The sequence below is a fragment of the Calypte anna genome, chromosome 5 (assembly GCF_003957555.1).
Source record: "Calypte anna isolate BGI_N300 chromosome 5, bCalAnn1_v1.p, whole genome shotgun sequence".
In the NCBI taxonomy this organism is placed as follows: domain Eukaryota; kingdom Metazoa; phylum Chordata; class Aves; order Apodiformes; family Trochilidae; genus Calypte; species Calypte anna.
In genome coordinates this window covers 6,902,986-7,007,253 of record NC_044250.1, presented here as the reverse complement: position 1 = coordinate 7,007,253, position 104,268 = coordinate 6,902,986, and the positions used below count along the sequence as shown (strand labels likewise).

At 39.1% G+C, this 104,268-nt stretch overlaps 2 protein-coding genes across 7 annotated transcripts; one reads left to right on the top strand and one right to left on the bottom strand.

Annotated features, from left to right (window-relative positions):
- Positions 1–38,448: 38,448 nt before the first annotated feature.
- Positions 38,449–100,671, bottom strand: HIPK3 (homeodomain interacting protein kinase 3). Of its 6 annotated transcripts, none has more exons than XM_030451388.1 (16): positions 100,517–100,671; positions 86,085–87,165; positions 59,500–59,623; positions 55,555–55,674; positions 53,652–53,738; positions 52,606–52,790; positions 51,675–51,834; positions 51,175–51,298; positions 48,917–49,038; positions 48,628–48,752; positions 48,359–48,520; positions 47,150–47,446; positions 46,057–46,197; positions 44,589–44,824; positions 44,187–44,314; positions 38,449–42,542 (listed from the first exon to the last, which is right to left on the bottom strand). In XM_030451388.1, exons 2-16 carry the CDS (start codon positions 87,161–87,163, stop codon positions 42,066–42,068), a joined length of 3,567 nt encoding a protein of 1,188 aa, XP_030307248.1. In that variant the 5' UTR covers positions 87,164–87,165; positions 100,517–100,671; the 3' UTR covers positions 38,449–42,065. The 6 variants fall into 6 exon arrangements, with proteins under 6 accessions (XP_030307248.1, XP_030307252.1, XP_030307249.1 ...); XM_030451392.1 differs by having other exon boundaries at positions 46,057–46,128; positions 100,517–100,668; XM_030451389.1 differs by lacking the exon at positions 100,517–100,671 and adding an exon at positions 99,782–100,074.
- On the top strand, positions 98,861–101,003 carry LOC115598403 (skin secretory protein xP2). The gene is made up of 2 exons (XM_030451529.1): positions 98,861–98,922; positions 99,959–101,003. The coding sequence occupies exons 1-2, from the start codon at positions 98,861–98,863 to the stop codon at positions 101,001–101,003; spliced, it is 1,107 nt and encodes a 368-aa protein (XP_030307389.1).
- Positions 101,004–104,268: the final 3,265 nt, after the last annotated feature.

Genomic DNA, 104,268 nt, shown 5'->3' with positions numbered 1-104,268 from the left:
TGATGCCTTTGTTCTACACTGCCCATCATCCATATATGCAGGACAAGGCAGATGATCAGACTAGCTCCTTCAGGTTGCTCTATACATACAATCAGCTATGAAATTAAAATACTGGGCTGGAAGGAAAATGTACTTTTCTCCTGCTTCCAACATGTCCCCTCTTTGTTGTCTACCCAGCCCAAATGCACACTGGCTGGGATTTGGACAAGCTGAGTTGAGCATGCAAATACTTCACAACTGTCATCAGTATTGCTTCAAGTACAGACAGACTGGTGTTACTTGTACCAAGCGCCAGTCTTGCCTGGGGGGACACACATCTTCAGTGCACAGGCAGCTCTGCCAGGATGCTTTAATTGTATCCAGCAAGGAAGGATGGAAAAGAGCAGACAATAGTTTAACCAGGGTAAAATAAAATGCTCCTGTTGTGGAACAAACAATTCTGCCACCAGCAAATCCAGCTGCATCATCTGCATGTTGTATTCACTGGGCAGATGTTCACTGGGATCATTAGGAAATGCAGGAGCAGGAATCCATCATCATGCAGTGCTGCAGGATAACTGTACATAATCATATAGAAATCAGAACATGCTATGGGGGCTTTGTCCTTGATCCTGCTGACTGTATCTGTTACCATTTCTGCTTAACTTATCAGATTATTCACTGAATTTAAGTGACTGGATGGCATAAATATACACTTACATTTTTTATTTTAATTTTTATTGCTTATTCTGCAACACTTCTAGGATCAATGCTCTTGTAAGCCTGACAGCCTGTTTTAGCACACTGTTTATCTATTTATTTGTAAAAACACATTTATATGAACTTTTATAAGGGAATTGTGTTTATCCAGGGAAGTTTATATGTATGCTGCTAGTATTAGCATAAATGATTTAACAAACAATGTAGCAAAAAAATTCAAGGTCATTTGGGAACACGCAATACCAAAGCTGCCAGTTGTCATTATGTTGTCTTGAGTCTTAAAATATTTGAGAGGCCTTTTTATGGAGGGTAAAAACCCCAACAAACAAACAAAAACAACAACAAAAAAATCCCTGCACAAAACCAAAGAAAACATTCCTTAAGTGAAACAGACCACACCAGTATTGCAGCACCATTTGTTACATTTTAAAACAGCACTATTTTTAAGCAAATTACATTTTTAGAGGACTGACTTTTCTCTTTTTAAGAGTTCTCTCTGTGAATTCAGCAGCAGCAGTATAGGACATTTGGACTCAGCTTGATTTTTCCACAAGTAGTTACAAGTGAACAATAGTACAGCTTTCTTTACTACATACAATAAAAATTTATCAAGAACTCAGCTACAAGCTTCTACTTTGATAAAGCTTTTGGAGTCCAAACTGCCCTTCAGAATCAAATACAAGAGGAGAATGAAGAGAATCCTTGCTAGAAGCCATGTAGAATATTCAAACAACAACAAGAAAAACAAAACCAAAAATAAATGAAAAAACCCCAGAAATTGTTGTGTCCTGGAACGTTTTAAAGAAATAATAGTGCTTTCAAAAGGTTGAACCACATTACATAACAGGATCCATTTTGACACTGTGAATGCTCCCTTGAGCCAAAAAGCTTTCTGCTCACCAAGCCAAGCACATCTTCAGGGGAACCTTCCTTGCATGTAACATGTGAGGCTGAAACCTGAGAGTGTAGAAGAGCCTCTGGACTACACTGTCAGCTCCAGGATGGAGACTCACGACACCCACTGCAGCTTCTGCTGCCCTGCCAGGAACTGCACTGCCCTGCTGAAGCAGAGACCCCCACGCTGGGACACCAGAACACCCTGATGGTGCATGTTCCTCTGGTGCCCCAGGCATAAGAACCTCCAGCAGGGAGATGGCACCAAGCAGGTCAGTGGCATTTTTAGCCACTGCTCCTGTTAATTAGGCTCATGAGTGTTCCTCATCTGAGTGCTGCTCATTGTCCAGACAAGCAAGCATAAGAGCCAAGAGTGCTTGGATCACTCCACGTTACAGACCAAACCAAGATGAAAGCCAGGAATTGCTGATTATTACAGCATCAGCTGCACCAGATACAGATATGTACCAGAGGCATCAGCTGTGAGAGGGTTCATCACATGGCTGTAGCTAAGCAGTGTGTAACCCCAGTGCCTGACAGCATGTCCAGACATCCATAAAACTTAATTTCAACTTACTCCATGCAGTTCAGAGCTCTGAAGTTGGGTTTATCAGCTGCAACACACATGCAAGCACCAAGGCCAGGGGAGGAGGAGGTGTCTGTTTTCCAGTGACTATTTCAAACCAGGAGTTGAAGGGCAGTGGGGATGGACCCCCCCCCCCGGGCTTGCCCTGGAGGACATGGAGTCAGACACTCTTTGGGTTCTATCCCAGCAAGATAACCAGGAAAGAAGTTAATCCTCTCTAAGGAGATACGGTCTCAGAGGTACCACAGCCCTTTGCTACTCTCAAGCTCTTTCCACTGCCTGTGGCCTCTGACTGTAATGAAGGATAAAGAGGTGAAGACCAGGAAAGAAATGTAGGTCATGCACAGAAACATCCTGCCTTTTCTGTCTGCACAGTATTCAGTACTTTCCTACTGATAATGCTTTCAAAGAATGAAATTCCCTGGCCTTAAAATATTTATTGAAATAAAATAAAAAATCTGTATCTTTATGATTTTTAGGTTAGATGGTTTCCTGGTCATACTGAGGAGTGTCTGAAAACATCATTTGACATTTGAAGTAAACATACCTTTAAAAAAGAAAAAAAATCAAGTTCAGTTCATATTTTCTCTTCAAGATTTGCACCAAAAAACCACAATTTATCCACCCTGGCATACAACAGAATTTTTGAATCAAAAAATGCAAAGTCTATTACTTGGCCCCAGAATCGATAAAGGTTAAAAAAGGACAAACACTAGAAAGAAAGCCTTAAACATATCATCTCATGGGTTTTTTCTTATGTACAGACTTCTCAGACATTATTAACTAAAAGCCAATTCTTATTAAAAAAAAAAATCTGTTTAATTCAATATTACTCTTTGATTCATGCCTTTAAAAAATGTAGCCAGGGCCCTCTCTCAAGAAAGAGAAATCACTGTCCTATGAAGGACCCTTTCAGCTTCCAGGGAGCTGTCAGAGAGCTTCTTGGGGTTAAGTCAGAATGATGGAGCAGCAACTAAAGTCATCTGAACAGCAAATCAACCTGCAACTTTGCTATGACCTGCAGTGGATATCCAACATGAAGCACAATATACATTACAAGTAAAAATGATATCTTAACCAACTAGGTAATTAATTCTTTAGGTCCTTCTCCGTTCTTCAGTAGATGAGGACTTGGCTCAGGCTAGAAATTATCATGCAGTGTCTAAAAATTATTTCCATTTTCTATGACTTTCCTTTGAGCTTTGCACAGCTCGTTAGCCTTTATTTTCAGGATCTTTTCTTTTGCAGCATAGAAGAGGCAGTAGCTCAAGTTTATAGCAATATGTCACCTCATTTCACTTTCTCACCTCTTGGAAATCACTGTAAATACTTGTCTGACAGGACACCATTACTGTAAGTAATAAAAAAATCGGCCACCCCTTTGACAGAGTACAAGAGGCTAACAGCACAAAGGGAGAGCGCAATTCCTGGTCGTAAAAAGGTTAAACAACTGCCCAAATATAACTTTTCAGTCATGAATTAAAATCCAGAAGAAACGTAACAAAAAATGGATGTTATGGAAAAAAACGGCACCCGCTTCTGATTCTGAAAAATAAATGGTAATATTGGCACCCACCACCAGGGTGCAGGTGCCTGCAACTGCTCCTCACCCCTGATACATTCTGCACTGGTTCAGTATTTAATTTACAGACATCAGCATTTAAGTACAGGCATCAAATGCAGCAAACTCAAAGCTCACAAAGACCCAAATGCAGGGAGGAATCAGGTAAATGTATCTATAGAATAGCTCTGCTCTTGCATTGGCTGCCTAAATATGAAAAATGTCATTACTAATCAGTGATATGGTATTAAAAAGCTGATTCTTCTCCCCTAACACAAATGTATTGGCATTTTCTGTCAAGTAATTAGACATCTTTCCTGTGATACACCAACAGTTAAAAAAAAAAAAATCACACAAAATAAAGCAGGATTGCTGCTACAGGCACAATCATTTTGTAGTAATAGCTGGAGTCACTTTTAATTGTCAAACCAGTAAATAGTTAACACTTAAAAAAGCAACTATCTGGTTTCTCAAAGCAAGATGCACCACCTGGAACAAAGGGCATTATTAGAAAGAAAAGATGCTGCTACTTCCAGATGGTGCCTGAACAGTACTGCACACGTTGGTGGCCCTCCTAATTTAAACTTCCATAGTCCTAAAGAAAGCTTTAGGGCTCATGACAGAAAACAATTAAAATATTCCTTCTGAAAAGGAATATCTGAAAAGGAGTATCTCCAGGACACACAAAAAATAAGATATATTTCCTTCTCCACAGCATTATGGTTTTCTTGAGTCTCTTCTGCTGTGTTTCAGTTCACAGGACTCACATGTTCCATCTCGTTGCATCTTACAGAATGGTAAAAAGGGCTCTGGTAGGAAAGTAACTGACAATGCTTCCCCCTGGGATCCCCAGCTGAAACAAGGAAAAATGCCACTCTTAAGGTAGCCCCTCACACTTCTGGAGGGTCCTCTGGTCCCACACGAGAGGGACCTGTGAGAGACCCCTGCCTTGATGTCAGGGTTAAAAAGCAGCTACTGTTTAGAATTACCTTAAGATAAAGGCAAACACTTTGTTTGCAGGGGAGGGCAGATGTGGGACTGCAAATTCTGGTCACAGTCTAAAGTTTATCTTGTTTTCTTTCACATTAATTTTTTTTCATGCTTTTACTAAAGCTGATTTGAATCTTAAATAAAGACTGATAGTTCATTTCATCCTTCACTGCCTACTGCTTTTTTTATTAACAGGTGATACTTAAAATAGAATCCAAATGTATCCAGCATTCCAATGAAAAATAAAAGACACCTAAATTATAACAATTTTCTGCATGAAGCAGATTTGTCATCTCAGAAACTGTAATGTCAAAGTGATAAATATGTTTCAGTCACATTCTCTTTCTGCAACCCACGAGGCACCATGTTTCTCATCCAAAGGCTTTTTATTGCAGCAATTATTTAAAACTCTGCCTAGATGTATTAAAAATGTTGAAAGTAACAAAAATAAATTTTGACAACAGAACATGGTATATTACATGATTAAACAGCAATCACAGGATTTCAGCTTGCAACTATCAGAACAAGGCTGCATCGTTACAAAATAAGGTAGTCCAATTGCACTGCAAAATTTAGTTGAAATTTAAATTATATTAAAGTATTAAATCTTTAAAAAATAATATTACACATTTATCCCCCTGTTGAAGAAACAATAGTTTGGCATAGTAATGGATTAAAAAGGGAGTCAACACTACAAGAAGAGCCAGCATGTGTCTAGACTCTGCCTCCCTGTGTGGGATTAGCTGTGTTCTATCATGAAAACATAATTTTCTTATCATCTGAGTTTGGTTTTCGCACAGCAGGAGAGGGGAAAAAACCAACATTACTTGATCCAAGCTGTCAATTCAATTTGTTTATGAGAACTATTTCAATTTAAATATAACCTGCCTGCTTCATACTCAACTTCTTTTAAATTTAATAACAAATATATTTTAACCTGTTGTAAACTCAGTAAATGTAATCCCTCTTGCTCTGAATCTATTGTTATCACTTTCATTTTTCTAAAGTAAGCATAAAGCTCATTTAAACTCAGGCCATTTAATACCATCTCATCACAGGAAGCAACTCAAAGTGCTAGCATTACCTCTTTATTCTTGTTTTAAAGCCTATCCTTTCTGTAACAGTTTTATAAATTGGCCTTAAAACAAATAAGAACAAACAATTATTGTTTGATCCAGTAGCATTTTGAACTTGCTTTGCACAGCTGCAAACAGCTGCAAGAGCAGAAGGCAGGGATGAACCAGGACCCTGCAACTGTACATGATTCAGCAAGTCACTGCTTCTCAGATCCAGAGAGCAAGTGGAGAGTGGACTCCTGAAAAAATGGTATTTTTAAAAAACACATTAAAATACCCAAGAAATCATTATATATATATATATACTTATGTAATTATTTTCCCCTTTTTTTTTTTTGTTTTGTTTTGTTTTAAATTATGGTCACCAGCTTTCCCAGGGACTCAAGGACAATGAGAAATGGAAAAACCTAAATGAGAAATATGAGAAATCACTCAGCAGAACATCCAGTCAGGCCAAGTGTAAAAGCAATAAACTAATATATGGATACTACTACAGGCACTCTAAATTCTAATGAGAAATATATTAATTTGTATGTGTTTACTAAGTTCCTGACTGTAATTCTTTTTACTATTGTGTTAATCAGCTTCATTCTCCCGGTATCATCACTATATGGGAAGAGAGGTTAAGAATCAAAGTATACCACATATATCCAAGTAATCTAGGTTAAAAAAAACCACAGAAAAAGCACAGATTAGATTACAGAGAGCAAGTTAAAATGGGAGACACTGCACCTCTGCTCAGGCCAACTCAGGAAAGCTAATTTACCAAGAACAACATAACGGATGCAGTGTAATTACTGAACTGTCAAAATCAAAGTCTTTGAAATCTCTTGGCACTATTACATGAAAAAAAAAATATTCAGGAACTTTATTTAATTGTAGATGCACATTAGTCATGCTGTCACACTGTGCCTGGTATCACACAACGTGCCTTGAGGTATACAGTTCAGTTATATAAAAAATACCACAGCAAGCTAAGCAAAAACATTTCGGAGGCAACAAATACCATTCAGTGGTATTTGTGTGGTGAAGGGCTAAAAGAGGGAAAATAAATGAGTATATCCAGTCTTCCATAAGAGTTCAGGCATTCTGCACTGCCCTGGTTTGACCTCTAAGCCAACCTGCAGCCAAACCACATTTGCTGGGGATGTAGAGGAACAGTCACAGGTCATTGAACTACAACTGCACTCAGATTCCAGCCAAGCTGTGCTCACCTGGTCTCCTGTCCACATTTCCAATGCATGCAGGGATCACCATGGAAAACTGAAGGACAGTGTCAGGTGACACTAAATCTGCCCAAAGCCTGCTATGGTCAGCTAAATGTGGAATTCCTGCCCCAAGATTAAGACCCCAAATCCGTGAGTTTTAGCAATTTGGCCCAAAGTATATTTGTTGCCAAATACCAACACATTCATTTCTAAGAAATTAAAAATACAAATGAGGAAATAAATATTAAGAATATTGCATTTCCACAGGATTTCTTCTCATCACCCTTCTACAGTGAGATCACTTAAGAGTGATTTAAGATTTTATGCATATGAAGAGCCTTAAAGATTGATGTGGTAGCTTGGTCTCCAGCTTCTTAAATACATAAATACATTAATGCAATACAGAGGATTTTCAGGGATTTATCACTGTTCTCAGAGATCTAAAAGTGATTTTTGTTTTTTTTTTCTCCTCCCACCAGCTTCACAACACCCAGATGAAGAGCTGCAGAACTCAGTTGCTATCAAAGGGGTTGAAGCACTCTGGTACATCTGAGGGAGAGAGCAGCCAGACTACCAGGGAAAACATCCCCACCCCACAATTAAAGGCCAAATGAGAAATAGACATATGGATCCTGTAGAAAACGGCTGCGAGAAGACAGCTAGAAGGCAAAAAACAACCAAGGTGATGGCATAGGAAAGGAGCAAGCAGAGGATGGAGCACATCAGGCAATGCACACCAAAAACCCAGTGGTCACTCCTGACTCCCAGCCTCTGGGTCAACAAAAGCACCAGTGGAACCTGCTCTCCTACCCCTCTGTTGGAGAAGGTACAGCCATGTCCCATGTACCATGGCTGTTGGCTACAACACAAACAAGCCCAACCTCTGATCCTCTCCCAGAGACAGATTCCAGCAAGCAATGTGCAAATTGCCTCATTGTCATTAATGGAGTTACAGGCAGCTTGTTGACACCTAAATAGGCTTGCAGAAGAGCACTTACATGTTCCTATAAATAATCTCTCCCACTTGGATGCTCATTTTGGATCCAACTTATTAAAAATCCTCACAAACTATCAAAACAGAGGTGCTTGTACACCAGCAATAAAAGCAGGTCTTTCTTGGGAAAGGGTTAGGCTAAGGGAAAACAAATATTTTCTAGTGACAATAAAGGAACAAAGTTGCTGTAATTCCAACGAGACAAAACATGACCTTTCCAGCACAGAGGGGCTAGAATTCACAAAGCATTCACCCAGAATTAATGTCACAGTACTAATTCCCAGTGGCTGCTCATTAAAATATCATGGCATTAAAAAACAAGACATAAAACACACATTTTCCTAAATTCTTCAAACATCAGCAGATGAAGAAATGTGTCACAGGATCTCAACTAAAGAGAAAAAGTTAAATCTAGAAGATAAACAGGCCTGGAAACCCTGGGTTTCTTTTCAGATTGCTGAGTCCATACAAGCTTGCATATTCCTGGTTCTTTAGTCTGAATTTGGTGATGGAGCTGGATGAAGCAGCCTCAGACAAGCCCACTGACCATGCAGCAGGGGAAAGGCAACAGTTTCCCTGCTTGTCTATTCCAACACATCTCTATTTAACGAGGGAATTCTTTCTTCCAGAACACCAAGAAAAAAAACCTAGTCCCTTCTTTACGTGACAAGGACATGTATGCCCACCCCATTCTGTGAAGTGTTCCTGTGAAAGACCCACACACCTGGTTACAGACACTGCAGCCCTCTAGCAATCAACCCCATAAATTCCGCCCAAGATTTAGCAGAGTTTATGCTGGCTTTCTGTGGTGTCTTCTCATCTGTTCTCCAATGCAGATTTTGATTAATGTTAAATCCAATACCATGCCATGAGTGAAGTCACAGCCAGATGATTTGCATGGCTCTGGAGAGAAATATTTTTGTATCCTTTTCCTCTGTCCCCAGCTGAGCAACGCTGCCTCCCTACAGCATCCGCTTCACACTGCAATGACCATTTTTCTCCTGCTAGTTCATGCTGCAAAACAAATTTCTCCTCTAGGACAGATACTTTTCCAGCCTGAAATGCTACATATGTTCCCAAAGTACCAGCATAAGCCCTTTAGCTAGCTGTCAGATCAATCAAGATCTATGGGTCCAAAACCGGTCTGGAGCCTGAAGTAAAAAAAGGAAAATCAGGTCACACCAATAAAACCAATTCTTACCTTTGCTTCAGATCTAGTCTATACAATCTGCTCTCTTCATTCTAGAAGAAAATTCAGCCTTTACCAAAAACAGGTCATTTATTTTGGGGGCAGAGGTGTGGCATGAGGTAACTACCCAGAGGGAGGGCCTTTCCAGACCATGACTGGGACACTCTCAGAGACCAGGCAGTCACAGTGCTGCCATAACCTTGAAAGGAGCATTTGCAGAGCACAGCACCTGCCTTTCCTGATAAATAGCCCTGCCTTCAACTACTCACTGGCAAACACTTACAGCAAGGAAGCTAATTATGGGAGGGGTGAAAGAGGAGGCAAATCATCCTCAGGAGGCAACTGACCTTCTTGCCTTGATGAAGCTTACTAATAGGTTTAGTAGGTTATTACTAAAAAGATTTTCCATGTGAGGGATTCTCTTTATAATCCACAGTCCTAAGACACACAGAAAACACATTTTTCCAATTAGTTAATTACCATTTTATTTTTCAAACTGCATAAGTAGACTCAGACTTAAAAAAAATATATTATATGATTCACTTATGCTCACACACCTGCTTCTGCAGAACATCCCCCAGCAGAGACCTACAGAATCAGTTCACCAAAACTACATGAAAGGCAACTTTAGGAGACAAAGCCCAATTTTGCTCTGATTCAAGTAGAAAAATTTTACAGCTCAGACCTCTAGGCATTTATAAGAAGATCGAGTACATTTATATTTATCACCTCCCATCCCCTATTTACTCATTTAGAGTGAGGTGTTGCTTTTATCAGCCCAAAGGCAAAGTGATAAAATATATACTTACCATATTTTCCTCTAAATGAAAGTACCTTTTTTGTAACTTACTTCAAAAGAATATATAATGCACAGATTTCTTGAATGTATCATTGCTATGAATGCACAGACAACTTCAGCAGTGAGAAAAACACCTCAAATTCCACAAAATAAAAAATAGAAGCTACAATGTGGAAGTGTAAAGAATAAAACAAACTAAATTCTATAAATAAATTCTCTGCAAAATTATCTTTTCCCTATCAGAGATTTTGTAAATGTTGCATATATGTGGCAAGTACCAAAGCATAAAAACTAACATTAAAACTTAACAAGCCAGAGGGTGTGGTATCTGAACTCACATTTGTCCACATCTGTACAGACAACAAAGCCATTGACCTTTCACACTGGATCTGTAACTTACAAAACAAAGTCATATTGCAAATAGTCCTAGGATTTGTAATCCTTACAAACAGTCAATATGGAGAGCAAATCTCAATATGAATTTCCAGTGGAGTTGGTGTTACATGGGAAGATGTAATCATTTCTGCTGATTAAGGAAAAAAAAGTCAACTATTGATTGCAAGGGGTTAAAAACAAGTGAATCGAGTCATTAAAAAATCATTAGGATTTGTATTTTCCTTTGTTCTTCTTGAATGCATGCAATATCCCATTTAGCAGAAATATCCATGATTAAGAGCTGATTTCTCTACAGAAGAAAATGAGACAAATGGCATATTTTTAGCAAATGCTTTTAATTTACAGAGCAGGTTTTGATGTGCCTGATTATATGTATTTCTGCCTTGCCTCTAGTTACAGAGATGAGGCTTTTCTACAGGAGGCTGAATTGATCCATAGCCTCCCTTTTTACAACACTCAGCATTAAATCCAGAAGCATGATATTTATCCTTCTCTTCAAAAAACTTTCACATGTCCAAGCAATACTTTCATTTAAATAATACTACAAAGTGTTTATCAAGTGGTTTGCTTACAGTGCAAGCCAACAGCACACCTGGTACCTCCCTTGAGCTGCTGGCCATGCTTTTTTTGATGCAGCCCAGGACTCGGTTGCCTTACTGTGCTGCAAGCACACATTGCCAGCTTATGTTGAGCTTTTCATCTACAAACACCCTCAAGTCCTTCTCCTCAGGGCTGCTATTTTTTTACAGTCACTTAGGGAAGCAACCACAGTGTTCTCTTGCAATTATCTAGCATTTTTACATTTTGGTTTGCTTTGTTTTACTTAAGATGAGCTTGCATTGAAACATTTTTAAGACACAATTTGTGATTTCTCTTTGGAATAGATTTAAATGCTTAGGAAAAAATAGCAAGATCCCTTAGGAGTAAATGTAGTACACCCAGCCTGGCTATATACTCAGAAGGGCTTCCACAAAAAGCAGGCAGAGGCCATGCCCAGCCAAAGGCAGCTTTCATGAGGCAGAGCAGGGGAGGTGGGTAGCACAGGCAAGGCAGAAGGAGATGAGTAGCATGTAGGTGGTGTGTGCCAGCATGAAAAGTGTGAGAAAAGAACTGACGAGGAGGGATCATAAAAGTGAAAATTATGCATCCACACATTTTCTACAAATTGCTTCCAAGAACAAGTTGAAGTACTGCTTCATATATGCAATGTGACAACAAAAGCCCTAAAACCAATCTCACTGGGTGGACAAGATGAAATATGAAGAAAGATGTAGACTGCAAATGGCAAGCTAAGGAAGGACTACAGTGCTCTCTGATATCAGACAATAGATTATTAACTGGAAGGATCAAACTGATGCAACTTTAAAAAGCAGCTGACAGAGCATGTGAGAAAGACTCGGGTATCTTTTTAAAAGTATCTCAGAGGGAAGCAGACATTTTCTCAAAATGTATAGATATAATACAAAACAATATGAAATAAAGCCATTGAAATATTCATTTTAGAAACATAAGCTAAATCAGAACATGAAGAGACTCAACTCCTCCAAATATGAAGTTGTAAGAAGATATTCTGGGCAACAGTCTGGGTTAAGTCTTAGAGAGTCAGAGAAAGCAGATATTCACCTGAATGTCACCAGCTAAAAGTGCATGTGCTGCAATTATATTCCAGTTAGAAAGGCATTTTTTAAATGGGTGTCTTAGGAACCCACTTACCTGCATCCAAGCCACAGAATTCTTCAGTACTCTAACAGCCTCTGCAAACATGTAATCTTGCCACATTCTTATATGAGCTCCCAACGACCCAACACTGACAAATCAAAATTCTGATATCTTTCCTACAGTCTTTAATTAAGCATCTAGTAGTTAGATCAAAGATGCTTATAATTTGTGTATCTTGTACAGTCAGCACCCATGGGGATTGGGTGAGGAATTTCTGCTACTCTGAAACAGATTTAGGACTCCAGGGCTCAGCTTTTGACAATAATTCATTGTGGGAGCCCTGGAAGGTGTTTCATTTCTGTGCTTTTGTGCCCCACTCACAGTACTTGTAGAAAGTGATCTTTCACGAGGCAGTGATCTTATCTGAATTAATTCAACATTTACAGAAATTCAGTGAAATTCTTAAAAAAAAAGAGAGATGACAAGTAGAATAGGAAATGAATGGTATCTCAGTTTCCCTTCCTAAGAAAACTGCAAAGGGGCTGGCATTCATCATCCTAGAAAAACTGTACCTGAATAGGTAGAAGAGTGAGGTATTTGATATGTGAGAAGAATGGGTTTTTATTAGGATAGTGAGCCTGCCAACCAGGTTAACTGCCTTGTGAATGAGAGACCTTTCCAGTGAGAGTCAAGATAGTGCAACACATCAAATAAGAAAAAGGCAAAAAAAAAGAAAACCCTGTATCTGTAAAATAATTTCCTTTCAACATACTGTAGAAACACATTGATGTTTAAAAATACACCAGCACAGAACTCAGATCTTGATTCAGTTATTCTGTAAGGTTTCTATTTAGGAGAATGGTCCAGATGCTTAGTTAGTACAGCAAACAGTTCCATGCAGTTCCCTGAAAAACAGCTCACAGTAATAACAAGGCACAAGATAAACATATCTTGAAGGAAATTTACAACAGACACCACACACGGTTTTAGAGCTGCAATTATAAATCTAAGGCAAACAGTCAAAGCTTCTATTAGCCAAAAAGAATTTGTCCAAACCATCTGGAATTTGCAGGAGGCTATAGGAAGTCTGTCATGATGGGATTAACAACCCAGGTCTTTTCTCTCCAATTTGTATTATCAAAAAATGTAAATTGAGTCTTTGATGTGGTCTCCCTATAATGAACCTCACTGGTTTTCAACCAAACAGTTAGTAGAAACTGCAACACAAAAATTAAGAAATGAGACCCTTGATGGTGTGACTGAGGCAACAGTATTCATTGCTCTGGATAAAAGAAAGTAATAAATAAGTATTTAAGGCATGGAAGGACTCATTTTACAGCATGCAGGATCTAAGCAAAACCACAATGATTTCTCTTATGGCCTTAAATAATTAAATATTGAATAACTAAAGAAAAAAACATGTTTCAGATTTAATTTTCAAAGCAATTCTGACATGGCTACTCCTCAGGTTTGCTGTTATGGAATTGTTCCTGAGTAAAAGCTGCTGATGCTGTCGCAAGAGATGGAGTCAAGACACCCATTAAGAAGATGGAGATGTTTCCCTTTGATCCTATGGCTAAGAAAATATTTTCATTGTCTAAGCTGTCCTGGGAAAATGCTCTGAATTTTCTCCCCTTCCAGCATAAGCAGGCCCTACAGATGGCAATGGAAAGCAATGAGTTATAAATCTGTACACCACCAACCATAAGATCAGTTGTGCAGCAGGACTGGCCTGTTTGGACAAAGAGGTAACCCTAATTCTTCTGTACTTCCAACCAGTCAGTCACAATGTTCCTAAGACATCATTTCAAAGTGGTAAGGAAGGAAGTGAAGGCAGTGATTTCTTTCAAGTCCCCTGTAATTTAAAGTTGTACAAAAACAGTTCTTGGATTAATTATTTTTTACAATACCACTGAACTTTATCTGGCTGCCCTTCCATTCATAAAGTCTCCCTGGTGGTAAATATTACCTGAAAAATAGTGATTATATGTATATCACAAAACAACACTATGCATGGAAATAGATTAGATTTGTATTTATCTGTTCTGTGGAGGAAGAACAATCTACAATACTAAAAGACATTAAAGGCAAAAAGGTGAGCTAACAGAGACTTACTACTTCTCATGAGCACAGATTAACACCAAGGGTAACTGGTGAGTAGGATGCAAGTTGGTAGATGTTTCACTAGAACAACATCAGTATCCCTACAATGAAAAGCTTAGATATTGGTTACATTGTCAGTATTTCCCAGAGGCTTTATAGCTTCTTTTCTGTCCCCAGGCTAGTACATAATTACCACCCAGTCAGAAAATCTGTATTATGTGGTGCACTGGCATGTATGCACAGTGGGATGGAGAAACCTGTGTTAGTCATAGCACAGAAAATGCACCTGTAAAAGCTAGTTGGGAAAGGAACAATAAATAAAATGGTCATTCTTGTACCAAACAGTAACACATTCTTCTAATACTCTCTATATTATCAAAATCATTATTACAAACAAATACAGAAGCAGCATTAGGCAATACCCTCTCAGGCAATATAACAATGTACCTTTCTCATCATAAGTTGGTGACAGGAGTTCTTTTGTCCAGAAGTGAATTTTTCAGCCTAGAAATAGGTCAGCAATTCCACGTTTTTCTTTACAGCCCAGCTTTCTTACACCAATTCCTTTGGCTCCCTTTCCATTATATTCAAAGGTATTTCCTTCAGCCTTCCCCTACCCTATCTCTGTTCTTCTGATGTGAGGGACTGACTTTATGGGACCACACTGCAGATACCTTCTGGGTTAGCCTCCAGAAGATGCACTACTACTTCTCTCAGGCAATAAAGAATGAGAGCAGACGGTCTAGGAGATGGTTCTTCAGATGGCAAATGATTTTTAGTAAAGGTAATAAAATTTTTTTAAAAGGCAGTATATAGGGTACAGTAATGTTTTTTTCTACCTGGAAAAGATTAGGATTCTGCAAGTGCTTTGAATGGACACCCTTAACATGATCACACTGGAAACAAATACAAATATGTTTAAAATAAAATACAGAATGAGGCCAAGAAATTTAACTGCCAAGTTATTCCACAGTACGATGAGTATTTAAATAGAAGCAAAAAGACTGGGCTAAGATTATGGCAGACTTCTCTTATAGCTTGGTTTAATGAGATTACTAAACACAGTTCAGCATAATTGTGAAGGTTCAAGTTGTACACAGATTTCCTGTCCCATTTTCAGCACTGAATTCAATAATTTTTGTATATAGCATTTGCAACAGAGAATTTCTGCTTCTTGCATACCCAAGAGAAGGAAATTTGAGGTTCTGTACAGATTCACTCTCGGATGATGCCAGCTCAAATACAACTGAAAAAGATTTTCCACTACTAGGGAGGGAGACACAAGTACAGTCAAGGATTTCTCAAGCTCTAAGTAAGCTATAAAATATCTGCCCCTCATCTCCACCCTCACTAAATGGCCAGTAAATATTGTGGAAAAGTAAATTACCTGGTAAAAATGTTACTTTGGGTTGAGTGAAATAGCTGACAAAATTGATCAATCATTTCAGAGCACGATCTGTTAAGTATATAGCCAGTTTCCATGTTTCTCCCAGCAGCCCTGTGAGTTGAATTTTCCTGCTTCCAGTAGTTCATCTAAGCACACACCACTTTGTAGCAAGTAAATAACAAGTGACAGGTGTGACTCAGCCAGCTCTAACTAAAATTGAAGCGTTACAGTAGCTACTGACAGATTGAGGGGGGAAACGGGAGAAAGTAGAATTACAGTGATGGTCTCAACTTGAGAGTCCTAAAGATGTGTATCCACACAGCCAGCAGATTGACTGGTGCAGTCGGGTCAGATTCATAGTAGGGATACAGCAGCAAAGGAATATGTTTGTAAGAGAGAAAGAATGACAGGGCTATGTCAAGATTTTTGCACTGTGCTTGACTGCAGCATGATCAGTCTTGGTCAGTAATAACACCATCAGCTGTTACTGGCAAACAGCCTTATTTTATTCCTAATGTGAAACTGGAACCTTTCAGATGCATGCAGAGAAAAAAACTGATTAATCTTAAGTATTAATGGAGTCCAAGGTATTATGATGTCTTTCCAAAATAAATCTAGCTGGAGAAATTCTTGGTGCAACTCAAAGAGCCTCCTGATTAGGCCCCAGCATTGCACATGCATGGTCAGCATTGTCTCACGTTTTCTGTGTTGGCTACTGGAGTTTCTGATAATTCATGTAATTTTCTTCCTATATACCAGCTGATCAGATATTTCAGCTGATTTAAGAATAACAACTCACATTTTATCTTGTCAAAGAACACTTGCTTCTTGAAGAAAGTCAAAACTGGAAGCAAGGTACAAACGGGAGATTGCCTCAGTGCCCCTGAAGTGGCGAGGCCTGCAGGGTGCAGAACCCTTGATATTGTTTGACATCCTGAGGACAACAGCAGAAGGGAAAGAGATATGGAAACCAGGAAAATGCCAATTAAAATATTGACCTTCTATCAGGTTAAGCGTGTTGTAGCACAAGAAAACAGATTTTGACTGAGCAAGCTGTTGCTCTGCAAAAGAGGAGAGCTGTGCTCCAAGAGCAAGAGTTTGTGGCCCTGACAGAGCACGCAAGATGTCACCCGTTACTGCCACAGCAAATCATTGCTTCAGGAAACCGCAATACACCAAAACTCTCAGAAAAGAAAAACTACAGATGCCCCAGCAAAATTCACCACAGGAATGGTGTACTGTGAAACTGCTGGCTAGAGAGAGGGCTGACTTAATAGAGATTGTGGTTAGTATTATTATTCTAACAGGTGAAGAGAAGTGAATGCCCTTCTGAAGTACTGACAAGCAAAGCGTTGCCCGGGTCACACCTCTCCCCTCACAAAGTCTTCCATGCCCCCGAGCCCTACACAGATCCCACCTGAGCCCAGCTTCCAGGGCCTGATTGAACACCCCACAAAGTCCAACCCCCCTGTGGACGTCCACAGATGTCCCTCCATCCATGTCACCAACACGACTTGCCTCATTCTGGGGAAGGGACACGAGCAGCTCAGCCTCAAACGTGTCACAAAATGGCGGACTTGATTTTGCGAGCAGCAGCTGAGGCGGATGGTGCACGGACTGGAGAAGGTGAAACATTTACTTGTGTGGCACAGGGGCCAGGTCCTGGCTGGGCAAGAAAAAATGAGTAGGTGGTCCATATCTTCCTGAACAATCTTAATTTAAATTCTTTCTTCTGGCAGATAAAACCTTCTGTAACGAACACCGTCTTGGACAAAAGCTTCTCTTACCGATGTGCTAATTACTTTTTCCACTTCTGTCTCCTGTTATCTATGGTTTTCCTGAGCCTTTCTGAAACGGTTTCTTTGATACTGCTTTCTTCCAAGCAAGGCAGCAGAAGTCATGGCTGCTCCAGCTGAGGATAGGTCCTGGCACCCTGCAGGGTGTTTATGGCTGAGACCATCACTGACCACAGGACAAAGTTCCTGCTTCCTGAAGGGGTTTTGTAAATCCTTGCCTCACACTGTACAATGTTGCAGCACAGAGTTACAGTGGCAATGGGAATGGAATAGGGAAGAGTAGAACTCTTTTCTTTTTAGTGCCTTTGGATGAAAGAAGTGTTAAAATGTCATTATTATCATGGTGAGGAGCCCCTGCAGTCACACACAGATAGCTGTGGGGTAACTGGAAGGGGACCACATTAGAGAAGGTCAAACAGAATGGATGAGGCTGGTGGGTGCCCCTGGAGGACACCAAATCCAGCACCACCCATTGAATAGGGTCAACAGAGCAGGTCACTCGGGGTCATGTCCAGTCAGGTTTTAAAAATCTCCAATGATAGAGCCTCCATAGCCTCCATGGGCAAAACTGGAGCTTTTGACCACCCTCACAGTAAAAAAAGGTTTTGCTCTCAAAGAGAATGCTACTTCAGCACAATGAATAAGCTGATGTTGTAAACTACCCTTTTATGTAAGATACTATAAAATTCAGCAGAGAATTATCTGATTTCTATAGAAATCCTAAATTATTCTATAGGTACTCACAGTGCTCTCTGCTGAGCTCTGGAAGTTTTTAAATTTCATTTAATTTCTGTAAAATCCACCAGTTCCACCCTTCTAAACTTCTAGAAGCCAATTCTCCTGGGGTTCATTATCTCAGAAATCCAGGTCAAGAGCGGTTTCCATGCCACTCACTCCAAACCTCAGAACTAAGTGGAATAGGGACTACGTAATGCCTGCAAACAGCATATTTTGGAGTCAAACAGAGGCCTTGATCACCATCAGTGCTATCCCTGCAAGCACTGCAGGTAATATCCAGACCTTAATTCAACAATGAACCAAAACAATCTGACCCGAGCATAGCAAACCAACACTGGAGGAATGTTCACTATGAACGAGACATTTTCAAAATGGACATAAAGCTAAATACTACTTAATGTTTACTGCATATTAACAGACTTTCAGAAACAGCTGAGAAGGGGGTTTTGACACAGCAGGAGCCACATTTGTGGTGCTCACTGCAGTCATTCATGGCACAAAACCACAGGGGGAACATATTCCAAGCAGGGGAGGACAGTGCTTCTGTTCCTCTATTGATTGCACCAGTGACTGAGTCACCACCAGCCTCAACGAGTGTTCTGCAATTAGAGTTGTTCATTTTAACAATACTACAGAGCTCTGGAGAAATAGCTGTAAATATTTATTACTATTTCAGGACTGAAACACTTCTGCCACACTGTATCCTGCCATGTAACCTCTGTGGCAGCCCATTTAAGGGAAATGAAAATGTCTCTAAAAGAACAGCTAATGCTGTGAAGCCCTTTTTAAAAAGCATCACGAATCAAAACCAAATGAAGATTTAAAGTGAAGGAAAGGCAAGAAATTCTCTAACACTGATGTACTGATTGTGACTCAGGACATGCAAGTTCAACTTCCAGATCTCATCTACAGCTTTGATCTTGACACAACCAATGTGACAGGCAGTGCCATATCAGAGGCATCTCTGCTGGGACTTCAGTAGCTGAGACTGCTGAATTCGTTCCACAAGGTCCTGTATTCACTTCCTTCTATGTTTGCCAACCTGGGATATGCAAAAGGAGGTTTTATACATTCTCAATTCAAACTTGGAGATACAGGGATGTGGGTGTTCAACAAAACAGATATATTTTTAAGCCAACAAAATCAGGGAAGAAATTTGCTATTTTGCCCTCTCAAAAATTACTGCAGCTCGTTCTTAGAGAAAGAATACAGATGCTTTTGGGCAGGGCTATGGAATACAAAAACAGAGCTATTTTACTGGAAGAAATGTGTCATTTACTGTTCCTATAACTGTCCAGCCAAATATACCCATTATAAGCCTCTGAAAAAAAATTACAGTCCACTTATTCTCAAGACCTGTTAGAATTTGGCAGCACTGTCAAAACTCCCTCTTCTCAACATGTATTCAAAACCAGGCCTTAGATTTCTTAAGCTAGACACTCAGAAAAAGCCTCACATTTTATTTAATTTTTTTGTATTAGCTTCATGAATGAACTCTCTTGTCCTCTTCCTATAAATTCAAAAGCTCAAAGTCTATCTCAGCTGCCTTGTCCTGAGGGACCTTTCCCTTTCTGCAGTTCACTGTCCACAGCAGAAAACATCTTCCAAATCCTGCAACTGTGGCAGTGGTCTTGCAGATCATAAACCTCATTTCACAACACTGGCTCATTCCTACTCTTTGACCCATCCTTTACTGAAATAGATAAAAGCTTTTAAGGGCTTAAAAAATAAATAAGAGACTATGAAATTGAAGACTATTCTGTGAGCCTTCAAAAGGCAGTGCTAGCCCATTTATTTCCAGACTTCTGCACCCTCTTTGCAACAGCAGAACTTTATCAGTACCATTACTCTGGTTAGACACTAATAAAATTACAGCAACAACAACTTCCCACTCCCACCAAATTGTTCTTAAGTCTGAATATTGTACATTAAGGTAATGGACTTGTTCTTTTCAAATATATGACCATAAAGAGGCAAGTGAATCATGTAGGGATAAAAATAATTGTACAGCTGTAATACATTAATTCATCACTTTACATTTACAACCCTCCTGGTCAGGCTAATATAGGTTTCACAAGAAATACACATAATAAGCATTCTACTGAACAAATAAACTGATTTTGAACTACTTACTATAGAACAATCCTTATTTGCTTCCACACACAGCATATCAAACAAAATGCTAATTTCACAAAATAGTAATTTCTAAGAGACATGAAATGAAAACCTTTAAGACAAATCTAGTTAAAGGATTTTATTCCACAATTTCAAATGCTATCTGGTAATACTATGTAAGCAAGAAAAGAAATGGGTTATCCAAGCACCTATTAAAAACTCCTTACCTTGGCTATAATTAGTGCCTTTTTGTGTGAGCTGTAAATTGGACTGGTTCCATTGGCAACTTAAAATTCAGCCACCTCACCATTTAATTGTCAACATATATATTTTAATAATAGTTTGCCTATTTCACTTCCATAACAGACAATTCCGCTAAATATATGAAGGCAATAGTAGGTAATGATGTATCCTTGTGGTGCCAGGACCAAATTGGAGTGCTGTCAACAGCGGCCAATAAAATTACTAGCATGGAGGCTTCTCCTATCTTGAGCAGCAAGATTTAGCAGTTTTCAGCAAATTAACAGCAAATTGGTTCTGCTTGTGGTGCTCCCCATGCTGAGGATGGTGAAAAGTGAAAAATAGCCCAGAGGGTGCTTCTCATGCCTCACCCCACCTTCTCACTCCACCCACTGAGCCCATCCAGATGTTGCCATCAGAAATGAGATGCCTGAGAGGTTCAAAGAAGCCAGTGCAAAACCAGGCATCAGATGTTCAGGTGAAGGAACACCAGCTGTGCTTCAGGTTTAGATTTCCTAATGCAATAAACTGTTACAAATAGTAACATTACCAGCATACACCTTGAGGCAGCATTAGTGTAAACCACTCACATCAGAAATGACACCAGTAACTTAGGGAGTACACTAAAGGTGAGAAAAATCAGCACTGCAATGAAATCAGTGAGAGATTTCATTGTGGTATTTTAAAAATTAATTCATTAAAGACGCAAAGAATTTAGTGATTAGTGCCAGGCTACACATGATTTTCTATTTTGATATGAATATGAGTACTTCATTATAGTCCAAATATCTGCCATAGCAATTTCATATTATCAGTTTTTTCTGTTAAATTCATTAAATTAAGACTTTCAGTGCCAGAAGTAATAAAGTGCTGACTCCATTTCATTGCTGACTGACAGACACTGCTCAATGTATCTTGTGCACTACAAAGATTTAAAGTACACTCATAAATTTTAAAAGCTCTGAAAGCCCTAATCCAGCAGAATTGAGTGTGTTTCCTGAGGATAAGTAGCAGCCTACCTTTGCATCATATTTTATAATATCTATTCAGAATTCAGGAGCCTCCCAAGAATCAGCAATGCTGGGAAAAAAGGAGAATTTACAAAATAAATTCTAAGAGGTTTGACTAAAAAGCACATTAGCTTGGCAGAACAGAAGGCATTTTTAGAGAACCTTCCCGCATTATCTCTCCTTTATGTTTGCACTACGATAACTGGAAAACAACCCAAAGCCACTCAATTTAGTGCCCATTATCTCAATCATGAAATGCAATTTCAACATTCATGGAAAAGATTAATTTAAAAATGCCCCATGCAGTCCTCTAAAATTAATTGGCTGTAGTTCCAGCTAAGAAAAGTGAAAGACATTTTCTCAGTTGCAAATCCTGTCATCACCAAAGAAAGCATCAGATGAAAGGGAAAAAAAAATCAGGTTTGTGATGCCAGAAGTAAGATGTTCACATTTTATTCCTCAACACCTGATTTAGGAGATATGTTAGCTGGATGGCACAAAATAAGCATAAAGTCATTTGGGAACTTAAGCAGAAGAGGAAGACTACTCCAGATGAAACCCAAAGCAGTGAAGGCTTTGCAGAGAAGCACTATGGGGAAGCATTATCTTCCAGTCTGGTATTTGTCCAACAGTTAGCAGTAAAGAGACAAGGTTTGGGGAGATACACAAATTAATTTAGTCAGTAATGATTCTCTATTCACCACCATGATTGCTTCTATGAATAAGAATTCATTATTTCAAAAATCTCCCTTTGATCACTTTTTTTTAGGCTAACGAACTTTAACACTTCTTTTCCTCATGAAGCAAAGGCCACCACCCAAGTATGATGATCATCATGGAGTATTACAGAGAGCTGAGCAAACAGGATAAATAGACACGCTCATCTACCTCCTCTAACCAACATGTCACTGTTCCCGCTAAGCCCACTACTGAGGACCAAGGAAACAGCTCTTAGGAGGCACAGAGAAGCCCTGGGTTCCCTTCTGAAAGCATTGCCAGGCACTGGAACAGGCTGCCCAGGGAAGGCACTGAGTCCTCATCCCTGGAGGTATTTTAAAACATATAGATGGGGTGCTTAGGTACATGGTTTATTGGTGGACTTGGCAGAGCTGGGTTAACAGTTGGACTTGATGATCTTAAAGGTCTTTTCCAACCCCAAAAATTCCATGATTCTGTGGCACGTTTGTTAAAGCAAACATGCAAAGCATGTGTGACACCTGCAGTGGGAAATACTGCAGCACCTTCAGCACACTGCTCCTTACTGTACACACAGGATCACCCCATCCTCAGAGCAACACCAGCCCTGGCTGCATGTGCATGTGATCATTCAAGGGGCCTCAAAGCTGGAAGGCTTCCTCAGCTCTTTCAGATTTTGCAAAATAATGTTGTGAAAGGGCAAACCAGCATGATTATTTCCAGGTATCCTGCCCAGTTCCTGCTGGGCAGTTGCCTAATGCAGTTGTTCAATTAAAGTTCAATTTAGCATCCCAAACCTGTCTCACGGAGGTGTAATCCTTTTAGCATCCACTGCCCATCCTAGGAGAACACCCTTGCTTCTGATTGCATGGCAAAAGGCCAAGGCACATCCACGCCTGGAGAGCAAGGAGGAAACCTGCTCTAAGCACAGGCTCTGCAGCTACAGCAGCAATCCTGGTAGGAGCAACCTGTGTGAAGCAGTGTGGGTGGCTCTCAAGACAAATGCAAGTCCTGAGGGAATAAAGAGTTCATTTCCATTTCTTTCATGTATTCTGAAATTGCAGTGATTGGTAATCCATTAACACACAAATCATGGGGCTGGGCACTTTACAGGAGATCAAATAGTCACAAAACCAACAATTCTAAAGCTAATAACTTCAGATAAACAGATCCTGATATTACAGAAACCCAGGGGATAAAAGAGGGACATTGAGAAAAACATACATTTGCATACAAGCTATACATTTACAAACAAATACAAGCATTTACTTAATATGCCAGTCTAGCATAGCTACCAAAACATTCATTGCCACATTAAAGCTCAAGAAGCACAAATGGGGCAAAGCTTCTCCTCATTTGTGCACCATCCTGAGAGCAGTATGTCAGGCAGAGGTGTAAGCAGGAGGCTGTGCTCACAGGCAGCACTGGTAACACAAGCAGATTGTATCAACTCTGCTTAACTAGTGCAAAATTAATATAGCTTTCTGCCAACTATTTTTACTTCTTAAGTACTGACAACACAAAGGGCTGCTCCTTCTGGTATTTAACACTAAAGCCAGATAAAGATACTTTGAGCTGAACAAAAGCTACTGAAAGGATAACCTGCAGTAGGTAAGCTTGCAAACTAGATCAGAGAAGGCAGTGTCTGCACGGATGACAAAACACACACACAAATAATAGTGCCCTTGGAATAATTCATCACAAGTGCCGCAGGGGCAAATTTACAAATGATGCATGTAAGTGCTTTGTAACTCTCGCAAGAGCTGCCAGCTATGAGAGCTGCCCAACACCTCCTCACTTGGGAAGCCACCATCCCCTTGAAATGGCAGTGAAATTTCTGTGCTTAAATTACTACAGTGATCTTGCAGGCTCCCATCTGCCACAGTAAGCACCCAAACACCTTTGGAATTGTCACCAGTCAGTGCCCTGGTACCTACTGTCTCACTTGAAATTACTGAAAGATGCTCTGCAGCACCTACAGTACTTCCAAAACTGAGTCTTAGAGAACCTGATACTTTTGAGTAATTTTTATTTTGGCAAAAAAGGACAAATGTGAGATGAAACAACATGTTGTAAAACCTCACCTTATGGCTGAAGAAAGTCTTGATGTAAATCTTAGTTGTGATATTATACCCACTAATGAGTAGTACTACTCCAGTATCTAAAACACTGACTATCAGGACACAGGGAGTCACATCACAGGTCACCAAATCAGTTTGTCACATCTAGAGGTGACATTTCAGCAAATTCAGAAGACGAATGATTTCTTCTTACTGATACTCTGCCTTTTCTCTCTCATAGCCATGGGAGCTCCGTCACAAGCTCTGACCCAGGTGCCAGGCAGTGATGAGCAGGTCTTAGTTTTGTTCTAGGAGGCAGCACCTGGGATGAACAAGGGAGCTTGGCATGCTCTTCACTTTTAAGCATATTGCTATTTTTGCACTTAAGTTTATATAAATTTCACCTTGTTTCACCATAAAATCTTCAATCCTACTTTGTTACACAGTGATCTGAAAACTACACACCGGAACCTGTCCTCTTTTTCTCTCTCTCCATGAAGGCTGCAGCACCTGTTTATGGGATTAGCCCATAAACTTGATACAAGTTACCAATTTTTGTCTCTTCTCTAAAAATGTACACTGAGAGGCTTTTGTAAATTTGTTGGGTTTTTGTCAATAGCATTGTGGAAAACTGCTGAAAAATTTCCATTACTGCCACAGTGATAAATATAAGACCTCGAGCTGCAAGTAGGTACCCAGCAGGATAGTGCACAGTGAATAAAAAGGACTGTTGTCCATGTATGTGTCCATACAAACAAGACAACGTGCTGTCAGAGCCACCACCCAGTGCACTGGCTGAGGGAAGATAACCTTGTACCAGAGGGCTCTGCAGCCCATGCCCAGTGGTTTGGATATACACCAAACTTCAGGGTACAAGCTCCCACCCTTTTCAATGAGTTTTGTGCCAACAACGAAGCAGCAGAATCCAAATGTAACTCAGAAACAAAATGCTACATTTGTTTTGGTTGTGTTAAAATCAGAAGGAGCTATTAAAAGAAGTTGTAGCAGATGACTGGGTCCCTAAGAACCACAGGCAATAAATTCACATGGCAGTTTTGTTTCATAACTTAAGTCCTACTTACTCTTTCTTTGTCTATTCTAATTACTCCCTGACACAGAATTCACATAGAAATCAAATTAAATGCTCAGCAAAGAGTACAAATCAGCTGGCCTGAGAAAAAAAAAAACCAAACAAAAAACCAACTAATAAAGGCAGTTAGGTAAATATGTCAATTTAGAAACATGTTTCATGTTTCTGCCTGTATGTACTGTACATTCAGATCTATACTGCCTCTTTTCTGCAAAAAAAATCTGCTAGTACATTGAGATGGCTAACATTGTAAACTTGTAGGGGGCATATAGCACTGGGACCACACAGATTGCCTAAACTGACTTGAACATAGTTAACAAAGTGGAGATGAAAAACTGATGTTTTACACTGGGATTAATTCAGCAAAAGTAACCATAGGTAGAGAAATAAGTCACAGTAAAAAGGACAAGTGCCTTCCCTCTCCTCTGGATTTACAGTAAGGGAACTATCCCATGATAACTATTCCAGAATCAATAAAATAAGAAAAAGAAATTATGTTCAATAGAGTAAGATCTAGCTCAATACTGGTGATGCTCCTGCAATTCATGAAAATTTGGAAGCAAAATATGCAATAATATTGATTTTTAAAAGCCCAAGTTCATTGAGCATATATCCTACTGTGAGTGCAGAGAACACAAATGCTACTCGGAGTAAATTAACTCTTTAAAGCTGATGATATGTGTAAGTGTTCATCGATTTATCCTTAGAGTCTCTGTCATGGGGAGCCATGTAATAAAGCCCAAGTAGACACCAGAAGCAGTGTAACAAATACCTTACAGACACTTGCACACCCCAGTAAAGACCATTAAGTATTTGACATGTGCCAGTATAGCACCCGAGGAAGAGCAAGGAGGCAGCACACAGACATTACTTACACACAGAAGCCCCAGGAAACTAAATGTGTAAGGCATGCAGCACAATTCCCAGCATGGAGACATCCCAGAAGAGTTGAAGAACTTGAGACAAATCACCACTCCTCACAGCTGTTTCTGGGCTGCAGACCAGCAGTGGCCACTGGCACATGGGTGCTGACCCCAGTGGGCAGGGACGTGCTCAGTGCAGGCTGGAGGACATCAACCTGCTGCCTACAGCTTCTGCATCTGCTGGAACTGCACCATCAACTGGGACCTACTGGTGCTTTAGCTGGGACTCACTTGTTGGCCTCAGCTTCCACCTCAGGTTTGCTCCAGCAGCACCAGAAAATGGCAACTGCAGTTTGTTTCAGCATATGCTTTAGGAGACCATCAGTGTCACCCTATATATTTAATGCCCTCCATAACAACTTTGCCTTTTTCCTTAGTGATTATTATAGCACAAGCAGACAACATTTCCCTCCTTCTGAAAACACCTCTCCAAGGTTTCTCTCTATAAACTTAGTGGTATCTCACAAGAGAAACATCCCAAACCACAGAGCCAGCTCTCAGATCAGATTGATTCCACAGCCCCTGGTGTCCCTGGGATTCCTCCTATTGCTTTCCATTTGAACGGGACCAGGCCAGATCTGAAAGCTGAGATACCTACCTGTGGCTAGTCCCAATTGCTCACAGAGACATCCAAATATCTTAAACAACAATCAGTAATTCCATCCACACCAATACAGTGAATTTAGGCTGGCTACAATGATGTTAAGGGTTTTTCTGTGTGTGCACAGGTGGATAGCACTGATTTCAGCTATAATTGCCTACAAAAGACAAATTTAGAATCAAATTAGCAGCTAAATAATTGCAGAAATTAGAGAGAGATTTCATTGATTGGGCAGCTGTAACAATAGCTACAGAAATCTATCCTTCATATACTCTGCATAATGTGCTACATTATTGTAGCCTACAGTTAAGGCTGTTGAAAACAAATCGAGGTCCAAGAATATTGCTGTAAGATTATCTCTTCAGGGTGATTTTAATTATCTGCATTACAATGAAAATATTGGATATATTAAAATCTCTGATAAACTTCAAATATTCTGTACTTTATTATCTCAGTCTTGTCCCCATTATCTATTTCTTTTAATTCATCACCAGTTTTATAAAAGAGCCATTGACTTTTCAACAAAATACACACTGCCCAGCCAGCTCAGGGATCAGCATTCTGCAGTGTGCTGAAGGACTATGGTCTAATTTCAGATAAGCATTATATGTTCTTCCCTTTGAGCATTCAAATAGTTTCATTAATTGCAGTGCCTGGCTTGGAGCCTTTCAGAGGACAAAGAGGAGATAAATATCAAAATGCCATTTCAGACTCCTACTTTGGGCACCCAGACCCATGCTGCAAAAAGAAGGAAGCCAAAGTCACTATGAAAAAAAAAAAAAAAAGAAAGAAACCAGCTGAAATGTCACCTACATGAAATGCAGCAGTGGAGTTTCCATGGGCTCCACCCAGCTCAGGATTTTCACCAGTGTATTGCCAGCTCCCAAACAAATTATAGCAAGAAGCATGAGAGGTCAAGATGTACCAATCACAGCCTTAACAACCAAATGCTTTAGATGCATTCGAGGAACAAAGTCTTTAAAAATGTTCACCCAGCATCCCACAACTTCTGCCTGAAACAGCAGCCAAGCAGTGAATACCAGACAGGCTGTGACTGGAAAGACTTTTCAACTCATTCTGCACCAGTTGTGTTCAGAGCCACCAGGGACAGGTGAACACGTGGTGACCTCCAGGTCTCCCCATGGTTGCTCAGGAAACAGAAGTACAGCATGAAGCCCCCAGAAGTATGCCCTGTATCCAAGCAGGTTTTGCTCTTCCAGGAGGTTTATACTCTTTAGTGCTAATTATTCAAATTTTGGATATTCTGTTTGTTTATGCAGGAAAGTAGGAAATGCCATCCTGAACCAGATGTGATTCCTCCAGTCTCCATCAGTCAGTAGAGCCAGGAACTCTCAAAGAGTGTACCAGACCAGGAACTCCCAAAGAGTGCACCAGACCTACATTTTGGAGGTTTTAGAAGTGTCATTTTTGTGGCAGTGGGTCCTACAGCTAGAGGAACTGTGAAGCACCATTGGCTGGTTTTGAATTAGATATTTTTTTTCTTCCTCAATTGCTGATTGTCCCCTTGTTCCTAAGTGCTAGGAGACAAAGCAAACAAAGAACAGTATTTTTCTTTGTTCTATAATATTGTGACAGTTAAACAGGGTAAATGGGAACTGTAAAATTGAGATTTTGATATTGCTGCTGATGATGGACTGGATTAGCAGAGAAAGGATTTGATTAACAGTGAACAAAAGGAGGATGGAATAATTAATGCCCAGGAATGAATTTTTTATGGCCAATGAATCACTTTAAATTACTTTTATATGTCTATCAAACTACAAATTTGATCAAATATTCTTATATTTCAATAAGACATTTGGCTATATGTCACATTTTGATTAATATAAAGTGAATACGGTGCATATGCAATAGATTTTAAATGATTAAACTGAGCAGTAAGGCTTCTAATATGCTCCCATAGGGACTGATTCTCAGCCTTGCATTTGGCATTTTTATCAGTAACCTGGATGAAATCAAAACTGTCTGATAAAAGTTCTCAGTGGAGATGATGACAGTGGAGCTGACGAACAATGAAGCAGGAAAGGAAATGCAGTCAAATACCAGATCACACATCTGGAAATAAAGACTGTGGAGAAATTTCACAGGATGAGAGTGTCTGTAGATGGAAACAACAATGAAGGATTTTTTCTACCCAGTAAACTGCAGCTTCCACAAGCAGGAGAAACACTGTAGCTTCAGGGGTTGTTAATCTTGCTTTTCTCGATTATATCAAAGTCTGCAGGGTAAACTTACTCTACAGAAAAAATAAATAAATCTTGGAAGCAGAGGTGGAATCAGATCAATGGAAACTCCTACAGGAGTAAGCTTAATGCAATTCTTACCTATGGGGAGATCAACAATAAAACAAAAAATTATATTCCATCTGAAACTGATGCCTGTTCCTGATGAACAAGGGATACCAGACCAGCTCTGGAGGCTGAAGCTCCAGAGGGACATCAACTGGAAAGACTTCAAAAGGGTCTCACAAGAATGTTGAAACATGTGGGAAATATGCTTTGCATAGGGAAATATATCAATAAATTAATCAGGTTACAGCTTTGAGAACATCTCTGTTACCAACCACTTTAAGCAGAAGCTGGCCAATTTCAAGTATGTTTATGGACTGCCAGACAACAAAGAACAGTTTTTCCAATATATGCTGCATAAACCCAGACCAATCAGTTTTAAGGATTTCTTAAAACTAACCCTAAAATTTTCAGCTTAAGAACCTCACATCAAAGACATTACAATAGCAGAAAACTTTAAAAAATGCATTCGCTTTCTGAATTAGCCATGACCCCTATAAAAATCCAATTTTTCATCAGTGATCCATTTATCTGCCAAACCTACTCACCAAATTAAAAGCACACAAAGTAAGAACTAGGCAAATCTGAAATGTTTTCTTTCAAATCAGTAGTTTGGAACTTCAGTGACAAAACATATCATACAAAATCAAAGTAATATTTATTATTTTTGAAGCAAAGAACAATTATTTGGTATTAACTGTTCCCAGGAAGAAATTTCCATTTTTCAGCTCTTTTCTCAGCATATTTACATTGGTTGCCAACATATTTTGCTGGCCTGAGTTATTCCATTGTTTAAGAATTGCCATGGAGAACTAATATACCTTTGTTTCCCACTCCTTTAGAATTCTTTAACATTTTAATTTTGCACATTTAAATGCTTAGTCTTTTTTTTACTTATTAACACTTAAAGAAAATTTTAAAAATCTCAGCATTGTGAGTTATACATATTTAGGTAACTAATTTCTTGTGTTATCCCAGCTAGTAACTATGTAAGGTTTAATTGACAAAATCCATACCTCTCAAACATCGGGCAGTGACCAATTTAAAGACTTTTTACTTCTTTTCAGAAAAAGGCACTGCAGTGAGATCATATCACTAAACTGTACAGTGACACATTATAGTTCTGCTTCTTTTTTTATTACCTGGTATACAGATGGATTGTAATTTATGTTGTCTTGCTTCACGAGTTTTTATTGCCACCCATCTGCACGAGCACTTAGAAAAACACATGATCAGCAGGTACACCCTGTAGAAAGTCTTTCCTAAGGAACAACCACCAAAATCACTACATTCAGTAAAGAGCTGAATTATTTCTAGTCACAATAGGGAAACCAAGCACACATGAAAGCAATTCAGGAGAAAGTTCAAAAGAGCTACAGCTGCTTTTCTAGCTGATACATCAAACCTGGTAACACCTGAAAATAGGAGAATTTGCCCAGAACACTTCTGTTCTGTGTTTACAGCCTCGCTTACTTTTCCCTCTGATTTTTCCCATGTATTCTTCTTATTCAGCATCAGTATCCTGTATCTACACTACCACTAAAGCCAGATTATTTAATACCAGTTAATGTGGCAAGTAACTAAGAGCCAGGGGTGCTGTGGAAGAAGGTAACTCATGACTGGTGGATCTATACCAAGCATCCCCATCAAATCCTCAAATCCTCACAAAGAAACACCTTTCAGCATGCTCCTGGTGGCCTAATCTTCCAGCCCATACTGCAGATTCCTGATTTGTTTTGAATAAAATAAGTAAGAACTTTTCACTATTCTTTTACAGAGTACCTGCAATATTGGCATGCATCATGTTCTATTGAGATAATCAGGCAGAGAATTAAGAGAGCAGAGAGACCAACCTGAAAATATTGATTTCCTAAAACACTGGATTGCTAATTCTGGAGAGCAGCCACAGGAGGCACAGAATGCCTTTCTCTACATCCTCACCAATTTCCCCAAAGTGGGACTGTGTCCAGGAAAGGACTCACAGCCCTCACCTCTGCAGCAGCTCCTTTGGCAATGGGAACTCCAACCTGTGTGCTTCCAGGAATGCCAATTCCCGTGCCTTTTGTGGAATTTCAGGAGCTGAGAGGCACTGAGTCAGTGCTCAGGTAGCTGCTCTCTGCAGGGGTTGGAGCTGGCAATTTAGCAGCTGGCACTGAGCATTCCCTGAGTTGTTCAATCAAAGCTCCAGCTGCGAGGAGCAGTCACTGTGCTGGAGGTGTTGGGATTGGGTTTGAAAGTGCTATTAATTAAGGTGAGATCTCACTGTGCTGGTGTTCAGCAAACACAGGAAGAAATGGACCTTTCCCCACAAGTTTATAATTTAAACAGGCTACACAAACAAGCAGGAAGGATGATGGAAAAGCAAAAAGGTGTATTTTAACTTTTCTTAAAACTTTATTTCCCCATTTATTGCCCCCCAAGGCAGCCCCTCTGATCAGCTCATGGACAACACAGCTGTGAGCAACATGTTTCCTCCATTTTACTCAAACAACATTCCCCAGGGTTTTTACCAGATGAAAGATGGTCCCAGACCAGATCAGCTTTCAATAGCTGCCTTTCAAAGTCACAGCCACTTCACAAACTGCCTCTCTTCTTTCAATCCCTCAGGAGCAATGGTTGCCCATGGTTCATGCCTCTGGCTCACAAGAGACTTTCACCTGGCAGGAGTGTGGTAGGAGTCAACCAAAACTACATGTTCCATTCATTCGTTTTCTGGCTCATTACTTTTTCCCTCCTTGACAGATATATCCATTTTGACTGAGTTTTTGCACTCATTCTTCTATAAAGCATCAGAAATCATGGTTGTGTAGTTCTGATTGTGAACAATATAATTTTATTTTCAACCTGAATTCAAGTGGTGGACCTGGGGGTGCCATACTGTGGAAATTAACAATTAGCTCTGCATGTCACTGACCAGTTTTGTATATATCCAGCAAAAGAAGAGTAAAACACTTCCAAAAGTAAAAGCTTCTCATCTGCTGTTAGAAACATAATCACTCTGTACTCAGTGGTGAAAATGCCTGAGGCACTGGCCAGCATTGAGGTCTGGTTCTGAGCCATCAACACAAAGATAATCAATCTCTCTCCCACCAATACCTGGTAGCCCAAAGCCTCACCCCTCCAGGAATTCTTTTCAGAGAGACCTTTTGCCTTTGTGTTGAATTTTTATTGAGGTCAAAAGAAATGCTATTACCAGGGTTGTTTAAAAGGATCTCAGGCATCAGGAAACTTGTAAGCTGTTTTCTGAAACACCAGAGTACAACTTCTTTCTTTAACTCCCCATGCCCTGAGTTCCATGCTTTGTCTTCACAAATAGTGATGCCACACGCCACACATAAACCCAACAGAACCAAACACTCAGCTGTGGGAGGGGATGTATGTACACACATAATTGTCCCATAGATTCAAATAATCCCCAGTGGAGAAAGCTGTAGTAAAAATGGTTCATGACAAAAGCTCTTCCCAGTGTTTCATGCATCATGTAACAATATTTGGACTTCATGGCAAGAGGCCTGCTCAGTGAACCATACACATTACAGTAATAATCTGTAAAAATACATTTGCTTAACAGAAATCCAGAACTACACATAGACTGCTCTATATAAACATATAGAAGTTAACCTTCTTCGACAAAACTAAAAAATAAAAAAACTGAAAATCTGGCTCTACTACAGATTTTACCCCTGACTTCAGTGGGAGACATCATCTCATGTGCCTGTGTCACTGGAAGACAGTTTTAGGTTGATCAACATTGAAATTATGCACCTTAGCAATCAAACTGATGATAAACACTGCATAGAACTAATAAAGTTTTACTTGCAATTTCAACTGTAATGCTCAAAGCAATTAATTACAATAAATTAGGCTAAGTAACATAACTACCTGATCACCTAAAATTCCCAGGCAACACCTATTGGTGACAGTATTTCCACTGTGTGTGCTATGCATACTACTATTATAGAATTAAGAAGCCCAAGTCAAAAACCCAAGCCATTCCTCTAATAATTTTATCTTACAGAAATAAATCAAACCATGGTATTTACGTGTTCAGAACAAGTAATGAAATATGAGGGACTGTTCCAGCAACCCACAACCTGCAAATGAGAAACCTTACTATATTATGGCTATGAAACTGACATCAATTGTATATGATAACTGTACATTCATGTTAACATCTTTGATTCAGATCCCCATTCTGTTCTTAAACCCATAGGATTAAACTAGCCATATATCAATTTTTGCCTCTTTCAATTATTTTAGCACAGCTTTAGAAGAATATTTGGCAGCTATATCTGGCACATACAATAACTGCTAGCAACAGTAAGATTTTCTGCATTGAGGTCACTGAGTATTGACTGCTGTAGGAAACCAGGAGAGCACAGAATACTGCCTGACTCAAAAAGTCAAGTGAAATTGGAAAAATATAACCCAGAAATTGTTGAAGCTCTCAGCATTTGAGATGCAGCGCTCAGCTCTCAGCAGAGCTTGCCCTCTCCTAACCCTTCCTCATCATCCCCTCCTCCCCACCACACACATTTAGAATCACTAGAAATGATCCTTTGATTTAACAAAAGCCTCTTCCCTTCCCTCTTCCTCTGCAAGGAGCAAGACCTAATCCAACCAGCCTGTCCCATAGGAAAAGCTCTATTTGTGCGCTAGCCAGGCAGCAGCGAGCTGATTGCAGCGCAGGCTGCCTACAGGAATAGGCAGAAAACCCGAGCATCTCTTTTTCACAGATGAGCTTCTGTGCAAAGAGCGGGGGGAAAAAAGGATGCAGAAGACAATGAGGAAGAGCCTGGCTATTTCCCCACTGTCGTTGTGATATAGCACTGGCTCGAGCTCACGTTTTCAACCTCTCTCTTTTGAAAGCACGGCTTAAAGAGAAGGGAGACCCTCTGCCATTGCAGCAGGTGAGGCTGTTCTGCAGGAGGCGGCAACTTCCCCGCAGGGAAGCCCGAGCCTCCCCGCAGAGCCGCCCTTCCCACGCGAACTGCGCTTTCTCCGCGGGCAGGGAGGCGACTGCCGCGCTCCGCGGCCGCGCTGCTCCTCGCTGCCGGGCCGCCCTCCCCCGCGTTCCCCACCGCGCTCCTTACCTGTCTCGGCCTGGGCGCTCGGCAGGAGGGCGACGATCACCCCAAGCAGCACCACGGCCCCGGCCAGGCCCGCTCTGCCGCCCGCCGGCGGGGTTCTGCGCGGGGACGCGGTGCCGGGCGCTCCCCGGGACCCCGCGGGGCTCGCCCCGCTCCGCCCGCCGCCCGCCGCCCTCCGCCACATCCCCGCGCCTCGCACGGCCCCGCCGCGGCTCAGCGGGCAGTGCTGCCCATCGCCTCGCCGGGCTCTAGAGCAGCGGCTGTGGATGGAGGCGACGGAGGAGGAGGAGGAGGAAGAGGAGCGGGGGGTACCGCATGCTGCTGGTGGTTCTGCCCGGCCGCCCGCCGCGGGCGGAGGACGCGGTGCCGGTGCCCCTCAGAGGCGGCGGCGCAGCCCCTCCGGCTCGGGAAGCAGCTTCATCCACAAAGGGCTCGCGTCGCCGCCAGTCCCGGCCCCGCTCCCCGCCCTCCGAGTGCGGGGAGGCGGAGAGCGGAGGCGGCGCTGCCGGGGCCGCGGGGACCCCCCCGCTCCGCAGCCCCGCGGGGTGCTCGGCCCCCCGCACCGGCCCCGCTCCCGGTGCAGCGGGGGGAGGCCCGGGCCGGAGGGCAGGTACTGAGCAGTGCAGGGCGCTCCTCGAACCGGCGAGGGCAGCCGGGGACAGCCGGGTGGTAGGGGAAAACCTCCCCCCTCTGTACCTTGCAGGTCACGTAGAGTGCAGCATCAGCTCTTGGCCCTGATCCCTTTCCTAATTTTTGGAAGGAATTGTGCCCAGCAACACCTTTTATGTGTAAATAAAGCTGCTCCCGTTCACACTGATCCTGGGCCCTGGCAAGATCAGAACTGCTCTGCTCACCTCGGGAGCCGTTCACTGACGGACTTCCCGGCCAGGACATCTCCAAAGATGGCGCTGAGTACCTGAGGTGCCAGGGAGCGAGCACCTCCTCTGAGGAAGCAGCCCAAGCCCCTGCCCCAGCACAGAGCATTTCCCACAGCATGGCTGTCAGTGCAGAAACAGCTCTGGGAATGAACAGCTGGAGTGTGCTGCAAGGGGTGAGAAACTGGGCAGCTGCATTCCCAGCCACCCAATGCGTGAATACAGGAGAGGTCTTTCCTGTCGCCCCTCTCCCTGCCCATGACCACACTCAGATCTCCAGGGAGGAAGGAGAGCTTCGAAGGAGAGATCTTGGCCTCTGGGATGTACACCAGGAGACAAAAGATTACATCAAACATGCTGTGGACAGCTGAGGTGAGCTTGGCAGGAGGCAGAAGCTGTGTCAGTCACAGTCAGACTAAACATCATGGCAATTCATTTACTGTAATTAGTATTTTCAGCATCAGTAATGTGAATTCTTTATTCTAATGTCATTCTCTTTCCTGGCACAGCTTCATTGAGTTCTTTTAGTTCCCAGATCATGTCTCAGGGCAACAGATGGTGAGGGTGGGAGGAGAAGCAAAGCAAAGGTAGGATCAAGGCAGAAGATGCTCCCAGACCTGGAGAGCTGATTTGTAAAGGGCACAGGGTTGTTATGTTCAGGAAAGCTGTTCTGGCCTCCTAGCAATTCCAGCAGAAAACAAGAAGTCACCTTTCTGATAAATTCTCACAAGTCTGGTTTGGGGTAGAGCAAGTCCCATCATGAGCTATGGCCACAGCTTTACACTTTGCTGCCCAGATACTTACAGCATCCCTGAAGTTCTGATGACCCAATATTTATTTGACTAGCTGAGCACACCCAGAATATCACAAATATAACTACTCAGCTGCCAATACATCCCATTTGTGCTGTTTTACTCAATTTTTCCTCAAATAACTGATTAATTCTACACAAAAATAACTTTCACATGATGACTACTAACGATTTTCCACAGAGAAAAATGGCAGTTGTAGGGTTATGGTAGTAAAATGGGCATCTTGCTCATCACTCCGGTTCATTCGGGGCCAACACAGTTAGTGCGGGGCCCTCTAGTGGTACCGTTTGGTAGTACCACTACTGGTACCTTGAGGGAGTCCTGTGTAAAACCCATTTCATCATTTTCACATTTTTCTAATTTTGTCATAATACAGATTTTGCAATAGATCCACCAGTAGGGAAATATTGAATAATTTTTTATGATCCATCTCTTAAACATAATAGTAGTCTCTCAGTTTTCCCATATAAGTAGATACCTCTGTATTTTTTTATAATAATTAGATCTGCTACAAAAAAAAATGTATTTCAAATTATTATTGAAATGGATATTTTTCATAACGATGACTGGGTAGGAATTCTAACTGATAATGGAGGAAAAAAAATCACTAAATTTTACCAACTGTAGTGAACTACTTCCTAGTCTTACCTTTCTCAAACCTATTTGCCGTCTTTTTTTAGAAAGGTAACTTCAGTCTCTGGGAGAGCATCTGTGCCTCCAAACTTGGTGCCAGGACTTGCTTTCTTATTCCTAGAGTGTGCACATGCTCTGTGTACTTGGTATCGGGTACTTTTCTGCAAGCAGCACACGTGTGTTGCCCACATATTCCCTTCTGTGGCTACACATGTGCCACAGGGAGTTGGAGGGGATGTATTTGTAACCTGGTTTCCTCTAAGGTATGGAATCCTTATTGATAGGACCAAGTCCAAATTCTGGAAGAGATGTCTCACTGTGGGTAAAGAACCAAGAGATGCCATGCCAATGAAGATCGATGCTATCTGGCTAAGGAGAAAAGAGGGCGGTGGTATTTCCCAACCCTACCAAAACTTGGATTCCTGCTGCTTCCATTCATTACAGGAGCTGAAGTCACAGCATGCATGAGTTGAAGTGATTAATGTGAATCTACCATCATCGTGATGACTGAGCTGCTTTGGGAGTGACACTGAACAGTAGCTTCTCTGTTATCTCCCAGAGACTGATCATCCCTCCAGCTGACAACCTAAGCTAATTCATTGAGAAAACAGAATCACCCTGAACCACTTTGTCCCACGACATGTGACAGCTCCATTGACTCAGAAAGCTTTTCCATGAATGAATCTGCTATCACACAGTATAGATTTGTACTTTGCATTTAGTGACACAAAAAATACTCATTGAATTTTAAATGAGTATTCTTCATCCTAAAGGCAGCTGAGAGGAAGATTACTTACTGGTAATTGTCTGTCCTAGTCCTGCCCTTCCACAAGACAGAAAAGACCATGGGGACAGCTGGACATTATTACTAACCAAAAATAAGGACAGAAAGGACTTCAGAGACAGTGTATTCCCTCTGAAAGGCTTTGACAGCCTTTCTTTGCCTGATAGATGTTTCCAAAATCATGAGTGAAAAACACAGCAAGAGAGGGGTGCTGGTTTACGTGGTACCTATACCCACCATTTTCCAACATCTATGAACAGTTGAAAATCATCAATACACAAATCTAGCTGTAAAGAACAAAAAAGGAGCAGCTTTCATAGCAACAGAGGTGTCTGTAGAAGTCAGACAGATGAGTTTTCATGTAGCCTGAGGTGTAGTGCTGCAGAAAAAGCTTTGTGGAGTATCACATACTTGCACTGAAGAGAATGCAAATGTAAAAGATCAGTAAGAGCTGCACTGCATATTGAGCAGAGTAAATCTATCAATTTGGAAATAGTTTGGTATTAAATATATATATATATATTGCATTGCCATTTCAGTCTTCTACATTTCATTTATGACAGCACCTTAAATGTGACATTGAACACAGAAACCATGCTACTTCCTACCCATGCAAACCCAGCATCCTGCTTCCTGACAGCTTCCAAAGCACTACATTTCAGTAAGCACTGTAACCCCACGGCAGAATGAGCACATTTGGCTGGCAGCAGCACAGGCAAATGTCCCTTCCACGGATGCCTGGTCCCCAGCAGGCTGACCATCTGGAGTCACTGACCACCTGGGGCCATCGGCAGCAGCAGGAGCACCTTCCTGCAGGCCAACCAGCAGTTGCCACAGGCTTGCTATCAACTTCAGCAGCAGTGAAGTATCTGCTGATATCTGGGCCAGATAACCTATTCCTAGGGTTTTAAAAGTGGGACGACCAGAAATAAGAACGTTCAAGGTTTGGCTACCACTAAAGATTCTAAAGATCCTCCTAAAAGCAAACCTTGAAAGTTAAATTTCAGACAGAAGAACAACTTTAGACAAATGATTATATCAGAATTTTAGAACCCTCCCCATGAATTTTCATCACCTTTACCTTAATCCTCCCTTGATGTAACACAGCAAAATAAATGAAACCCGTGAAAAGTCATCTGCTGCAATATATATTTTAATTCAAAGTGAATCTCGACAGTAATACACCATAAATTCTTATTTTGACACTCACCAAAATAGTCACCTGGAAAACCCGCTTTTTGTGACAAAGTACAGAAGGCTTGGTCACATTTAAATCACTGAGAACTAGAAAGAAATACTATCGCAAACTGTAAGAGACATTACATCCATAAAAAATTTTCCCAGTCCTCATATTGTAATATTGCACAGTGCAGTTGCTACATGGCGAACTAGTGTAGCATAGAAATCCAAAGCAAAAAAAAAAAAAAAAAAAAAAGCCACAAGTCTACAAATTGTTAAACAGTAACAGTTCAAACTTATTAATCAAGTCTCTATCACTGGGTATTTCTAGAACAAGTCTTCCTACAGCTTGCAGTGTGATTTAACTTTTACTTAACACAAACCAAGTTAATTAGCAGTAAAAACAGAAAATTTAAAAATTAAAACCAAAAAAAGTTAATACAGTAGCATATTTGACCATTAAAACACCCTGAAGTAAAGTTAAAAACCGAACACAAGAAATTCATATAAAACCTTGCAAATTAGAGTAATATGCAGATATGCAGTTCTGTAGTCATGCAGTGTTTTATTTAAAAAAGGCATTAAAATGGTAACGTGTATAAACGCTTCTCAGAGGATGACTTTTTTCACAGAAAAGGCCCTCACCCTGAAAGCTTTTTCTTTTTTTTTCTTTCTAGAGATGGGCCCTGGACACTTGGGGTGACAAGATTCCATTCTCTCCGAGTGTATTGCAGGACAGGAGAAAAGTCACTCGGTATACTGAATTTAAGCTGTGGCAAGATCCTAAATATTTCATTCTTTGAAATGCAAGCATTTCTAGAATTATAACATATAGGAAGAGCAGCAGATCTAATTTGGGGAGCATTTACAGCAACTTTTTCCTTGCATACAATAGGGTACTCTTGTGGTAGACAGAAAACTGTGTTGTTTCAACAAGCACATTAGCTTAAAACCCAAAGCACAGTAAAAAAAAAGTACAGTAAATACATCAGACCAATGAAAATCCCCATGGCCCCGGAAAAAAATGCAGGGTTTGTTTGTTACCACAATACAAAATTCTTTTGCTCCACTTGCATTGGTGACTCTTGGTGTGTCCATTGCCTGCAATGGAATAAGCACCAAAAAAACATTGCTTGCCAACACAAGGGAGTGAACAGAAAACTTTCTGCTGGACCATATAGCACAAGTGTCAAGTGGTAAGGTGGATATCCAATTTGAGCATTTCCTTGACTCCCTATATTTAGGCTTTATGTACTTGTTGATAAGATTTCAAATTCCTCAGGATAGTTTCTCATGTATACTTTATATACACACACTCGTACAAAATGCATAGAGTCGATTACTAAAAACACTGAAACATTTGGGAAAAGTTAAGTTTCTTGATTTCCAGTGTGATTAAAAATGTACTGCTGGTATTTTTATTATTTTTTATGATCTAATACTGTTGTATTTTAGTTATTACTTAAAAAAATAAATCAAATGTAGGCACATTTATTTCATTCGGACATTCATTAAATAAAACACTGCTTGTGTTAGTGGAGTAAAGTAAAAGATTACCAGTTATTAGCTTATTGACACAGTTAAACTCAAATGCTTTTGCACTCTTATTCCAGTCAACATTGCAAGGATTGTATTCCAGATTTTGTTTTTAAAAAAAGTTAAGTCAAGCCTGCAAGATGCAGCTTCTTAAGTGTCTACACAATGCCAATATGAAAACATAAAAAAATTAAGTTACATCAATACATCCACTTATATGCAGTGATGAGCTCAAAGTTAATGGAGATAAAATACTGATGCAAATAACACACCCAAGAAAACCATATGCAATCATTTTCCATCATTTACAGTATAGTAGTTACGACACTTCAAACATGAAAACAAAATTTAAAAAAACAAAAACAAAAACAAAGAAAAACCAACCAAAAAACCACCCAACAAAACAAACAACAAAAAAAAACCCCACAACAAAACCTGGCTTCTATTTCATGTAATTAGACTTGTACAGAAATTAGAAGGCTAAGAAAGAACTAGTTAATCACCTAATTTCACAGCTATCTGAAGTGGCAATCATTATATAGCAGCTTATCTATGATACATTCAAGATAAATGATACAATTTATTACTTGCCCATAAGCTAAAACACAGCCTCAGCTTAATACCTTCCGTAAATCCCATCTCTACACTACAGTATACTTGAGGTCTATGAAAAGTAGCTACCTTTAACAGGAAATGGATGATTAAGTCTTTGGTGCTGCAAAAGCAACTTCATTTGAACAAAACAAAAAAAAGACACACTTCCTAAGGAAAAAAAATAATGCAAAAAGCATGTAATTTACGTCCCTGACGGAATGTATTAAATAAGCAAACACCCGCAACAGGCTAAAACAAATATTATAATGTAAAAAGGCTAAAAATCTCTCCCATGCATAAATGAAAGATTGCACACAAAGAACTCACATCTCTTCAAGCTTCAATAGTAAATATTCTGCTACTAGTTATTAAATACTGCATGGCTTGCTCAAGCTAAGATGAAACCACACCATGGATCAATGAGCACTTGGCTTTTTCTTTCATTAGCTAGTCAGTCATGCCTACCACACCTCTAAACATTGTTATTTCCAATTAGACAAACACCTTAAAATCAATCACTTAGGCTGTACTGCAGTTCCATTTACCAGTATGAAATACTGTGTTGTGTGTCACTACTCAATAGCTACTGAATCAATTTCTCTTAAGCACTGCTAAAGTCTTGTCTTGAAGCTAGATCAATCTGGGGGTAAAAAAGACAGCAAAATTCAGCTACAGCAAAACATGCTGTCTCCTCAATATGGAAAACACACCCAATACGAAAATTATACCACACAAAACCCAAAATGAGCATTACGCTACCAAAAAATCAGCAGATCTGAATTTTTTAAGTGCTGCAGTCCTCAACATTAATATATAAGTAATAACATTAACAACCTCAAATATTTAAGGCACTATGTGTGGGAACAGTTTACAATGCAGCCGAGATTATTAGGACAACAACATTGAAGAGCAATGTTTAGGCTTTCCTGTTGTTTTTTGTTTTTTTTATCCCATGCAAAAGACACATGCAATGTGAAGAACAACAGCTCAACTTTTAGATAAGTGACTCAACATTTAAACACCAAGATACGCAATACAAACAAGTTACTTCTACACTGTACTGCTGACATATGTGCATCTGTTGCTCTAGTTCTGTACACTGAATGGCTTCCCAAATGTAGACGTGTCTTGCACTAGTTAGAAGGCAATTTTATAAAAAATAGCAGGAGCAAAACCAGATTTCTGCTCCCATAAGTCACCTGTCTAAAGTTACTATATAAGAAGATAACATGACCAAAGAAAGACGTTATACCAAATGTGCAAAACACATTAAAAGTGAGTTTTCTTAAAGCTCAGAGTTGTTTAAATTGCACCCAAGTCTACATGATTAAAAAAAAAAAAAATTTCCTGTTGTGCCATGGCTAATATTTAATAAATACCATGTTTCTTCTTAAATCAAACTTCTGTATCATTGAGCTTCCTCAACATACTGTATTTGAGTTCTCACATAAATGGATACTGGCTGAGTTTTGTAGGACTCAGTGGAAATCCTGTGTAAGCAGGGGATGCTGCAATGTACGAATGTGGGGGGAAAATTGGTTTGAACTGAGTCTGATGGATGGTTGGGGAAGGCAAGAGACGGGGGTTTATGCCAACTGGAACTTGGTGTATTATGCCACCGGGGTGAGATATGTTGTAAGTTGGGTGCTGTAACAAGGGTCTTGAGGTACACGGCGAGGCGAGGAGGTGGGCAACAGGAGCAGCAGTACTAAGGGGTGCTGAGGATGGGTATGGAAGGATAGCAGGCTGTCCTCCAAGGTGGGTGCTTCCAGAGAGATGCGCGTGCACCGCCGTGGGATTTGGGCTTCCTTGAGGAAGGGAGAAAGCGTGAGCGGCGAGGCTGGTGGGGATGTAAGGCTGCTGCCTCCGAGGAGCCTGGTTCCCATTCCATTCCTGCAGCCCAGACCCAAAGTGCTGAACCTGTCCACACAGAGAAATGAGCAGCTCTTAATACTTCCAAGAGTAAAGAGAGTTTGAAAAATGGAATAATGTACTAAAACTAGTCAACTTAAAATCAAGAGGAATATAGAGACGGGAATAATTAAATGCTTAAACAAAATAACAAAAAAAAGAAACGTAGTAGCTGTTTAAAAAGTAGCACAGACAGGAAATCTGACAATAAGAGATGGTAAACAGAACACAAGTTATTTAAATGCTCTTGCAAAAAATAATAATAATAAAAAAAGGATAAAATGCCATGCTGGGCTGTTTTAACAGAAATACCATGTATCACATGAGCAAGGTGCTTATTCCACTCTACTCAGCACTGGCTTGGCATCAATTGGAAGTGCTGCACTCAGTTTGGGCACCATAATGAGGCACAAAGAGGACAAATAGGAGAAAAATTTTAGAGGAGAGCAGAAAAAATAATAAACGGATTGAAAATATCTGAGACAACTATGCAAACAGAATTCTAGGGCTATGATCACAGATAGATGAGGCAATTATTAACAGTTATAAAGAGAAAGACTAATATCAATTACTCCCATTAAATGTTCCAGACTTCAAACTACACGGGGCATCTACCAAAGAAGGAAGGATCAGCATAAATTTTTGGAAAGAAAATAATGTTCTACACTTCCTGCCAAGACACTGAAGAGCTGCAGACATTGAAGAGATTAAAAATTAATACTATGCTGATCATATTAAAGTTTGCTTAGAATTAATTAAACCAATCCTTCTACATAATCATGCAGAAGAGGGGATTGTGTCACCCACCTAAATGTTTCTTTCAATCTAAACTATTCAAGTCATTAATGGTAAATCCTCTTATCTATGTACAGCATGCCTGCGTTTAGTATTTATCATACAATTTAATATCCACTGTTACTTTGCAAGACTTATACAAACAGGTACTGCTTTCATATTAAATGTACCTCCAGATATTTAACCAATACTCAGTGCAGCTACAGCTCAAAATTTATTAATTAAAAGGGGCTTAAACTTGAAATAATGTGTCAGCTTCAGTTCTCAGCCACAATAGACACATTCACTGTGTTACTACATGGGTAACAATAAAAATAGCTCTTAAATTAACTTTGGGTGTCTTCCAGCATTGAATTGAACTACAGTCATGCCCTCTTTACCCCACACTAGCTTCACTATCTGGAAGCAAAGATAAGAAATAGTTGGGTTTGTTAAGCTCCATCTCACTTCTGGGTACACAAACTACAAGCATTTTCATGCATGCTACTAAAAGAAGAAAATTGAAATACAGCTGCAGTTTTTAACTGCACACTATAAGCATTTTAGCATTTGTATGAAGGAAAAAATATGCAAACATTTTTCATTTTGTCTCCTGCTCTGATTCTGTGTAGGTACTGATAATTTTCCCAGTGTGGCTCTTCTGTAATAAAGTCATCTGCCTTCAGAAAATAACCATAAGTGAAAGATACTTAAAACTTGCCGAATAAATTGAAATCAATTTTTCAAGATTTGAACACTTCTGTAATCAAGCTGTTGTAAACCTGTAGCTGCCATTGACAGTGACTGAAATTGTGAGTGTTCAGCATGTTTTGAACATCAAGATAGAAAAAAACACTTATTAGGTATAAGTACACATACCTGGCTGAAGTTCATGTGCTGCTGATGGAATGCTGATGTCAGTTTTTGCTGACGGCTCCCTGCAACAGAAGACTGGTTCATTCTTCCCAGGACAGACCGACCCTTTTTCAGTGGCTGGCATGTAGCATCTGCCAAGATATAAATGAACAAAGGTATGGTTTTGTTGTCACTATTCGCTTCTAAGAAAAGTTAAAGTTTCAATCACTTCAGCATATAGGGAGAAATAATAAAATAATACACTAATTAGAGTAAAAAAGAAAGCTGAAGAGTTTTGAAGTTTTATTACAGATTAGCAGTTAATTGAGTGGGTCAAAAATCTTCATGTGTATGGCTGGTAATTCAATATTCAAACTCCTATTCTTATCTACTGGTATAGGAAGAAAAGGTAACACCTGAACTTACCTGTATTCACCATCTGCTCATCAAGATGTAACCTGCTTTCAAGTCTCATTGGTGGTACCACTACTGTGCAAACAGCTGATTTGGTTTCAGGATTAACTGATGCTCTTGCTTCCTTATTTTTATTAGTATTAGGTACAAAGCCATTTTCCACAAATGGGCTGTCATGTCCTGAAGAGTCTGAAGTTGGGGAACCATCCACTGTATCACATCCACTTTCCTGTTCATCATCTGACATACTATCAAAAAAAAAGTATTGCATTGAAATAAATACACATATTGATGCATTTTATTTAATTACCACATTAAATTTATGGAAATGAAATTACTCAAAGGTGGATAAAAACTTTGCATTTTAATTATACAATCACAACTGTTATACAATATATACAATCACAAATAAATCAGCTCAATAATAAATAAATCATTTCAATATTCAGACTCATTCTATCCACAAAGTGCAGGGGTCAGAGAAAGGACATAACTTCTACATAGAGACTTAGACGTGTAACTTAAGTTGCACCCACTTTCTAATTTATTTTTTAAATAATCTTGAACTTACTAACTACCTGCAATTTAGATTTTCAGGTCAAATAAAAGGGTGAAGAAGATTATTTTGTTTCTTTTCAAATCAAAACACAATAATCTCCCAACAGCTATTGCACCAGCAAATGAGAACATACTGATCTAATTTCCTTTTCTAGAAATCAGCCACATCTCAGTCTGTGAGAAGCCATCCCTGGGGCCCCTGAGAGCCAGGATGGGACAGACAGCACAGATGAAGCAATCTACAGTGGCAGGCAGCTCCCTGTAAAAACATCTTACATCAGGGAGAATTTCTGACTGTGTCACAGGTCCATGTCCTATGAGTATCACAGAGATGGATGTGCTCATGCTAAACTCTGAGGTACTGGGGTAATGTTGAATGTTTTTCAAAGATTGAATTTTTAATAACGTGCAAAGCTGAAGGGTTACATGGACATCAAGCAGCGAAGATAACAATACTTAGAAGCTGCTGATATGAACAGTGTTAACATAAGTGAAGCTTATTTTGTAGAAGAAAAAAGCCAATGTCTTTAAAGATTCCAATGCAAGATACACCAGGTGAGAGTAAGAGGGTGCCAAAACTATAGATGTTCTGGTAACTTTAAATCTGTCACACCCTACTTTGGCTTACTTAATTTTGCAACCTTAGAAGACTTTTGTTCCAAGGGAAGTTGCATGCAAAATGTTTATATTTTTTGTGCAAACATTGTTCATTTACTATTCTGAAAGCTTTCAATGTAGGAAGACAAATCTGTTAGAAATGATAACAGAACTATTTATGCTGTGCAACTGGAGGGCAATAAATTAATTTTTAAATACATCATTTAGCTTCACCAGATGGCAACATAACAAAATGCTCTCATTTTTTATTATAGACCAAGTCTGCTACATACCAAGATCTTTGCTGAAAGAGCTCAGCTCTTACCTGTTGGATCTCTTGCAAGGAGATGGACTGGACTGGCTCGAGGAGCTGGTGCTCAGAGTGCTATCAGGACTGCTGAGAGAACACACACGGTCAATGTTCAGGCTGTTCTGGCAGGCTTCACAGTCAAGGCTACCTTTACACCTACCACACAAAAAGACAGTAAGCAAACATACCATCTCTCATTCATTCTTTCTGTATGCCACTGATTTAGGTGTAATTACGAAATTAAAAGTTAGCAAATATTAGAAAAGACCCCCTAAATGTAAAATAATATCTAATTCCTTGTCTATTTTACATTCAAGATGTATTTTTTAACCTTCTCAGCAGTTCTGCTGGAAATTCTAGACTAAACATGCATTTTTTTGAAACCTACTTAATGTATAAATTTCTTATTGAACCAATACTAGAATTAGTACATAAAAGATTTTACTTCAACGGTTCAGAGCTTTGAAACATTTGACAAAATATATATATTTAAAATACAAGTTCTTCCAGCTCAAAATAATTACAAGTGAAAATGAAGTCAAACAAGCATTAAACTTCTGAGCCCTCATTTATAATGATACATGTTTCATTGATAACTCTGTGAAAGAAAACTCCTTTGGGAGACCACACACAGCATCTGCTTTTATATCCAACTACCCACTTTTGCATATTGTAAAAGAAATATTTTTTACCCATATTTATGTAATGTTATCTAATGGAATGTTACTGCTAGAATGATAACTTGATTATACAAGGCACAAAAGCTTAACTTCAACAAAAAAATTGGGTATGACAGCATTAGGCAAAAAAAAAAAAAAGGATGCTGAATATGAAAGTATTGTTTTGACTAAATATGTTACAAATGATTGATACAATTATAAATTGTTTCCTGTTGCAAACATCTAACATACACAGATTAACCAGGGATGCTTTTGAAAGTATTTTTCACTTCCAAATAATACAGTGCTACAGAGTTAACTTCTCAGCTAAATTTCTATTAGAAAGATACTGTTTGTCTCCCTTTAACTCAGATTCATCAAACACAGAAGCTATGCTAAGACAGCTATTCTTGAGCAACACCTTAATAAAAGCAGACATTGATTCTTACTCTCTCAGTGAGTGTGTTTGTCCTATGTCATCTTCATCAGTGTCACTGCTGATGGTGATCACACTGACTGCTGGGCTGGGGGAACCAGCAATGAAGATGGCTGGGCGCTGTTTGCTTGAAAGAGATGAATCAGGGTCCAGCCTGACAGATGCTTCACAGCAGTTACTTTCCTGTCTCTCCGAGTTATGATTGTCCTGTGCTTCTATACAACTTATTCTCTTTACAGCCTTTAGGTTAAGTATCTTTGGAGATATAAAGGCTGAATTTTGGATGTTGGTATTTTGTAACACATTGCTCCTGCAAAGAAAACACCGTTCAATATTTAGTGAATCTCTACCAAGACCTGAAAGCTACAATTTTTAACAAAAACAAGGAAAACATTGGCTAAACCACAAATTTTCTGAACTAATACTTAGAAAAATACAAATCATTAAACACCGTCAAAAGTGCTTGGCATAGGTGATTTCAGACACCAATTAAAAAAAAAAAAAAGCCCCTAACTACATAATATTTAAAACTGAAATTTGCAACATGGAATAGAACACATTGAAAATCCCATTTTCTTAAAAAAAAAAAAAAACAAAACCAACTAAAATCTAAAATTTGGAAAAAAAAACAGAGCAAAAAGCCCAAACAAAAAAACCCCTATCCAGATTTTCTGAAAGGCTCTCCCTGAGAACAAAAAGTTATCCTTTGTAACAGGTGTGTTCCCTTTTATTAAGCATTCCAGACCTTGGCAAATACTCTATGGCAGTGGGGCATATTTTCTTCAGCAAGCAGCTAAAGTATTTTTGGCCTCCAGTGAAAGGAGGACTCGTCTTAAGACAAAGAATACTGCAACTCTGTTACTTTGTATCTCTATTTCTAGTTGTCTAAGCCCGATATATCCTTGTGCACATAAATTTAGGAATATCTCATTAGAGCTACCTCACTATGTTCTTACACCTTTTCAAAGGCTATAAACACAACTTTGCTATCATCATAGGCATATACCAATCAACAGGAACTGAAACTTCTTACTACTGCAAGTATTTTTCCATAGTTTATATTACCAAAACAACACTGAAAACCAGGCAGAAAAGGGCAAATTTTCCCAAAGGATGGGTTGATTACAATTCTAACTAAGAAACATGCCACTTTTACATCCTGTTCCCATGCCCACTGAACTACAGATACAGTATTTTTGAAAGTTAGAAGTATTCTACCAACCTGTTCTGACACAGTTTGTTCCTCTTGGTAGCTGCAGGCTGAGGCCAGACAACATGTGCAATGCCCACACTAATTGGCTGAGGGGCAGATAAGGTTATCTGATGTGTTAAAAGAGGCTGTGGTATCACTGAATTGTAGTGGGTGCCCTGGGTAATCATCTTCCTGAGGAAAAATAAAGGAAGTTTCAAATTGCAAGCCATTTGCATCACGTCCATGCTTCTTGTTAAACCAAAGCCATTAAGGTATTGCACAGAAACACGTGGGCTTACCCCCAGTCTCCAAGCCTCTGTGGACCAGCCACAGGATCAGAGGCCAGAGATGTAGCAGGAGCTGCCACTGGTGCCACTTGCTGCCATGCAGGAACCAGTATTTGCTGGGTTTGATTCGACCATGTCTGTTGTGAAGCAGAGAAGATTTCATGACACAGAGAATCACTGAACTGACATTGACTGCTTGCAGTTCAGCACAAAGCAGGAGAGGGACTGCAATAGAATTCTGTAGAGCAAAAACATTTACTACTAATAAAACAGATCAGATTTTACTTAAAAGAAAGCCAACCTGAGAAAGGATGCCTGCTCGGATCTGTAGTGGCTGAATTGCGTGGGCTTGGGTCACCAGTGGAACCGCATTGTCCACCCGCAGGGAGAAACTGGTGGGTTTGCTGTGGTTTGTAGGAATTCCTGCCAGAGACAAAAAACACATATTCAAGTATTATGCAAAACACCAGTCTTGCACATCTTATCTGAGCAAAATGCAGACATAAAGGATAATTTTATAACATTGCTATTTTTTCTTGATGTGTTTATGATCTAATTCCATAATTTAGACTTTCAAGCTAAATAAATCAACACCCATAAGATTTTTGTGCCATTACTTATCTGCACAAATATTTAATGCTGTTATTTCTAGAAAGAAATGCCAATAGCTACTATTTGGAAACAGACAGTGAAATGACTTCAGCAGAAAGTTCCACAAAGCTAAGCATTTGCCCTTTATCACAAATTACATTAAAAGTATTTGAAAGGAAGCAGACAAAAAGAAGCAGCATTGAATTTCAAAGCTTCTCACAACTCAACTCCTGCATATCTCATGCTCTGCATTTCCAGCAAGCTGAAACCCATTGCTCTTAGCTTTTATAGCTGGCAATGCCACATGTACAATGCTCCCATTTGTTACCATCTCTTTTGTGGGAAACCATGTAAAATTTTCTGTGTATGCCAACAAATATTTGCAGTATCCATAACCCTACTCCTCCCTTCAAAATAATGCAAACTGCAGAACTGTTGAAATATTGCCACAAGAGCATAATAAGAAAAAGATGCATTCTCATTGTCTATATAGATTTTATTGCATGAAACTAACAGGTGTATAGCAAAACTGGTAACTACTACTAATAATAATTTTTAAGAAAAATGTTTAACTAAAATGGAAGAGGAATTTTTTTCAAGCAATATTGCAACAGAACAGCTATGCTAGAAGATAATGCTGTCTAGTCAGATACATTAATTTCATCTGCTAACTGAACTTTGTGTCTAAGCAATGAGTGTTTGGAGGTAACTACTAAAGAACTACTAAACTGAAGATTAAAAAAAACCCCAACAACTTTTAATCTTTACAGTACAAAATGAAAGAATATCTTCAATTGATGTAATTCTCTCATGTTGTAATACAATACTAAGTTACAATAACGCAGCACAAAGCTTTCAGTTTTTAAATGCTGTTAACTAATTTTTTGCACACAGCCATCTAGAACAGCAACATCTCAACTCTGCCAGAAGTAGAGAGCATTAGTGCTTCAGATACTTGACAGAGCAGCCAATTAGGGGAAACCTTGAAGCAATGTCAGACACCATTAATATTCCTTTTTCTCCATGGCAGCAACTCAACTTGTCACCTATGTGATGTAAACAATATATGCCCTTTGCTCAAGCTGTAGCAGAACTTACATTTGGAAATTTATCATACTAAGGATACAGTACAGAGATCACAGTATTTGCTTGTATGTTTCCTTTTCTAGAATCACTTTATTCATCTGGATATAATCAAAACGGCAGGGGGTTTAATTATAGAATATGCACATATATATATATATATGCATATGCATATATACAATTTAAATAAGAAATTACTTGTGCTCAAATGAAAACCTGTAGGAAGATACACACTTAGCTCATACAGCCTCTGACAATCTGCACAGTGTATACTCAGAGGTTTCACAAGCTTCTGGAACCCAAAATGAGTGCAGCAGCCACAAGTAACATTACTGATAAAGTCTACTGCCTTAATCTAAAGACATAAAGCCTCCCTGGGCTCTAAGGTTAGGTTAAAAGTGGTTTGCTGGGTTTTTTGTTGTTCTTTTTTTCCCAGGTGAATCTACTGTGACTTCTAGATCTTCAAACTGTAGAGAGAGATCTAAGGAGGAGTCTGAAAATCATTTTTTTGAAAAAAACCCTACTTTCTACAAACCCACCACAGCACTGTTATTTTTCTCAGCTTTCTGGTTTCCATTCAAATTTTATTTCAAAATACCCTCTTCCTTCAGTTTCCACATTGTGTCTATTTTATTCAAGACATATATGTGTATACATACGTGTGTGTGATCCTGGATTCTTTAAATCATTTCCTGCAGATGTAGATTTGCTGCTTCTTTCAGAACGGTGCAGTTTAGCTGCATCTGACTCTTATGCTAATTTTTAACTACATAATTAATTGCTTTTAAGTATATAGCTTAAGTGCATATAATGGAAAAGCCAAACACTGCTAACAGAAAATAACACTCCTACTTAAAGAACTGTAACAACTGCAGTTAAACATACCTTGAATAGCTGGAGGACATATAATCAATGCCTGTTGGAAAACATCACTGCAACCAAACTGAGCAGTTCCTGCCTGCAGTGGTATTCCCTGGTGCAAAACGGAATGGGCAGATGCAGATAATGCCTATGGGAACAGATTGGATACAGGTAACATTCAAAGCAGGAATCTAAATCTCTCCTACACTTCTATGATAAACAACTAAATCACCTTATAAAAATTAACGTTTAAAATACATCTCTCTGGAAGTAATCCTGTTTGGCCACCGGAGGGCACCACAATACAGCGTTGCTTTGCTATTGCAACGCTTGAAATTTAGATTTGAAACAAACTGAATTCTAAATTATTTGATTGGTTTTTTTATTTAAGAAAACGTTAAGGAAAAATTAGAGTAAAAGACAAAAGATTCTGTCACTTACTAGGTAAATTATGAATTTTGAAACTATTAAATCAGAAAAACTACACTAAAAGAATTTACAATTTTAAAAAACCATTTGATTACCTGACTTCTTACTGGACCAATCTTGGTAAAGCTGGCAGTCAGATTAGCTGCATTGCCTGAGGCAACTGGTCTCATAAGTGATGTCTTATTGCGATTACTTAAGTCGTACAAATTTGATCTGCATTTGCAAACATCCATGATATGAAAACAGGACTTCACTCTATCAAAACCAAAACGTAAGGTGCTTTAATTAGAATTTCATGTTGTCATACACATAAAACAGTTCCCCAGAATAAGGAAAAAAAAAATAGTTCAAAGCCCTCAGTTCCCAGTTTCACAGAATGGCACATACACAAAAGAAGAAAAAAAGAAATCGTAATATTACTGTGCTCATGTCAAGCATTTGGAAGGCACATTTTAATATCAAGAAAAATACTGCTATTCCCAGATCATTGCACCTAACACCATTTTCTAACAGCTGCACTCAAGCAGGAAAGATAGCTCTTTCTTTCAGTTAAATGCTTTCACTTTAGGATATCCACAGTAAAACACACAACTCCAGAACTGGAAGAAAACTTTCAATATATTACACATCAACCAATACATAAAAGGTACCAGAGATTTTTTTTTTTTTTTCAAGAGGAAACACCTACCCCCTCTCTCTTTGACTGATATAAACTAAGGCTCTTCATAAAAAATTAAGTCCAAGTTTCTGCAGCACTGGAATTTTATCACCCAGATATGATAACTTAGAAATCTATTCCTCTAAATGTTACTTTTCAGAAAAAAAAAAAAAACCAACATGTTTATTCAAACAGTTTCCTTGACCACACAGACATACCTGATATTGCAAGCACTTGAAAGAATTCTCTAAGACACTACACTAAAATGCCAGAAGATTTTTCTCCCTGTTAGTTGATTAAACTAAACTATTATACACATGAATCACTGCAATAGAAATTTAAAAAAATAATTTTTGCACGTTACATACTGGTTGCTATGAGGAAAATCAAGGAGGTGCTTCATGGTAACAAAAGAATGGTTCAGGGTCTCAGCTGGAGTGATTCTTAAATCAGCATCGATCAGCAACATTTTCTTCAACAGACTGACAAATTCCCTCCTATCTGCCTTCTCTGCCAACAGGTCACTTCCTTCCAAATCCATCACCATGTTCACCTGGCATTGAACAGAACAGTCATATAGAAAACATGCATATTGGTTTAATTCATTCCATTACTGCTTTCTGCTTAAAAAAATACTTCTATTCAATGATTTTATCATGTGGGTACAGTGAATGTTCTTGCTTAGCACAGTACAGGTGGAATTGGTGACTTTTTTCTGCACAAGCACTACTCCCCTTGTACCCTTCCAGCTAAAAAATCCTGAAGGCTTTATTCGCATTTGGGTGTTGCAACTGAAAAAGTTGGGATAAAAGATCTTTATATGGCCTAACTTAAATTACAGAGGCAGTCTTAAAAGGATTTCAAACATGTATCAATGCCAGTCTTACAAACAGACTTTATTCTCTTTTCAGGAATGTGAGAGAATGAAAAATTTAATTTTGTTATTGACTAGTGTTATAAAGCTGAAGAGAAGGGTGGAAGCAGGGTTTTTTGTTTTGTTTTGTTTTGTTTTAAAAAAAAGAGGGGGCAGGGGAATCATTCTACTGAGAACGATTGCTATAGTAGCAGAATTATACCAGATATTATATAGTTAAGATAGCAGGATTCATATGCTTTTTTTACATTTGGAATGACAGACAAGATAGAAGAGAAAGTATATATTATACATAAAATGAAAGGGTTCACTCCACCAAAAGGACTAGTACCCCTACTTAGCACAAGCAGTAACCAAGGAAGATCTTTATAAAAAGATCAAAGGACTGACATAGACATTTTCTTTGAGCAATATATGTAGAGAACAGTGTATATGACAGAAATACAATAGATAATATTCTGAAAGATAAGTATTTCAAACTAGCTGAATGTTATTAAATCATACATTCTTTTTGTGAAGGAAGAATGTTTTAATACTCACATGCACTATATCATCCAAACTGTTGAAAATATACTTTCTGGCCTCTTTGGACTTCATACCTGTTTCTGCCTCATGCTCTTCCAAAGTCTCAAAAATTAAAAGGAAAGCTGAGTTTAGAATTTGACAATAAAGGACACAAAATAACTTGACATATTTATCAGCCTAATAAAGCCTTTTTAAGAAAACATAATTAGTATTTCAACTGTATATTTGTATGCTGCTTTGCTGACTACTTTCATTTGCTAAATCTAAAAACATAAACTACTGAATATTGTATCTGAGTGATATTTATCACAGGAGTGGATTAGACAAAGTGGTTTGTAGATCACATAGTGCTAAAAGCATTGCACAACCTTGTTTAATGCAATTCCCTTTTGTGCTTACGTTTTTTTATAAACTTCTTAAAACTCAAGACTTTTAACTCCAACAGAAATAACAGCAGTAACATTGTATTACTGTAAAAATAAAAATAAAACAAACTCCGGTAGGTTCTGTTCAATCTACCTTTATTTTATTTTATTTATTTTTATACTGTTATTCTTTTGCATAAAAAGTATTTGGTATATATTAAATACTGAAGTATGAAACTAATCAAATCCCAGAGAATGACTGTGATCACCTATCAATGATTTCTGAGCTAGAATACCATTTTTTGTTAGAATTTTCCTCCTTCAATACAGCACTAAGAGGCAGATTTTAAGAGACTGCAGCGAAAAAAATATTTTAGTATACTGATCACAGAAAAGTTCTCAAAATTAATTTTGATTAAAGCTGCAAGTGATAACTAATGTTCTGTACCACTCCAAAACAGCATTTAGTCTGCTGTGAGAGATGAAATCCCTGAAAGGTAACAGCTTCTGAAAACAGGGACAGCTGTTTGCATCAAGCACTCATTTAGGTTCTCCGATACAGAGAAGCCAGATATGAACTGTCACCTAATGATCAACCACCTGAGGAACCAGAAAACTGGAATAATCAGGACAGTGTAATCAGAGAATCTTTACATAACCCAACCTGGCAGCGCCGGACGCTCAGCCCAACGCGCCCCGGGGATTTACCAAGTCACTGGGGAGTTACACAACTTGGGCTTTCAGCTCCTCAGCTGTTTGTTACTGCACAAGTTTTACATCAACTGTAACTGTTTCCTGACTCTCCAAGTCCCCCTTAAACTTAGTGAAGCAGCACCATGTGGTACAATTATTTAAAAAAAGGAAAAAAAAAAAAAAAAAAAAAGATATTTGCATAGGAAGTTAAAGCTCTGCTTATAGGCAGTGTGCAATAATGTTGCTTAGAGAAAAGGAAGGTGTGCAGACCAGAAAAGTACATTTTTTAAAAAAATTTTGTCTGCTTTCATTACAGTGCAGCATTCAGTCAACAAAGACTGGTTTAGCACGGTATCTGAAGGAAATGAGCTGCACAGTCATGTTGCTTCTTAATCACCTTTCTCCTTCAAATGTCTGGTCCTGAAGCTTGTTTACAACAAACTTTGACAAGAGTGGGCTTTGAGCATCAGTCAATTTTTTTAAAGCAAAGTGACAAACAGTGGCTGAGCAAGGGTAAAAGACTCATTTAGTACCTCTGAAGATAAAAAGCTTAATTTGAATTCAATGCTCAACCTCCAGAGCTGGCACCCAAGCACTGGCCACCCAGCCACCCCAGCCTGGAAGCTGCTCCAGAGCAGGGAGGACACGTGGCCATAAGCTCAGAGTGCTGGTTCTGGGGAATGGGAATAATGGAAGAGCATAAAGAAAAAAATACAAAAAATAGGGGAAAATACAGAGCAGGGACTGATAAAAATAACAGGAGAAGTGGAAGGCTGCTAACAGTATCATAGCAAATCTTGGCCTCTCTGGCCTTCCCACTCACAAAATAATACAGTTTGATATTGTATTACACTGTTTACCTTTAATCTCCAACTAGAATATGGTGCATCTGTTTCTCTACAGAAAAATCTTGCAGTTTTCGTTCCCATGCTTAATAACTGCTCTCCTGGCAAACCTTGGGTCTGTGAAATGTAACGAATCTGAGGAAGGAAAATTAAAAAAAGAAACAAGGGAAATAATTTACCTCTGATTTTCAAAAATTGATCCACACAGTAACAAACTTGTCATTTAATTTCAGAAATGGCAACAGAACCACCTCCAGCTCAACAACTACAACTCACATAGGAGAGAAACCTGAGAGGTAGCTACTGCCATAAATAAACAACCTCTGAAGGGACCTATATAAGCAAATTTTCAAAGTTTAGAAAAGAATGGCTGTCAGACTCCTCTACCCATTCAAATATTAAACATAATATTTTCATTCTAAACATTAGAAGTGCTTTGTTTGCATACAGAAGTCTGTTGGGTTTTTTTCTTACTCTCATTACATAACACTATGAAAATCCTTGCATTTGCTATTTCCCGTGTATCATTTTTTACATGTCTGACACACCTGCATTTCAAGCAAATGGGTGAGTTGGAAGGGGAATGCACATAAAACCTTTAGGCATCCAGCAAAAGATGCTGTCCTTATCTCAGAAAATCTGCTACTGAATGTGATGGGAACGCACTGGCTTTACACATGAAATGGTCAGATGCTCTTTTCCACTTCAATGATTAACATGCATTTATTTTTGAAGATAATTTACTGTGCATTTTTCATTACCTTTCCTCCAGTTGATGATTCATATTACCTAAAAGAGTTTAGATTCACAGCCTCAACAGAAATCTGTTGAAGCGACAAGTTATGTTGTGGTTTTAATTACTGTGCACGTAATGGTAACTCACTGTACACAGGGAGTGTTATCCCAGAAGTATTACTTCCTTAAAAATTAAAAAAACCAAACACCTTCAAGGAAGATGAACTGGAGGAATAATTTGTAATAACTGAAAATTTGAGGTTGTTACAGTTTGGGATGGTAGGAGCATAGATTTCAGCAGCCATGGCTGAGAATGCAAGGGAAGCAAGAGCTGAAGGGTGTTGGGCATGGCTCTATGCCACACACCTCCAGAGAGGGCTGCAGGTATGGGCCAACCTTTGGAAAAAGTGGAGTAGCTGGGAAATAAGAGAGAATGGAAGAAAGGAAAAAAATAAAAATGAAAGAGTATAAATTCCACCCAACCGAAGACTGGGAGGTAAGATTAAATCAATGAAAGACAGAGGACTTGAGAGCTAGAAGCACCTGAGAAGATGAAAAACTGATGAGCAGTAGAGAGGCAAGGTACAAGTGAGGCTCCTGAGGAAACGTGAGTGATCAAAGTGAGGAGGAGCTACACAAAATGTTGCCAACTTTTGGTATGTGGTATCCTCCAGTTCCCTACATCAAGGAGTAAAGAGATTCCTACTCTGACCAGAACCCTTCCTACATAATTTAGTTGTTTTTTAAGCATACTACACCATCCTAGAAATTCAGGGGAGAAAAACAATGCATTTATTTAAAAATTAAGCACCTGTGCTTGGTTTTAATGAGTATTAAAGCTCAGACAACATGGCTGTTTTTCACTGAGAAGTACAGCTGTTACTTGATATAATCACAAATTAATATCACAACTCAGACTTTCCTTTCAAGGACCAGCCTGATGGTTGCCAGATGCTGGGGGGCAGGGGGGCAATGCATTTGCTCCATGACACATGCCACGTAGCAGAAGGAAAGGAATTTCCTTGGGAACCATCTCTTACAACTGCTGTACTTGTGTACACTGAGAAAAACCCTGAAGCAAATTTCTCTGAAGCAAGTTTTATAGACTTGCTTAAGCACAATAACAAGGCCAACTAAAGTAATTTCTACTCATGCAGAGGAGGTTACAGCTCCTCTTCTACCACAACTTCTGACATGAAGATCAGACAAGTTTGCTAGATGAGTTAACTGATGATCCCTGCAAACTTGAATGATATGTTTGTCTTTAACTAAATGTATTTTAAACTCAGTATTCACTTGCAAAGTGAGCAGAAAATCTTAGCCCTAAGCCTTTACATGAAGTACAGCATCTTGGAAGGTGGCTGTCCCCAGTGACAATGCTGTTTACTTGCACTGTCCAGCACTATCTAGAGGTTGAGCCATGTTGGGTCTGAGCTACCAAGGCAAGACATAAGTGACAGGAATACACTGCCATAATGACCTGGATGTCTGAAGCACAGAAAAGATGAGCCAACAAGCACCATGAAGGTACTGAACTACATTCATCATACCTGGGATTCAGACACACCAAGATGGCTCAAATGCAGCAGGGGGGAAAAAAGGTCTTTTCTTTTCAAATGACATTTGAGATTATTCTGAAAAAACATCCTCATAACCATGAGACTGAACTTTACACTGTATCTGCTCTGTGTACAAAAGTCAGAGGCTCACAGCTATGTCAGCCTTTTGGCACACATTAACAAGCCTGGGCTGCTGCCATCATGACAAATCACAAGTTAATTTGAGGAAAGAACTGGGACATGAGCAGCATTCTGCCCCATTCAAATTCTTACTGCATCATAAGTGACTGAAGATGCAGTCCAAGGCCACATTCCATATCCAGAAGCAGCATCTGCCTGTATCCAAGAGCATGATCAGAAGCCCAGGAACTGGGCTGACATGGCCTTCCTTATCCACTGCAGCACCTCTTCTAACAGCCACTTAACAGCATTATGGGGTCAAAGGTGAAAGTAGTTTTGGAAATTACATATTTTGGCACCTTTTTTTGAAAGTCTAAATCTTCTACTGCAGTTAAGAGGTAAATAAATTTGCCAAGTTCTTGGGAAATTTTAACATAGTGCTACAGATTCTTTTGGAAAACAACTTTTTCCTTAAAGAACATAATGGGTTATATGGATCTTAGTTGCTGCTTTTTTCCTTTCCTTTTTAACAGCAATATCCTGCACAAAAGACCTGAACCCATGTTCCACTCATAGCATGCTTTCTCCCATGAAACACCAAATTTTGTGTAAATGAAGGAAACTGAAATATGAAATGTCACCAAAACCAACACAAAAATCAATACATCCCCCAACACTGCTTTTAACAAAAGGATTTTTAGAAAAGTATGCCTGATTTGTAAGGACAAGAAGCCAAAAGCCCACTCCATGAAGATCAGTATTTGAATAATTTAAACAACATGCAGGAGGAAAGGCTCCTAAACTGAACGCTGAATCAAAGATGTAGAAGTTACATCTGGGATTTACAGGAGATTTCATCCCTTTGAAGTACAAAACTAGGCAGGGATAATCAGAATGCTGATTAGATTCCTTCCAAATTTTTACATTATGCTAGAGAAGTAAAGACTTCTCTCTCAGATGTTCAAATAGAAAATGTTCTACATCTTTCACTAGAAACAACTTTTTGTCAATGGTGTCAGTAGTTGAAATCTCCAACAAAACAAAGGCAGAGCTTCAGAGGCTTCAAGCTTTATTGAATATATTCTGTATTGGTGCAACAGTAGATCCTCATTCCTCAAGAACTATAAGCTCTCAAAGCTTTGAGCTATGCTGGATTTCTAGAAAGAATCAGGAATTATTTACAAGACAACTAAACCTGACATCTGAACAGACATTCCAGAGCCAGCCCCATTCGTGACAAGTGAAAGAGACTACAATGCAATGACAGTGGCCACAAACCTCAGGTTCCATCAAAAGAAGCAGCTCCAATATTAACAATTGTTTTGCAAGAAGGACAAATTAAGTTTAATATAGAAAAGCAGAACAATAAACAGGTTTATCTAGAAACAGGATTTATGTTTCTAGGACAATCAAAAGTACTAAAAAAAGCATTGAAGAAATATTACTTAATAGAGGATGTTATAAACATTTGAAATCTTGGTTATACAGGTCTGAAATTCTTAAGCTGCAGAAAGTATGCATATGCTTGTGAAATTTATTCTACTACCTGGTCATATTCCAGTGCTCCTGGGTACAGTGGCCATCCAAGAAACAGCTCTGCAATCACACACCCTAATGACCACATGTCTATGGCTTCACAAAACGGCAATCCCAGTATGATCTCTGGTGCTCTGCAAATTAAACATGGTTACTGAATTTTTCCTTAGGGAAAAAAGGTAATTCAACAATACAACACAACAAAAAAGCCCCAAATCTGTTATTTGCAAACACAGGCTATCTATTTCAATAAAATCATAACATGAGAAAATGTGTTTATCTAGATAAACTGCAGTAATATCTTGTCATTCTAAGATGGTTTTTTTTTCCTGTATCAGTTTGCTACATACACCAAATTAATAAATATGCCTGAAAAAACAATGTAACTGATTGAATATTTTTACCTTTCCTCGAATATGTCCTGAATGATTTGTCCACACAGTATCCTATGCCTGTAGCTACATTCTAAATGCAATACATTTATGTCAAAAGCAAACAAAAAGTTTTACTGAAAATACACCAGGACACTTCCCAATCGGACAATACACTTAAAATTATTTAAAATAGCGATTTAATTATATAACTGCAAATCACTTGATACAGTCAAATTAGTTCAATCTGATCAATTTTTAAATCACTTAAATGAAACCACTGCTTTTGCTAAAGATTTGCTAAAGACACCAGGTGTTATTTTTCACCTAAACCAAATGTGAATTATTTAACCAACAGCATTTGAATTTATTTATGTAAGCAAGAACCAGAAAAATTGGTATTGACACAGCTTCTAAAGGGGCTTTCAACATTTCTGTGTAGGTGCAAAAAAACTCAAATATTTCACAGATATCCATTTTACTTGAATTTGTTCTTTTTAAACCTTCCATCCCAGTTAATTCAAGTTAGTAAAAAAAGAACAAATTACTAAATATGCATGCTAACATAGAAAGAGGCCTGGAGACAAAAGTATTATTTAAAGCATCACACTATTAAGTGATTTACTTTTAAAACACAAAACCTGTTGTTGGCTTAATATGCCACAGAACAGTAGGAAGATGATTAAAACTAACAGGGCCATTTCCACTGAAGATGGAACAAAACCATTCAGCTGACCAGGTAACAGGCTGCAATATCTCATCTGTGTAAAAACTTAGAAATCTTACGCTTCAGCACACGCTGCTGTATCATAGTGACATTCCCCATACAAAACCAAATCTCTGCCCATAGTAAATGCCTACATACCTCTTATCTTCTCTGACATTTACCTTTATCAAAATATTCTTTAATTCAACATACTGGATTGGGAATAATTTCCTATTTCATGTTACACTGGGACAGAGAAGCTATTCTGTAGTATACAGCAGACCAAGAACTGAAGCTTCTCCAACCCTTTTCATAAGGATTGGCTGGTAGAAGCTGTCAGTAGACATACTCCAAGCTCCAAGGATGGATTTTCACCACTGGGGAAGGACTCCCAATCCTCTGCTCTATCCCTGACCAGTGAAACCACCTTGGCTCCTGCTACGGGGAAAATCTGAGACTTTCCACAGATAAGAAAGGCTACAAGACAGGATATTCTGTTAAATATTTATGAACTTTCCATTCATGCCAGCAGTTCAGTTCTTGCCATCCTTGTCACAAACCATTTCAGATGTGATTATATGAAGGATAAATCTTGTCACACTGGCAGTGAAACTGGAGAGGCTCAGTTTTCCACTCCCGTCAAAGATTTTATTACAATAAACTTCTAGGGATCAAACATAACACATCTCTGTAATACAGGATCATGACACTGCAGTAAGTGCTAGCTAGTTTTGTTATCTGAGAAATAAATTTAATGTATCTAGATGCCACAAGACTAGAAATAGCTGTAAGAAATGTCTGCCTTCAGCTGCTGGCTGGGTGCCAGCCTGCGTATGGTTGTTACAGATCTCTGTTAAAATATGCTTCCTTTTGTTGTATTGTGTTACAGCCCTGAATAGTTAATGAATATACACACAGCCTACAGATACAGGGACTTTAACAAATGCTTCTGCTAAAATAAGCTCTTTAAAACCTCTTACATTTACTCAATGGTTAATATGTGCACTGGATAAAAATAGCCACAGTCGGTCAGTCTGTCACTTGTCTCTTTTGAAGGATAGGATTGCAAAGCAAAGAAGGATAAGGGTAGATATGATAACCAAAAAAGAAAAAACAAAACAACATTTGTTGTATTTCACAATACAGTAATCTGTTAGTTTTGCACAGTACCAAGCAGTCTGCAATACCAGTAAAAGTGCTAACAACAAATCTAAGGAGAGGTGATGTATTTAAGGTAGGACAAGAGCACTGCTCCTCACTTCCCAACCACCCAAGAAGGAAAAGCAAATAAATGTCCTTCCAAACAGGGCTACCCACACCTCACCACAGTACAGGGAACAAAAAGAATTTTCAAGCTAGCCTAAAGTGAGGAAGAAGAAGCGTTGCTGCTCCACAGAAATGTCAAGTTTGCCATTTCTTCAGGCTCAGCATCTCCTATCATGGCTTCCTGCTGGTCCTTAATGTGAAGCAACTTTGCCATAGCAGAAAAAGTTAAGAGAACTTGTACTGGACTTAAATATTTTTAGATTGGTTTCAATGAGCTTAAATATTTTTTATAAAGGTAAACAGTTTGTCAATGGTTTGCTCCAAATCTTCCCCCCCTCACCCCCAGCCCCTCCTTCTTTTAAACTCCCAGTTTTGTCCCAGATTGGGAGAGAAGGGTTAAAGAAGAAGGAGTCATTCCTCATTTTTTATTTTTTAAGATGAACCACAGCTCTTTTTTCAGATACAAAATATTTTTGGATACAACTTAAAAGGAAGGTACTCCCTTTTCTAACTATAACCATAGTCATTAAATTAAGTGGTAGGAACTCCAGATGTCCCAACACAGCCACTTTAACATCAGAGTAGTCAAAGAGGACCATATCTTAGTACTCCACACACACACTACTTCTTGATATCTGCTGCAGAAGACAAGAGGCACAGTACACCAGAAGCTACTGTAGTCCCCAACTTAGTAAATAGCATCTCTTTTCCCATAGCAAGACATCAACAAGAACACTAGAATTTTCTAACTTTCTGAAGGATACCAAATCTTACTTAAATTAAAAGCAAGATTTTTCAGAGAAACATCTATCTTGTTCTTATTAATGCTAATTCCTTATCAATGTTATTTAAACACTAATGTCTTATAAATGTTTAAAAAATGCTAATTAAGACCTTAGCAGAAAAAATCCTTTGTTTTCTTGCTTGACACAGCACAGTTCAAATGAACTCTCCTGAAGTTATAATTACCTAGAAGTCTTGGGTCAGAAATACAATTTGAAACAAAAAAACTACATGAAAAAGCTAAAAATCAACAGTTTAAGTGAACAGTAACTTAAAAACAGTGTAGAACAATAAAATCAGCAGCTTCCTGGAACTGCTAACCTTACGAAAAATTCTGTTGAATGCACAAAGAACTTTTTAATATGTTCCCACTGAAGTTCCCATAACAATTATATCAAGGAAATCATATTAAAGACTGAGCAAAAGTGTCCTTCTCTTCTAGCAGTATGAAAGGGTCAATGTATCTACTGTCTGTAGCATGCCATTGTTTTATTTATTGACCACCAGGCTGCCACTCTTCAGATGAGAGAAGAGTATATAAATAGTCTTCTTCCCCTCATGTCTCCCCCTCCTTTCAACACATCCATGTGATTTCTCTCCAAGTCAAAACCTTAGGCCACCACTTATACCAACATCCATGCCAGAAGCTGAAGGCAGCAGTGCTGTATGAAGAACCCAGAGCTGCTGCTTCTCTCCAGGTACTACTTACTGCCCATTCCAAAGATGTTGGACATCATTAATGCTGATCTGTCCTTGACAGTGTTACAACTTCGGCAGATTTTGCAGTAAAATTCCTTCCAAACAGGCATACAAGCCTTATCAAGATATTTTTACTTTGCAGTTTAAGAGAGACTGGGAAGAATTTTTGGCTTCTGTACATTCATATAGTTGAAGGCAAATGTAGAGTGTTTCTAATAAGAACATGCAACACAAAATTTATACTGTTCTCATTTAAGCTAATCACTACTACCCCTAATAACCACTGTTCATTGTACCAATGCCAAATATTTCATCTGCTCAGGATACAACACACTGTCATTGTAACAGAAACTTATGCAAAGAAGTCATCAAAAGGGTAGGATGTTTATCCATCCTATTGATAGCCACCCCACAGATCAAAAGAACTCATGGTTTGGAAGACAGAGTAAAGACTACAAACCTAAGGATAACACTGTTTTTTTCCCCTCTACTACCATTACTAGTATAACACAAGCACATACTCTCAGAAAGAAATAACTAGATATGGGCTGAGAGATGTGTAGTTCTACTAAAGAAAGGAGGTCTAAAAGAAAGATCAGATGCAGGGAAGAGCTGAAGAGGTGGTAATGGGCCTTCTAACAAGTTTTCTCACATGGAATAAATTTTCTTCAACTACAGCTTCATCATTAATGGAGAGGAGTGCAAACCTTTCTAAGAGAAAGATTCTAAGCTAGTAGGATCCAAATCAAGGAGGAAATACTCAGAAAAAAAATCCATAAGCAAGTATATTTCAACAATCTGAAGGTTGCAACGGGAATGAACCATGTAATGACAAAATCTGTGGATGATGAAGGATGTAAAGAACAGTTGGCTTTCTTATGCATTTGCAATGGGCTTCAGAAGGAATTTCAAAATGCAATTACATCAACACAATGAAAGGCAGTAGATCATACATGGTGTACAGTAAGCTACGGTGAGAATAAATGTACATTATTCATTCATTAACTAATTACCCGTAAGAATTAATAGGTTATGAATTAACCAAGTTTACAATTTCAAAATCTAGACAAGTTTACATGTTACTCAAGAAAAATATCTTACAATTGAGAGCAAAAATAATCAGGATATCAATAGTTATTTTTAAAGGAAAAGGAAAATATAAAAATTATTACGCCTTATATAAAACTAGTGATATTCCCTCACCTTGAATTGTGTGTGTTCACTTTTGAATTCTGTTTTCAGTTTTGGTCACCCCCATCTGCAAAAGGATACATCAAATGGAAAAGACGCAGAGAAGGACAATATAAATTGAAGACCTGAAGAGACTTAGGTACAAGAGGAAAGCCTGGTTAGAACTAGAAAGCTTCAGGAAAGAATGATCAGTAATATTACCAAATTATATACAAAATAATGGAAGAGAAGCAGCCAGGTGTTTCTAATGCCCTACCTCATTATGGAAGACGAAGGAATTCCCCACCCACTTGGTGATTAAAGACTGTAAATGTAAATACAAAACTTGTTGTTTTGTAAATACAAAACTTGTTGGTTGCTTCTTTTAAAGCCAGAATACAATTAGCTTTGAACCATGGGCTACTGTTGAGGGAAAAAAATATTAAGACCTTTTTAAGAATGGATCAACTGAACAAATATCCACAACAGCTTTAGATCAAGCAGGAAGGTTCACAACACTATATAATTCTCTTTTCTTTTTTTTCTTTTTAATAACACTTCCACAGCTGAATTATCTCTTGCTTTTTAGCCCATTGAGGTGTCAGAATACATACTGGTTGTGTTAGGTATTAAAGTACATTTGGCCTTTGAAATGCAAGTATGGCACACCATGCCAGACACCAAGCTTTCCTCCCCATACTTTGAAAGGATTGATGCTGTAAATCTTTAATGTGAAACTGCATTACACATTTACATTCACAATCCTGGCTTTTCTTGTACACTTCTCTAGTATTCTTTTAACTCTGCTATGATTAGGCATTAGAAAGTATGTAACTAGCAAATTCCAATATATAGTCCTTTTTTTAAACTCTAAGAAGATAAGAGGATTTAAACTGAAAGCAAAAAGGTAAGTGCTCAGAACCAGACTAGATAGAGGCATCTGTGCCTTTGAGGTAGCAGGAAAGAATAAAAAATACTGCTTTGCAATTTAAGGCTATGTCACTATGTCACAAAACACAGGGAGAACAAATATGTCCAAGAAGATAAGATAAGTTTCCCCCTCATTCATAATTTCATTCCTCCTTTGAAGGAGTTTGGTGTGTGACCAGACCCTCACGTGGCAAGTGACAGTGAGGATAGGAGGAAATGAGTTACCACATCTCCCAAAAACTTCAGGCTGCAGCACTGCTGTGGTGGTGTCCACTGCACTGCCCAAAAGGAATTCTCATTTCCTGATGGAAAAAGCTTCACTATAACATAATACAACTTCTTCATAGGACTGTGCAACTTTCAATGGCTAGAAAAGACCTACTCAACAACACAACCTTCCACTGCTATACACAGCCTGCAAGACTGACATGCAGCTGACAGCTTAACTTCAAACCTTGATCTGAAATTGAAAAGGAGACAGGATTAAAAAGCTTATTAGAGAGTAGCCCAAATATATAACTACTTAGAAGAAGAAGTAATCACTGCAAAATGAGTTAATTTGGACACAGGGTTCACAAGAAAAAAAAAAGGCAGCAGGAAATCAAACCAGACAAATAACAAGTCTTAGGTAATTACATCAAATGAAATAAAATTGCAAACAAACTATCCGTGCACTCTTTGATACTGAAAAAGAATTGTTTTGAAAGAGTCACAACAGATTTTAATCTAATACACCTTTTCTTACCACTTACAAGAAGTACTAAATATTATAAATATTGTTTTGATTTTTAGCTGAGAATAGAATAATTGCAATAGATTCCTTTTCACTTATTCACTATCTCAAGTGAAATGTTTTTATTAAAATTAAAAGGTGTTTATGCTTCTGCCATGTCTTGACTGTTTTTCCTCAGAAAGCCTGCAACTTACCAAGTGATTATTTATGTACTTGATATGCTAAGCAGTTTTTGAATTACATGAAAATTAAGCAAAGTAGATACTGATGTAGAAATATAATGAAGAAAATTGTGTAGAGAAACTCTTCAGATGCTTTATTAGTAAATAAAGTTTGCAATTTAATGTATTTTATTTACATTTTGGACAGCAAACTGTCAATATTTTAAGCATCAAATAAGGTAATTTACTGGTAAGTGAATTTTGACAGTAGGCCTGTTAAAGCTGTTTTACTTTAAAAGACAATCAAAAGATTTGGAAGAGAAATTAACATTTAAAAGTATTATATCAAATTAACAGTGAAATTTTATCACTTAATATGCAATTTAAGAAAGTAGTATCTAGCAAAAAGTCAAGTACTGATGCTACAGCTCCACATAGGAGATTCATGTCCAGTTCACTAAATACACGGAACAGCGAAATCCATTTTACTTTAGATATTTCCCTGTATAAAGTAAACTGGTCGCTTCATAGCTGTAAGCTGCTAAATGGGGAAAAAAAATGTAATGGAAACATTAAGAGAAAGTTATGACAGAAAACCTACAAAGCAGCAGCTGGGGCAAGCGGGTTAACATATATGAAATCTGCTTTCTTGAAACTACACCAGTAGGGACAAAAAAAAAAAAGAAAAAAAAAAAAGTTTAAACACTTCTCAGTACTAAATGTACTGGTAGATTCAGAGAACTTACTGGGATCTGTTTCTTCCATACAATGCAGAAAAATACACCTCATGTACAGTATGTACCAACATTTAATAACCTTAATATTTAAATTCATATACTACACTAGTGATTTATGATGCACTGGCAAGTGAACTGCCTGGCTGACCTGGTGAGTTACAAATGTCTATCATTAGATCCCTGGTGTAAATATGATACCAGCAGAACAAGTTACACCCTTACCCACTAACACAATCATGGGGAAATACCAGAGAGCTTTGGGGCACTACAGATACCATCTGTCAAGATACAGACAAAACTAAGAAATTACATTAGCAAACCTAAAAGTTAATTTTCTTCCTCCCCAGTGAATCAGACCTGCAGACTGCTTGAGTGCAAAATGACCCAAGTCTGGGTTGGTGTACCAGACTGTTAAGATTTCAGCCAGCCAGTATGTGACATCACCTGCTTGTCACTGCACTGCAGTCTGCTTTAAAAAAAATCATAGACTCATTAGGGCTGGAAAAGACCCCTAGGATCATCAGGTGCAACCATGAAATCAACACCACCATATAAAATAAACCACGTCCTGAAGTGCCATGCCTACATGTTTTTTTGAACACCTCCACAGATGGTGACTCCAGCACTTCCCTGGGCAGCCTGTTCAAGAATCCAATGCAGAAGCCCCTTCACGTGCTTCACTCCACCCTTGAACACCAAACCAGAACCAATTTACTGATTCTTCCCCTTTTTCTTCTCCTTAGATACTTTTTCCTCTGGGTTTTTTTTTCCTATTCTTCCTTCCCCAGTATCTCATTTTAATTTGTCCTTTCCCGTTGAAAGGAGAGCCTGCCTATTCTTAGAAGAGTTTCAGAGTCTAAAATAAACTGCTTAAAGATGTATCTATTACATCTAGATTGATGTCACATCAGCCCCTGACAACATGCTGCAACAGGAATGTGACTGCAGCACAGAACCCCAGCATTTCTGCAAGCTCTGCTTTCCAAATATTTTTAAAGTAACATTACATGCAAAAACCTAACATATTCTACCCACACATTAAAATACAGAGTAGGCTTTTTCCATTTACTCTCACTACACAGATGTTGATATATATAAGCAGTTCTTTCCTCACACTTAATACTAGAAGCCAGCTCAACTACCACCACACTACAGAGGAAGAAGTCAGGGTAACCAAATTACACTGGGAATTCTTTTTATTAAACAAGATCTTATAACTTTGCTATCAGAGCAAATAAGAGTTAGAAACAGGTAGTGCAATTTAAGGAAAAAAAATAATATAATGGGATCTAGATAATAATTGGATAATAATGGGAGCTTTTCATCCAAGTAAGCCCATTGAGTCTAGTCCAGAACACTAAAAAGTGCAAGCACCTCATTACTTATGGATAAAAGCTTCATTCTGTTCCCAGTATAGACAGACACACAAGTTAGGAAAAGGCACACTTGTTGACAATATTAAGAGAAGCAACAAGGATCAAATAGACTGGGAACTTTCTCCTCATCTACCTATGTGCTACTAGTCAAATAGGGCTGTAGCACACTGACTGCTCAGTGCCTTCACTTAGCACTATATATAGAAATTTTTTGTCTCCAAGAGAAAAAAGAAAGGCAAGCTGTCTTCACTGCCTGCACTTCTCAATGGACAGAGAAGACACCACATAATTTCACAGCACGCTGCAAGAAACTGCTGGTGAGGAGCAATAAACATTTACTGAGCTTTAAAAAAATACCAGCAGTAGTTCTTTCAGGAAACAACCATCTGCTCATCTGAAATCTTAACTCATTCATATGATACCAGTAAAGATTATGAAGCAACTCTGAAATATGACAAACTGAAAATTGACATATACCACATAAAATCTGTAACCCATCTCAGTACCATAGTATGTCAAGAATGTATTCTACCTCCAACCTGCAAATGATGTACTCAAAAATACAAGGCCAAAACATTTCAGCTAAAACTGTATTCAAAATGCTAACTCCTAACAAAAAATGAAAAAAACCCCCAAACATTAGGAAGTCTGACTATTTTGCATGTAGCAAAACCAAAATCCTCCTCTTTGCAAAGGTGAAAGATAAAGTTTATTTAACACTGCTCTTTTAAAAATGTAGTTGTGATTCCCTTAGAAATGTGAGGAATTAACACTTGCTTTGTTTCCAGCATATATTATCTTTCCAAGGGAAAAACAAAAACAAAAAACAAACTCAAATCAAAGCATTACCTTTTCTTAGTCCCAGGAACTATTTTTGGAGTAAGTTGTCATACCACAAATTGATAGGACAAACTTTCAAAGGCCACCCCTGACTTATGTCATCAATTTATAGAAAGGTGCCCAATGGTGGCCTTGCTGTGCCTTCACTAACAGAATTAATAATCCTTTTGAGTCAAGTTCATTCCATTTTCTGGGATTTTTACTTTGTGTTTTTAACTTTTAGGAACCGGTCAACATAAAAATGTGAATTGGGAGAAAGAAAAAAAAAATAAATAATTCTCTTCTTCAAAGAAAAAATCTACCTCCCCAAAGCAGCCCACTACCACTCTGTTTCAACTATGTCCTGGGTTTGCTGCCTGCAATCTGAAAAGTCCCTACACAAGCTCTTCTATTGGTAGGCGAAATAAGAGTCAGTTTCTTTGAATGTTTTCCTTGTGAAATCTTAAATTCAAGATTGACAGCAGTAAAGAGTCAAATTTTACTGACTAGACATGAATAAGAACTTAGTTTATACTACCCTGTTACTGGATAATGTATCACAAGCAGAGCAAGATACTTAAAAAAATCCTTGGCAGTAATCCCACTTCCAAGACAGACCTATAAATTTATTTAAGAATTACCCAGGAAGAACTGCTGTCTTGAAAAGGATCTATAAACAACACATACATTAATGATGTTGCTGAGACATGAGCAACAAAATCGTTCACTATTAAACATCTGCTAAAATGCTGGAATACTTGAAGCTTTATACAGAAATAACCTCTCAAGAATAAATAGTTGGAGACAAGAACAGCAACAGAAATACATCAAAAACAAAACAGAAGAGACTTAGAGGCTAATAACATAACCTTATGAGGAAAATAGTCCATTAGAGCATAATGATAAATAAGAATATTTTCATTTGTCTTTTGAGAACTAGAGTAGATGACAGTGACAAACCTTTTGTATTATTATTTTCTGGCTCTGACATTGCAAATGCCCTAAAGCATTTTTTTAAACATAAATAACTAAAAATAATCAACTGACAAAGACATAAAACAGAGACAACATAAAAAAAAAAACCCAAAAACCAACACCATAACCATCCAAATCCAAAAGCTTCATTTTTACAAGAAATTTTAATCTGAAGATAAAAATCACTCTGGTCTATAAAAATTATGTCAAGAATTTATCAAGTGTTGGTATGGTACTGTGAGTACCTAAAGACAAGAAGATGCTTTGGTGAAGTACCAAGGAGAGAGGTCTTTACCAACAGTTAGAAACCCCAAGAAACTGTCTTCTGAAATAAAAGGCAAAATGGTCCTGTTCCAAGACAAAGCTCATTACGTTCTGCTGCCATTTTATGTTCTCTAAGGATGGTCAATGCAATGTTACAGTGCTCACTTTAAGGCTTATTAAGCATCACATAGCAATAAAGTGCATTAAGATCACTAAGTTTTCTCCCAAAGGTGCTTACAATTCCCTAGGACAAATGAACATACACATTTTTGCAAGTTATAACAGTTAAGACTGGAACATATTTATGGACCTCCTGCTGTTAAACCTGATGTAAACAGATTTGCATGATTTAACTCTAAGTGTGAAGATTTTTCAAATATGCCCGAACTGTTTCTAAATAGTTATTAAACATGAGAAAGACAGACTCTCTACTACTGCACATCCCTGATTTTCAGTACACACGCAGTTCATACGAACTGTGGCAGATGACTGGTTGCCATTCATTTGCTTCCATTATCTTTCTAATTTCAAAGAAGCACGGTGAGCTCTCAGGAACACTAACCAACCAAGGTGACAAGCATCAGACTTTATCTGCCAAGATGAGAAGACTCTCCAGTCTTTTATCTTTTACTTCACCATGGCACAACAATCTTAACAAGACACTCTTACCAGCTCTACCAATTTTAAGATGGCTACAGAAAACAGGCTTGGTTCTATTGAATAAGCACATACCTCACTGTGTTGTGTATTTCTTATCCCCCACTGGTGCCAGTATACCCACTGAAATGAGAGACAAGTGAAATCATAGTTTCTTTGTTTTGTTGTTCAGCATTAAAAGAAAAAAAAAGTTAAAAAAATATACTAATTGAGAAACTGAAGTTACAAGAGGAGTTAATTTAAGTCATTACGCATTTAACCAGCTATCTTCTTCCTTCCAGTTAATGTCAATGTTTCTAAACTATCAAACCACTGCCTATACCCCAGGAGGAAAAGAGGACTGGAGAGGAACTGTGTCCAGGTGAACTCTATGCTGAGAACTGTCTCCTGGGGACACCAAATTATCAGGCAGGCAGAGTGCAGAGCACTGGCTACAGAAACTTCTCCAGATCTTCAGGATACCACAGTCCATGCTTGCTATTATTTAAAAAGTAGTGTGCAAAATTCAGCAAAATTACAATTGTCATAACATTTCGTATTTTCTAAACAGTAAACAGGAACAGGAAAAACTAGCTGACAAAGTTATTGCTTACACATATCAACACAGCTTTAGATAAGAATATTCTGAAATAACCACCACCCAAATGCACTGCATGTGCTACTGCTTCAATAAGGAGCTATTGCTGTGTCATAACCCTGTCAAAAAAAAGAAATCACAAAAATATCGAGGTAATGTTTACAAGTTGCATGATTACTTTAGAGGTAATTATTTAGCTAGAACACATGACTCGTATTTCCCTATGAAAGGCTCTCTACTTAACAGGATTAACACACTATTGATAGCTAAATTCCAGTGCCTGAGGCTACTGTCAAGTCATCATTTCCAGAACAAAACTATAAGCTATTTTCTTTATCCTCTGTGCAACTATTACAACAAGCTCATCATGAATTTGCTCCCAAAGTGCTCTTAAAAACAAAAAATGCTACAAAGAACATTCAAGAGATCCATGACACAGGATTACCTGTTCAAATGAAATTTGACCACACAGTCACAGGCTGGAAGGCTGAATACATTTTCCAGTCAATCAAGAAATTAACATCTAATTTTTCAATACTGCTTTTTCAGTTCAATGATCCAAATTTGATGTTGTAAAAATTGACTGTTGCCTAGAACTCAATTCCCAGACATTCTCTAAGGCAAATCCAGCTCTGCATTCTCAGCAAACTCAGGAAAATGTTTGGTTTTCCTGTCAAAAGCAACACTGGTAGATACACATACTCACTCTCTCTACTGACTTCTTAACACACCCCTGCTATATGTAGGAGATTTAATAATACTCAGAGAAGCTAACTAGGAGAGAACAGAAATAACCTACCTCAAAATAATATTTCTTGCACAAACATGCCTTCAGGGTCATGCTACTGAAAAACAAGCCCTGTTCTGTCCTGCTCTCCTTTCTGAGCCATCGCTGCCCTCCCATTGCTAATGCAGGTACTCAAGGAAGAGGAACTCCTCAGCCTTCCATTTTCATACAGTCACCAAGAGCCTTTCAATACAAAGCAGAACCCTCTCTCTCTCCTTTTTTTTTTCTTGTTAACCCAATCCTATTTGCAGCATCTAACTAAAGTCAAAGAGAAGCAAACTTAGGGTGGAGTTTGTTCCTTCTATGCTTCACATACAAAAAAGAATTAAAAGTTAGATTTAGTAGCAGAAACAAACCAAAACCAATAGAATTTAAAAATCCAACTTGTTCCAAACTGGAGAATTTTGAAATCTACTTCCTTCCTTCTCTCAGCACCCCTGTTTGCTGAAGTCAGTAACACAGGATGGGAGACAGAGCACAGGTGGTTCGAAGAAGGGCCCCAGAATGTCCTTAGGAAGTGCAAAAGGGGTATATCCAAAGAGATGAAGGTGAACAAGGAACATAACCAACAAAAACACTTGTTAGGGACAGAAGAGACTGACGTGCTAGCTGCTGACAAATTACTTAGATAACAAGTTGCAGTTCCCCAATTCTGTACAAATGTACTACCCTACAGTACTCCAACAGAGCTGCTTAGAAAGTTTCATGAAACCATCTTTCTGCCACAATTTACCCTATTTTCCTGGGCTCTTGCCTGGCTCAGCAACATCCGCCACCAGGAATTGCATTTCAAAGCACTGGTCACTCATGCAATAAAATTGTTGCACCCAAACAGCAGCTCCTCATCAGGATCTCTTTAGGCAACAAATACAAAATCTATTTTGTAAAACAGCCTGACTGTGGAGCTCTGCCCACTGGATTTGGCCATGCCTGAAAGAAAAAAAGAAACAAACAAACAAAAAAAAAACCTAAACAAACAAAAAAACAAACAATAAAAAAAGCAAAAGAAATTTAAAAATCCATAAACAAAATAACCTCTAATGTGCTACTAGACACAAAAGGTCCAACCTAAGGAAGCTAACTGGCTGAGGTGGCCAGCAGCTAGGAGAATATACTGGAATACATTGCCCATGTGAGTGTATCTTCTTTGCTGCTTTGGCTTTGCTTAGGCTTCCTCTACAGGTCACTATCAGAAACCAAACACTGGCTGCATCTTTGATCATGCAGAACTGGTTTTCTATTCTTTGTGATGCTATTTAGAGGCTCACACCTGTATTCTGCAGCCCTTTGCCTCATCCCACCTTTCACTGAATGGGTTATATTTGATATTGGAGAAATAATGAGATTAAGTAAAAGAAGAATACCTCTTTACGGAAAGTAAAATAGTACTGACAGCTATATAAAACACATTTGTTGTTTCACAAGAATATGTGTCTAACAATTATTTTCTTTTTTGTAAAATGTATTAAAAGCATTATTCCTAAGCATGTATTTGAGCTGTGCAAATTCCACAGTTCAGATTCCAAAGCATGACAAACTTTTCACACTTTGAGTCACACATAAGCCCAAGGAAGAAATACACACTATGGCGAAGAGAAAAAACAACATTGGAAATCTAGGTATGGCAAGAAATTGAAGATACAAAGATTAAAATATCTCCTTTTAAATTCTGTTAAAATTAAAAGTTAAGTGTCAAAAAGAATAAAAAGACACTGTGTGATTAATACCAGTTCTTTAGTAGCATGTAACAGTCTGTTCAATGCAAGAAAAAAAGCTGCAAGTAGAATAACTGATATACATCAGATTTAGAAAGAAAAAAAATTATATTGACCTGCATAAGAAAATATCCTTAATTGCACATAGTTCATAGTTTCCAACAACTCCCTTTGCATTCCTGTCTCTTCTGCACACTAAAAATTCTACTGTGCCTTGAGGCAGCACAGGGCGTGGGAAGGTCCCAATTGCATAAGATGTTATTAAGGCAGCAAAGCTGGCTACTTAACTGAAGATACTTAAATACTCAAAATAATTACACAGATTAGCCAGTGACTCTCAGACCAGAGAGCAGCCTACCTGCAGCACAACAAGGAATTGTTCAAACACACCCTCCCACATGCATTCTGCCTTGGGTATCCGTGCCCCAAGGGCTGAGGGTGGGAGATGCTGAGCATTCCATGTTTACCATGTTCACTGTGAATTCCCAATATACCTACACATTTCCAACTTTTGGAAGGATTCCCCAGCCACAGAACTAATTCTGATATACCAGTAAGGCTGATATGTCCCCCTAAAAGTTTATCTACAAAGTATTTTTTCTGAAGACCAAAAAGCAGGAACTTGAACTCCTAAGGATGTCTTCCAGCAGTAATGATATCCCTCCAGTGGCATCTGCTCGAGATGCTGTGGTTAAAGGACAGTGCCCAGAGGAAATATGTGAAGAATCCCACATGGCAGTCCTTCAGATGTCAAGCAGCAGAGTGTATTTTAAAACAATCTAGGCTAATTTTAATTTTTCAGATACTTTCTCATAGACTCAGACCCACAGAAGTTTGGCACAGAATACTATGTACTAGGTTAATCAAGTAAGCAATATAAAAGACATAATAATATGTTTCTACAAGGGTAAGGGTAAAAAAAAGAAAAAAACAACTATTTAAAAAAAAAACCACTCACAGGACCAAAATTAAATACAGCAATGCACTGCTCTGAGAAGACAGTCCTCTAAGTATAAATCCACAATTACCTTGACATCATTCTGAATATGCACTCATTTCCCATTCCCCAGTACAATTTTGGGTGTGGGGTATCTTTTGCTTTTGGTGGTTTGGGGCTTTTTGTTCAGTTTGGTTGTTTCAGTTGGGTGGTGGATTTTTGTCTGGATTTGTGTTTGTTGAGAGAAAGGGGAGGGTTATGGGTGTTGCCTTTATTTATAACAAAAAAGAAAAAAAAAGTTCCCTGTTCTGTCTGTGTAGTTTTCTATTCTTGCAGTGGCAGTGCCAGTAATGAGAAGCAAGCATTGAGCAATGAGCTGGAGAGAGAACTAAGAAAACAGGCTCTTAGCAAACATCAGGAAATTATTTCCACTTTAGAAGTCAGGAAGCTTTTCACACATTTCTCTACAAGTCTTTGTGCCAGACTGTGCTGGAGAAGAGAATGCTGTCATGCCACACAAATGTGAACAAGCTTATCAAGAACCACTGGACTTAGTTATACTTTGTTGTTGCTGGTTTTTTTCAGATTTACACTGCTGGTCTCCCCAGACAACAGCCCTAGATCTCTATTTTGCTTTCTATAACATGCAAGGGCAACAAACATATTAGTCCAAAGCAATGCACAAGCTGACCAGCTAGATGGCTGCTGCAAAACAACAGGGATAATGAAGAAGCTTCTTCCTGTTCTCCTTGGAGGAATCACTGGTTTGACTCTTCCCTCTGTTCTGCAGCTGTGGTTCATACTGCTGCTATTGGCACCTTCAGGATTTTCATCTGCTGTCAGATTTGAAGTACTTGAAAGTTTTGTTGGTACTGGGACAAATGCATGCTTATGCAAATAAAAAAAAAAAAAAGTCATAAAAGCTCAGAAGTCAGCTCTGAAAAAACCTCATTAAGAACAGACCCACCCTACAACCTTGTTTCTTATCCCAGGAGTTTCTTGCATTACCCACTTCAGAACAGTGACTGCAGGCAACCAAATGTCCCCCTCCAACAAGCTGGTCACAGTTCACAATTGGTGCTTCCACTTGTCCTCCAAGCTTAACACTGCAAAGTTACAGATGCAACATACATAGAATATCTTCAGAGATTTATCTGCAACCATTCTCTAAAGATTAATGAAAAAGTCAAAGAAAACATTCAAAGAATGTTTATGAGAAACTACACTGACAGTCTTGTGCAGAAGAAAAGCTGTATGACTAACTTAAGAACAAATCCACTCAGATGATTGCCATTAAGCTGCCAATCAACTACAGATTACTTGTAGGTGTTCATTTGCTAATACAGTTACCTGTGTACTGCCTTTCATTTTTGCTTTCACCTCAAATCCTGTAAGTCAGTTGCTTGACAAAACATTAAGTCTGTCTCACAAAAGAGTTCTTTCTTAAGGCATGTCCCCAGAAAGAAGTTAGGATAAGGGAAAAATGTTTGAAAATATCTTCATAAACTCCCAAAGAAAAGCTGAAACCAAGTGCAGCAGCAAAGGGAAACAACTGTTGAATCCAAATTTATACAAGATTAAGACACACAAGCAATGCAACCCACAAACACCAAAGACCAAGGGCATGCATGCCACTAATACATGATCTGGGGGTGCGTTAAGTAAAACACAACCACATCACCACATCTATACAGCAGCCTTCCATGCTATTTAAGCAATTGTTAAGCACTTAAATTTTGTAGTGCCTCTCTCTACAGAAATTACTCAGCATAATCTGAAGAAGAAGCCATAACATATAATTTACAAATTACATCCTTCTATTCTACTTTCTAGGACTCGTTACCAAAAATGTTGAGACACTGCTCCACTATTAGCTACTGTTCCAGAGAGGTTAAGTGTCCCAAACTGGCTGCGTCTCCATAAGACACTGGGCCACTGGTGCAATTCTGAGTCAAGAGATCCACATAAAGAGACAGTATTTTGTGAGACTGCTGCACTGTCCTGAGACAACAGAAACATCTGTAGCTTTAAAAAGGGGGAAATGGCAGCATTTTTCAGTAGTCCTTAGATCACTGAACAAGATAACCAACTTTTGATTTTTAGCACCAAGAAAGCTTCCTGTGCATGCAAATTTCACTGTCAACATCTCAGTGTCACACAAATAGCATAACTGGCAAACTGCTCTGTTTCTCAGCTTTAGGTAGTTTTAAATATGCACAGCATACACCATGAAGGTAAGAGTGAGAAATCTTCAGCTCAAGTTGAATGCTCCCCCAAGTTCAACAGAGAAAAGAGAACAGGTTTGACTCGCTGAAGATGCACTGTGACTGCTTTTCCCACCCACACCATCTCAAAGAATAAGGGCTTCATAGCCAAGCTGCTATGCTGCTGCAGCCCAAACATAGTGCACTTTACAGAATATGTAATAATTTATTCTTGATAGAAAATTCCACATAACATGCATTTCATAATAAGTTATTTTTAATAATTTATCCTTGAAGTACATATTGTGCACAGAGAACGATGTTTTAGTTATAATTCCAAATTTATCTTTATGGCTGGTAAACAAAGATTTGACCTTTAGAAACACAAGGAAATGAAGTGAACCCCAAGGCATTCTGAATTTACTACCATTTAAGTAGACCTTCATTAAGAAGCCTGGATGTAGTTGTTTTCCCATCACTTAGTAGGCTAATGGTCAGGTTTTGGTTTTAAGACACTGGAGCTGAACTCCACTTGCTCATACCATGCCCCACAAGCTGGAAAAGAACACATGGTCTGAAGACACCACTTCCCATCATCCAACTTCTGAGAAGATCAGTACCACAAGCCTGTGCTTCTGCCCACTTCCAACAATAAGCACATAGCACAGAGGCCATGGCATTGCCCCTTTCCCCACCTGCTTTGCATCTACACATGCAGAGAGATTCAGAGTTTTATTAAATGCTTCAGAGGGATATAAAACATTTTACTTTTCACCTCACCAGCACAATCCTTTCATATAAAGGCTCACCTGATCACCCACAAACACTATGGGTTGAAGTTACAATGTTTGCTTTTTTGTCAGCTGTTGCTATCCGATTACCAGCAAACCAAGACTTTTCAGCCAAATGATACTTCATGTACTCTTGTGGTAACATAATAGTTTCAAAATCTAACTGCTTGAAAATCTTATCTGGGAAAGGCTTTTGACTTGCATCCCCTATTTCTCTAAGCCAATTTCCCTTGCTAGAAAATACTAACAATCCGAACAAAAATCCCTCAAAAAACATTAACTAGCAACACAAGATAAAGGACCTTCAAACAGGTGGTAGGAAATTTGATAATATGGACATTTGGGGCAAATTATTTTTCTAAGGAATTTTAATTTCACTTAGTTACACTCCGAATACTTATTTTTAAGTTAGACACCTCTAACACCTTCCAGTTTACACTATAACTCACAAAAGGTTTTGCATTTTAATCATGATGGTACTTTATTGCTGGTTTTTGTCTAAAGCAGCACGAGTGTGCACTAAACATTTTCTATTTGAACTTGTTCAACCTGCTTAATTTCCAGCTCAGAGACAGTTTGCCTCCTGCAGCTGCTGGGATGAGCCCCCAGCCATGGCACCTCCCTGCTCCACAGGCTGGGTCAGCTCAGCCCATCTCTGTGCACCCAGCCACACAGGAGACCTCTTCCCCCACACACCTTGTGTGGGATGCTCTGAGCTGATGCAGGAGGTATCCTTCACCCACAGAACAGCTCTTCAAAGATAAGGGTGCCAGATGGAAGAAACTGATGCACAGGCTTCACTTTCAATCACATTGATTTAGCTCTAGCACTACCTGCTCTTACAACAGAAATACATGGCCATATTTCCAAAGCAAGCACAGTGGGAGCCGTCAGACACAATATTTACAAATACAGCTTTGCAGCTACCACTGATGTTTTCTGCAATTAAGACACCCGGTATCTCCACTCACATATGATGAACAGATCTTTGTGACATAAACATCACTGCAGCAAAAACCAGGATCATATTTCAGTAGATCTATTTTGATGTGTGAAAAATAAAAGCTGCTTCCTAAAACTTTTGCCGTGACAAACTTAAGTCTACCATTCAACCTCAAAAAAAATGAAATACAGATTCTGCTTCTAGGAACAGAGAATAACAAAGTATTAGAGACCACTTTATGTCAACTAGAAAATAATAAAGAGAACTGAAATTACATTTATTATCAAACAGCTACATAAACATGAAGTTATGATGAGCTAAGATTGCCACTTCTGAAGGATACTTACAGTGGTTTCAGTTAGGTCCTAGTAATCATGAAACAGATGTTGAAAATGGGAAGTCAATTAAATAATTATTGAACACTATGCAAAAAGTGCAAACAAAATCTTGCCAAATCAATAAAGCAATCTGTTTGCAGGCACAAACCTCAAAAGCTTATCTTGACATTAAGTTCTGTTTGCTCAGATAAGGAAATAAACCAGCAATCACAGCCCTGCAACTTTAAAGGGGAAAAAAAAATGTTAAGTGTCCCAATTCACTTGTAATAACAATTCCTTACATTATCAGGACTCTTTTCTTACATATACCACTGACACTAACCACGCTCACAAGTATAGCAGCTGACTTTGAACATGCTGACCTTGAGCAAGCAAGTGACCTTAGCAGCATGTACTTCTGGCTTATTTCATTGCAACAGCAAAACAGCCTCACCATCTATAGTAGTCTAGAGCCTCTGGCCACCACCCCTGACTATTTTAAGATATCCCTGTACACTTCAGTGATGCACAGTTCAAAGTGATAGAATAACATCTGCTAGCATGCTGAAGTGCAAGTTGTTTACAGCAGCATTTTTAGCTTGTTCTCATACTCTGCTTCCCTAAACAACAGAAAACTCCATTAACAGAGCTTTGCTGCTTGTTTAAACATCTAAACCCCAAAACTAAAAAAAAAAAAAACAAAAAATTGAGCAAGAATTTTAGGCATTGTGAAAGGAGAAAAACCAAGACATCCCACTCCAGATAAAGCTTATTTAGAAACTTGAAGTATGTGACAGCAATGGGTGGACTTGAAACAGCAGTTGCTTCCCAAGATGGCAATTTTGTACAACTTCTCCCCTTGATCTTCCATATAAAGAACATCTGTATTGAGAGGTGTTTATTTGCATACGAGTTTCTAACTGATATTTTAAACATATCTAAGTTGTATGTTGATCTGATATTAAGAGAAGATAATGAACAAGGTACTTGGATCTTGAATGCAATGGCTCCGTTACAGAGTTGTAAGAATCCATCCTGCAACAATCCTAACCTACAAATAGAAAACATTAAATTTAACAAAAACACTGTAGGCAGCTTCTGTCAGCCTCTGTTCTCTGTAGTCCCTGGAGGACTACATCTAATCCAGTTACAAAGGCCAGTGAGAAATTAAGCCCCTCCAGGAATTTACAGCCACAATAATTTTTCTTATTTTGAAGGAATATTTGTAAATGAACAACAGACCAAATCAATTTCATAAACTTGAGAGGAGAGAGGAAAGCAACAGAAATTGCTGGTGGTTCATTCTGAAATTAAATGTCAATTTGAAAAAAGTCATAAACAAAAAGCTATCCTAGTGCAACAAGCAGAGCATGCACATAGCCCTCACTGCTGCCCAGTGAGGCAGTGGCAGTAATTAACAGTGGGCAGTAATTAAACCACACAACTCAACTACTTTATTCTTGTTCCAAAACACTTTAAAGTAGAAGAGATCACATCAGACCAAACTACTCTTCCAAGCTGCAGGAGAACTGACTAAGTGAAAGCAATGTCAGGACCACAGAACACTGCAATCATCACTCATCCTCTATCCTCTCTGATCCTTCATGGGAGAGAAGGGTAAGAGGAGGAGAGGGGGAAAAACCTGCTCTCATCCCACAGGAATATATCCAACATAGATCTTTCCATCACTCTGAGCTGTGCTGCAACATTAGTGACATTTGGCATTTTGTCTGGAACAACACTGTTGATTAGTAACTATCCTTAGTTGGAAGGCTGGAGGGAGGATATCACTGTCAGATTCAGGAATGAGTTGACTAAACTGAATGCATCTACTCACATCATTTGCTTTTCCTTATGGGCACACTGCTGAAGAACTAGGATAGTATTTTACTGCTGTATTTCAGCCAGCAGAACAGGAAAACATTTCCAGGCTATAAGTATCCCTTGCAGCCCCCCTCTTCTCACACCTGCTTTCCTAAATACATCTAATCTCAGGAGAGAGACAAAGCAAAGGAAAATGACTTTCAGAGTGGGACACTGAGCCCTGGGAAAACTTGCCTTGCCAGATGAGCACAAGACACCAGACTTAGGAAAAAAAAAAAAGAAATGTACTCATTCGTCTCCTCCACTGCCTGCACTCTGTGATAAAGGAAAATGAGATTTTGAATTTGGATACAACACTCCCCTTTTTTGTGATGCGGGGCAGAGCTAACCCAAAGGACAGCAACATACTTATCATACCATTTCCATTTATGACAAAAGCTTGATCACCTCTACTGTACGTAGGGGCTTTATTTTCAAAATGTATACACTGCCTAGTTATTTACCTACGTAGATCACTCACAAAAGGTCAGCAGTCTTAAGATGTGAGGTCAACAGCAAAGAAAAGGCTTCAAATACCAGATCTTTGTAGCTCACAGCTATTAAAATCCAGACCAGCATAAAAACATTGTGTAAGCACAAACACTGTCCTTTAGGGAAAGAACATTCAGGATTATATTTCATCTTTAAAACAATAAAAAAAATAATATTTGACTTAAAGCAGTATGTTGTAGTATTTATTCATATATATACCCTCATTTCTACCAATACATACAATCCAGGAGTTTCCAAAAGGTAATGAAATGTCAACAGGTAGTTGTGCTCTTTTTAACCATTTTTTACTTTCTCTTTGCTTGCCAAAGCTGAAACAAGCAGGAAGACTTATATTAATACTCCATATAATTTGTGTCCTTTTTTCTGCTTGTCTACATCCTTTTAAAATTCAGTTAGTCTCACTTTTTATGATCACTTCTTACACAAAACTACTGTAATGTCCCCAATAGTCATCATTATGTCACCTCTTCTGCTGCTGCAGATTAAATAAAGTAAATCAGCCCATTATCTACTCACCTGGCTGTATTACCTTTCCTGCCTTAAGTCCTAATCCTCTTATTACTTATTTTTCCAATTTATTACTCACTTCCTCTTTCAGATGGAAAACACTCATGCTACAATTCAAAATAAAAACTGTAACATTAGACCACTGTGGCATTCTGTTCTCAAAATAATTAGCTCATGACAAACCTGAACAAGAAAAAAAGCAGTAACAATGTCTGAAAAAAAATGGAAAGAAGGAAGGAAGGAAGCAAGCAAGCAAACAGGAAAGAAGGAACGAAGGAAAAAAATAAAGATATCCTCTCTCTTTATTCATTAGGTTTTTTCCAAAACTAAATGGGGTTTTCTTGACCAGTCAGCATATGACTACAGATATTGGCTTGCATACATTTTCCATAGAGAAAGTGCAAATCCTAATCTTGAAAATAATCCTGGTGTAAGTGAACAGTGCTGACCCAAATCAAAGTCCCTCTCTTCTCCCCACGCCACCTCCCTCCATCCTCACACTGTCAGGGGGACTTGGGCAGATCTGGGGTGAGCAGAGCAAGAGCCAGGGACCCCCAGAGCAGGAGTGCAGCAGCACTGCAGGGTTGAGAAGGGGCATCCTGACCCAGTGGGGATGCAGCCCTGCTTCCTCCCTGCCCCCTCATCCTGTTCCATCATTTAAAGGCATTTCATTCCACCATTTCCTATGAGTTCTTGAGCATAAAATAGTTATTTAGAAACAAAATGCTTCCACTTACTACCTTTTTTTTTTGATTCCTAGGCCTCATTGAGTGCTTTTTGCATACCAGAATGGGCCAGGTTCCCATGACAAACATTACTGGGACACTTCCCTCTAAATATAGATATTTCCTTGGTAAATGCTGTGCACTGTGTGTCATTTGGTGATTCAAAATCCCATGCAATGTCATCTCCAAACAAACAAGGATCCTTACTGGTGAAAATTAAAGGTAAAGCTCATGACAAGATACACAGAGTTTGCACAAAAACAATTTTTAAAGACTGTGTACAAGAACAGATGGGATCACCCTAATAAAAAAGGTGCTGCAGGGAACAAGCATTCTTAAAAAAACATTTCCAATTGAAACTCTAATTGGATTAATTTAGCTCAAAGCTTTAAATAAAAATCTATTTAAATTAGTGTTTTCTTGCTAAATAACCTAGACAAATGCATTGCACCACTAAGCCTAAGGGAAAAGAGGAAAAAAAACCAATTTTCAATGTGAAAACTGCTGCTTGGGTTTTTTTTTAAAGGGTTTGTTTCAACATGTCATAGCCAAAAAAGTCAAACCTGCTCTATTACTTCCACTCTTTTCTAATAATAGAAAGAACATTCAAGTACAGTTATATTTTATGAAGTAGCTTCTTATTTGGTTGTGCTTCTTGTCAGTCTCTTGCAAAATAAATTCCATGCCAATACAATATATAGTCAGAATATTGAGAACATTCTCATTCTTCTTTAAGGCTTTTCTCTTCATATTTCTATATCATCCATATTGAGACCTTTTGAATCAACTGCCTGTTTTCTGGTTTTATTGCTTCCAAAGCAATAAAAAGTTTGAGAAACTGCATGCCAAGCCACATAATTTTAATCATACAACTGGTAGAAAGCTGTGCATCTACGATGAAATCAAGCATGGTGAAAACCTTTTCAGAAGTGAACTTTTTCCTGAAAATAATTTTGAAGTATAGTATCTTTTTAAGATATTAAGTCAGTTTCAAATTTATCACAAGCAATACTTAAATATAACACCAAGTAAACACTTCTTAACCTTCCTTTTATTAAGTCTTTTTTACTTTCAAAAAAAACCTGACAAATGCTACAAAACTATACAAGATAAAATAGTATAACCTTTTACTGAACAGCCTGAATATTTAGAGAGCACTTCAGTGCAAGTTAGCAACCAGGGAACTTCAGATGCACGTTTTATGAGTCTGCATGAGTACCATTCAACATCATTGAGCCGAGACAAGCATATTCAGCCATGAATTTTATTCCTGAGGGTAGGGGGGAAGAATCTTCTTGAATGTACACCCACAATGACCCTCACTTACTTCAATGCATGTGCAAGTGCTTGGAATTCATACCAGGTGCCAAGGAGCTGCACATTAACCTTGGCAGCATAGAGACCTGCCCACTCCATAAAGTACAGGTGCAAAGGAACCTATGTAAAATAAAACTACAGGAAAAATGTGTATGTAGGCAACTGAATAAGCACAAAAACACTATGTCCATTGAACCACCTGAATCAGGAAAAACAATGTGAAACTAGTTTATAACACAGTACTACAATAGGACCACCCAGCCTGGCTGTCTACAGCCTCTCCCTTTGTCAGTTCTTGGGAAGGGAAGAGAGAGAAATGGTAGTAGCTCACAATAAACCCTAATTATTTCAGTAAAAAAAAAGAAAAAATATGCAAGGAAGTATTCTCAGACCATGCATCTTGAGTATCTGGTGAACCATAAAGTTGGACAGAACAGCTGACAGGAAGACACTTCTGATGTCTTGAATGTCAAAGAATTCATGTCACTTTTTCAAGACTTGCCTGTTTTCATCCTCAGGGGACCAAAAATACTACATCTTGAGTGGTGTAAAGCTATTACACCAAAACACACTCTCAAGTTACTTATTTCCTCCCATGTACATTTTTGTATAAAGTGGGTATGCATCAATCCATGTGGTTTCCCAATTTAGCTTTTTGTTGACGAACTTTTTGTGTTTTTTAAGCCCTCAGCTGCAGCTCATAATTAAGCAATAGACAAATTCAGTTGATGAATTAGAATATTTTATAGGAGAAGTGCATAAGTGTTCTTGTTTACAAGCTACAGGCAAAAAATAGTTAGAATCTTCTGGCATGAACTCCAATCACTAATTTCATCAAGCCTGGAATTGTACTGCACAAGTTTTCACTTCCAGCATGAGTTTAAAATGTTCTTCAAATACTCACTGTCCTAGTTCACCAGCTTTTCACTGAGTTGGCAAACAGGCAACACACAGGACACACTACTGCCAACCGTGCAAAGCAGAACTAGAAAAGTTCTTCAATCAAGATGAGTTCAGGTTATAGAGAAAATAAAACCCTCAGATGCTAAATATTAATAGCTTTTAAATGTTATGCAGATTGGATAACTATAAAGAAAGGATTAAGAAGCACACAAAAAAAATGTACATCCATTTGAAGGCCAATGTAGAATGCAACCATGTACCAAATCACTTTAAATAACTGCCTGGTATCACCTTTACATTGAAGTCTCCCATCACTCACTAACCCCAGAAGTTCACTGAAGTCCATGCCTGCTCAAGACACTCACTCAGAATGGAGTTTATAAGAATGAGGCAAAATATTTACAGGTACTGGATTAAAACAGAGGCAATCACATAATTTTTGGCAACAGGATATAGAAGTATAGCACTTCTAGTATACTGTCCAGCTGCTTACAGGAAAAAAAAAACATTGTTAGGAAGGCAGGAAAGGCATCCTAATCAAGCAAGTGAAAGCTAATTTTTTTGTATTTTCCTTTTAAAATCTCAGAGGTCTCAAAATAACAGTGATGATTCCAGAGTGTAACACAAAATACACTCTTAGAAAAAAAAAAAAAAAAAGATATAAAATCATTCAAATCAAGCGTTCATATTTAAAATGATAACAACCTACTTAATCTTAGTATAGGCTACATTCTTAGATGGTCCTTATGTTTTACAAATTATTCTTATTAGTTATCAGAAAGGGCAATTATTTAAGCCATTAACTTTAATAAATTCTAAAAGCTTATTCCATTAAAATTAGACACCTACCTGTAATACCGAGATTGTAAATAGGTTGAACAAATAGTCTTTGATACATGGCTGGCAGACCCAAAGTCTATTACTTTAACCCGATAAGGCTGCCGAACAGGATCCACCAACATAATGTTCTCTGGTTTGAGGTCAGCATGGATTAAACCCAGACTTTTTAGTTTTTTCAGTGCAGTGGCCACCTGTTGCAGAATAGGCCGTATTACTTTCAGTTGCAGAGGGCTGAATTTGTTTTGTTTCAGAAAGTCGTATAAATTCTGTTCCAACATCTCAAAAACCAGACAGGTATGGTTACGATGCTGAAAGCATTCATAGGCTCTCACAAAGTTAAATTCATCAGCATCCTCAGTACTCAGCCTCGCTAAAATGCTCACTTCTATTTGTCCTTGGCGTGCATACGAAGGATGATTCTTCAGGATTTTGATTGCCACGATTTCATTTGTCCCCCTTTTCCAGCATTTCACTACTTGTCCAAAGGTCCCTCGCCCAAGGAAATCAAGAACCTCGTAAGTGTTTTTCACAGAACACAACACCTCGTGCTGTACTAACTGGTAATCTCCATCTCCACTTGTACCACTCGGTTTTGAAGCTGCAGCCGTTGTCACAACTGTCACAGGGTTTCCTACGTTGGTTTGCAACATTGCAGGCAGGATGGAGAGTTCATCAACAATCTGCATCGTGCTGTTTTGATTATCTAGCTCCTCACTCTTACGCTTCAATCCACATCTCTGGGGTCCTTCCAGGATATCCGATCGGCTCTGAGGTGCCTCCAACTGAGCTCGCTGTGCCCACGCTGCCAATGCTTTTGTAGCACCTGCAATACTTTTTAAAGCAACAGCATTTGACTGCAACAAAAAGTTCTGTCCTCGAGGTCTGTCAAATGGACTTTTAGTCTGAAAGAAAGTACAAACCCTGTGGGGAGAAATTCCAAAGTTTTTACCGTTCACATAGATTTGCGGGTAGGTTCTTTCGTGGTACACACAACTGCTTGGTTCTAGTTTGAGTTTCTTCACACTACAAAAGGCACTTGACTGGGTTTGATAAACATATGGTGGATAGACCAAGACTTGTGAGGCCATACCTATGGAGAGAGAGAAAAAGAAAAAGCAAGTAAGAATCTTGCATTCATATTTCCAAGCTTTGCTTGGAATGTCATAAATGTTTTCCAAATGAGCCAGCCTAAAACTATTTCACATTTAGTTTCTTATGGGCAATAGCAAGGCCCTCATGCCTTACCAGTGCACACACAGGGACTGCAGCAGCAGCAGGTTACAGCAGTGATGGAGCACAACTGAAATAGTCTGTGGCAGACCACTACGTGTAATTTTTCAAGTGGGGGAACTACCTTTGTGCTATTAAAAACTCAGCTTTCATTTTAAAAAACCAGCATTTCCAAATACCTACAGTGTAGTGTTCAGTAATGTGAGTTAAATAAACATTCAAATGGCTATCAATGATGAGGTAAAATAACTTAAAAGCTGTGACTTGTGAGCCAAGGCTGTTACACAAAGTATTCAATCTACACATTGCAAGTACCATTGGGCTTCTAAGAACAAACAACACAACTGTCAAAGCTCAAAAAATTTCACCCAGATAAAAGTGAAAGTGATAGAGCCATGAAATGGGGTCCAAAATACCATAGGGCACGTGTATGTTCACATAAACAATTGAAAATTTCCAGGTCAATTAAGTTGTACAGTAATCTAATCCATTCACAAAAGGCAGGTGCTTTCTGTAAGTTACAAACTGTCCTCTTGCAGAAGTTGCATATTATTGACACAATTGTAAGGGGCAGAGTCACCAATTATTTTTTCCCCCCTCTCAATTCAGATATTCCAATTTCATGAGTTGGGCCACAGAAAAAAAAAAATAGGTAGAAAACCTACATTCATAAGGTAATTTGTTTAATTAACTAAATAAAATACTCTAAAGAACTATAAAATATGTTCCTGATAACAATCATTTCTGAAAACAAGGCTGATAATTGTATGTAGAGAACTCAGACAGGCTTCCCATAGAAAATTTATTTCCAAGTGAATGTGAAAGTAAAAAAAAAAAAAGCATGCTTTTCTAGATATGTTTTCTACAATCTGTACATATTTTTCACATATGTTTTAAGTATTTTTTTCTGCCAGCATAATTACTTCCTTGCTAAGAGAGAAGTGAAAGGTACAATAAAAAGCATGACTAATTCAAATTTTGGATTCCCAGTAAGGCCGAGATCAAAATATCAACCTAAATTACTCCACCTTCCCCAAGACCATCACATTTTTAAAGGCTACGCCTGCACAGCCTCTCAGAAGGAACACTACACCTGGGAAATGGGTACCAAAGAGCAGTTTTGCACAAGAGGAGGCAGTCTGGCAGGTCAGGGCAACCTGGAGCACAGTAGCCCCATTCTGCATTGCCCATGTGATGCCACAGGGCTGGTCCTGCTGCCTCCACCAGTTCATGATCACCCAGGGTCATGTTCCACACTTTATCTCCCTTTCCTAGACATGAAACAGAGCACATCAATACAGCACTGGAGGGAAGAGGAGAATGGCAGCAGTACCTGGCTCACACATGGAGTGAGGAATCTCAATTCCACCTAAAAAAGCACAGACTCCAACTCTCAGACCCTGCCCCCTCCAGCTCCCAGCCCTGCACAGATCCTGCTGTGTCCCCTTCCAGACCTGACAAACATCAGCCTTAAACTCTTATGTCACATAACACTAAACACCAAGAAAAAGGCATTAGGTGGCCTCCAGTGTAAATGACTACAAGGTTTCAGGGAACTTATGGCTTATACCAGTCTGATCATGTCCAGAGGATGAATTCAATACCAGTAATATTTTAATTAAATAACTTTTTCACACCAAGCAGATGAAAATTCTGGCAATAGGTATTTAAATTGTAGATGAGCCAGACATTGCAATAACTCTGATCAAGTCAAAACTAACCAGAGGCACGGCATGATTATTTTAAAGCTATGAATTGATTTATGGAAATGAGCATTTCAACATCTTAAGAGCAATTAAAATAATCACACTATCACCTCAGTTTAGCATCCTATAATGGCTTTTGCCCCAGCAGCAGAAGAAAACTTCAAAGCCCTTTCCTTTCCAAAGCTGTTTGCCCAGACCCAGATGATGTAGAAAGCTGAAGACCACCAGCAGTCAGGCTCTCCTGTTACCAAACATCATGAGACTACCACTGGCAGTGAATATGCATTTGTTTGGGTTTTTTTACTACTTTGGAGGATTCAACATAATTGTGTTGATAGCTACACTGTAAAGAGTTATAGTGTTGCAGGGTTGGTCTTATGGCACAAGAAAATAACATAAGCACATTTTCACCCACCAGAGTGAATCTTTCCCCCTTGACACAGTTCATTTCACTGAGCTTAAACATCTTACTGCATTTTTCTTATCAAGACTTCTGCTTCTTCATACAAACACAGGCTTGTCAGACTGTATCTAAATTAACAAGTCCAGCAGTACAGTAAGAAAGAAAACTAGAGCAAAGCAGCTGGTGCTAAAGGAAAAAAAAAACCCCTCATTTTCTGTTCATTTCAGGGAGGGTACTTAAGCCTGAACATTAATGAGCTGCTGGTGCTCATCTTCCTGTTAAATTTGATTTAAAATAAAACCTGAACATAAGCACTACAAGACTACTAAAGGATGCAAAAAAAATAATTAAGGTAAAGCCAACAGAAAATGGACTGAAGAGTACAGTCCCCAGGTGAAGTACCAGGGGCAGCCTCTGACTGCAGACTCAGATTTCAGCTTTATTCTCTTTATTCTCTCTACACCCATTTTTAAAGCCCTATTCTCCAGCTTGTTTTGCTCTGATAATGAGGCTGCTGCATCCCACCTCTCATGTCAGGTGCTGCTGTGAATACTGCTGGGGATGTGGAAAAGAAAAGCTGTCTCAAGACACTGACCTGACCTACTATTTTTACCTCTAGACAAGGTCCCTTCAAAGGAAATGAGTCTTCTTGGCTCTGAGTTTCAAGCAGAAAGAACTTGGAAGTCTGCACTTGACTTACTAAACATTAAATTATACAATATGTGTGAACATTGATCAGAGACAATATTGTGAATTTTGTGCTTCTGAAGAAAGCATGAACAAGTAAACATATTTAAATAAGTAATTTTTTTCTGGTAATATCTTGCTAGTGTTCACCTAACTGTAACAATCCTCTTTACTAGATCCTTTAAATTATTTCTCAAGCAGTCCAGGAGAAATTCATAAACATGACTAATTTGGCAGACTGCAATAACCTCGAGAAGCACAGGCTGTTCCAGGCCTGACCACCATTAATAATTAACTATAATTGACATTTCCTCATGACAAAGTAAGGGGAGTGTGGAGCAGAGTAACTAGTTAGTAAGACCACTGCAGTGGAGCTGAAGAGGAATTGCCACATTACACCTTTAATTCTTCTGCAAAATAAACAGCCCCTCTTGAATACCCCAAAAAGTGGAGTTACTACAGCACTGCTGCTGGAATAAAATCCCCAGCAGGTCAAAGCCTAGCCAGAAGCAGCCACCCGGTACCTAAGTTATAATTTAACTCAAGAAAACTTGCTTTCCAGCAGCTTTCAAGCCTCCATTGGTGAGAATCTGTTCCAACATACTCACACCCATCTCACAGCCCAGCTGGTCATCAAGGGAGGGTTTCTAAAGCTCAGTAACTTCCAGCAAATACACAATTTTAGCAGCAGCACTTAAAAAGTGTTTTAATTAAGCATTACTTTGAAAACACCGCCAGGGTACTGTCATTTTTCCCAGGTAAAAACATTGTTATTTTATACTAGGTGCCACCCAGCTTTTCAAGTTATTTAGCCAATACAAAGCTGAACTAGTTGCCCTTTCTTTCCCCACAGAATAAGCCTCATTACTGGTAGTAGCAGCACTTTTACACTACTGTTTATTTTGGATATGTAGCTGAACAAACTGTACTGATACAAGCATTTTCATACCCATGAACTGTTCACCCTGAGGAATTCCCTTACTCCAGCTGTACAATTCATAACAAAGCACTGCCAACTGAGGTTTCATGCAATTTATAAAAGAAACCATATTCATGGAAAGTGTAAAGAGACACAAGAGCAGGGAATCCCACCCCTCTGGCCACCTACAAACAAGTGCTGCAAATAGATCTCTGACCTGTGGAAGGGACAAAGCAGAGCAAAGGAGAAAGCACCAAGGTGTTTCAAATAACACAAAAATTGTTTCTTCCCATAACCACAGAAGCAATACTTGACATGTACAGCACAGGTATACACACACACACACACACACACACACACACACACACATTTCACCACAGAGAACAGCAAGATGCAGAGGCAGCTCCAATGTTAGATCACCAAGAACCACCCAGTTCTAAGGATAGCAACCGGAGACCCAGAAGCTTAATGGCAAATGTAATGACTATACTCTATGATTAAAACACTTAAAGGTGTTTCAGAGCTCAGGAATTTTGGCCTATCAGACACCAACAAAATTAAGACAAGCCAATGTAGGCTTTGTCTGATGCAAACTTAGTCCTGCACAGATCAATAGCAAAGGTTGAGGCTGGAAGGCCAAAGGCTGGTTCCAAGCTTGGAGAAAGCTTTAGCAAGAAGCAGACAGAAAAATGATCCAGTTTTGCAGTTGTAAAATGCAGTTACTACCTACCCAAGAAAAATGTTACAAGGCTTCGTATTTGTGCAACATTTGAGATCCTTTTTAAGCAGACACTACTAAAGTTGCAGTGATACAAGAAATTGAAAATATAATGTTATATAAGTGTGATGTAGCCTAGTCTCAATTACACCTTTGTCTCAATACTTGGAAACAGAGCTGACGCCATACACTGAACACAAACATATTTTACATAAAACAGAGTGAACTCCTATGACTCAGAGCTGTCATTTGTACCAGTACTGAATAATGTATTCACTATATTCATATTTTCCACAAATATCAAAAGCTAGATCTTGTGATGCCAATATGACTGCAATCATAGTTAAAAAGACAAATGGAACAGTACTTCAAGTATTTATTTTTCTGCTGGGCAAGAAGTTGTTATGCAACTGAAAAGAAAGGACAAGCAGCACAGTATGGGCTATCAGCCCCTAATCAGAATGTGCCACCATCAACACAAACACTGCATTTCAGCCAGCCAGCCTAATCTCTTCTTTTTGAAGACTAATTCTTTCCAAACCTGAAAACAGTGGACACACTGAAACAAAAGTCCCTAACAGTGGTGTTTCAGAGTGCCCACACCTTCTGGTCCTGCAGGATGTATTTACACTGCTGCTCCTGCCTGCCACTCTTCAGTGCAGTTAGAGGCATCAAGGTGAGAAGAGAGGCAGGACACAAAGAATTGCTTTTTCCACTGCTATACCCAAAGCAGAAATAAATTCTGATAGAGAGGTTTAGCTCAAACTGCCTGTTGGTAAACCACATATTCAAATATTGCTTGTTTTCCTATTAAAAATAAAAACCCTTCCTGAAGAAGTCTGTGTGCCTCTTTTCCCTTTTATTTCCAGCCATTTTATTTTTATTTCAATGCTTATTTTGCATTCTCAGTCAGATGGGCTTTTTTTAGAATTAGAAGTGGACCAACCCAGCTAATAAATTTATTCAGAAGTTTCATTTTAGAATAGCACTAGACAGTATCAAATGCAGCTCCCACAAGAGTATAAATCTTATATGGATATTTTCCTCATTGCTATTTCACCTTCACAAAATGGCTTGTGTGCCAGAATATCTACAACAGAAATGTTACAGTAAATATGAATTCAAAGGCTTTTTCCCAAAAATCTTATTTAGATGTAAAAAATAAAGACATCCAATCTGACAGGTCTCTTGAATGCTACCATCTTCAATTCATACCTTTCAGCTACACCCAGTAGCAACTTCAAGCTATACACAGTAGCAATTCATTGAGGTACATTTACATACCCACCCTTCAGTAGGTGTCTGTTTTGAAGTTTACATATGAACACATGTAGAATTTAAAGTCTTTAAAGTCCTAATTATTTTTTTAGAATTAAAATTCCTTACTTAAAACAATGTTTTAAATAATATTTTTGTTTTATGTAACGTGCTTTTCTTTCTCTGCAAGAAACATCATGAAGATAGCATTGGTTGCTTACTGAAAATAGCTGTATAAATTATACATGGCCCATGTAAAACAATAAAGGGAGGCAAAAATAGGTATTTCCCACTTCTTCCAGAATTGTGAAGAAGTGGAGGAAGCAGAATTTCCTGCATGCAAAAATCAGTGTATTAGAAATTCATACTCTCTCGCAGAAGGCTCAGACTTCTGCCTCCTAACAAATCAATAGCTGTAATAGCTTATTATAATATTTTCCAAAGGCACCAGAAATTTCTCCCTCTTTCCTATGCAGAGAAACTTACTGATTTAATGATACAGAAGGATGTGCAATAAAAAGGCAAGACTGAATGCAGCCCAGGACCCCACCAGCTAGAGCACAGTACTGATAAATGTACGTCAGTTTTTCCTCTGTTGTGTTCCCTTCCACAATTAATCATCTTTCTACTTGTAAAACAAATAAACTTTTACCAATCACTCATTTTGCTCTTTAAAACAAAGTCTGGACATCTCTTCAACCAACTTTTAAATCCACACTCGCTCTCAAAGAACACTTGTTGCAAAGAGCTCCCAAAATCTTTCAAGAGACTCTCCCACAATGTCCTCTTGCAGGGCTCAGAGCTGACACAGTCAAAGGAAGACTTTGCCCATAGCATCATTTCAAAACCCATAAAGAAAAGGTACTTAAAAATCCCTTTAGAATATCACGAAAGGCTGTACCTTCCCAAGGGCTTTATAAGCACAGTTCCAAACATCAAAATTCCTATATTAAACAGATCCAAGCAATTAAAAAAAAGTTCATGAGGTTCTCCTCCACCTATTTACTAGTTTAAATCTTAAAAAATAAGCTAAGGAAAAAACTTCAACTAGAACAGACGTCAGACAAGCAAGATATTCTAATCATTTAAAAAAAACAGAATAATTGAAAGGAAAGGAGTAGGAAGTAGCAGATGACCTAAGTTTGTAGGAAATCACAGGAAGGAAGAGGTTTACAAGGCAATGATGCACATTAACAGCTTTTCAGTAAAAAAGGCAGAAAGCCATCCTATAAGAAAAAAAATAAAAAGCCTTCTGGAAATGGTGCAAGTTCCACCAATTGTTGTGTACCAACACATGCAAAACCTCCATTGCACAGAAGAAGGGAAAAAAAATTGAGTACATTTTACTCCAACTGGCAAGGTGAAGTTAAATAAGCTGGGGGTTTTTTTGCAATCACTGACAAAGGACCAAAACAAAGTAGTAAACAACACAGACTGTGGAAACAAGAGAGAAGAAATGTGTTTTCATATCTACATAGGAAAAAGTAAATTACTTTTCTAAATTACCCAAGTGTCAAATAAAATTGTCCATGTAAGTATTTCTCATTAATACCTGATGCTAGTGGCTACTCTTATCTTCCAGAGGGAACTTAAATTGCCGGTATATAACAAGATTCTTTGCTTCCCTTGTTGTAAACTCTGTGCTGCCAATCAGTACCAAAGCTGGTTTTCTCTCTGTGCTTTTGCATTTCTTTGACAGTTCTCATTGAGACCTTGAGCCCATGCAAGCTCCTTTCTGCAGGCAGGCACGCACTCCTTTCAGTCTGTACCAGCAGGATCCAGGAAAGGTTCAGATGTCAGTTCACATCCAAAAATCCCATGGAGCCAGCCTGGAGAGATTTGGCCACACTAATAAAAGCAGCAAACATCCCTGCAATGAAGACACTTCAGCCCCACACAAAGCACAGCTGCCCAAGTTATCACAATCCCAGCTGAAGTTTTCTGCTGGCTGTTCTCCTGCCTGGGAGAAGCTCTCACAGATCTCATTTTATGGTGCTTCAAGCCCAGGTGAGCACAAGCTGAGGAGACCTACTTCCATCTCACACTTCACCCTGTAACCAAGTCACATAAAACTGAAGTAAAACTGCTTAAGTATAAATGTTTAAGGCCAGAATGGGTAAGATTTTGAGCAACCTGGTCTAGAAGAAGGTGTCCCTGCCCATGCACTGGGGTTGAAGCTAGATGATCTTTAAGCTCTCTTCCAACCCAAACTATTCTACGATTCTGAAATAACCCAAAGCAAGTTTTCTCAGGTACTGGATGGCACTTCCCCCAAGGCAAAGCAAAAACTTTAGCTTTGTGATAAAAATCTTGTCTCACCCAGCCAAAGTAATGCCTTGGAAGTTAAGTGTCCCAGCCACATAAAAACAGCTGCAGGATAATAGTGTTGTAGCTAAGGGAGCAGAGCCTCCAGTACACAGAAAGGTAAGAAAAGCCCAGGCAAGTGGATTACAAAGTGATTTCCAAAAGGCTGGGAAGTGGCTCTGAGAATCTCCCATCTCCAGCTGCTCACTCCCCTCTACACCAGGACCTCAAAGGGACTCTGCACACCCACTAGGATCTGGGCTTTCTTGTCCCTAAATTGTCCACCACTTATTGGTGGTGCCATACATATTTGGCAAGTGATGTTTATACAAATATGAAGGGATTTGCACTTGGCTATTTACATTAAAAGCATGAATCATATTTAATTTGTAACATGTTTTAAAAAACACTAATATAGTTTCCTAGAACTGCTAAATTATTTTAGCAAGAATGAAGAGTCACATGAGTTTAAGATTACTGATTTTAAAAATACTTTGTTTGATGGGAGTGTCATCCCCTAACATGGAATAATTCTCTATACACAAAAATCCAATTATTTATTAAAGATTGATATAGCTGCTGTAGCTTTGATCATGCTAACACTATTACACTACTTCATATATTTGTTTTGTCTTTGTATATTTCACTGGGTCAAGTTTTATGGCTCTGTTTAACTTGATCTTAACATTTTTCTAGGCTTCATGCTGTTATATTCAAAAATTATAGGGCACAATAAGGCTTTTCTATTTTTTTCCTGGAAACACCAGGTGAAAAAAGACTATGTGTAAAAAAAAATTACACATTTAGTAGCTGCAGCATTCTGTAAAGCTATTAACATAGGGAGAGAGATTTTGAAATTAAACTGATTCCAAATTCCTGACTAAGAAAAAATTAAAAATCGGTACTGAACTACTTGAATTGGCTTGCTTAAAAAAAGAAAAAAAACCACTCTAGTTATTTGACTGTTCTTTGATTCAAGTAAAACTGCTAAACTAGAGATTCAGCTCACTTTATCAAAGTTTGTCACTCAAAATTAAAGTGGAATACTAAAACATCATATTAAAAAAGGTGACAATGGGAAAGAATACTACAAAACTGTATAAAGATTATTGCCAAAGAGGATCTAAAAACAAGATTTGCACCAATTCTTGTTATAATCCCCAACATGCAACATATTTAAATAGAAAACCTGAAGAACTAAAAGGGGGGGGGGGGCGGGGAGGAAGAAGGACCTACCCTGTAGGAAATACTACAATATCAAACGAACTCAAGACTAAAACCTACTTTCACAATAACATGTGCTTCCTCTGCTCATCTGTAACTCAAAAGTTTGAGTCTCTGTAGAAGAGAGCTTCCATTTCTCTAAAAATTTTTAAAAGAAACAGAGCTTCTAAATTAAAAAGGTCAATAGAGGAGGGCAGAGGAAGCCAAGAACAAGTAACAGGATTTTCTAGGCTTTATGCTGCATTATAGGTTATTTCAGGTCAAAAAGAGGGAGTTCACTGCCTGTAGAAGGCAGAAAAATGTAAGCCATTGCTATCCCATTTCACAGCACTAGCTACTGAAAGTTGCTTTAAATATCCTTAATGTCATCATTTAAGGTGCACTGCACAATCATCAGCCATCTCTAACTCTCTAAGTCATCATTCTTGCTTATTTCTTCATACTTGGTTTCATGCACAATCCAATCAGATCTCTGAAATAGTTTCAGATACCTATACATCCATCCTGTACTTCATCTGAATAATGAGCTTTTCTTCCAAGACCTGGAATGAAACCAAGACATTATTTTCCATCCATCTCATATTTTCAGTTAGAGATCGGAAGAGAAATAATATTGGAGTGTCTTAGGAATAGAGACATTAACTCAATAAAAGCTCCCCAACATCAAGCAACTCTTCCCTTATTTTCAAAAGCAAAAAAAATCTAACAGTCAGACCAGCTGAAAATAAGTATTTGTCCAGCTGCAAGTTCACATAAACCATCCATAGGAGCTCCATAATTTCAGTGAAGAAGGACTAAGGATGTTTTCTTCACCAAATTAATCCTAAACCAAGACATCTGAAATTCTCCTTTGACTGCACTGTAACATCATCAGGGAACTGAAAAAAGCCACAAAAATATACAACAAGCTTTTTTAAGGTATGAAAGGTAGGTCTTGTTTCACAAAATCCAACATTGAAAGCCTAACTAAGGAGTGCCAGTATCTCCACAAGGACATCCTCCTGTCACGTTCCTCCCTTGATCGAGTATCACCAGTTGATTATCAGGCCTGCTCCTACTTCTGTCAGCTGAGAAGAGCAGGTTAGCTCAGCTGCAATGCTTCTGCATATGGATTGAAATAATTAGACATTCAGTGAGGGTAGGGCTTGACTGTTAAAAAAAAAAAAAGAAGAAACACAGATGTTCTCTGCTTTTTTCCACAAAGTTCTGCACAGAAAGCAATAGTGCCGACAGTGAGTGTTCTGTCTGCACACAGCACTTGTATGCCACAGACCTCACACTGCAACAGAGAAATTTAGCTCTACTGAAAGTAGTTTTCCTTCTGTATTTCATGTTCTTCTGAAATACATGCTCAGCCTCAAGTGATAGCACTGTGCCCATTATCAACGATTTTCTTCACACACACAAGAAAGCCAACCACAAAATTCCTCTTTTGAAACACACATTTTTGTCAAGAGGATCTTTGTTGCCATAATCAGCACACTGGCAAAATGGAAGATACAAGACACAGAATATATGCTGTTATAAAGAAAATTATTCTAAAAACAGTAAGAATGCGATGCGTTAAAATAGCACAGAAAATAAAATAGTACAGCCCAACATTCCTGTACATTTAGGTTGGTATTTTAACGAGAATTAAGCAGAGTTAATTTTGTTCCACCCAGAAGCTGCTAAGCTAACGTTCTGCCTCTAAAAGCACTACTCAGCCTCCCATCCCCTTCAATGGACACAATCCAACACATGCCTTTAGAAAAATCACCTCCAAAACATTTATTTTGAAGCAACTGCTGTACATTGAGGCAGACAGCAAGAAAAGCAGCACACACAAATGCTCGTTTTTCAGTTGTGTCAACTTCTGTGAGTTGAAAGCTCACTCTTCCTCCCCACACCCTGCCTGCCTTTGTCTCCAGCATCGCGTTATGCCGGAGTCAGTCTCATTTCCCTGCCTCTGTAGGTAGTTGTTTGGAAGATAGGGAGTAGGAAACATTCAAACACAAAAAAAAAAAAAAAAAAGAAACAAAGAAAAAAAAAGAGGTGCCAGGTCAAAGGCAGCTTCCCAAGCAATTTTTTCAGGAAACTTTATTCTAGCTGACAGAATCTCTCTGATTAAAAAGTGTCCTCAAACACAGACAGCCACACATCACCACAACCCAAATTAGAGCAGCTAGACAAACAGATTTATGAAAAAATAATTTACAAGCACAACCGATGCCACACCCTGAACAAGCAGCAGAACTTGCACTACAACACAAGTCCCTGGCAATAAGCACAACAAAAGAAAACTCCAATTCCTGTTTTACATGATTATAAACATCATCTCACCGTGTGCTACCATAAATGGTCCGCAGCAGCACAGATAAAGCAGTCACCACTGATGTATCAGTATCGGGTTTCTCCCGGTAAGTCCGCATTAACACTTTGCTCTATTTATTTGTGATCTCGCCGTGCCACTTCATAAGACAGTCTTGACCTATTTTCCAGATGCGTAATTAATCACTTTGCTGGCTGCCACAGTTATTAAACAGTTACTGTGTGAATTTTAAACGTAGCTTACAGAAACCCTTAGCAAATTAACTCTGTTACAGAATTACTGCTATGTTAGAAAGTACCTCCTCAGACTCCAGCCAAGCTTTCCTACTTCGTGTGAAATCAATCACAGCATAAACTTTCTGCAAATGATGTAATGGGATGTAATACTGGAGGAGGAGGAGGGAATAATCACGGAAATACGCAGTTATCAACAACTACAGCTTTACTTCATTGTCTCGTGGTAATAACACATTTTCCCAGAATTTAAGGATACTAAAGTAACTGAAATAAACAAGGTTACAGGCAAGCAAGAAGGTTAAAAAACATCAGAGCACCACATAATTTCTGGGCAGGCAAGTCTGGGAGTCTCCAAGCAGCTTACCAAGTTAACAAAAAAGGAAACCACTGCAGTTTTTGGCACTGACGTTTTAAGTCAGACGCAACAGTTAGAAACAAAAGTATAGCCTCAGAATTTATTTATATACATGTAAGCACACAGTACTGACAAATGAGGCTTTCATGTAAAAATAAATTTTTAAATAAATTTTTTAAAAATCACTATTTTCTATAGCGTTAAACGCATGCAAATACATCTAGCAGTTCTATAACTGATAACACGATAAATCAAGAACCAGACCAAACCCAGCACAATCCCTGCTGCAATCCTTACATTAGAGCCACAAGCAATAACCTCTTCTGTTTTTACAGAGCTAGTTCTTGGGAACTGACCAAATTTTTTAAAGCGTCAACTTCCTCCTCTGTTGTTTTTATTTATACCGTTCCCTCAGCACTCTTTGCTACCCTGCCCCAGCGCCAACTTCCCGACGGCGCAGAGGGGGGGGGGCCCGCGAGTCTCTTCTCGAGGGTCGGGTCCTGACGGGGATAGGAGAAGCCCCCGGGGTGGAGGCACCGGATCGGTGGACCCGAGACGGGAGGAGCCTCCGCCGCGCCCCGGCGCCACCCGCGGGACCCCCTGCACGGCGCGGGGGAAGCGGCTGCCGTCGGGCGAGAGGACCGACCCCACCATACAAGGGGGAGGCAGCAGTATAGCCGGGAGGGGAGAGGGGCACTGCCGGAATCCTCCTGGCCCCGCCGCCGCCGCCCCACCGCCGGTAACGGGCCAGGAGAGCGGCCACGCCTCCCCCCCCCGCGGCCAGCGGCCTCGCCCGGCAGCACGGGCCGCGCCGGGGAAGGGGAAACTTCGGGTACGCGGCGGAGCAGGCGCCGTCGAGGGCAACAGGAAGGAGAAGCGGCGCCGCCCGCTCCCCGCCGCCGGGCTCTTACAAGGGCAGCTCCGCACCGCGCTTACGCGGCGGTCGGCAGCTGCCGCTGCGAGGCAGGGGAAATAAGGGCAGCCCCGGCCCCGCAGCTCCCCGCGGGAAGGCGGAGAAAGCCACCGGCGGGCAGAGACAGCTCCCCTCTTCGCCCGCCGGCGACGGCCCCGCTCCTCTCCCGGCCGCTCACCTTCACGGATCGGGCCGCGCTGGCGTCCGAACTGGAGCTGCCGCTGCCGCCGCCCTGGGCATGTTCCGGGAGCGCCCTGAGGAAGCACCGCTTCGTCCGGGCTCAGCCCTTCAACCCCGCCGCTCCTGCCGCCGCCGCCTCGGCCGCTGCCATCTTGTCCTGGCGGCTGGGAGGGAAGAGCCCCACCTCAGCCCGCTCGGCAGCCCGGGCCTCCGCCTCATCTTCCCGGGGAGGGACCCAGCCCGCCCCCGGCCGCCGCCTCCTCCCGCCTCCACTGCTGCCCTGCCCGCGGCGGCCTAGCGACGCCCGCCGCCGCCCATCACCCCGGAGCGGCGGTACAAGGCCTCGGCAAGCGCAGTGGAGGGCGCCTGCTGATGGCGCCGCACAGAGCCCCGCACCCGGCCGGCGGGGCTCAGCCTGCGGAGCCCTCCCGCTGCCCCTCAGCTCCGCCGCCCGGGCCGGCCCCGCGCCTCAGCGCTGCCGGTAGCGCCCCCGCCCGGCCCCGCCGTGCAGCGGCCTCCGCAGCCGGGAGCCGCCCCGCGCCGCCTCCCTCGACGCTGCCAGGGCTCCCCTCTCCCGAGCGCGGGGATCCCACAGTTGCCCCAAGCCCTTCCTCACCCCCTTAGAGCATCAACCAAAACCCCCGCCGGTCACGGTTGCCCTGGCTCGCACGGAGCTGGGCGCCGGCGCTGTGCTTATTGTGCCCGGTGGCACCGATGAGGCGAGGCAGGTGTGTGCCCGGGAAATCTCCCGGCAGCAGCACAGCCGAGGCAGCACCTTCCGCCTCTTCCCCGCCGAGTTGTAAACACTCTGACCAACATTTCTACCAGAGGTTAAATACAACAATATTTACAATAAATATAAATTTTGAATAAATTCAATAAATTTTACAATTTCTTTTTTTTTTTTTTGGTCATCTGAAAAACAGTAAACACTTCCTTGTCCTAATTTTCTCTCGGCAGGTACAGTTATGCTGGCGAGCAACTGAGGGGTTAATACGGAAACTCCTATTACAGCTCTGTGAAATGTGGACTCCTGATATAATTTGGAGGGAGTGTTTTCTTTCGAAGTATTTAAGTAACTCAGCAGAAGGTCGCTCACGTCATTTAGTTTTTTGGCATTGAAACACACACCCCTCAAGGCACTTTTTGTTCCTCCTTGTTTCTATACCTTTGCAGAGGATAAGTTGTAGTTAGGTGTGAGTGTTCATAGTATAAAGAATACAGGGAAGTTACAGAAGAAATTTCCAAAGGATGTAATTTATTCTGCAGCAAAAAGAGATGATCTGAGGACAAACAGAGGCTAGCAGTTTTTGGCAGTGCACCTACCAATGACATTTTGTGCTATTTTTGTTATCAAAATCCCAAGCGTAGACACACACAGAAAATGCTTTGGCTAGAACAATTTGTTTTACTCATCAGACTGCTATAACCTTTGTCATCAAAACATTTTTTTTTCAGACAGTATGAGTTGTTTATATCAACTTATGAGTTGTTTATCAGCTGGACTCCTAATTCTTGAAAGAACTTGAGTCCTGAACAAGGCTGTGCTGTTAGAGCTGCCCAGAGGAGAAAAAGACACAAAGATAAGGATGGAAGAAGGCAAGACCATAGGGCTGTAATTCCATCCACCAGGCCCTTCATTCAGTCACTAATAACATCAGGCACAGTTGCATGAAACAGCAAGCCACATGCTGGAGTTTATCACTGTGAAAAGGGAGAAAACTGGTCTTTTATAATTTTCTTTACCTGTTCTCCATACATCCAGATAAATTCTCCCAGTGACAACTCCCCAGTGCTGGAGTTGAACCTTCCATCCACCAGACTGAACTCGCCCAGCAAAAAAAGGGTTTTCTTGGATGAGCTGCATCATCTCAGGAAAACACTCAATGAATGTCAGAGCTAATATGAAAAGGGAGGTAGAATTTTTCCTCACCTGCTAGTTGGCAACGTGTTGTTGTGACTACTGAAGGTATCCAGGATGCAGTTACCCAGCCTTAAAAGTACAAGCAGCAAGTACAGATAAACACAAGGAGGGTGAAATAGGGGAAGAGTCCATTTCAAATTTTTTTTTTTTTAACTTCCAGGTAACTGTCGTTAGTTTTCCACACAATATTTAGCAATATCTGCTAAGCAGAGAATTAAATAGTGGGTGGTAAGATTTCAAACTATAGTACTAATTTATTATTTTTCACATTGGCTGCAATATTTTATGTTTACAATTATTTATCCTTCCAAAACAGAAATATCAGTGAACAAAGTTAACTATCTTTTTATCTTTGCAATTCCTTATTTAAAGTAGTATTTAAAGCAATGTACCTGTCACTGAAGTATAACTTGTATTATGAGAAGCAAATAATCGATGTGATAGATTTGGATTAAAACTTCTCAGTATCCAAATTCTTAGTGAAACCTGTAAAGGGATCAGTGCTAAACTGATAAAACACCCCTATTTTAAAACATAAAATTTAAAATTTATGCTTTCTACTGACTACCAACATGTTGAGATGAACATGGTTCACAGTTCCACAGATGCCCTTCCCATAGATTTGTTTGTTAGATATACCCAAAATTCAACCTTCTGTTGCTGGGCATAAACATCTTTCAAATTTAAAGTAAACATACACTTGGCTTTTCTTGCAGCAACTGGAAGGTCAGTTGAGAAGCACTGTATTATCTCAATTTAAAAACTCACACAGGTTTCTCTATGCAGCTTACATTTTTAAGTAATTTTTCAAAACTAAGCTTGGATATTCAAATAGAAATTTCAGCTTTTATTTCCACTTCATTGGTTTTTGCATTAAAATAATATATGTATGCTACGACATCTCTAATACAGGACTGAAAAGAAAAGAAAAAAACAAAGCAAAATAAGAAAACAGGGTGGCTAAGATGATAAGTCTTAGGAAATACAGCAATATAGCAGGAATCCTTAAAATCTTTTTGGTTATCATGTAGATAAAAGCTGGCTGACTGGAGTTGAACTGCCTCTTCCCACCTTGTAATTAATGCTTTCCTTTGGAAAAATAATGAACAGCCCATGTTGTGCAAGGATTTACAGCTTTCCAAAAAAAGTGTAAGTGCTCACCAAAAAGAAAAAGACAGCCTCAGAGAATTGTTAGATTATGCTTCTTTACTGAAAAATTAAAAATAACTGCAGGGCACCTCTGAACAGAAGGACTGCAGGAAACCTCCCAACAGAAGCAGATTTGAGAAGCTGGTGCTGAGGACCTGCTATCCATATAACACATTGAAACACTTTTCCCACAGAGGAGAAAAGGACACTTTAAAATAAAAAAGGTATTTCAGGCTGAAATTCCAATGATACCATGCTAATTTGTAAAATCTTTAATAGAACATATTGTACTTTTTACTGTTGTTTTGAAATGAGCATCATTTCTACATGCTGCAGTTGAGAATACTCACAGTGTACCATCCACTAATATTACCATTTCATTTTTACAGTTGAGTAACCACTTCTTTTTTTAGTGACTGATACATTGCAAGATCAAGGGTTGCAGACAGATGAGCACCACAAACGTTCCAGCTGACCTCCCTTTCCAAAATGCATCATTCCTACAAATAAATGTCACTAAACATAGGCAGGCAGGCAGATTACAGAATTAAAACAATCCTGCATTACTCAAGTGAGTAGTTGCTTCGTAGCAGGTCTGCTGGCTCCAAGAAAACTCTTTACTCAAATAAAGATTTCTGGGGCTATGCTTTTGGGACATATTCCAAAATCTTTTAAGG

Excerpts from the sequence above, each read along its gene's own strand:
- HIPK3 (XM_030451387.1), bottom strand. Across the intron at positions 59,624-86,084 it reads TTACAATCTCGGTATTACAG|AGCACCAGAGATCATACTGG; the intron begins GTAGGTGTCTAA and ends TTTAATTTGCAG. Across the intron at positions 44,825-46,056 it reads CCTTGCAAGAGATCCAACAG|TATGTCAGATGATGAACAGG; the intron begins GTAAGAGCTGAG and ends TTTTTTTGATAG.
- LOC115598403 (XM_030451529.1), top strand. The coding sequence starts at position 98,861 with ATGGTCCGCAGCAGCACAGATAAAGCAGTCACCACTGATGTATCAGTA. Across the intron at positions 98,923-99,958 it reads TCAGTATCGGGTTTCTCCCG|GCACCGGATCGGTGGACCCG; the intron begins GTAAGTCCGCAT and ends CCCGGGGTGGAG.